Genomic DNA, 144,179 nt, shown 5'->3' with positions numbered 1-144,179 from the left:
TCCCATCAAGACAACCTGCTGAGTGTGTGCTGATTTGCTAGGGCAGAGAAAGCTAAAGAATTGCAGCCTATTTTACCTCAGTCAGCCCTGAGCTGATGGCGGCAAGAGCTTCATCACACATACAACAGAGGCAAACCACCAATAATCAGCAGGTAATAAAGACGAGTAACAACTGCATTCTTTATTTTTGTGACTAGCAGATAATGACAAAATAGAAGCAAAAGGGAAAGGTTGTCAGCTGCTACCAAAATTGAGCCTTCAGCCATGTGCCTGAAGGGAGGAATACAAGAACACGACTTTGTTACTTTTTCTTCTCTCTATTGCCTAAAGATAGTGGAAGCCTAGCAGGCGGGAGACTCAAAGAAAACATGTGATACCTTTCTTTAATATTTATACGTTGATTCCTAGCTCTAACAAATAATTACTTAGCTCTATCTTGGCTACAGGGCAAAAAAAAAAAACCACACATTCAGTTGTTATTCCTCAGTGGAGTGCTTTTCAATTATTTCTGCACTTCTTTCTTTACTTGACCTCTGTTAAGTGAGGTGGAAGCAAAGAAAGAATATTATTGAATGGAGAAAAATGACTACAGAAAAGAGAAGCGGTTAAGTGTTAAAGCTTTTTCATCTTACTCTGTTGTCCTCTGTAAAATATTATGGCAGTAGGAGTCAAATTCAATTCTAATTTTCTTATCCTTATGCCCTTTAATGTTATCTCATTCAAAGCTCCCATTAGGTACTTTTATTCCAAATTTCTACCCTTTCCCCTTTATATCCCATAGGCATCTAACATCCAGGTACCTTCCCCTTCAGACTGCAGGAAGGGTTTACCTCCACAATACCAGAGCACAGCGCAGGTTTTAAAACAGCAGGCACATACTGTACAAAAAAAAACCCTACACAAAACAAACACAACAAACCCCCACATTTTTATATTTAAACTGAGTCTGGTGTGCTTATAGCCACCAGCACAGGACACAAATCTGTGGGCTTCGGGAGCTATATCACCTTTGGAAACAGTTGTGTGGATTTTTTACTGCTGCCAGGAACACTATAGGACCTAAAAAGTCAATCCAGCTAGCTGGGGAAAATCCTAGACTATTGTTGCTGGATTCATGAGTACTTCCTACTCCTGCAGTCAAAGAAATAGACACAAGGCTGTTTAAAATGCAATTTTAAGGGTGGATTTGAAGGGTGGATTTCTTCAACCTCTATTTGTTTTGCATTTTGTCACTCTGCCACTCTTACCCCATTTCTACATTAAATGCTTTCCTTACTTTAGACACCTAGCTGAGACACTTTACATACCTCTTGCACAAACCCTCTTTTTGTGCTACTGTGTCCAGTGCTGAGCATCTTTCTTTCAGGACTTGAGAAAGGTGGTCTAAAGGCAGCCCCATAGTTCCCTTGGCAGAAGATACACAGTAGTGGAGCTTCTCTTCTTCTCTAGGCAAGTCTCTAGAGAGTTCAGTGTTTTCCTGCCTTTTCATTTTAGTTATTTGGATCTGTTGCTGTGGCCCACCTGTCCCTCTGGGGAGCCTGAATGCTCAGGGTGTTTTTTGCTTCAGCATGGAAGCTGGCAGCACGACATAAATGCAGCTCAGCTCAGTAGCAGCAGAAAGTCCTTGTCGCCAGCAGCCACGCTGGAGCTGCTGTGAAGGAACCAGTAGCCAGGCTTGTTGTTTCATATCAGAATAAGCCTTTACAAGTGGTACCCATTAGCAGTTTTGCTAGTGGCCCCAGAAATGCCAAGGATTAAACAAGAACCAGCAGCAGTCTGGTCCCACAGGAGGCTACCCCGCAGGTCGGGACTGTGCTGGAGCAGAGAGGAGACCTCCAGTGTTCAAGCATGGCAAGAGATTTAACGAATGGCTTCAGAGCTGTCAGCAGACCACCTTTCACCAGCACTAAGCCCACAGATATGCTGGCTGTGCAGCTATCGCGAGCATGTAAGGAGAAGGTGAATAAGGACTTTAGGAGGAATCCCCAATCAACAAACAGCATTTCTAGGGTGGACTGAAAATTGATCAAAAAAATACTTGTCATAAGGAAAAGCAGTCTCAGTGTTGCTCTGAATTGCATAAACCATCACACCTGCAAACAGTACAAGTGTGTTCTTGTTTGGATTCACTTTCTCCAGTGACTCCTTTTACTCAGACCAATTTGGGAGACCTGCAGAGGTGAATTAAAAGGCATTCTTGGAAGGAGGCTCTTGATGCAGGCCTCAGCAGCTGCACCATTTCATCAGAGATAAAACTTTGTTTGCCAGCCTGTAGCTTCCAAAACACATCACAAGTGTGCCAGAAAAGAATGTTACTAAAAAGAGACAAAGCAGCACATATTGCTCAGATAGCTCTCCCTCTCACCTTAGTGAAGAGTTAGTTATGGGTTGCACCTTCCTGCCACCCACTACAAAACAGCATTTGCCACTCCACACTCTTTACTATAATATACTACTTGCAGAGATACTACAGACCTAAATATACAGCCTGACTCCCTTCACAAGTCAAAAATAATTTGTAATGAGGAACAACTCCAGCATAAAGTAATTGCAGACAGGAGTAGTCATTTTTCCTTTCAACCTGTATTACTAGGTTTAGAAATAATATACTTACAAGTGTCTTACTTAGTATTAACCACTCATTAACTGATTTCTAGAAATATTAATGAGTTTTTATTAGGATATCTAATGGGTCAGTAAACTAGCTTATCAGTAACATCCTTATAAAAAAAAATCTCTGAATCGCATTATCTTTTCATGACCTTAACACACAGCATTCCTGTACTACTTTACAGATGTAATTACTGCATCACATTACCAAGTTCTTAGAAATACTCCCTCCTTCTCTCTTGAGACAGATTTAATTATTCTGTGATTTCCTTTCACTCAAATGCACAAGCATCCTGGGAAGTATTTTCATTTTCTTATACTACTTGATACGGTTTAGTATTTCCCACTTAATTTAAATGATCTTTCTGTGGACTATTAGTTTCTCATCAGGTCCATTTCCAAAAAAAAAAAAACAAGAGTCTGGTCCTGCCTGCAATGTCAAATGAACAGCGTGTTGACCAATTCTCAGTCTTTCATACATGGCAACCCACTTTCACACAACCTACCTGGGCAGCAGCCTAGCTCTTGCTGGGATGGCAACAAAGAACCAGCTGCAAACACCAAATGCTGAAGTTGACCATGTCCCAGCACCACAGGTGCCAAGCTCCTAACATCCCTTAAATGCACTTAAGAATTCTCGGGCCAGTTTAAACATTTGCAGCCAACAATTAAAGCCTGTTTTCACCCTTTTTACCCTGAAATAAATTAACAACTGCAGGCCTCTGGAAGAGCAGCAACATGATTCAGTGGCACAAAACCAGCTGAAGAAGTTTGTGCTTTTCCCCTTCTCCCTACCCACAAAAACCTACCCTTCCAGCTACTGATTCCTACCCCCACATTTACTGTTTCCAAAACTGACAAATAACCCAGGTCAAAAAGAAGCCCAAGACTCCTCAAATCTCTCTTTTGCAGTATAGCATCAAACTGCCACACTGTAAAAAAGTAAATAATAAAAACCACAAGGAGGTGGTGACATGCCACACAGGGCAAGGAACACCACAGGCCCACTGCAGCTAGTGCTACACCTGTGCCCAAACAACCTGCGACCTCTTTGAATCACTGCAGAATCCAGCAGATGTCAAGACATTCTATTTGGGACATACTAGTTTAGGCTTAACGATACTGTTGGGTCCATCATCCTTTCTCCCTCCTACCCCTAAAGCATCTGAGATCCTGACAAGTTTATGGCATATCTCTATAAACATCTGCCTGAGGGGTCACAACCTACCACTTAACGTTACACCCCAAGATCAAGCCAAACAGCACACTGCAGTGCTCTGTGATGCTCAAAACACCATTGTAACTGCTCGCTGAATGCTTAATGCATTCCCAAAACACCTACATGCAGATCCATTTTTCTCATTGTCACCATTTTCCTCCTATTTAGGTAGCAAACACCCATTTGACAACTTATCTCTGTAGCTGCTCCCAACACACATTCAGTAAGCACACACTCTCTGTTCTTCTAGTGGTGTAAGAATTTGCTGCTAGCCTGGAATTTGGTGAAACTCCATTTGCTTGCAATTCATCTCTCCTGCAGCATTAAAATAGCTGACTGCTGCTATGGAGGAGCAGCTATTTACTTGGGAGCCTAATCTACTCTACAGTGAGGCCAACAGAAGTTTCTGTCAGAATAGGCTTTGGATCCGGCCCCTTGGTCCTTACTGTAAGTTCACAGTCATTTCCACTGCAAATTCTTGTTGCTAATTCAGAGCCACCATTGTCTAGGCTCAGGAGTTAAACTGCATTTAGCCTGCTGAACTGTGCCCCACCAGCCCTCACAGGTTTGGTTTAGGTCTTCAGGCTCCGATTCATGCATAACTGAGCATTAAAAGCCAGGACTTTTTCTGGATACTAGAAAAGTAGAAACACTTTCTCCTCTTTGAAGAATTGGGGGTTAAGGACTATGGAGAATGACAATACACATCCAAACCTATTCATCATGGTTGATCAGTGTTTTAGCAAAGCAATTTAACATCATGAAAGTATCTGTAAATGTTTTAACAAGGGTCCTTTTACACTGAAAAAAATATTGCTTTAAAAAAAAATAAAATAGAGCAATGTTTGAAGTGCTCTGATCTTACCAGGGAAACTGTTGACTTTGGGAGTTAATAGCTAATATAATATTAAGTACACATTTGCAGCTCATCAGGAGGAGCACACCCGCTGATCAGAAACATGATGTAAAAGAAGAGTTGTTGATGAACTGTGGTCATATTCCTCCTCAAATTTCCCTGCTGACGCACAACATCAGAGCCCCTGCAAAGAGAGCCAAGGCTGCTTCCCCTGAATCAAATACCAAAGTGGATTTTACTTGAGAAAGCTAACTAACTTGGGAGCATAAGCCTTGCAGGCTATCCCGCGGGGTGGAATTCATTTTACCTATGCCAGAGCTTCACACCCTGCACTCCCCCTTCACGGTTGAGAGAGGGAATTAAGTGCCATAGCACACAGTTCAACTCACCTGAATATACATGACAACACATCAGATTAATTTCACCTTGCCACACCTGTGAAACTGCTATTCAAATAGTAACATATTATAGTGGGAAGATAAACTGGACTAGAGCTTGTTTGTACAAGCTAAACTTGGCACTAGACAGTCCACTGTGAAGGTCACATCTCTGCAGTGGCCAGAAGTTATACTAAAGATACATCTATAACTAGCTAGTAGATGTATTAAGCAATAATTAATAGATGTTATATGCATGTCTCAAATATGCACAGCCTGTAGAGCTGGACAGAGAGTAAGAGTCCTATTGACCACAGCTTTTGACATTTTGGTATCTGTTATGGTTTCATGTTGGAAACAAAACAAAAGCTTCAGATAAATTATTACATAGAAGAATGTGAAATAGCCATTTATTGACAGATTGGTTGGCTGCAGTTCAGGCCACAGCACATTCTCTGGGCTAAAGAAACTTTCCATTGAAAATTTCATTGAAGTAATAAAGGTTTATAGCTTTCAGAGGGTAAAAATAAGAAAAGCATAACAGAAGCTATCATCTCATCAGTTACCAAAAAACAGAAGCACTAATTTTCAAAAAAAAAACAAAACAAACAAAACCCTATTACAAAATTATAAGTAGTTTAACAGAATATTTTACATAACAATCACATGGTTTTCATATACATACACATTCATACATGAAAAAGCAAAAAGAAGCTTGTTGAAATGATCCCGGTTCTATGGATCTGTTGGCAAAAAGCACATATAAGGTGTTTCCAAACATTACTCTGCTTGATGGTAAGTTTGGACATTAAAATCAGAGTCTGTAATAAGAATGGGTAATTATGGTCATTGCAGTTCTCAGTCTTGCATACACATTGCACAGACGCATGTAAGTTAGGATAACACAGTCAAACAAAAAACATAACTGGATGAAAGCTTGGAGCACACTCACAAATCATAACCTGACATAGCAAATAACAGTTTTGATGCTATTAGCAGAAGAGGGCTCTGATCTATTCCCTCCCATCCATTCATCCTCTAATAAATAATCCTTCAAATCACAAGGATTCATTCATCTGTGAAAGTGTCATATAACATTATGCATTTATGGCATGTACATTGCTAATATATGGCAACTGCACGGGGGGCATCATAGGCTGCTTAATCTATCATTCAATATATATTTCTACAGCTGTTCAAAGAAAAGCAAGTTTTAGCCTGAATTTCCTGGGTTGTTAGCTTTGTTTTCTAAGGAAATTAAGCCTAAGCAGCTCATTAACACATGCCCACATGTGGATGGGTATGCACACACACAGGCTCCCCGCTCACCTTCAACAGCTTTTGAATTTACTGGCTAATTTCAAACAGGTTTTATAGAGCAGCAGAAATTAAGCTCAGTGCGCAAACAGGGTGGGGAGCAAATACAGCACCCAGCTGAGGGAAAGGCTACAATTACTAGTCACCAGAGAATGAGCTCAGGTATGCATGACAAGAAACAAGACTTTGTAAATTCTACTGCTGTCTCCCATATGCAACTTATGACTGAGGGTAAACTCTGGAGACATGATGAATTCTTTATAGACAAGCCCAGAGCTATTTAAAGCATTCATTTAAGACTTTTTTTTTTGCATTTGTGGATCCTTGTACTTTTCCCATTGGAAGTGCAAATCTGTTCAGGGCACTTAAGCCTGTTGATAATTATCTTTTATGGCCTCTCAGAAAGAGCTCATGGATGCTCCCAGGCTGGTGCACTACAAGTTGTAAAATATCTCATGAAGACTCTTTGTATCTGAAGTTTGGGGCTAGAAGTTCCAGGAAAACCCAAGTAGATCTGCAGTATTTCCAAACTCTGACTGAACTAGAAATATGGCTGAGCAACCTCTTCAATAGTGTTTCAGCATTCCCGATCATGGCTGAAACAATAAAACCGACAGCAGCTTTGACTCACATCCAGCATCATTCTTCAAAGAATGATTCAAGCACACTTTTTAACAGGTACTTTTAATGAAAGCTCTTGCCTGTATCTCGACCAGACATCTCTAGTACTCTGTTGTGGGACAGGTTACAGCAAGGGCTTAGATCTTTGCAACCTCTTCTCGTCCTTCCTATCCCAAAATGGTCTGCTAAGCCTGGGCTTATGACTTCCTGGCGTGGCCCGGCTCTATGAAGTAGCACAGCGCTTCATACACAGACAGCTATAATGAGAATTGTTCCTTAAAAAGGTGAAGTGCTACTTTGATTCCGTACATGTTTTGCTAAGCTAAAAAGTGAAGAATTCTTTTGGGAAGCATTTCAAAAGTCTTAATATTATTATTTGTTTCAGATACTTGCACTTAGGTTTTCTTATTAACATTCTTTTTAAGAGAAAAGAAAACATTTCAAACGACACATCTATTCACTTTCAGAGGCATTACTTACTTGATAGAAGAACCAATGCTCCACTAATCAACTGTTAGAAGAGGGAATTGAAGAGAAATCCATGAGAACATGACAAGAATAGGACAAAGGACACATGACTTAAAATACGGTTACACCCTTCTTGGACCTTCTCAGACTTTCCCATATTTGCATATTTTGGAAGAATGAGACACATTCCAAACTTGTTAGCATGGCTGGTTTTAGTGGACTGCAGGACTTATGAAAACTCATCAGAAGGAATGTATTTTCAATCCTCCTACAAAAAGACTCGCTAATTACTTTTATTATCCTTCTTTTTTGTTTCCAATAAGCACATGCTTCATTGGCATCTTATTTTCATTAGGTTTTGACAACTACATGTTTTCAAAAAGCAGGCTTTTAAGAAGAAAATTAGACAACTGAAAAGAAAATTGTAGTTATGCTTTCTCTTGAAAAAGGAAACTTCAAACTGTGCTTTATGACAGCATGTGGACTAGTGACTGCTTTTTTTTTAATAGAAAAAAAAAAAAACAAAAAGGCCATCAACTCTGCATTTTATTAACCCTATTATCTAGGGCTCTGGCTCTTAGAGTCCTGAAAGCACTTTTCACAAGGGATCCCACAAGCTCACTCTCCACCCCACTGCAGCTCAGCCCAAGGCTTCAGTCTTTGGCAGAGACATGGCACACCTGTGCCTAGCCCCATCCTTGCTCAGTGACTGGGCTTCCCCAAAAGCCTCAGACCTCTGCTGTAGGCAGCCTTATTTCCAACTCTGTATGCTGGGTAACTCTTGTACCAACACTCTAGGCTGCTCCATCTCCAGTCTGGTCTCCTGTTACTCCTGACTGAACTCTCCTAGAAATACCCCAGACCTGACTCATCAACTCACCTTGTTTAGATCTGTCAATGAAGCCTGCCATTGCCACCATGGTGCAGTAACCCTGAGCTCTGAGGAAAAAGGGTCTTGCACGGCCTGTGCTGTTGTCACCCTTGATCACAGCTTATAACTCATGTAAGGAAGCCCCTACCAGGCTGCCCCATTACATTAGATTGGGACAGCACCACAAAAATTTGTGTTCCAACATGAATAACAAAGTCATGTAGACATCCAAAAGGAAACATCTTTCCCCCGATCTACTTGGCATGCTGCCTATGGACAGCCCATCCTGCCTAGCCACATCTAGTCAGTGCTGTAGTAGAGCAAACACTGCTCATTCCAAACATGCAAGAGAAGAGATCAAAGACTTGCTTCAAAACACTTAACTGCTGCTTCAAAGGCTTATAGTCAGGAAACAGGAAATACTGCAGGCAGAGAGGCAGGTAGGACACAGGCTATGGAAGGTCAGACCAGAATTTCACTCACTGACTGCTATCACTATTTATAGATAAATGAATTGGACAACCGGAGATACGCAGAAAGCCCACTGGAAAGTACAATCATACCTGGAATTCAGGAAACAGCAAGGTTTTTAGAGTGGAATTGAAAAAGAGGAGCTGGTGTCTCAGCTCCTATCTCAAGATAGGCAATTAATCATAGACATTAATGGACAGGGCAATGAGCAATATTTCCAGTTCATCAACACATACTTAAGGTGCTGTGAAAAACAACCGGAGGTGTGAAACAGCTGTCAGTCATATTGTGAAAGGCCAAGATTAAATACCTCTCAAACAGCAGTCTTAGTCTAAGGATAGCAATCATGAATCAGCCATTCAAAACCTACAGAAGGCTTATTCCTGGCAACCGCCCTTAAAAAGGGTTTGGAAACTCATACAGACAAAACCACATGAACAATCTACCCACAAACAGATATTAATAATCCACAGACTTCACATACACAGACTGTTCCAAGTCAATCTGTGTGCGGGCCTGGGAGCAAATCCTCCTATTCTGTCTTATCAAAACGAGCGACTGAGGATCTTGTTAACTTAGGAAATTGAATGGAAGGAAACCTCCTCATACTTCATCACAAAGGGCAAGAAAAGTAGGAGTTTATTTTCAGCCTTCTAAAGTCCCTCCCTGACAGATGTTCTTTTAGGGCTTCCCTGTGTAACACAGCTTAGAGCAGCATTAAGACTCCCCAGAGCTGGGCTGAACTTACAACAGGAAGGAGTCAGGGAATTGTGCAAGTGCCAACAAGAAGATGAGACTGCTCTGTATCAGGTGCCGATCACCTTACTTTCAGTAAAAGATAACATTAAAGAGAGAGATGTGCTTGTTTTGTCAGGGGGTCCGGTAAGGAAGAAAGAGGTTACTTTAGGGAGGAGAGGGGGATAAACAATAAAACCCAAACAAAATAGTCATAGGAAGTACCCCTAGGAGGTTGTATTAGACAGAGGCCTAACTAACTACCCTTTGTTCTTCTGGAAATACCTTCCTCCACCCATAGCAACTGAACCAGGACCCCATATTGCCATTCTAAGATAAACATGGGCCTTATTGACTCTTGGGAGGCCAGGATTTAAATCTCTTTGTTTTCATAAAAGAAAACATACTTTCATAAAAGAAAACTTTCATGTTTTTCATAAAAGAAAACATGCTTGCAGAAATCACTCTCTTCTGATTCATTTCCTCTGCATTGTATTGTTAAGTTTCTTAAACAACAAATGTTCAAGTTTTCTCCTCTTCCTCTCCCCCCACCCCTTCAGGGCCATTTTTCCTTCCTCAGCTGGGAGAAAGTCTAACTTTCTTAATAAGCCGTTACTGTAGCTAATAGCCTAGAGGGAGAAAAGCCCCCTTGTGAACCCTGAAAATACAGTGTATTAGCTCTTGTAAAGTAGACAAATGAAAGCAGGAACACATGTTACACATTAGAGGCTCAAATTCTGATGGCAGGTTGCTGCAGCCTACTCTTTAATTCATTTCACCTCTGCTTCATTGGCTTCTCAAGTTTTCTGAACTTTAGCAATGAAACCTGGTTTTGCATTATTCAGTTTCTGAAAGTTCCCTTCTAGGTGTCTAGGTGGATGGAAAGAGCTTCTGACCACAGCAGCCCCACTCTTATTCTGGGATCTCCAGGTTTTAAGAGGCGCGACAGTCTTAGGGACAGGCTGTAAGAAAAACCCTAGTCAAACATAACCATATAGCATCTATTACCACCAAATCAATGCACCTCACTTAGGTTCTGTAGACATGTGTCTGCTGAAAGAAACCAATTATCCCATTGCTAGGCCCAGTTTTAAGGGAGTAACATATAATATGCCTATACTCCTTGTTAGACTCAAATACAAACTGCTGTGGGCAAAAGGGTAGAAAGAAGGAAGAAAAAAAAAAACAAACCACAAAACAACCCCAGCAGCAAACTTAGGATTTACTGTACTTCTCAAGTCAACAGAATAAAAATTTTCATTGCAACCTGCTGCTTCCCAAGGACTAGATACATTAAAAGTAATGTAAAACTGTTCAGACCATACTTTTCAGCTAATCGCCTATAAAAGTCAGCAGTAGGCTTTAACCCCAAGTAATGAAAACATGTCTTAAAAATGCTTTTATCATCATGGCCAGCCTCCCCACAGCCCTCCCCTGTTCAGCATCTCTTGCTTTCTGAAGTAAGGAATTGCTTGTCACCACACACATGCCAGGCCACATTAGCCTTAATAGCTTGATGCTTTTAAACATAGTGGAAGATGATCTCACATATCACACCATTATCTTGGTACAGAGCTGCAAGTTGCAGCATAAGCCTGTGATCTTCCCACAATACACTGTGATAACACATGAGGAAAAAAAAATAAATGAGATTTATGGTTGAATTCAAAACAAAAAAAGGGAGTTCTTAGATAACCATTTGTTCATGTAAAAGCATTTTTGTTTATGCAATAATACTAAATACTAGTACTCCAAGAATTATCTTTTAATAACAAACTCCAGCTATTTGTTTTACATTAAAAACCCCCTATGAGATACTTATTGTTGCTGAAGAGCTGAAATTCTACTGCACTGAAAAGCTATTTTATTCATTATTATCATACACAAATACATATGATATGAATTAAATAGAGTAGCTGGGTCAAGTGAATCATTGCTCTTTCTAGCTGCCTCAGAGCTTTAGTTGGTGCTAACCTGCAGGTAATAGTTTACGCTTCAGATGGAATCATTCTTCTGGAGTGACAGTAAGCACTATCAAAGATTCAGATAGACTGAGTGCTCTGTGTACAGTGTCAGAAGCTAATGCCATCTCTGCAAAGAAGGGCAAGAGAGAAATAACAGCATTAGAGAGGAGGCATGCTTCAACTCCCTGGCTAATGAGATTCACAGAGTTCTTTAACATGTGTTGGGCAGTTACATCATACACATCATTCTGATTCCAGCAGTCTGCTTCATGCATCAAGAGCTGCTGTGGGGGAAAGGAGGCAGAAGAGTGAGCAAACTCCTCATCAGTGACCTCAGTTAATACTGCAGCCAAGCCTGTGAGGTTTGGACCCAGAACATCCCCTTACCAGCAAGGGGATCTAGAGTCTGATTTGCTGTCCTAATGAGGGGCCAACAGGGACAATACATACATAAAAATCAAGCTTAAGCTCTGACAATCTTCTCATGCACAAAACCTAATGTGCTTTGATCTGCGTCCATCTCTCCTCAATACAAGAACAGTCCAGTCAGCAACAGAGATCATCCCCTTCGTGCCAGGGGAAACATTTCTTGCCTTTGGCATTTTCCCACCACGCATTAATTCACCTTATTTCATGCTTGAAAATAAAAGGAGGAGGGAAAAAAAACCACACTATTCAATAACAGCAACACGAGTTCACCAAGGGAAACAACAAAGGCAGGGGAATACAGGGAGGAAATGCTTACATGTGCACAGGAACAGCCAAGAAAGCCAACTAACAAAAAGACAGAAAAGAAGCAGATCCCACCCTGCCCTACTCACACCCCCCCACCACCTCCACCTGCAAACCCACCAGGACTTAGTGTAGACCTGGTGCAGGTAACAAAACTTCCTACCAGCAGCCATCCAGGCAGCCAGGGGTTTTTGCTTACACCAGGCAGACAGAAAACAGGCAGCTGCCTTGGGCAGCAGCCTGTCCCTAAATATGTTCCTCTAGAGTGATTTTCTGTCACTGAGAACCTTTCATTTCCCATTGTTCTTTTCTACTCCAAGGACTTTATCATACTCCACAGACTAAGCAACTTGAATTTGGAGTGCCCCACACTAGCCAATACTGTCACAAGGCAACCACATAGCATCTCCCTGCTCAAGAGTGGTGGCAACAACTTTCTGCAACAGCCTTCAAGTAGCAACTAGTCCATAGCCGAGACAGCTTTACAAATAGACCCAAGAACTGATTCTGGCTGAGCTTAGGCAAATCTCCAACTGCTGTCAACTCACTTGGGCTGACCTTCACTATCAAAACTACCTCTTATCCAGGCACAGGCTGTGCCCAGACTCACCACCCTGAATGGTTCCACTGGGAAAGGCTGAAACACCTTATGAAACAGGTCATAAGTGACAGACTTTGTTGAGAACTAAACCTATGCTTCCACACAGAGTGACACAGAGACTCCAGGGACAAAAGCTTTGCTTCTGCTTTTGTGTCGCATTATAGAAATGCCAACAGCAATGGAGAGGGAAGGGAAAGGGGTGCAGAGAGGTTCCCTTGTGGGAACAGGCCTATACTAGTAATTCAGAAAACCTACCTGTGCCATAGCCAGCTCTTATCCAGGTCCACAAGAGAAGGTGCAGGGATAGGGAAAAAAAACCAAATCAAAACACATAAGCAAAAATCACTGCATCCAGAAAACCTCCCACTTTTCTGTGTTCCACTTTCCTCCAGAAGAAGCCAGCCATACACAATGAGCTGAAGAGACTAGTCATATTTTATATACCTGCTCGCAAGGCTAGAGTGTTAAGAACCAGCTCTTTCTTTCAGATGCGTGTTCCTTTTTCACTCTGCACACGGGTGGAAGTCATATTCTTGTTGCTGTTTCTACACCTGCATGCACCTTGAGCCAAATCAGTTACAGAGGAGCACTCAGTTTTACCAGAGAAGATAGGAAAGAAAAGAATGAAAGCATACTGCATTCAGATCAGCAGCTGCTTCCCAGAAGGTATGCAGAGCTATTCGAAGTCACATACAAGACTGTGGAATAGAAGAAACTCAGCTTGTTTCCTCTGTCTAAAGGAAGACTCCTGTAGTCTTCTATTGGCTTCTTCATTCTATGTACCTTTAATATCACTAGTGGTTGTGCAAGATATTAAAACCAGCAAATGTTAATTATTCCTTTTGCTGTTCCCATTCAGATCATTAACTTAAATGGTCAATGGTCCTGCTTTTGGCACTTGGCACATACCCTACGCCTCTGAAGGAAGGTTGAAGACTTCTTACTGTGCATTAGCTCATTTGCTATATTCATATAGAACAGGAATTCCTTTCCGGCCAATGCTAGAAAGCAACAGGTGCCCTAACCAACAAGCTCAGCTCTCATCTTGCCTTGTGCAATTTCAAGTATTCTAGTGCAGAGTGAGCCTACAAACCACACACACAAGATTGAAAACACCCCTAAGTTACTGGCATGAATCCTACACTGCTCCATGGGGAGTCTCTTCTCAAAGTGAATGACTGTAAAAATGAAAATAAATAAAAGTAAATAGTGCACAGACTGTGCCAGAGCAAGCTTAAAAGGCAAGTGATTTTAAAACTAAAAAGCCTCCCCTGTGGGAAGAGGATCCTAAGAAATACTCACATTTTCTCCCCACTTTCTAAAAGGCTGCACAACTCCAGAAGCCTCTTGTTTATCTACACAAGGAACCTAGGTGACAACTACAATCAGAACATTCAAGCACCTTATATTTTTTGCAGCAAACATCTAAGTCAGGGAGTATCTCACTTTTAGACAGAAAAAAGATATATTAAATACAGGACACGGGTATTCACAGCCTACACCAGCCTGTGCTAAACATCTAGACACAAGGAAAGAGCACAGCCATGGTTTAATAGCAGTTATGGAGAAGTCAGTGGGGGTTAAAATAGCTTACAAAAGCCTCATGTAAGGCTTCAGGTCTACATAGCTTTCCACGAGCTTCATTTCTTGCAGAAGCCACCAGTATTCACTTACTGATGAAACCCCATGGCCTCACAATTGCTTTTCCCACGCCAGCTGTGCTCAAAACCTGTTCTTGCTTGTGTAAGGGTAAAGAGATGGACCTGAATACTCAGGTCTCTAGAGTACAAAGCCAGAAACCTAAACATAGAATCACTCTTTTTCCTTTTGTTGGGCTTTCATTGTCAGTGTCAAGAGTGCCATTAGGGACCTGCAAGGTGATTACAAGACACACAAAGGGCTTTTTGTCTTGTGACTTCGATGCCACTCTCTCAAGTGTCTCTCTACTACAAATGCTAATTCATACTTCGCTTGTTCATTTTAAATTCATGCATAGGAAAGATTCCTGTTGCCAAATTGTTATTTCAATGGTTTCATCAGAAAACAGAAGCAGAAAAATGAACCCTGAGGTTCCAAGAGGAAACCTGGAAAACCTGAACCTGGCAATGCTGATCACAGCTAACAGTTTCAAGAAGACTGGTTTTGGCAAAGTATCTGCAGCTTGACTTACGGACATTTCAATGACCTCTATTTCACTTCCTTTTGACCTCAGGCTTTCATTTCTGGGTGTATTTTTATGCGAAAAGGAGATAAAAATATTCCCAGGTGATCGAAATTCTCCTGTCCATGCCCCTCTGTTGTCTCTCCCTCATCAGCTCCTGTGCCTCCTGTAATAAGTTACCTGACCACAACCAAAAATCATCACCTTGGCAAAGAAGTTCTGCTCATTTACAAGACAGATAGAGGCAGTTCCGGAACTAACAAGAGCTTAAACACTCCTCAGTCCTGGTGGGGTGGGAAGCCATCGGTCCAGGTGGAAGTGTGCCCATAATGCTCACTAGGAGCAAGATTTAATATTAAAACACATTTTAATAATCTAAGTGCTGACAGACCCTTTAATGAAACAGCTCTAGCCCTCAGTTTACAGCAACTTAAATAACAATCGAGCCCTGAAAGTTTACAGCACAAGACCATCAGTAATCTCTATAACTCTCAAGTAACTTCTTCACAGAATTCTAAAGCACTTAGCAAACATTAGTGAGTTAAGCATCACATCACCTTCCAAACTAAACAACTGAAATCACCATGATAACATATTGTCTTTGCCTGCCTGCACTTCAGGTTATTCAAACAATTTGCTTTCTCATCATTCTCCTCAGATACAACACCAGCTCTTCCCTTAGCAACCAATGCAGTTGAACCCACTACAGATGCGGAGGCATGCAGACATTTTGAATCAATGAGTTAAAAAGGGATTTTCACCTTTTGCAAGCTCAGTCATTGTAAAGTCCAGCATTATTTTCCCCATCAGCAGATGGGCTCCAGAGAAGTAATACTGCACACTAACCATGGAAGTCAAACTATATTAAATGTTAGAATAGATCTGCTCCCAAAAAGCAGGGTTCCCATGACCCCACTCACTGCCTTAGTTGATAACATGGAGAGGCTGAGAGTACACAAGGACTACTTTCAAGTGAAACTAAGCAGAATCATCAGCTCCATTTGCTAACAGACATTAAATCTGCTAGATGAAGCTAAGAGTAGTCAAAAATACATATACTGTAGATATCAGGTCCTCAGCAACAGTTATTTTGTGCTACAAGTCAGTTTCTATTGAGCTGCTGGGTTTATTAATAGAGATACAGCTGAAGCTCTTTAAATTCACATCTCATCAGGGAAGGAAAGTCAAAGCATCAGGATGGGTATTTCAGTTTCTTCTGTTCACACAGCAATTTGCAAAGTAAAAAAAAAAACAAAAAACAAAAAACAAACCCAAAACAACCAAACAAAAAAATAAAAAACCCAAAAGCAAACAAACAAAAAAACCCCAAAACCCCCCAAAACAAATCCATGCTTAAACTCACATAGAGGCAGAGCTGCTTGTTTATTAAGGCAGTCAGCAGCAATAGCTTTCTTATCAGCTTGATAACTCCAGAAAACCAGTTGGAGAAATGCCTTTGTAGGGAAGGGCCTAGATCTATAGAGCAAAGTCTCCCCCAGCCCTGACAGTTTTCCCTCCTTCCTGCAACAAGAGCTTTTGCACTCCAAGCAAATTTGAATTCTACCTGTATTGCCAAGAAGTCTTGAGACATGTCTACTCAAAGGATATTAATTCTTCTTGTAAAGGACCTATGACAAGTTACCCATGAACAAAATCAAGAAGTTAAAGGGAGCAGCTGTCACACACAACCTGACTGCAGACAATGGCTAGCAGCATATTCATTGGACAACCAGCTCTGCAGGTAGCTACACAAAGTAAGAGCAATACCACATTCAGGCAAAAATCATTCAGTAACTTATATCTCAAGTAGATAACTGAGGCCTAACATACTCACAGAGAAAACCTCAGAAGAAGCCAGTTTCACATCACAAGCCAACTACAAGACCCAGGATCTCAGCTTTCTCACTCTACCTAAAAGCCAACAGTGCCTGGCCAAGTACAAGAAAGGACAAATAATCTCCACCAGGAAGCATCAGCAGCTGTGATTGATACAGTAATGAAGCACAAGAGCTTAATTTGGGCCAGTCAGCACCAAAGATAGTGTACTGAGTCCCTCCTAACACAGAGATGCAGCTGACAAAAATGTGAGAAAGCCTAAAATTAGTGCAAAATCGTGCACTATGGGAAATTTCCTGTACCTTAGCATTTAAGAGTGGCAATTTAAATCAGTTCAGTTGCATTAGAGGCAATTCAGATCAGTTGCATTAATTTGTGCTAATCTGCTTCTGAAGGCAAGTCAGCTCTGTGGCAATAACAGCATAATTAAGAGGCACTGAAGATGTATGTTTTAAGGGCAAGATTATTTTTCTCACCTGTAAACAATTTTGTCTTTGAACTTCCAGCTGGTGATGGAGTTGCAGTACCTGGGCCTGTAATTTCTGTCGCTGGAAAACCTCTTTCTTGTGTCTAATGGTTGGGGGATAAGGAGAAATAAACTGATATTGGCTTTCCTTGGTTTGAGGGGTGCAAGTGGTTGTGTGGGTTTTTTTCTTTACGATGAATACTGTTGTAAAGGCACAAATCACTAGCACTGGGAGGTGGGGCTGAAGAAGGAATTGAAATTTTGTGTGACCAGCGTCATTTGCTTCTCAGATGCCCTAATTTGGGTTTGTTGAGTAGCAGCCACAGTGGCAAGGGGACATGTGTCAGGACAAACACATTCTCTAGCTGTGTTTCTGCATCCCCTGCTTCTCCCAGTGCCTCCTGCAGCACTGATTTTGGTGAAAGCAGAATTTCCCTCAAGAGGCTTTCCAGAACATACTTCTGTGAACCTTTAGGGGGTCAACATAGCCAGTACAGGTTTGATAGCCTGTAGGTTAGTTTTGATGTTTATAGAATAAATGGGTTAGAAAAGCAGCAGGTTTCATTGTTCTTTGAAAACACAGGGATTTGACCATGCAAAGAGAAACCAAGGGAGTGCAAACAGACTTAGATCCTCCCATCTTTGTTTCTTAACAAGTCTCTTGGAAGCACTCGTTTAGCAGAGAGGAAAATAGTTGTTTGCATTAGGACACTTTTAGTCAGCCATAAGCCATTGTTTCCCTCCTCCCTTTGTGCTAGCGCTGGGGGCCAGTTTTTCTAAAGTGGCTCTGGAGGAGGTTTTTGTCTTCCTGACTCAACTTCTGGCAAGCAAACTACTTTCTGCAGGGTGGTAGCCTGAGGTAGAGACTAGTGTAAACTTTGTGTAAGTAAGAAATGTAATTACACTGATTTTAAGTCCTCCTTTACCAGACTCAAGCTCTTCTTTCTGCGAGTAGTAGAGAGAACGTCACAGTCCAAACAAGTCACACATTGTCACTGACAAAGATTAAAACATGCTGCTCGTTTATTTTTAATTTAAATATGTGGAAACTCAAAAAAAAAAAAAAAAGACAGCTACGTAAAACACTAGCCTGAGGATCACAGAATTTGGCACAAGATCCTTCCCAATTTCACTGGCATGGTTGAATACACAATGCAAAAGACAACTGTATCTTCTGTGTCTTATAACGTAGCCAGCTGCTATATAGAATACCTAACCAAGGAATGATTCAAATGCTGAAGGCACTACAGAGGTAAATAAAGTTCAGTAGGTAGGGCTTGCTTAAATACCTATTACGCTTTCTTTTCTGAAGGGGAAAAAGTGTTTCAAATAAGGAAACGCTCTTCTCAGAAGACATTTGGTTTCTTCAAACACATTTGAAAATAAAAATATCTCTGCTTTGTAATAGATCACCACAAGTTTTCAGCCACCGAGTTATGTTGTAGGAGAACCTGTTTCTAGCCTTGCTCTTGAATTACTGTTTGGATTGGCCTTAGACATGACTTGCAACTTTGCTTTTTCCTGGGGTTCACTGGATGGTCTATGGCACCTGTTGCTATCACTGCTCTTGCTCAGCTCACAAAGCTCAGATCCTATAGGTCTGTGGCCTGTGGCATGGAGAGCACATGGTCCAGGGGTCACCCTCAGCTCTCTGCTTGCCCTTCCTGCGTGGAGCAGGCCCCTTGGGCTGCTCCCCAGTTCTGTTCAGCTCACTCACTACCTTGCCCTCTTCTTGGTCAAAAAGTTTTCATGGTACTGCTTGTTTATTGTATGGCCAAGATGTTACATCATTGTGCAGTAAGTTTTTCACTGGTAATATTAAGGTAGAATACTTAGCTAAAAGGCTAGTCATCTGGGGAGGTTACAGCAAAGAATTCAGAATTCTTTACTTCTATTACTCATAACATTGTATTCGTACCAAGTAAATTCTTCATTTTCCTGGTACCTCGCTCTTCTGTGTCTTGGTAGGAGTAGCACTGCTTATCTGTTAGTTGGCCTATCACAAAGCTTAAATATATTTTAAATTCTCTCAAGGTTTCTAGACTGAACAAAACATTATCATTGTGAAAGCAATTATTTATACCTGCCACAGTGCCATCACACAGTCAAATTGCTGTTATTATACACAAAACCCAGGGTATGTTCACATCTGATGTTTGTAGAGCTCAGTATGTGTAGAAATGCCTGGGGTTATGCTGACACCTCAACACTGCTCAGTGTTCTTGAAGTCCCAGAATATTCAGCAAAGCAGTGATACCTGGTACCTGGAGGCAACATTTGGCTTGTTGGCAAGAAGAAGGCTTATAAGCAAGCTTTTGCTCTTTTCCTCTCCTCTCCTCCTCTCCCCTCCCTTTTCCTCCCCTTTCCTTCTTTCCTTTTTCCTCTCACTTTCCACAAAAACACAAGCTGAAAGATTTTTACATTTACCTATAAGTGCACAATAGCTACAAGTCAATTACAAGCCAAGACTGCTGATGCCCCAGCTCAGGTGGTGGCTGCAGTGTTTGATGAGTGAAATTTTGTACCACACCAGTGCTGTTGACTCAACAAGACCTAATCTGAATTCTTCACATGTCACTCAGATTAAATGCCCCTTGACTCCAGAGCAAAACCTGCCTGATTGATATGTGAAGGATGCAGCCGTGAAGTACACATCTCACTGCTACTGCTGATTAATCGAGAATACCATCCCCACCACTGACTGCGGACTGTTATACTGTATCATTATTGACCTTTACAGGTTTTGGCAGTGCCTAGAAGGCTTAATTGAGTTTTGGGGGGACAATGTGCTAGGCAGGGTCTCAGTAAAGAGAGAGCATCTGTCTCCAGGAGTCAAAAGGCAATACCTCTAGGAGCAGGGCAAAGAATAACATGCAAGTACTCTCATGTTCTGCCCTGGGCCCTATTCAAACACATTACCTTCCCTCTCTTTAACATGGAAACTGCTAAGGTCATCCAAGTCTAGTTGGCTATGATCAGAGAAGATAGTTTCTAGTCAAGTTGGTCCTACAACATATGCAACAGGTAAAAATGTTTCTTGGCATTCCAGCACAGAAAAACCAAAGTCACAAAGAAAAGGGGAAATAAGGTGTAGTAAATTGCTACATTGCCAAAACCTAGGTTTTAAGATTCTGCTTCCAACCCTGGAGAACTGCCACGTTCATTTACAACACAGTGTTTTCCTTGGTATTTTGCTTTCCTACTACCAGGTGCTAAACTGGATAGGCTTCACATTTGCCTCTCACACAAAAATCTTGGATCTTTGAAATAATAATGCATGTGTTCAGATGTTGCACAAATAACCGTGTTGTGTTTGCCAATTATTCTCTGCTTGTCTGTTGTTAACAAACCACACAATTTCTAGTTTCCTGTGATAAATTTAAGTGTAATTATCTTTCCATCTTACAGGTATAAATGTAATTAAACCAGGGAAACAAAGTAGTAATTACCAGGTAGATACCCAACACACTAAGTTGATCCCAAGTGCTTCTGTATGACACCAATCATTTCACATGGTATTTTCATTTCTTTTATACTTCCCTTAATATCTCTGAGAACAGCCATGTGAAACTGATTATCTTGTACATTATTTACTGGGGCCTTCAACTTAAATTGACTTTGCAGCTTGCAAGGCCATCACAAATCTTGCATGGTGGCAGAGATGTGACAATTTTATTCCTAGATAACAATGCAGATGTGAGACTAAGCTCTGAATAACAATTATAGTCACTCACACCAAAGTAGATGCATGTTAAATTGCATTGCTTGGTGAATTTTTTGTAGCAGAGATTCCTATGCCCTGCATTGACTTCCTGACAGGAAACATCATCTGCCAAACTTCCTGCTTGCCACAGTGGGGAAGAAGACAATAAGCATTTTCTTTACTAGGGCCATTGCATGGCACAGGACACCTGTGGGGAACTTCTCCCAGATGAGCAGGAAGAACAGTGAACAAACAGCAAAAGGGGGTCAAAAGAGGCAAGTACAGGGAGGAGGACAAGTTCAAAACATGTGGGACCTCTGAAAACAATTCACCTGGACATCCCTTCCTTTCCTAACATAGTATGAAACTGAAACCAACATGATTTTGTGGGTATCCTTGTACTTTCCGAAGACGTAGAACAGTTCAACAAATAATAGTTTTTAAAGCCCACAGAAGTACCCATATTTTACAGGAAAAATAGGGACTTACAAAACATATCCTGAGATACAGTAGTAACATGTCTTCCTAATAGGCAAAGCCAAAATGTCAGAGCTGTTAGGTCACATAGACTTCTCTATAGCGAAAGGACAGAAGATAAAGGCCTAGTGCATCAAACAGCTATTGCTGATGCAAACACACATATGAAAGCAGCAGTTTTGTCTAACTGTTAACAGAAGCTCTGCTGGCTTTTCTTCTCCCTGGAGCTCTTTCCCACTTCATCTGCTAATATAGCAAGTTACACTGAATTGATTCTCTTCAAAGTTTGTTGATGAGGATCCAGACTTTCAAGCTGGCAGCAAGCCTTGAGTATGGATTTGTCACAATCATAAGCAAGGCTGGGATATTTTGAATAAACATAGGCTCCCCTGGTGCAGTACCAATTTGTCATCTGAATATGAGAAGTATAGTTATGGGTAGTAAATGCCAGGATACTAAAAGCTTGGAGACTTCTGAAAACTGTACTGTGAGTCAGCTCCCCTATCCTGTGAGCCTAAGCAAAGCAAAGGAGAGAAAAGTGCTGGATGGTATTTGCATTTCAAAAGCATTTGCATTTAATTTAATAATATTTGTAATGGATTCAGTGAATAAGCTGCAGTGAATTTCAACAAACCCTTTTATACCTAAGCAAACCTGGGCTCCCAAAGGGGCTACCAGCTCAAGTTAAAGGCCCAAGAAAAGCAGACATTTACATGGGGAGCAGACTGCTGCTGGGGCAATGACATGGGCCTGTTGCCCACCATTTGCAATGCCAGGCTGCTGCCTGCTGCTGCCCACAGGATAAGAGAGCTCCACATGAATGGGGCAGCTGTAACTGCTGTCTGGGAAGATTCAAAGGAGGATGACTCCTTTTTCAGAAGTAGCCACCCTCTCACGCTTCCAGGTTGAGAAGGGAAAGCAATCCTGGCTTTCAGAGACTCACCTTTGCATCCTCCCCTGTCTGTGTACCCCATGGCACCTCTCCCAGGCCTTGGTGTCTCACCTCCAGGGCAGCAGAATTCACTGCTACCTGAGCAGCCAAACAGGAGGACATCTGTTTAAAGGTTAAATGCCCTCACACTGGTAATAGGTGCTATTTGTATAGCCATACAAATAAAAGTGAGCCTATAGAGTCAGTGAGGATTGCATTGGGTTCTGGTTGTTTTGTTGGCAGACAACTGGTTTTTGAAGGACAGCAGATGCCATGGCAGCATGGCTGATGCAGCGTCTGAGGTAAGGCCAGAAACAGGGCTCTTCAGCTAGCCAGTGTTTCTCCTTCTGTGTTGGCACTGACGAGCCAGTGCCTGAACCCCAGCCAGCCACTGACACACACACAGCACCTCCTGTAAGTACCAGCTGCAGTAAAATGTCTCTGTGTACCATGGGGTGCGTAGGGTCCACCATCACCCAGAGCCTGGAACAGGATGCACCCCCTACCCCAATGGCAGTGAGCAGTAGTTTATGCCCAAGGTTATCATCAAACCTGGGAGATGCCAGGCACACAGTAGAGGAGGCTGAACACCTCACACTTGACAGTGCCTTGCCCATTAGCAGCTTTCTGCGAACACCCCAGATACGAAAAACCTGTGTGACTTTTTCTGAAAACCCAGCTTCATTTCTTACCTTCTTCAAGGCATCACAATGTGCATATTTCAGTGCTTAACCTCTGACAAGACCCAGCAGCATGGGGGATCCTCTTTGGGCCCTTGACTTCCACAGGATTCCCTCCTGCCCTGAGCACAGTTGCAGGTGCCTCATCCCTTCATGGCTCACCAGAGCTCCAGAACTGAGCTCTTCCACTCTGTATGTGCACAAAACCTAGATTTACCTAGTAACGGCCTGAGAATTTTCTCATGTGTAGGCACACCATTTAGACTCCCACAAAAAAAACCCCACCTTGCTCCCAAGAGCAAGGTTTACCTGCTCTAGTTAGCTAAGAGAAATGACTTCTCCTTAGTGAGAGGAAAGAAGTGACTTTCCTTAGGAGAAGGGGCAGCAGAGAACAAACCTGGCTTGGTACAAGATTTCCTGTGAGGTTTTGCTGTTGCTGCTAATCCCTCTTCTCTTGCTGCCTCCCACAGGTAACTGCTTTTTGTCAGGATTGGCAACAATCTCATCTTCTAAACAGTGAGTGCTGGACGAAGGATTCATTTGCCTGGGGAAAGTGAGGATATGTGACCATTCGTCAATCCTAGGGGATAACTTAGTGAAGCTAAGCTACCGAGCCATCAGCTGCTGCTTTCACAGCACCTCAGGCCTGGATCTACAATGCAAGTCCCTGACTGATGATCTCTAATGAGACTGATTTGACTGATGTCTCTGATCCTAGTTCCCTTTCTTTCCTGACATCTAACCTATCCAAACCGTGAAGTTTCATCGTCCATTGCCTCACCTTGCTACAGCCTTCACAGGCTTGGCCCAAAACAGCCTTGTGCTTCTTGATCCAAGATTACAGGCTGGTCTGTCACCTTGACTCAGGATGAGATTTCTGCAGTATCCTCAAAGTGGTTACTCTTGCTCTTCCTTCCCATGTAGGGAAAGGCTAGCTCTCCCCAGCACTTCAAAAGTTCATTTATTAAGTTTATTGAATAGTGAGCTGCAATAGGAATAAAAACCTGCACTATGAACTTTCAGTAACATAATGGAATTCTTTCTATCAGTAACCAGCCATACCTAAAGCGCACCATGTTCCCCATGGTCATAACGCACAAACTGCTCTCTGCTGCGAGGTAAAGTCTTGGTTCAATTTGAACAAAATCCTTCCTCACTTCTAGTATGAGACTCTCCAGAGGAGAAGAGGCAGAGCTTTTTTCTGATGCAGAACAGCTGCTTCAACTCATTGATTCACGTGGGACACCCAGAAACCTGCACAACTCTGCTTTGTTACAGATGCTGTAACACAGAATGTAAAAAGCAGTTGCAACACTGCATTAGCACCTCAAAGTTTCTACCAGAACCAGGAGAGTGTAGTGAGGAGGCTGGTAAAAATCACATCACAGGATAAACTCTTCACTGGTCAAATGACAAACTAAACATGAAAGGCAGACATTATATTGAGTTATTTTGATGTTTAACTAGAGGACAACTGAGGTGGAGTGAAGAAAATTTTCCACAGCAATGCACACAATGCATTTCATTGCATGTACATGGGTCTTCAGTTAATGTATACCGATGCAGTTCTTGTGAATTAGATGCAAGATGCAAGCCTACTTTTACCTGAAAAAGGAGCATATGGAACAAAACCTGTCTTCAAGCACTGTAACTGAATGTTGCTACCGTGTAATCCCCAACTTCAATGCTATACCAAGCATGGGCAGCTCACACGTAGCTGATGCCACTGCCTCATGTGTATTCAAAGAGAGAAATTAAGCCTTAAGTAGAAAGGTCTGTGTACCACTTAAGCCCTCAAAAGACACTTTAGCTGGTCCATATATCTAATGAATGAATTGCACTCCAAGACAGAGTGTATCAGCACCAAAGCCTCGATCTAACAACTTCATTCCTCCAAAGGAACCCCAAAACCCAAGATGTCAAGAAGCAGCTTTTATTCTTGGCTAGAACATGATGATAAATCTAAATCCTGATGAAAAATTGCCAGAGGCCCATAAAGCTGCCAAAGTACAGTAGGCAGGCTTTCACATAATTGCAAGTCTTATTTTCTCAAATGCCCAACCTGATTGACCAATTAAAGTGTTTAATTCTCTGAGAAAGAGTCTATCATTAACTGCAATTTGTTATAGTCTCACTGGTCCTTTCATGGCTGCCCTCTGGAGAAAGACCCGTTATGTATTATCTCAATCTCCATATTATAATGTGGATTTTTTTGATAGTTTGCTATAAATAGGGATTGATTCATAAGGAGAATAATGAATTCATTGCTAGTCCTCTACCAGCTACTTAATGACTGTCAAGATACATTAAACATCCTTAGCCCTACACTGGGACCTGAGCTTATACTTGGCTAATATATCTGACTGTATTCTGCACTTAGGGCATTAATGTTAAGTGAAAAATAGTCTCAGCGACTATGAATAAATTTTAGAGTGCTTCATTTTGTCATAAATATTGACACTGATCATTATAAATGCCTTCCAAAATAGGTGATCATATTGACTAGATAATCTATCATCCTTAAAAAGAAAGAGAAAAAAAAAATGCAACCAAAAAAACCCTAAGCCCCCAAGCCATTTCAACATATCATATTCTCACCACGCTCTCCTGGTTATTCTTATGTGAAAAAGCTTGTCACCATGCTAGATGCTGTTCAAGTTAAAGGTGCTTTTCAAGCTGTACTACTTGCTGGCTGATTAGCAAGATAGTACAAATCCATTTGTATCTTTACTTTTCTCAGACCTCACTTCCCTGCAACAGTGTAATTACCAAAGTGCATTGAATACCACATTTAACTTCAGTTGCTCAAGGGTCACACCTTGTGAAGTTAAAGACCATATTCCTTGCTCTTGCCCTGTCCCTCCTTGCAAAACAGAATGCAAAGATTGAGCCTGGAGTCTGAGAGGACACACAAACTCCTCGATCTTCTCTGCTGTACAGGTGCTTCCTTATGGTAGGCTCATGGGTCTACAGGGAAAGGTGCTGCAAAGGTGTCCAAAAAAAAGCCTAAGATCTGCCCATTGCAATAGGGAAAGCAAAGGGGACAGAAAAATGTTGTTGAAGGTTGTGTGTCTCTTATTACAGTGTTCATTTCCAGATCTTGCATTTACAAGGCCCAAGGAGTATCTGTTATACTACAACACCATAAATCCATAGTACGCATTTTTAAAGAAAACAGAGTAGAGCTAGGCAATATGGTCTACAGGGAAGGTCTATGATGTACAATTACCCTACAGAACATTAGCCTGCATAACGTATATTGGTACTGGGAAAAACCTGGAGGCTTGTCTGTGATTGTTTATGAATTCAGCATGAGACCTCATTATTTGTTATGCGCACTGGGTACATACAGGAGCTGAGGGACTTAGGCACAAGTTACTGAAAGTAGCTTGGGAAGTGATTGCTGCAGCCAGGCAACTGCTCCAGGAAATTTTGCTTTGACCATTCCTGTCTTTTCTCACAGGGTCAGTGCCAGCTCTACCTGACCTGCCTCCTATCTGCTCACGCTCAAACAGGGTACTCTCTGACCTGTACCTCCTTTTCTGGGAGCTAATCGCTTGCCCAGTTCCTAACAACACACAGTGGAACCTGGCTCCTTACATTTCTTCTAAGGTCTCTCCTCATCAGGTCATAACAGCATCAGATTTGGGCAAAGAAGAACATCTGTCTGTGACTTCCACATACTCTTGCTAATGCCCACAATACACTTTCTGCTACGGTACTTTTTCTCCTACTGATCTGATCAATGTCAAATTAAATGTATTCTTGCAATATTTAATGAAATTCATCCGTGACATTTGAACATGGTACAGACAGCCAAAGCTTTACTTTGCTTAGTTCTTCGATATATCATGAAAAGATGGAAATAATAAACCTTGTAACCTGGAGAAAAGACATATACCATTTACCAATCAAAGAGAAAGGAAAGTCTTTAGTCAATATTCCTGAGGCAAAAGCATTAAAAATATATATTACCTTGTGTATATTGTATTTTACACAACAAGGAGCTGACACAGCTTGCTGGCAAGTAGCACTAGAAACATGCATGTTAAGAGCTACTGTCTCAGTTTATTGAAGCACTCGTCCTTTCCTAGATATAGTCACTAACCATTAATAAGCCAAGAACTGTAATCCTAGTAAAAGCCACAATTTGTTAAATTGGAGAGTATCACATTCAAAATATATTCTTTTGTAGCTGTAACAGGCCCCATATCCTACAAAAGCCGCTTGCATATACCAGCAGTACAAATAGGAAGAAAAGATTGGAAATCAAAGTATTCAAATCTGATTCAAATGAGGCTGAGGAAGGCACAGTAATTAATTATCTCAAAGCACAAAATGCACTTTTATAGAAAATCTGGAGTAGGTAAAGAAGCAGCAGATAGTGTGAAAACAGATCCTTCCTGGTGCCCCTCAAAGTGGAAATTTATACAACAGACAGATAGGGTCTAATGTTTACACAGGCACTGAAACATGATGTATTCCAGCAAAGCTCATTTAAAATGTCCAGAGACTGTTACTGTAACAAAGACTCTGATTGCTAAATGCCATTTATCTGACAGGGGGATACGCAGGCTTCAATAACGTCATTTGCATTTCCCTCTCCTTTCTATGACTTCTTAAAGGCAGTGTTCAGTACACAGTAGCAGAAGAAAGATATATGACCCCAAATAATACTCCTCACAATTGCAATGCCTCAGTTTGCAGCAGTATCTTTCCAGAGGAGGCTTAAATCCAAAAAATATCAGCATTTATCAGCGGATATGCTATTATCAGGTGAAATGTCTATTCTGTTCCAAGAAAAAAGACTATTCCCAATATTGGAGCTGTCTCAGGAGCACTGATGAATGTCTTTTTTCCTGCAGAGGGGTGGGAATGGACAACAAGCTCAAGCATGAGAGTGGATGCCAGGCAGCAGGGCTCTTCTGGGCTCTGCCACCAGCCTACTGGGGCACGCAGGGCTAATCACTTCATTTGTCTGAACCTCAGGTGCCTTAATGATATGACAGAGCTAAGAATTAGAACTGCCTGAAAGCTGATGAAGAAAAAAAAATTAAAAAAAAAGAAAAGAAAAAAGCCTTGGGTAGAACAGATGCTGTTTGCAAGAAAATTCCTATTTTTGTATAAATGTTTTGGCTGTTTATAATAAAAAAACATCACACAAGCCAGTTTGTTGGGCTTTTTTTTTTCTTCCAACTTTTGGCAATGAAAATCTAAAGCTTTTCAATGAAGACCAGGGGAAAAATAAAACCTATTTTCCTTCCCTAAAATTTTTAATTCTGTGAAAAAAAAAAAGACAACAATAAGAAAGTAAATCTTTGACTGGCCTTAATGAATCTTGCTCATCATAGAAAAACACTGGCTGAAAGGCAGCCAAATAAGAGCCAAATACTGTTGCAGGTCAACAGTCTCTTGACTGTACAGTTATGCTCAAGTTGCGGTCCATCTGACAGCATCCTGACTTTCACAGGTCATGTTGGACACACAGGTGGAGAAAAGGTCAAGTTGTGTTGAAAGTACATTAAAGTCCCATGTTCAACCATTTTGCTCCCACTTAGACAAGATTAAACTGAGCTGTGTCAAGGTTAAATCACTATTTTGTTTGAGTCAGTGACTCAGACATCAAATAAAATGGAGAGATGATGATACCTAAAGCCTCTTTTTCATGATGCCAGACCCCTGCTTATTAAGTACTTGTTTAAACACCGTTGTCACTAGCTTCAGTTTCAGGCACAGTGAAGGCTTCTAAAGGAGCAAAGAACCCAAGCCTGTCTCAACAGACCATTAAAACCAAACATAATCATGTCTTAAACTGCTTTCCTCTTCCAACACAGAAAAGTAGCCTTACTGAATGAAATACTACAGCAATGGCTACAGCTACACAACATTGTTTGCATGTTCAGACACCCAGCAGCACTGAAAACCTATTATTAGCACTGGGGAGGAGAGTCAAAGGGGTCCTCAGACATGAACACATATTTCATAGCACTTTCCCCCAAACAGTTTTAATGGACGTGGTGGTTAGATGTTCTTCCGCCCCAGGGATTTCATTTGGATTGCCCAGAGTAAATGAATCTGATAATGAGGGTAAATGATTCTGATAATGTTTCCTCTGCTTTTGGTGGTTTCTAATAGAGCTATTATTTCCAAATAGAATTTCCAAATAACAGTGGAGATGAGAGCCCATCAAACAAACATCTGCTGTAAGCCTCGGGGATGCTAACTGGAAACAGTATCAGAGGCATTGTTCAAATAGGCAGTCAAGAAAATACCTATTTTGATAAATGTACAGGCATTAGTCTCAATCATAACTTCCTTCCAAAACAAAGGTCTTGGAAACTAAGCACTTGAACCCAGCTGTATACACTGCTTTGGACCTGCTCATAATGTCTCTTTCAAAACAGATCTTGCTGGGCTACTTTCTTTGACCTGTCCAGAAGAATGGACAATAATCTGAAGTATCCTAAAGGCAGATAATTGCTCTAAACTGTATCTAGGCACAGAACAGCAACAAAAGGTATTTCTCTTTCCCAGTAGAAATCAGCTACAGGAATTATTCATGTAGGGGAGAAAAAAGTGTTGGTCATTTAACATAAATAAGTTGCCTTTGATATTTGCAAAACAGATGAAGAGCATAACTTATGAGCAGACTGAAATTACAGCTGAATAAATCTATAAACTTGTTTTCATTCATTTTAAAATGGGATTGTAATGTCTAAAAGCAATCAACTGCTGGGTTTGGTCCACTTCTACCTAATCACTGCTTCAATTGATGCATCTCCTAAAAATACTTGAAATTGAAACGGTCAGATGTTAACAGTATCTCTTTTTCTGCCATTAGATAATATCGAATCAGTGATTAGGGGCAGCAAAGAAGCTTCTTAATTCAATGACTGCACACCATCTATCTTTCCCATTTTGCTGACTGAAGACCTGTTTCTGGTTTATATCAGTGCACTCCAAAGATTGGCAAGTATAGCTAAAAAGCTAAAAATAGGAACACTCTGAATCCCACATCAGTCACCCTTTTGTAGTACAAGAATTTCAGAAAGTTCTTGAACGGGACAGAAATACAGAATGAGATTTATTTTTAATACACAGTAGACACACTGATAACTGCTGTTATACATTTTCTCCAAGTGACAAAAAATGACACCCTTATTGGTGGATGGGTTGATCCTTGGGTTACTTTGCCTCCAAAGGAATTATCCTGTACAGGGAGATTCTTTAATCCTTCTGCAATCTTCAAGCCAATACCTGCCTCAAAGTGGTTTAGGATGCTGTCCATGGAAACAAACAGGTCAGCAGGTTTCTTTCCCTCTGTCATAGCTTCTTCTGTAAGGCTATGTTCACTGTGAAAATTTAAATTAATAAAGTAGATGGGAAACTCACATCAGAGAGAACAGGTTCACATTGATTGATACTGAGATCTGTGCCTTTCTTGATGAGAAAAGTGGTGACACACACCACATCAAAGCTTAGGTAATAATTTCTGTAACCAAAGAGTCTTCCTACTCTATGGATCTCACTGGTGGGATGGCATAAAGATGAGTTAGTACATGTTGAGCAACCTGATCTAGTGGAAGGTGTTCTTGCTCATGGCAGGGAGGATGGAATTAGATAATCTATTAAGGTCCCTTCCAATCCAAACCATTCTATAATTCTATGATTCTATGTAGGTTTCAAAATGACTGTACAGCAAAATCAACTCAGAGTTAAGTAGGCCTGATATGAGTAAAACAAACGTTATTAACTTTAAAATATCTTAAAGAAGCGTTTGAGCACTGACTTGCAAGAGCTGAGAACTGTTTTATCCACGGTGTATGCATGACAACTCTGCACACTGTATTAACTCAAGGCAGTTTGTTTCAATCACTGTTATTTTTAGATGTCTGTAAATAGGGCTACTTGAAGCAGTGGCTGTGATTACTTTATGCATTTATTCAGCGTTTATGTGGTATGCTAAGTTCTGATGGCACATGTGCTCCTAAATCACCATGTTCATCCATGAACAGCCACCACAGAGTATTTGTGTTGGTACATAAGTTCATGTACAATGAATACAAACCTGAAGACCTGACCAAATCAATTTTTGTTAGGTCTCTGAGGGCACTGCCAGCCATGACAGCCCCTGCACAGCCTCCCTCGAGTCTCCCATAAGCCTGCCCAGGTCCACATTTCAGCCCAGCTTGAGGCCATCATTCCCTGCCCCAGTGATACCAGAGCAGTGCCACCACCCCTGCTGCCCCTGGTAGTTTTATAATGGGACATTTTGATGCTGTCAAAAGGAGGGCACACAATATCATGGGCAATGCTCCACAGCATGGTCCTCAACATAGGGGCTACAGGAGGCACAGCATTAGAGACTATGAGTGCAGTGTTGATGCCTCTTCCACTTTTCTGAGTACAGGCATTCCTCTAAATCTATCTGTAAGTCAAAGAAGCTGCTCTGATTTATGGCACACTGCTAGCAGCTTTTCTGGGGTACAGGTTTCTGGTCCGTAGTGTGCTCAGGTCATTCCCTCTCTTCCTCAGTGAGAAAGCAGTGTGGAAAGCTGATATGTGCTTTTAGGTGGGGAGATCCTCCTAGGTTCTTCCAACCTAGGTTCTTCCAACCTCCTTTCTGCTATAAACAGAGACCAAAAGGGCTACAGTCTAGCCTAAGGTACTTTATCTGACTTGTCTCTTAATAAATACCACAGTCCCAATAGCAAATTCTTCCAGAGAACTATTTATGGTCAATTCACAGCCTGAAGAATAAATGCCATTACAGAATTAAAATGCTTTTGAATTACAAAGCTGAAGAAATTGTGTTCTGCTTTCAGGGAGGCCACAGAAACAAACAGAACAAAAGAAGCTGCCTTCATCACACAGCCTTTACTTGCAAACTCCTCTGAGGGAGAAGGAAAAGCAACACCAGTTCTGCTCCCAGGGATCTGCTACAGGATCTGCCAGGTCAACGGGGTCCATAGGGCCCCCAGAGCCTGCCTGGGAGCACTTACACTTCCCAGAACTTGCTTCTGCCTAAACTGGCTTCAGTCACTTCTGTGCCTGTTGTTTGTCTCTTGTGGCTGGTTTTCCTTCTTCAATCCCTGCTGGGTGTGGATTTACTACCAGGAGCAATAATACTGAGCAAGGAATGTAGCCCAACATTTTATTGCACTGTGTATGTTTGTGCACACAGATGGATTGTCAGCTCAATCTCCTTTTATTTGTATTGGTTTCCCACCCTGAGAACTCACGATATGATTTGGGTAGGACTATCATACCTGCATTCCCTGGATGTGACCAGATTTTCTAGCCAGAAATTTTATCTCACAGGTTAAAAGCAGAGATCAGTCATATTCCTAGGATCTCTTTCCTTTCCTAGGAATGAGTCAGAACAGCATCTGTTTCTGTCCTGATAGTCTAACTTGACTATGCTGCATAGTTGGTCACTGTGCATGTACAGGTACACTCTATAGCACATTACTAGTGGGCTCTGCACATCTTGATTATATCAGAAATACTGTGCATGCACAAACCCTCCATGTAATGGATGTGCAGTGCCTTCAGCACCTCTACAACATGCTGGAGTCTCCACATGTATGCAGCCCTACACAAATGCTTACTAATGAATACTTATTCAGAAAATACCAGAAAACAATATAATAGCCCCCTCCCCCCCCCCAAAAAAAATCAGAATAAATTTGGAATATATTTAAAACTATCTGAATGCAAGTCCAGAGTGTGGATCTATATTTCCCTTTAAGTCTAGCATTCTTGGGTATTCATCTAGCATATTGGCACTCAGACGGCTAACACGATCTACCTATTAGTCTCTGTCCCAAGGACTGTGTGGCATGCAGAAATATGCGAGAAACCAGCACTGAAACTAGGATGACCGAAATATGGCAGCTCCAATTCCCAGAGATCTGTGGGGCCCTCTTCACTCGTCTCAAAACTATGGTAAAAATAGATCTGAAATAACTGAATTTACCTGGTTTCCATAGCATGGCTAAAGGACTATCTTCATTGTTAAGTTATGTTGTAGGGAAACAGTTCCCCCATATGAAGGAAAGCCATGTTTACTTGTGCTACAAAAAGATGAGTTCTCAGTACTAGGATGACCAAATGTGAAATTGGTATTTTCTGAATTGGATAGAAGGGTTAAAGCTGCTTTAGCTCTGCCTGCTTCCTTGAATACCTGTTACACAGCAAAGTCCCTCTGTCCTAGGCTCAGGTTTTCCCTAGGTCCATGACACTGATCAGTCCAGGTCTAGATGCTAGATGTATACTCTACATCTGCTAGACACAAGTGTTTTTCTCCATTCCAGCCATATTTGAATCCTTCACATGGAACCATATGAAGCTTTGTGCACTCATAAATTAGCCTTTGCTCAGATGAGATTTTCCTCAATTATTAAATGTGCTTTTGTTTTCCCCTCCCTTTTTGATTCTTTTCTGTCTTTATGCTCCAGGGAGATTTTCAGAGGTCTTGTGTGAGGATTACAAAGGCAATAAGCGGATTATGGAAAAGTAGCTTTTTGATGTACCCAGCATAATACAAATTAGAATTGTTTGTAACTTTATTCCTTTATCAGTTATTACTGACTGTATGCTGATGTACTGTGAGGTCTCTAAATAAACCAAAAGGGCCAAAGGTAACTGACTTGTTTTAACTGGCACATAACTGAACACACTTGCTGAAGAAGAGACCATGTGTACACTATTGCTAATAAGCAAAGTTTGTCTTATTATCAAAAGAATCTCCAGAAAAAGGGGCACTCCGTGTAGAAGGACACAGGACTAAATTATCTGTTTGTGAAAACAGGACTGTCCCTGTCTTTGATGGCTTTCTGGGGTTTTTTAGGTTGTAAACTCTTTAGAGCAAGGAGTACCTTCTCACCTAGCCCAGCAGAGTGAGATATGAGCTTTTTGGAGACCTCCAAATATTCACCCTTTGTTAATTAAGAATAATATTGTTTAGCATTTCTCCCTCTATCTGTTGGGAAATCTATTGTTTATATTCACTTCATAGTACATCTAAATAACAATAAAAATTCTCCATCCTATCACCAGGAAGTCCAAAGAATGCAAACATGGGCATTTTATTTTAGACTATTCTCCTTTTGCCTCTGCAGTACCTGCTATGTTCAGCGAGGATGTTGGTGCCCAGACCTACCAAATGATAGACCAGAGGATGCAGAACCTACTCAGTTCCTCTGACTTCAGGCATTCCTGTATCTTTCACATATGTGTAAAGAGAGAGGGGTGGAAATTAAAACTTAATTGCTCTGTTGATGGAATGAATATATACGCTGGTGTTTGATTGCCCAGAGGAAGTGGTCAGGCAATTATTCTGCAGCGGTATTCACATTTCTGAGAATGTCAATAACAAGGTGCAGTGTACTGCAGTGTTGGTTTTACTAACGAATTGACAAGAGAATTATTTTTAGATTGTGGATAAGTGTGAGAAAGTGAACTCTAAAGCTGTTCAGGGGAGAAAAAACAACACCATTTTCAGGTTTACTGGCACTGGATGCCATTCCCCTATCTCCTGATAAAAAATACAAGTGTAAATGTCAAGCCAAGCCAGTGATGACCTCTGACTTCTTTGAAGATGCTGTGATTCTTTCAAAAGAGCACTAGGAGAACAGGCTGAATGACTAAGTGGTAGATCGTGCCCTCTGGAAAATCCTAAAAATGGTGTTGAAATTGCTGAAATTCCCCAAGGGCGGGCTGAGTTGTACTGAGCAGAGATGCTGGGATGTGCGCAACAACAGCTCTGCCTCGCTCTATCACCACAACAGGGTCCTTCTCTCTATCTGACACTCAGGGGAGGAAAGGAATGAAGAAAAATCATCCTCTTTGGCTTTCTGCTCCTTGAAACCTGAGCTGATTTTGAAGCGTATGTCCATGTTTTCCCTTCTTTTCCTCTCTGCTCCTTGTTTCCAAGGGCACAGGTGTTAGCACAGGGGCAGCTGCTGAAATCCACTGTCCTGACCTAGGAAAACATTTTGGGTTGGGAGGGTCAGAATCCATAATCCCTTTGCTGACACCCAGCCTCAGAGACTGCTGCACTTTTTTTAGACCCTCTCTGTGGGAGGCAGCAACTGGTCCACGGATAAGGCTTACAAATGAACGCAATTCTGTGTGCATTCCTGTCCATCATCTTGCAGCTTCATTTCACTGTGGCATGATGGGGCAGAAAGTGTTCCTAGATGAGACTGGAGAGAGCACTTTATGCATATCAAGGATTACTTGACACAAATATCAAGAATGAGACATGGTTTCTCAATGCAAATATACAAATAGCACACCCACCTATACATATACTATAAATAGATAAACATCTCATCTCCTGTCAAGGTATTTAAGGTTTTACGTAAGAAGTCAGCAATAATAACATTAAAATATACTATAATTCAGGCTGTTAGAAAGGCTGACTGTGACATTTCCACTCCTGCAGATTTTTCAACCAGAAGAAATCTTGCTGAGGACTGCAAGGCAGGCTGTCCAGTGTTAACGACTGGCTTCCTCTCTACTCCCTCAGCTGAGACGCACCTCAAATGAGGAACCTCCTGGTCATTAGCTTCCAAATTGGCTTAGTGTCTCTTTCTGCTCTAAGTGACAATGACTGAGGTCTAGCCAAGCTGGAGAAGACTTCTGTCACACCCTGCAGACATTACTAAATATTTACTATCTATCTGGAAGCCCCTACAGGTTAAGTCTTCCTGATGCCAGGAATTCTCTGCTGAACATCCGTGTAGTAATAACCATATAACCTCCATCCCTGCGGCTCGCTTGGGCAGATTTGTTGTTGGTTGCTAAAGGCAACTAGCTCTGATTGATGGTTTCCATGAACTTTCCACCAGCAGGGTGGGGCCTGGGCTATCGTGTTTCCAGGGCTTGGCAGATCGAGAGAGGCAGTAGGAGAAAAATATGGAAACTGGAAAATGATAAAGGTACCTGCCCTAATGGTTCAAGTTCTTGTGAGTGGCTTGTAACCACTGCAGTGAAGGGTGACAAAGATTCAGTGTGGAAGTTTGTAAGTGATACTCATTGCACGCTGAATAAAGTAAAACAAAGCAGTTTGTAAAGCTCTTTCAAACACATGAATATTAAATCCCTGTTCTTTTCACTTTCCCATACTAAAGTCATCCTCGTAAGACAAATCTCCTCTTAAATATTTATCAGAAGAAAAGAGAAACAGTATGAAAGAGATTTGCTCAAACCTTGTTTATCAGTACTGGGTGTGCGAGCTTATCTATCAGCCCTTCCGTGACTCTTGGCGTAGCTCTCCCTGTCTAGCTCATATACTTCAGGTGATATGAAAGGATTTCAGTGTGCTCTTGAAACATTTTTCTTCAGATTTATTCGACTGGCATTTTTCTTTAACATGCTTATTTGTCTTTTTTAAGGTCTGCTTTACATTACGTAGCCTCAGACTCTTTGTACTCTGTGCAGATGAAAAGCACATGCGTTTCCACTCCTCCCTCCTTATAATGCTGCTTTTTGAAGAAAAGCATCTCCTGTTCTAAAAAAAAAGGCTGTTATTACAAAGTTTTTAAAAACCTGTTGATGACTCATTGGGAAATAGTGAACACCACAATTTTCCCAGCTTTGCCTTATGCCCATTCAATCTCAGATCTTTCTGCCAAAAGGGTGCAAACTGCTTCTTGTAGGTGGGGCTGGCAGCTCTATTGTTAAGATTGCTTAAGTACATTAACCAAACATTAGATATTTTAGCTAAAATTTCCACTCTGAATAGTTACTTAAACCTGAATTACATGGGAAACTTCAGCCAGAAGTTTATCTCTAAAACCAGAGCTAGGGTATATTTTACCTTGGCAAAATATTCAGGCAATCTTTCTCAGAAAGGCTTTAATGCCCTTAGCCGTTGAAAAAGGGAACACGAAATTTGCCTCTGTGAAAGCCTGCCCCAATTTAGCCACATTATGAGGCTTTGAAAAACTGCAGGCACCATCTGACCAGATCCAGCAACCACACCTCTCTGACCAAGAGGCTCCAGATTAACAGAATGGGGAGGTCCCTGCTTGCTCCTTCTCCAGGCCAGATTGTCTCAGCCCTCTCCACATGTCACTTCTCACTCTTATCACACCCCTCCGTGGGTTTCCCTAACTCAGCACCCTAATCCCATGGACAGTGACTGGATTAGCTTTCTGCCAGTGATCAGAGGTAGTCCTGAGGGACACAAGAGCCAGTGAAAGATAAATGGTGGCAGCAGACCCTCTCAAAGAGGAGGCAGGGAGACCTCGCACTTGCTGGCAGTGATTTGTTAGATCAACATACCTAGGCTTGTAAAACCCAGCCTCAGTAAAGCTGCACAGCTTGCTTTTCTAAAGTTCTACTAAAGCTCATCTGACCATCAACTGGCATCCTAGGGGCAAGCAGGCCTTTAGTTGCAGTTCTGGCTCCTCTAGTCTGTGGATGGGGCACAGGGGAACTCTTTCCCTCCTGCTTTCTCAGGTTCTCTCTGCTTCCAAACATACTCCATGAAGTAGGAAACTACCGAACTGTACAGTGATGTGAGAAGGAAGATGGGGAACAAGAGGAGGAGATTGGACTGTGAGACAATACTTGGGGCAGAGGACAGAGATTTGAGGCTTACAGAGATTGGACAGGTGGTTAGGATAGCAAGAGGGGACATGGACATGACATGGGGAACAGGACATGGGACGAGAGTCTGGTTGTCAGACTGAGATTTGGGAAGAAAAAAGATGCTATGACTGGATGAGAAGTTGAGGAAGGGTCCACGGCATGGGCAGGTGGGCTACACCACCAATGATTATATAGAGAAGAAAGATGGCTAGCAGAATGATAACTGGTGTGAGGAAAAGACAGGACTACATGTACATATATACTGCACACACTATTTCCATTGCCATTAAGGAAATCAGGAGTCCGCTGATTTTCTGCTGTCAGCAAATACCTGATCCAAAGTGCATCGTGCCTCTCCAGTGGCAAGTTCATAGTCATTCTTGGCATTCCATAAGCCCAAATAGCAGAAATGCTTGAGCAGAGGAGAGGATCCCCCTCCTGCTGCTGATCACTCAGGACAGTCATGTGGCACTCTGTTAGCAAGGCTTGGAGGGACAAGGGAAATGCTAATCCAGTGTAAAAATAGGCATTTGAAATTCAGAAAACTCCATTTCTCAGTATATATACATAAATAATCTTATTTCATGTTCTTTATGCATATTACAAGGTTCATTAGAGTAAAAGCTTTTCATTTCTGTCCTTGTGACCCTTAGTACACAGAGAATGGGTGTGATATAGGGACCAGTTTGTTCAGGTTTATTTAAAGAGGCCATTGCTTTTCTACAGAAAAAGAAGTACAAGGTCATGGAGGTAAAGATGTGGTCAGAGTGGCTGTGAACAAGGGACCAGATAAACGTTTCAGTGACTGTGCATCTATGGCCTTTCCTGGCACTTAAGAAATTGTCTTTTCTGCGTGGAAACGATCTTTAATGGTTTGTTTAATGTTTGTGCTCAGTCACACTGTTATGCCATACTGCCATATGACCAGTCCCCAAAGGCTTAAAAGCAAACCTGACCCCTAAACTGCCATGTTGGCTGCAAGTTCTCAAGATTTCCCTTAATTTCGTGGCCATGAAATGCTGTTTAAACTAAGCCATGGGACTAACCACTGAAACAAATGAACAGATGAAACAAGTGCTTATATGACCTGTTCCAGCAGTTCTGCTTACCTTGCTACATTTCAGCTGTAATACATCAGCAGGGCTGCAGAGTAGATTAATTCAATCATTTTCAAAACTGACCAAATTGGTGCAAATCAAAGGGCAGACCTCACCTGAGGAAGCTAAGCTAACTTTGTGTAGGCTACCAAGCATTTTCCAAGATGTGGCAACTTTGGGTTTTTCCTCATCTGGAGCTGGGTTTAATCTGTGATTCAGAATTGGAAGTCTCTGTTCCATATTATTAACATCCTCAGCTATTTAACATTGGAGAAGTCTGTTTTTCCAAACTGCAACAATTAACAACTTCTTTCCAATGCCAAAATGTATATGTAGGCCTGTCTTTCTGCTCACCTAACCAGACAATGAACCCTCCAGCCACTTCAATTAATATTGTCCTCAGTTAAGGCTTTATTTAGAAGAACCAAACTAAAGGAAACAGAACAACCCAAGCCATTAGAAAAACAGCAAGGTCAGGTATTACCAACGCTTGGTGAATTTGGGGCTGAGGAAGAACAGAAAAACACTGAATTATTTTGAGCACTCCCTAGAGGCTGGATGTAGTTTAAATTAAACACCTAAATAATGCCCCTCACTTGTTTCCTTACCCCTCTGCCACTCTGTTTCAGGAAGGCCCTTGCTGCTTTCCTAAGTCCCTAAAACTTGTTACTGACTGCTACTGCAGTGTGTGACCATGGTGACGTTAGCCCTGTTGTGGCCAACCTGTCCACGGTGGAGTGACAACTCTTGACATGTGATTTTCAGTTCCCATATTCCAGCTGGAATATACTGCAATTTTAAAGAGATTTTTGTGGTGTTCTGTCTCTTTGCTTCAAACAGATCATTATCACTATCATCTGCTGCTCTTGACGATCCTATGAAGACTATTTCTCTTATGATCATGTCAAGCACAGATTTGGCACTCCAAAGCCCCTCAGTCATTGACTTCCATTACCTGCCAGGCATCCTCAAGGCTGATGCCTTCAGCCTTTGCCCTGGACCACCTCCCTTCATTACATAGCTCACCAAATCCTTCCTTCACATTTTTCTCAGCAGCCCATCAACTGCTCAGTGGCCATACAAACCATTTTTTGTGTTATGTTTTATTAGCTAATATATCATGCTGTAGCTATAATATGCAGAGTAGCATTTCATTGACTGCATAATTTCAAAACTGGATGCATCCATCTTTTCCCCAGTCACAGATCAGTAAGCTCCTCTGAATGGCTGGTTAGTGAGTCAAGAAGTTTATATTATAAGACGACATACCAAGGTAAAAGCTATAAACACAAAACAAATCGCTTATGGCCATTGTTCTTTCTGGTACCAAGAATAATACAACTTTTAAAGATGTGTTTGATGGCCTGTTCCTGGCTCACTCCAGTCTCCTCAGATAGTCATTCCTGTAGGCTTCAACAGAAAGCAGAGATGAGTTCAAATTTGCTGTAACAAAGTATGTCCAAGAGGTAAGCATGGATCTGGATCTCAAGTTTGCATATGTCTCTGCATTATTTTATAACGGTACATTTTGATTGTCCCGGACAGACTGCTGCCCCAGGTTTTCTATGGCACTTAGCAGGGAATTAGCAGGATGAATGCACCAGCTCCCCATATTTTAATGCAAAAATACATTTTTAATATTGAGCTTACAATTCAGAGAAGACCAACGTAAGACATGTAGAATCAGGGGAAAAGTCAGGTATGAACCATTACCAACACTGAACATTCAAACCCTGTAAGCTAGAGCTTAAAAAAGCATGTTATAAATAAAAGTAAATACTAAACATTAAAAGTTGTGTTCAGCTTTTTCTGAGCACAAGGAGTAGATGCTGCCTTTTGTGTACCGTTTGACTCCAGGACCAAGGGCTCTAGAGAAAACAATAGATATTTTGATATATGGCAAAGTTACAGTTTTTAACCTGCAACCTGTGTGTTCAAGGGGTGTTTTTAAGGGGTCTGCAGAGGGTGACTAAGAAAAGCATACCCATTTTCTGCAGTATGTCATCACTATACAGGAACTGACACAGCCATTGAAATAAAAAAGAAGTTTTAAGGTGCAGCAAATTGTAAAAGGTTAAGCATGTTTCTGGTGATTCTGACTCAAGCTTTCAAATTTAAGTGATGTGAGGGCCCCAGTTCTACCAAAGTTAACTGGGATTTGTTGTAAATCCCACAGGTACTTCAGAAAAGTTCAAACCTGAGTTTCTGGATGAGTGGTTTCAACTGTGTATAATGTGCAGAGCTCTAAACTTTTTCCTTTTCCCTTTCTATTTTTTTTCTTTTTTTTTTCTCCAGTGGAGGTGTAAATCCCTGCATATAGAATTTAAACCAATGCATAGCAAGCTAGCATTTTTTGATTACTTTCCGCAGACCCCTTCCTGATAGTCCAAAGCCTTGGCATTTCCAATTATACAGACTGCCTCAGCTTTTAGCGACTTGCTCCTGTCCTTCAGCTAATATTTCTGGAATGGATTTCAGTGATCTTTTTTGGCTTGGGAGTAGTTAGTTAAACTGTCAAGGAAATGATGAATGGAATCTGCACCCATGTGTTACCACAAAGATGCCTTGCAGACATTTCCTCAGAGTTTAAGGCATCTGGCTAGGACTTTCTTACGTCACCAAATACAATAGAAGAATAGTAATGATTAGCAGTTGTATAACAGTATACTTCTCCAAGGCCTTTTTGCTTGGATGTTTATAAAGCTCTGCGGGAAGGAAAACAATAATTCAAATGGGAAAACTAGGGAAGAGGTGAAATTGAAGTTGCTCATTTAAGCCACAAATCCATCTCAAGACAGAGCCCAAAACACAATTCTGATTCTGTGCTTGGATCAAAACTTCACAATAGAGGCAATTTTATTTAGAAATTGGGAAAAGATACTTTCGTTCCAAAGCCCCAAAAATTTTTTTGACAATAACACTGAAAAGAACACATTTGGTTCCTCCAAAAGCAATCTTACAAATCAGAAACTATAAGTATTAATTTTCCTGTGTGTCTTTCTCACATTAAAAGTGACTAGACACCAGAAGATAAGGATGTGAAACAGTCAGGCTCATCCCTAAACCAAAGCAAACCAAAACAAACTTGCGCAAAAGGAAAGCAATACAAATGATTTCTTGGTGTTCCTTTTCAGCTCTTACGCCTAAGGCCAAATCACTCCTTTCAAGGAAACATCCACAGGAAGGGCAAGGTTGCTCACCCTCTGAGTCAGGGTCTGGGGCTGAGCTGCTGCTGGCTAGCTGCCCAAATCCTGCCTCTCTGCTCCTCCTGCTCCTAGGCGGGGCAGGAGGCGGCTGGGTGTAACTCATAGTGTAGGATGATGGAGTCTTGAGTATGTCCTGCAGGAAAATATCCTTGCTCCAGCTTCTGGGACATGCCTTTCACGCCCCATAGCATTCCAGCTCTCGGTTCACAGTGATGGCTCCTGCGAGTAATCAAAACCAGAGTGGTTGTGGCTGTCCCTGGCAGTGTTCAAGGACAGGTTGGATGGGGCTTTAAGCAGCCTGGTCTAGTGGAAGGTGTCCCTGCCCATGGCAGGGTGTTGGAACTACATGGCCTTGAAGGCTCCTTCTAATCCAAACCATTCTATGGTTCTATGACACTATAGGAGCTTCCCAGCCCCTCTCAGGGGTTAAAAACAGAGAATATTTGGGGAAAAGGTTTGTGCTGATGATGCTTGTTACAAGCCAAAGATCTGGAAATGATTTGTGGTCTCAAAACAGTGGACATCAGGTAGGGCATTTAATGCTGAACTTTACGAATGTTATTTTTAAATTCTTTGGACTGATTTGGAAATGCAATAATTAACAAAATAATTTCAACATAAAGCATGTTTTTGTCATGTTCCTTATCTCATCCTTCTCCCTCTAGCCTAGTTTGGCGTTCACATAAGGGAAATCATTGTGTGGATTACCCAGCCATAAGAGAAACTCAGCCTTTACAACGATAGTGTCCCCTCCAGCCCCCAGCTCCACCTCCCTCCCCAGCCCTGGAGCGAGCCGTTGGCAGAACTTCCCTGCTTACACAATTTTGCTGATACATACGCCAAGTTCAAAACAAGACAAACTTCCAGGGCTTCTCATGCTGCCGTCACATCATCAGGCTTTGCTCTTTCCTCCTTACTCTTAGCCATAGGTTTTCTATCACAATTGTCTCTATTCAGGTCCTTCCTTTACTGCTGCAGCAATCTCTTCAATTCAGTGTTAATTCCAAAGGGGATCTTTCCCCCTCCTCGTGCTGTTTAACAGCTCTGCTCTCAGAGTTTCTTGGTGAAAGCAATGGACCTGCAGGGATAATCCCAGCACACTCAGCAAGGCTAAGGGACCAGCCTTCCTCCAACTCACATCCCTCACCATGCCTCTGCTGACGCTGCTGCTTTCCTGTGTGTTGTTTCTCCAGGGCCTGTTACACTTGAAGCACCTCACTCCCCAGACAAGTCACTAGCCTCAGTGTCTCATCGTCTCACTGATGGTAGCCTGTGTAGCCTTCAGGTTTGACTTCTGAAACTGCTGCTCACACATTTTCTTTGCTGATGTCACACGGGCTGGGAACACGGCCACTCTCCCCTACCACAGCCACTGTGATCAGGGCACTTCCATGTTTTCACGGGATCATTTCAATGGCAAGCATTCATCAAGAAATAACTTAGGAAAGGCTTACATTGCGAGCCTTCTCCAGGTCTCCTGACAGGCTAGTTACTTGATGGGGCATCCACACTCGCTTTTTGCACATTGTGATTGGGAAAGCTTGTTGATACAAGAACTTTTTATTTGCACATGGCTGGACAGCATTTGGCACATGCTAAGTGAAGTTAGCGGCTGCTTTTGTGATATGTTGCAATGCTACCCAGCAAATAAGGTTTGATGCATTTCCTTTTCTCTGTGTAGGCTCCACTGCTGTGTCTCTCCATGCTACCTTCCCAAACAATTATTGCCGCCACACTGCACCCCTTTTCCTTGGTGAACAGGCAGGTCCATTAATGCAGCTGCCTTACCATATGCTGTTATCAACTTGACTCATCACAGCAAGACCTCTAAAGCCTCCCTGGAATTTCTGGCAGATATTATCTCTTCCTAGATGTAATACATTACCTTTTAATAAATTAGTATGTGCCTAACTTTAATGACCCAGGAAAACGTAATCTCTAAATTGATGGTTTCCTTTTAAAAGAACTTAACCAAAGATATGTCTTATGTAAATTGCACAGGGTATTATAGTTACATCCACCTTGAAATGACTGAATGGTCTGCCTCCAGCTTAGAGGAAATTTACAATTTTTAAAGATACAGCATAGAGAACAACAGTTCCAACTTTCCCCTCTCATTGCTTCATACACTGTAAGGGGGTGCTTGTGTTCATGTCACCTCTCTGGGCTAATGTGCTGCTACATAGTTAAATAATGTAATTTTGGAGTTATGTACTGTAAATTCACTCAGCCATTCTCACTGCTGCACTAACAGCACTGCCCATTTAGGGGCCATAAAACTGCCCTCAGTCACAGTGTGTGACTCACGTGAGTCCCACTTCTGGCACCGTATTGCCCTGATCGTGCTACGAGCTGCAGGAAACTCGTAACAGATCCCATTCCGTGTATTGATATAAATTTGTCAACCAGTAACTGGTATAATGGTGTTTGAGGAACATACCGTTCATTTGTTAGGTCTGTTTAGTTTGCTGGAGTCAATGAAGGAGTTTAATTTTTCATACCCTTCATTAAAAGAGACCACAGGGAGGAGAAATGAGTAAGTAGTACCACAAATACATTACAGATGTGTGGAGTTTTCTTTGGGGACTCTAGTAAGAAATCATTTGGCCAGAGCTGTCTAAACTTGCACTACTTCTCCTGTGTTGTAGCCGTTACACAGAGGGATTTCTCTGTTACATGGAGGTAAGGTCACAAAGGGTGCATGTACAAGGCAGATGTGAAGGGTACCTGATTGTACCAGCAGACTTTGCTAGTACCAGAAGAAAGCAGGTATTTTCTCTCAACAGCTTTGAAAAATAATACTGGTCTTGGGGGTTTCTGTGTGTACACAAATTAGGAAGATGGAAACATACAAATTCACTCAGCAGAAAGCACAGGGTTTTGCTGGCACTCTAGGAATTCTCATGACACTGAGTGAAAAATATTTCCTTGACATCCCAGATGATGCCCTTCATTATCCTGCCATGTAACAAAACGAATCATCACATGCTTGGGCTCTGAAACTACAGCCAAACCCTGAAAAAAGAGTAGAAAAGGTGAAACTGCCCCCTTCATTTCCCAAAGACCAACGTGATAATTGTACGCTGTGTAAGCCCTCAGATAATGAGGCCTATCAATTGTCACACATTGAACATGAGACTCGCAGACTGGCCACTGCTTCACACCCCTCAGCCCCTTGGCTTCTTTCTCATGCATTTTTACCATAGGTCCTTGGCCTTTCTTCTTTTTTGGGACCATGCCAGGCATAGCTGTTTGCCCAGATGTATGATCCCAGCTGAGCTGTACCTGCTCCAAGGGGTCGTGGATCGGGGTGATGAACTACAGGACACCTACGGAGACTTCACAGGGACAACAGCCGTGCCCTGAGGCACGCTTTGTGTCTGCACAGATAGACAGACTACAATCTTCAGTTGTAGTCTGTCTGTGTAGGCATCTCTCATGGGATGATCAATAGCAGCACTCTTTCACCTACTTGGAAAGCAAACAGCAATGGTGAGAAAACAAATTAAAAAGGAATACCTGCCAGATATGCAACCCACCCTCTCTGTCAGTCAGTGGAGGCCTACAGCAACACACACATGAGGCTCTACTGAGAACTCTTTACACTCCATTTTTTTCCATGGAAGAGATGCCAGGCTAGTCCTGAGGGGACACTGGGTCTTGTGAGTATCTACAAGCTGCTTGTGTGGCGAAAAGTGGGTAGGGAAAAGAATAAAACAAAATAAAAACCATCCCAGATGCTTCACTGTAGCAGTTCTAACATAAAGCATTGATTTTTCAAAGCAGTGTCTGGTTTAGTAATTTTTTTCCAAGGTTATTATTCCTTTGAAGTATACAAGCACTTAATACTGGAAGAGAGAAAAACACCCCTCATTTGTCCAAAAATTATTTAGATCCTTGTTTTCATGGTGAGCTTCTTTGGCACAGCTTATGAAAGATGAAATATTCACACAGTGCTAACCATAAATAGGTGCACGACTGCCAAACTTTCCCAAAACATTTGGTGTGAAACAGGGATGGGAACATTGGTTTAGGAAGAGTGCCTTCGGATGAAAAAAAGTAAGCCCTCAAAAAACAAAAGCAATTTTCACAGCAGGGCATTACTGGCAAATACAAACAGAATCATCTTCATAACCCTCTCACTCTTAAGAAACAAAACTCTGTCTAAACCAGATTTCTTTACAGTTAGCCTGTCTCTCTGTGTTCCAAGTAACAAGGCCCTATTATTACTTTCTTTCATTTTATAGCCTACAGAAACTATTCTTGCTTGCCCAAAGTGCCTCTGACTTCAATGCCAGCCTGTTTAAGGGAAGCTGAGATGGAGCAGACCCCCAGCTTCTATAATTGGAGGCAGCCAAGAAGGTATTGATTAATAGGAAAGACTTGGGGGTGTTTGTCAGAAAATTTCTGTTAGTCTCAAAATGCATGTTTCAATATAACTTCTGTCAATGCTCCTCAGGTGTGGCATGCTTAAAATCAGAGAATTCCAAAGCTGGACAGTGGGGATTCAGAGCAAGTTTAAAATGTTCTCTCTTATTTAAAGTGCAGAAGCAAAACAGGGCATTGGCCCCTTGGTGTCCCTCTCACTGATCTGAGCCAGCCTGCTCGCTTGGCAGGGAAATGGGGCCAGGCTGAGATGAGAGGGAACTAACCGCACCCCTGCAGACAGATGATGGGCAGAGTAAGAAAGACCCCAAGCTGCATTCCTGCTCTGAAACAAAAGGAGCAAGGAGTTTTAATCTGCCCTCCTTGTCCTTTGCCAAGGAGTGGGAAAGTGCAGCCCACAATTCATGTTATACGTTTCACTAGGCTGTAGCAGAAAGAATTTGTTGACATTTCTAAAATACTGACCTATTTCTAAAATATTTCCCACCTGAAACTAGGAAGAGCCTCTTTTGAGTCAGGAGATCTACACAGCATCTCAGAGAGATGCCTGGATCAGCTGTGTTATCCAAGTGCAAAGGGCTTATCATTAATTTACAAGCAGCATTTGTACAGCACAAATAAACAGAATGATTATCTTTATAGCAGCTTGACTCTTCCTTTGTTTCTCTCTTTGGCTGAAAGGCTGGCTAATTCACTGAGAAACCCTCTTCTGCTACAATACCTAAAAAATAAAAAGTCAATCTTATTCAAGACCTTCTGTTTTTCAGCTTTGCTTAGTATTATGATCCTTAAAACTCTGCTATCTGTAAGTGCAATTCATAGAAAACAAATTAAAAGTGACCAAGAACAAAAGATCATTCAATCTCTTTATTTAGGCATGACACAAACTGAGTGACATGAAAAAGCAAACAAACAGCAGAAGAAGTCAGGGACAGGTCAGCAAAACAGAGAGCTTTGATGTTACTTGCTATTGCTTGAAAGAATAAGAACTGGCCTAAATCAATTTACTGCGTATTTACTGCTTTCCTGCTTGGCACGCTGTTTACTTCTCTTTACTGACCAGACCCTTGAAAGCAGCTTGGAGCTGATTTTACAGCAATGAAGAAAAGTACATCCAGTATTGATCCAGTTCCTGTCAGAGGGCTGTACTCATATACTTACACCTCCAATGCTTACATTTCAATATAAAGTTTTAGCACACAAAATAAATGATGCCTTTGAAAATTTCTACACTGAATTTCCACCATGTCACATAATAGAGTCCTTTTACAGCTGAGTGCTTTAGAAAAACATCAATAATTTAACAAAACTATTTTTCTGGGGTTTGACCACCTATACTTAATACTACTTTCTTTCCTGCCATTTAGCATTACAGCTCTTTTTCTGCTTTTGCACCCCTTTCATTCTCTCTTGAGGCGCTACGCTGGTGGGCTGTCTGACTAAAGATATAATAATAAAAAAAAGGTACATCAATAATCAGATTTCAATGAAATTCACTTATGTAGCAGACTGCCAAGCAAATGTAGGTACTTAAAAAAACAAACAGAGCCATTCTCTCTAAAGCTATTACTTTCTCTCTTCCTCCGCTTCCTGTAATAAGAAATTAAAATCCATCATGTTCAGGACATTGGAATATTCATCATTCTGTTCACTAGAGGGTTGTGCTGCAGGCTATAAGGAGCAGTGGGGAAAAAAACTGAAACCAGTGCTCACTTTTACTTAGTATAGAAAACCATAGATCACTTTAGGTCTTTTTGGATCAATGTTGGGAATGCAGCCCTGGACCCAAAATTTAAATTAAAATTAAACTTCTCCAGTCACTACACTTATGTGCATGGACATTTTCAGAGTTTTTTAGTTATATTTTCACATATGAGCATCATATTTTCTCTTGGGAAAAAAAAAAAGTTACCGTAGATCTGAACTCTCTTGTGGATTTATATTCAGCAGAAGGGGCCACTTGCCCTTAACCACCAGCAGATGGTCTGAGTTTCCTCTGACCAGGTCTCTGCTCTTCCTTCCTCTAGGAAGGCCCCAGAAGACTTGTGTGCTCTGACATGAAGCCCTACCTCGTTGCAATAGGGGTGCACAGTCCCTACGGCAAAGGAATGCTAGGTGGGTGTTTAGATGACCACCACCGTGACACAATAAAATAGTAACAACCCCCCTTCTGATAGCTTTGTGCAGTTTACAGATCCTTCCCAGCTACAAAATGATGCAGCTTTGTGAAGCTGCAGAGAGTGAACTGGCTGGGCAGAATGGGCTTGCTACTCAGCAATAGAGCTGGAGTTTAAAATAACTGCCCTAAAACAATTAGTATAGAAAAGAGCACATTATGTTCAGCTTATTTCCCAGAAAGGTAAATTAGCTTGCCCTGGTCTCAAGTCAGACCTCACCTTACAACAACACTGTTACAGCTATTCTGTAATGGCTTGGGTATCTCCCTACTGTACTTCAGCCTCTTGCATGAGCAAATCCATACCTTCAATTGGACTGAGTGAGGCTTTCTGCCTTATATTGGGATACTGGAAAATGCACTTTTCTTATGCTCCCATGAGACTAAGTGTTGGCTGCACAGAAAAGAGACTGTGGGCAGAAGGACCTCTGTGAAGTCAAGCCAAGCTTTGGCAGGCATTGGCCTTCAGTTGTGTCTAGAGCTGTAACTCTAGCTGTAGTTATGCTGACTGTAGAGCAGCCCAGTGCTGTGTAGCAGTGAGAGCACACGATTTCAGAGCCTGAAGCTGAGCTGCCAAACTTTGCTATTGACTAGCTGAGTGATTTTTAACCAGTCAAATGGTATTTTCAAACACTTGATCCAAGAGAAACCCAGATCTTAGAACTGGCCTGCTCATGTTATGGGTATAGTTCCACCCATCTGTAAAACTATTACGAAGTCCTAAGCAGTTTGAAGGCTTTACCTCATTTATAGTCTCCAAGATCATCTGATCTGCTGAAGTGAAGGCTGGGGAAACAGATCTACACTTCGTTACCCCTGGCAGCCCATTTGGTAGCTATCAACAGAGCTCTCTACTCCCTCCTGGGCCAGGAAGCATCAGCCCAGATGTGGGTTATGCAAAAGTACTATCTCTCCAGCCTGTGTGTGGCATTAAGAGGGAGGGTTGCACTGGAAAACCTCCACATGGAGCACTCTGGGAATCCTGCATGGCACAGCCTCTCCTAGGTGCGGTTCCATATGCTACTGCAAGACTGATCAGATCCATCAGTGCTCCCAATATAGGGTACCCCAAGGAGGACAAGGAATTAGGGTATTGCGCAACAAATTTGCAAGATTTGTGAGCTGGGGGAAAAACATGAGGCATGAACCAACAGTGAGAATCTCCCACCTTGATTCAGCAATAAACTAGGTACTTGCAGTAAATTTAAGAAGCCAATGCCCTTAAAGTTCACATAACTTTTGAAGATTTTGGACTTAAAAAGACACCATGTAAAAGGAAGAAGAGAAAGGACAAGAAAAGCAGCAGGAACAAAATTGTAAGCACAATAACAACCAGTTTATAATGCACACATCTTAAACCTTCTCACAAACCTGCTTTTGTTATTATCTTTGCTCTTTTTCAATTGTGTCTGAAGCAGGCAAAAATTAAACTTCTCAAAACCAAAGTCCTCGATGAGAGGTAACTACAGGTAAAGCCAGGAAAGACCTTTTCACAGCTCTGATCTCCAATAACTTACTTGTAAGGCATCGAACTATCCAATTATACTGAAATAGTCATCCAATTTGTTTCTCTGTGGGGAAGCTTGGTGCGCTCAGGTCACAAGGATCAGGAAATTAGTTCTTTGTTGAAAGTGCGTATCTTGCCTTCTCATGTTTCCCAACTAACACACCACAAAAGCAAGGAATGATACTGAGAAAAAGCCTTTACAAAACAACAGGGAAACTGATTTCAACAAAGAAATTAATCTGCTGAATTTGTGTTAAATACAGAGCTTGCAAAACAAAGCACCGATTTCTGCTGCAACAGATTTGCTAGGATGGCCTAAAACATCTATTATAAAGCTTTGAAGAGCTGTTGTACAGTGATGTTTTAGTTTTTATTCCCAAGCTTTTCCAAAAATCCATGAGAAGGAAAAAACTCTTCTTTTTTTCCCATGCAAACTTCTTAATATGGAAACCTCAGCAGCAGCAATACTTTGTTCTGGGGTTAGGGTTTTTTCCCTTCTCCATTTTGATGTGTACTTTTGAAAGCCCTCTAGGCATCTATTTGCATCTTCCAAAAGCTTTGGAAATCTGGCCCTAACTTACTTATGGAAATGGGGCCTAAACTCTGGAATTACTGAAGCGTTTTTGAAATTCTGAACTCTTTGTATGTTAAAGTATATTAGATTTGATTTTGCTGCTTCAGGGGACAGGTAATTTCCATCATTTTTGATGGAGATGAAGTACTGTGTAGGAGGGAAAATAGAGGTTTTAGAATTTATTGACAAGGGGGTTAGTATTTCTTTTCATGTGCATGATAGAAATCTTTAGTCTTTTGGCATACTTTTGCTAGCTTTATACAAAAAATAACAAAACTGTGTTTTATAAACAGAAAATGAATATAGTTATAAATGTATTTAAATATATTTAAGTATTTTCCTTATAAAGCTCTATCTTACACTGAAAATGAGAATTGTACTAAATCATAAGCAATAGTACCATGATAGGCCCTTCAAACACTGTTTTGTGAGCTTCATGGAGGGACATCCTAGTACATTACAGCTTTGTATAGTACCTGGGGAGAGAGGGGATTGCTCTATGTTTTACAGAAAAAAAAAAAAACAAATAAAAAAACCAAACATTTGAATCACAAAGATTTTAAAGCTTTTCTGTGTATTATAAAAGTATATTCTTGTCTAAATGTCCTTGCTGGGAGAAGGGCACTGATTTCCTGACATCAAGCAAATTAAATCCTGCACTAAATATACTTGTTTCAGGGGCATTCTTCAGGTTTCCAAATTAAAATATTTTTCTTGTTATTCATTCCTAGTTAAGTCAACTATTTTTGTCCCATGATTGGATTATTATTTCTTTTGTAAGGTGTGAGGTTTGTTCTATACTAAACCAGCTCTTCAACAGATGACACATTTTAGGTAGCTCGATTTTCAGATGGTTTCTCAGTCCTTGGTTAGTGTAGTGGTACTGTCACCATTCATCTTTTCTAGGGAAGACAGATGTGAGTTCCCATTGGTTTGTTTAGTTGTTACAGCTGATATCTGCCCATACTTTATCAGAGCTATAGTGAGTCATTTTCTCTCTTCTGAACTGCTTGAGATTTACAGTGATACTTCTTGCCAGGATTTGGCAAAAAAGATGATGCATAAAACTTAATAGGCAAAGCATTTAATTGTCATTCACATTAAAATCAAATGTCTAAAGACTGATATTGGCATCCTCTCACCCTACATCATATGACATTTATATTTCTTATTATTTGCATGTGGGTTTTGGAACTGTCAAGGTTCATACCTTTCTTGTTTTTCTTTATGATCACAACAACTACAAGCTTATTTTTTTTCCCGATGATCTATGGAAGACAGAAAAATATTTCCAATATCATGGTTTACAACTGATCATGCCAGATAATTATTGATTTAAACATCCAGTGAAAACTTTAAAACCTGGTTCACAGGCAGTCATCTGGATATTATAATCTCATGGCCAATGCACAGGGGTGAGATCCTCTAGTAACGTTTCATTTCTCTGAAACCACATCCCCCCCGCCCCTAGACTTCAGCATATTCCTGTGAACTGAGCTCTCTCTGAAGGAAGGAGACGACTTTCTACTAATCAAGGAAAAACAGAGAAGAGACATTTATTGATTAACAGAACCAGGCTTACCTGATTCCCATTCCTGTTCATTAAGCAGAAGATCGACATTCAGGAGTAATGAATATCTTGCCTGCCAGAACTGTAACTAACCCTGAATATACGCACACTGTGCTTAGGGTGGAACCATAAACTGGAAGAGTTACTGGGTATTACGGCTGCAACTGACAACAAAAATAAATATGAGTATGGGATTGCCCCTTTTACTTATTCGAGGCTAGCTCCCCAATTAATGTGAGTTAACATATGTGGCCAGGTCAGGAAGAAGGGGAGGGATTTGACTGAGATTTTTTGTTTGTTTGAGATAATTTGGATTTCTTCCATGGAACTGTGTCTTGAAACACGCAAGTCTCTGGAAGCATCCAGAGTCTGCTGTGTAAAATGAAAATCAAACATATTTCGCATCTTGGAATACAAGTCTTTTGGATTTCAACCATTTTAAGACACAGATTGCATTTTTCTGTATATCTAACACAGCATGTCACTCAGACCCAATAAACAGCAAATAACAAGGCAAGATCTAGAAAACCCAGAGGAGAACCAACCAGGAATTATTGTCCTTCAGGCTCCACAAAACCAGGAAGAAAGAGCTTGTAGAATACGCTTAAATTCTAATCTGATGTTTGTTTGCTTCCCTGAATTTCAGACACCAGCTCTCTTTCTTTTTTTCTTTCCAGAAAAAAAAAAAAGGCTCTTGAAATGTTCATTTTATAGTTAAGCAAATACACTGCGGGACATACATTAACCCCAATCCAAATCAGCTTGTTTTTCTGCTTGTTAAGTACCAGTTCAGATTTATTTGTTATGGACCAAATTCAACAAAGTACTTAAGCACATGCATAATTTTTATCATGCAAGCAGCCCAATTGAGACTATTCACATGCTTAAATATATGTACACAGCTAGATAATTTGCTAAATCCAGACCCACTTTATTTTTTCTCAAGTAAGCGTTTGCAGAGACAAAGTTGTTTTATTCCAGCCATGAAGAGTTCACTGCAAATACATGATACTGAAAGCTGTGTTGATAACTTGAAACTGGTCACACAGAGCTGCTTCTGTTCTCGGTGAGCCTGATTTTATAGTCTGGATTAAATTTAAAGAGCCCACCGAGACACTGGATTTCTCAAGGTGAAATGACAGTGAAAAGGGCAGCAGTAGCTGAAGACAGATCAAGGAGAGGAGGAAATTAAGGAACCCCAGAAATATTCTCTTCCTGGTTTTGGTCAAAAAGGCATAATTCTTGGAAAATTTACACAACCAAAAGGCATGCGGGCCTATTCTCTCATTTTTGTCCTCATTAAGAACATATGTGTAAGACTCTGTGTGTGTGTGGCTGTGTGGTGTAAGGAATTCCCTGTGCAGTGCTCTGTGCTTGCATCAAAAGGGTGTCTATCCCTAGGATACTTTAACTACCTCTTTGGCAAAAATGGAGCAGGATCTATATGGGAAATTTGCCTCCCAAAACATCCAACAGTGATACAGATCTTAAAACATCTCTGGCTATATCTTCAAGATTCCACGTAAGTGCAAGGCTGTGCTTAAATGCTCTACTGAATGCGTGAAGGAAGAATTGACTGAAGGCTAATGAAACACTTAGGATTACATATAATGTAACTAAATTAGGAAGCGATTGGAGTGGGCACAGAGAGCAAGGAACTGTCACAGCAGAGGCATCCTACAACAGCACAAGATGTATCCTTTGCAGGCACAATTTTGCATCACTCCATAATATCTTCCTAACCAATTTTCTGGGGCAACAAGGCATCTTGTTCTTTCAGTACGGGTCAAAGAGCAAACAGGCTGCTATGCTACAGAAGGCAGGTATCTGCACAACTTTAGTCGCATTTTATGGCTGGATTTGAGCATAATTTCCCTCCTTTTTTTTCTTAAATGACCATTATCATCTTTCCTGTTGGAGATAGCCTTGGTCAAATTCTGCATGTTTCTGCAACCCCAGCAACAGATTTGATCTTCTCTTTTTGCCACCACCTCATGTTCTCAAAGAGTTCAATTTTTTATGTGAAAAACCACTCTTGAAAATTTATTTGATGCCCTCTCTGGACATACTGGCTTATCATCCTGTGCAAAAATTACTTTGAGAATTTCACATTCAGTATTTTGAAGCAGCAGAAATGTGTTGTCTTCAGTGCCTTCATAACTAAAACAGAAAAGTGAAAAAGGAAACAGGCAATGCTAGAATATTAGAAGTGCCAAAGTACAAAAGCTCTGTCACAGCCAACAAGAAAATATCACTCCAATATGTTGCATAAACATTTTAGGCCTTGTTATGCATGTTCTGAACATCCAGAAATCTCTTTAATCATGACCATTAATTTAAAGGGTGATTTTCATTCACTAATGTAAACTTTCAAAGCCGAAATTGTATAGCAATTATATTCCTTGGGTTTGAGAAACTAATTGGCAGGCTAGCTAGCTTTCAATAGAAAATGTGGTGGTTGATCTTCTGGCCCCCAGTTCTGCTGAACACCTGGAGAGGTAAACATTTCAGACTCAATGACTTATCAAGTACCTGTTTTCAGTAAACCATTAACTCCTTGAAAAAAGTTTTTCACCTTCTAACAATAATTTCCCTGGGCATATAGTTTCAATAGTATCCCAGATCACTCATTTCACGTGAATCCCTGAGAAGCCTGGATTTTGAGAAAAGATCTTCAATGAGTTTTATAGCTCCTGATGTGTTTACAAGCTTCATGAAAACAAGAGGAAGCAGTGGTATTTGCAGCACAGTACTGCTCAGGATCTTTACAGGAATATTTGATTAACTATTTGCAACATACAATATACCTGGAAAGCACGCCCTTTTTTCCTGCTTTTGTCTGCTGACACTCTTGAAAGTCATTGTAAAAAAATACTCAGTGCAAACAAATCTCAGCCAGTAAGTCGCTGCAGAACTGGTCATTGGCACCATTCCTTTATCCCAGATATCCCTTCAGTGTTGGGTTTTTTAAAGTCTCTTAAAGTGTGTATGCAGGTAGCTGACTATGTAAACCATGTGCTCCACAACAGATTCACCTAACTGCCATTTCTTCCTAATCATACCTAGTTTCATGCTGTGCTTAAGGTCATTCTCACAGATAGCTCAGCATCGCTTCCTGTCTAAAAAACCCACAAACATAAAAAGGCACAGCAGATACAGGTCAGAACTGGAAGAGGCATCCTTCTATATCCATAAGATTTCTTCAGAGGCAACTTTACACCTCCCCAGGTGTGCTTATGGAAAATATCCTCAATTGTATAAAGGCATGGATCATAAAACAAGATCCAGACCTACTAGAAATACTTGCAGAAACATCCCCAAACCCCAATCTGTGAATATTTATATGCTTGTATTTCAATTGAAGCATCTGTATGCTCTTGAAAATATTCTTCATGTAGCATCGATAGAGAGTCACACAGAGGCAGAGTCCTGCTCTCATCTAAAGGCTCAGGACTTAAAACCCCAAGGAAAGCGTACCAAACTCAAAAGTCCACAGGAGGAACGGTAGAGGAATATTGTTAAAAATGAGGAGGACACAAACAACAAAATAAAGTTCTCTTGATTAGACTCTTCTTTAAATGACCAGCATTTCCTGATCTCTGGCCATGGAACACCGTCAGATTGGGAAAGGCTACCAGCTCAGGGAGGAGCTATGAGTGACGGCTGCTGCTGGCAGCTGAGGGTAGCCCCAGCACAGATGTTTGTAGCAGTGAAAAACGCCCGTGAATCACAGCTCTGAAGTTCATTTTCAAATAGGCTGGTTAGTTATTTTTTTTTTAACGGTTATTTTTCCTATTCCAAGTTTCATGACGACAAAGCTGATTAAAACTTCTTATTCAAAACTTTCTGCCCAAAATAGCCGTCTGCTTCAGAGTCTTTGCTGCTCTGAGGTTTATTTCTCTTCCCTCTCCCCCCACCCCGTCCCCTCGGGGAATTTTCCATCACCAAAATCCAAAGCAGGAACAACAGAAAAAAAAACTTGACTGCCGGCTTTGCACAATTCAGTTTAAATAAGCACCAAAGGCATTCCTACTTTTTCCAGAAACAACAGAAAAATTTCAGGGAAAACAACTAAAAAAACCCTTAACTATGCCTATGTCACAGCCGGGGGTCTCACTGTTGTCTTCCTTTGGGACCGGAGCTCTCCTCCAGCTCCCGCCCGGGATGCGGGCTCCTTGCCCAGCCCCAGCGGGTGCGGGCGGCCCCACGGTCCGCCTTGAGCTCCCACCGGCAGCGACAACAGCACCCGCTGCCCTCACGCTCCTCCTCGGCCCGTCCCGGGGACCCCGCCGAGGGAATATTTTTAGGCAAGGCTGTAGCGCCTCTTCTTTAAGAGGCTGCTGCTGCTGCTGCTGCCGCCACTGCTGCCAGTGCCAGTGCCAGTGCCACTGCCTGCCCGCCCCGCTGGCAGGGGCACACGCACCCTCGCCTGAGCCCGCGGCGGGGATCAGCGGCGGCGCTAGCGGCGGGGGGCATGGGGAGGCTGCGGCTTTAAGAGCTCCCACAATGCCGTGCTGGCGCCCCAGTTCCGTTACATGTCTCTCCCGGTGAAGGGGAGCGACTGAGAGGCAGGAAGGAGGCGGGGGTGGCTGCTTCGGGTGGAGGACACCCACTCGTAGTCGGGCGAGAGGCGGCGGTGGCTCGGTGGGGCCGGGGGAGGAGCAGCAGCCGCAGCAACAGCAGCAGCAGCAGCAACGGGGCGCCGCGGAGGGCAGAGCTGAGCCGCGCTGAGCCGAGCCCCGGGGCGCTGCGTCGCGGGCCGTGTGCGCGCCGCCCCCCGCGGGGCGCGAGGCGGAGCTGGCGGCCGTTGGGGCCGTTGGCGCTGCCCGTGGAGCCGCCGCCGGCGGAGCGGTAAGTGCGCGGCCAAGTCCGCCGCGGGCTCGTCCCGCCGGAGCCCGACCTCTTCCCCCTTTCCCTTTTCCCCTCTTCGGCTGCCGCTGCCCCGCTCCGTCCCTCCCTCTCCCGCAGCCCACCCGGCTGCTGCTGCCCCGCTCCTCCCTGGCGTCTTTCGGCTCGTCCCCGCTGCGGGGTTTGTGACCCTTCGCTGCCGCCTCCCCCTGCTGCCCCCGTCTCCCCTCTCCCAACTTTCCCATCTTTGTTGCCCGTTCCTCACTCCCCTCGGATTTACGATTTTAAGGATTTTGGGGGGCATTCTCACCTCTCCCGTTCCCCTTACGCGTCTCCCCTGCCCGATCGCACTTATTCCTGTCCTTTCGCCTGTTCCTTCGCTACTTCCCTGACTTCCTCCGGCTTTTCCTCTCTCCTGGCATTTTGTCTTTCTCCTTCGCGCATCGTGTGGAAAAGTAAGGGTAATTCCTGTGTGTCCTTGAGGAGGGGAGTTCAGAGGCGGCTTTTCTGACACTGGGAAATCTTTGTAGTAGTTTCGTTTTTTTTTCCTCCTCTCTCTTACTACCCCCGAAAGGAAAATTAAACCCATTTTATTTTTTTTTCCTTTTTTTTTTTTTCCCCCCTTTCGAAGTGGACTGTTTCGGTCTCTCCTCCCCCCCCAGTTAATCTCATGTATTCCTTCCCCAACCCCTCCCTCTCTTTTTCCTCCCCTAGTAAGGAAAAAGATTAAAAGAAAATCTGTTTTGCCAGCAGACAGTAAGAGATTTCGGGGAGGAAGGGGGGGTGGGTACTGGATGGGATAAGAGAGTATTGATGAGAAAAGCTTAAGCAAGTACAGTAAATACAGTATGATGGGACGTTACAGTGGCGTGAACTTTAAAGGGTAAGAAAATGGATTCTTCTCCGTGGAAGGGCTGATCCAGGGTCCAGTTTGGGGTTGTAGCAGTCCGGTGTGTGCCAGCCTGTTTTCTCTTCAGCAAAGCGGTGTTTTAAGATGCCAACAGAATGGTGTGCTAAATCCCAGTTCATTACTGCTCATGGGTTTCATCAGTGTGGATGATCAGGAGGGAGGGAAGGCTATAGATTTCAGTGTCCCCTTTAAAATGACACCTGTCACGCTTTCCAGTCCATAGCTGCAGATGTATCAGAGGTTGACACATTATCTGAATCGCCGGAAACTGTTTACATCCATGTCAAAAAGTGCTGTCGTGTGGTTTATGAAAGTCTGTTTTGGACCTCGCAAGCTTCTGCCTTGGGTTTAGCCAGCATCACGCGTTAAAATTGTGTGCTGGGCTGTGGAGAGCAAGTAAATCAATTGCCTAATGACTTCTGCAAAGACACCTGTTTAAGGATTTTCCAGCTCCCAGTTAATTGTGTTTGGTAGTGGTGTGATTGTGTTAAGTGTTGTAGAGGAGCTGTGTCTTTTTCTATAAAGAATATGCAGTTCATGACTAAAATGTCAGCTCCTAGGGTCAGAAGGAACCAGTGTGGGTCTAGGTTGTGTTACATTACCTCTTTTGAGAGATAGCATTTCAGAAGACCCCAAGTTTATGTGGCTAAGCAGAAAATAAAGTAAGCCCTACTTTTTATTTTTCCCCTTTCTTTCTTTAAAGAGAAAATACCATTTCTGATTGACTTCTGTTTGATGGTATCTAATTAGAAAGTAGGCTTGATACTGAACTAGAAGTACTTCTCAGTATTTTACAGCAAAAACTTATTTGACATGTGATGAGTTGCTGAGGGAACTGAAATGACTGCTGGGTGTTACAATGATCAGCTGTATGCCATTTATGCCATTTAGGACAACTGACAGAGTTAGCAGTGGTTTGCTTCTTACACTTAAGTGATCTCCCTGGCCTTCTCCTTCCCCACTCCCAGAAGCCCAACAGGATTTGGTCAGGTGTATGATTTTATTTTTTTTTTTTTAATCTTTCCTAGAAATTAACAACTTTGGGATAGAGGGAAATAAAAGGAGAAAAATAAGTCAGATTATCAGAAGTCTTTTAAAATTACCCAGAACTGTTTCTGGAAATGCCACCGATAATTCCGAAGAGCCAAATGAAGGTGATTAGCATCACTTTTTCAAATCCTTTTGAGGAAAGCCCTGCAAATGAACATGTTAGAAATAAGGAGGTTTGCTGCTGAAAGTGCGGAGTTGAGCACTGAGGATGGTGGGTTCTGTTCCTGTGTCTGCCATCGCATGGCAGTATGACCTCTGCCTAAACTGCCTTATGCCTGCACCTCACAGGATATGGAGATTTTCATGGATCTCTGTTAAGTGCTTTTACACGCAATTTTAAGAATGATTGTGTGTAATCGTATTGCTCCTTGTTTAGTTGTGGGTTTGAATGCTGGTTGGGTAGTAGTTCTGCTTGTGCAAATATTCATTCTTTGAAAGTTGTGGAGTAGAACTCTTGATCACCACCATTTATTTTGATAGGAGCGTAAGATTTTTGCATTGCTGTAATGGTTTTGACACTAGAGTTATTTTTATCCCCTGACAAAGTCGGTGCATGCTTCTTCCATGGTACCTTAACAGTCTGCCTCAAGCTGAATTTGAAGGGCACTGCGGCCTCCCCAGAAAGAAACTGTTAAATTGAATTGCAGGGTGGAAAACTGTCCTCTGGGCTGAGGACCCCCATATCGTGATGCATGCAGTACCTGCTATTTTGTTCTTTTTTGTGAGGTCTGTAATTATGAGATTGGCTTAGTACATGGGGGTTTTGTTTGCTTTCTAATTTAAGTTTTTTGTCTGTGTTTTTAAGTCTGTAAGATTTCTATCTTGAAATTAAATGTAAATGATGTGTGGTATTTTTTTTTTTTTTTTAGAGCTTTTTTGAAAGTTCAGGTTTTCCTGTAATTTTTTTTTTTCATGCAGGGGTTGGGATTTTACAGTGTAATGGGACTTTTATAATCTCAGTGCCTGCCTTCCTGGAACATGTTGGACATGTAAGCTTTGTAAATGCAAGGCTGTACCCTGTTGGAGGTAGTTCTCTCTCTTCACTGAAAATGAGAGCCTTGATTCTGTGGAAACCTGCTATTAGGCAGCAGTGTCAGTTTTGTGTTATATCTTACTGACCTCTTGCATATGCACATAGCTAGCTCTGTGCTTCTGAATCTGGATGGTTAGTCTAGTTTCAAATTCAGTTTCATAAATAACTAATTCTTTCTGTCCTTCCTAACCCACTTCAAAGTGTGTGGTGATCTTACAGCTTTGACAAGAATAGTTTTCCTGTCTGATGAGAGGATGTTTGTTTTCTCCTGTTACTGTTCTGAGGGCTCTGTCGTCTTTGTACTGATAAACTATGGGGAGGGCAAGACTGGTCAGTGTGTGCCGAGCAGTGCTGTGCTGCTTCTCTCTCCAGTTAGTTACCTGTGAAGTTGAGACCGGGGAACTTGTGCTGCTTGGAAAAGGAAGGTGGGTTTGAGCTGTAGCTCACATGGGCTTGTTGTATCTGCCATGGGAACTGCAGACTGGACCCCTCTCTGTAAGCATCTAATTATCTGTGAGATAACATAAGTGCGGAGAGCGCTGAATGTACCTCAGAGGACTTGAGGAGATAGGCAATGTAAGCTTTCAGACTGGAGGCACTTGAGAAATCCATTTAATTCACCTTTTTACTTTAGAGTTACTACTTAAAGAGGGGAGGAATCTGTTTACTTTCTTGTTGTGCTTGGAAAAAGATCTTACCCACAACAAAAGACATTGTAATGCTTTCTATAGTCCAGGATTATTGAACAAAAGTGTCTTGCTGTGCAGTGTTGTTGCTGCACTCAGTGTTGTATGATAACACATGTTACTCAGCTGTTGTTGATTCCTCAGTGGCACAGACTTCAAAGGAATGTGCTGAAAGAGAGCCGAGGCCAGAGAAAAAATGAGTTTTGTTCCAGTGGCCTGTACCATCCATCTGTTTAAATACTTTGCTGAACTATTCCAGAGTGTTCAGGCATCCAGTTAGGGCTGACAAGCAATTACAGCTGGGAATAGAGCCTACTGCAAAGAGACCACCTAGTGAAGGCTTAAAGGCTACCTCCCCTCCATGGGTCAGAGCCCCCCTGCTGTCCCAGCCACCAAGAAGAGATAAGGCTTGTCATTTAGGCTGTCTTTCAACATGACATTGTCTAATTCCTAATGCTATTGAGGATTTATTTATTTTTACTCTCTACGCTATCTTTAGCACAAGGAGAGAAGAACAGTAAAGAGGACAGTCATCTCTGTATTCTCCTCTTTGTATGCAACAATCTAGGTCTGTAATTTAAATGAGTAAATATTTATAGAAAAATAAGTGATTTTTTTTTATTATTGTTATTTATTTTTATTTTTTCTAAGATGCATGGGATAGTTAACAGCACTAGAGTGTCTGCCAAGGTAGCAATATACATTACCAAATTAGTTTTAGTTCCAAAACATTACTAATAAAGTTAAAATTGGAGCCAATTATACTGTGCTGTTTCAGATTGAGTTTGGGGAAACACTCCACAACTTAATCCACAGTAACAAATGAAAATCCCGTGTGTACTCATGCATTATGTTACACTAGGATTTTGACAATTCCAAGTATTACAATGTATGTTTTTACTTAAATTCTGATATTGGAATCCACTGTGCAAGACACGTCTCAACTTGTGATTGCCAACTGAATCTTCAAATCACAGCCTGTGTGCTCTCTGTAGCCCCACATACTGGAATTTGGTGGGGCAGGGGTGGGGAATATCAACAGGGAGACTACAAGTAAACTGTTGGTAACCTGTGCAGATCCTTGATGGTTTTCTGTATGGGACTGACATTCATTTTGAGGATTGGGGTGAGTACTGTAGATAAGAGTGATATGTGTTTCAGTTAAGAGGGCTTAACCATTCTTTATGAATGGAAAATGATCATGCAAATACACTAAAAGATATTTGAGCTTTGAAGAATTGTGGGGCAGTCCAGGATTTGGTTTTCACTTGCAAGCAAGCAGCACAACTCTAAAAGTAAGCTTGCATGTTGTACTATGTTGTAGTATTACTCCTGCCTTTGTACTGCACTGTGACATTTATGCCTTTGAAAGGATGGCTCTTTCTCCCTGTGTTGTGATGCCTTTTTGGTATTTTGGGACGTCAGGTTTTAATACCTTACTACCTCTTTGAGCGGAAAGGGGAGGGAAACTTCTAGAAACATGTAGTGTAACTGATTTCCATCCGGCTTCTGCCCTTGCGCTGGGGTTGACATTGTAGTTTGAATTTGTTTACTTGCTTTGAAAACTGTACTAGGTGTAACCTTGAGTCTTGCTTCCCTTATTGCAACAGTACCTGATGTGTTTCCAGCGTGCACCTCGCTGTATCTCTAGATCATCCAGTTTTAAAATGGTGAGGCTGTGTTCTTTTTGTTGTATGCTTCCCTTAAATCCTAAGATCTATAACTTCATTTTATTTCAACTGAACGGAAAGGGATTTTGCTAAAAAATTTTTGGACTCCTGAAGTGTTTGTCAGTGTTTTCAAGCCGTTATTCAAAGGAGTTTTGGAGTTTCCGGAACAGCCTTTTGAAACTTTACATTTTATTGTCAGTCAGCAGTTTTGTGAGCACTGCTAAGTAAAGGCTGTAATTCCACTAGGCAGCCAGATGTTTTGCGTCTGTGCCAAAAGTGCAGAGACAGTGTGGCTTTAGGAGTTGGAGGGTCTGTTGTTCCTGTCACTGGGCTGTTCGGGGATCTTCAACAGATCCTATCTGCTTTCTCTCCTCCGCCTTCCCCTCCCTCCTGCCATGCTTGTAATGATTGTGACCACCTCCTTCTAAGTAAAATGAGATTGAGACCAAAGCATTCTTTGTGGCTTTTTGAAAAGTAGACATTTTTGTTGTCAGCTGGTGTTTCTTTAATATTAAGTTTAAAGCCATAGAGAGGCTGCATGTAATTTGGCAATTAGTAAATTTATAGCTGTTATCCAGTAGATTAATAATGAATGTTAACTCTGACTAGTGTGGCATTAAATGAATAATATAAAGAAAGTGCTTCGAAATGCAAAGTGAGGGGAGAGTACTTTTAGACACAAATCCCCCAGTTCTGTAATATATTGCACTTTTCTGTTTGGCCAGTACTTCTTACAGACTTGTAAGATCCTTGGTGATCCTTGTCTTGATTCTCCTGCTTCTATGTGACATACAGTGGAAAGAAAGGAACTCATCAGGTGTCTGCACATGTCAAACTTTTCCTGGAGGAGAAAGTAGGAAGATGCTACAGCTAATAATATTTTAAAGTTGATTCTGGGAATGAAAATGCTAAATGCTCAAATGTGCTTTTGCACATTTATTAATATTGCCAGTATTAATATTGGCAATGTTAGCTAGTGCTTGGGATAAGTGACATCTAGAGAGAAACATGGCAGTATGGAACACCCTTGTCCTTGCCCATCAGAAAGTGATTTTGTTTTTTAGTTTATTTGCTGTGTTTGATTTTTAAACATGTTCTTGCTCATCAGAGCTGCTCCTTCTGTGATACGTGTGTATGTGCGTGTGCTTTGCATTTCATCTATGCTGCCACGTCAAAGTCTTTGCACTGGTTTCCTTGGGAGCAAGGACAGAAACTTCTAATGAATAAGCTGTGTGTTTGATACTATGTATTTCAAGTAGTGGAATCAGCACTGATGAGCAACAGGACTAACAAAGAACAGTCACTGAATACAATGCAGTGTTTTCATGCTCTTAATGGGATTGGAATTGGTAACTTGATACTCCAAAGAGATAACAAAGGCTATTTATCATACAAGAGAGCATTGATTTTCTTATTTTTTTTCTTTCTTTTTTTTTTTTTTTTTAAGGCATTGCTCAATAGCATAGTAAAATCTTCCACCAGAACTCATTCTGGTGAACGAGGTCTGACAGAAAATGACTGAATTAACAAGAATTTACACCATAGTCTGAGTAGGAAAGTAATCTTCTGTCTTATTACCAGTGTTCTTTCACTGCAATTCCTACGTTTGCTTACCAGTTTACCTGCTTTCCTCATGTCCTGTGAATTTAGCATTTGCTTCAAACTGAGACATACATAAAGTGTTTGGGTTTTTCTTCTTTTTCCAAGAATAGAAGACTTAAGGGGATGACGAAAGGGAATGTTCAAAGTTGACATAACCAATACAGTAAGTGACTGTTCCATTGTTTTCCAGGAACAGACCAAAAGGCAACAAAATACAGAATACCGTAAAGGTACATGGAATTAAGTGTGAGACTAGAGAAATCTTTGTATGCCTTTTTAATAGACATAGGACGGACATCTACAAGGGTGATCTGGTGCAAGGAAAGTCAATCTGACCTCATAAGAATTAAGATAATATTCTACCTTAGGCCCTGTGCTTACTAGCAGGAAAAGCTGACTACTTACCTCCACTGTGTTTTACTTAAGCAGAGGAACTTGCAGTCTCTGCAGGAAAGGCCAGAAGGTAAAGGGAGCATACCTATAAGAGGTGATGTATGCTGTAGGAGGAGGCTTGATTGTGAGCTTGCTGTTGGTGAACTAAAGTTCTGTGCGCAATGGGTTGGTCATGTTCTGTAGGAAGGATCACTTTCTGTGTAGGATCACCTTCCTACACAGGGTGGAGGGAGCTGGGGTCTCACCAGCAGCCAAGAGTCACACTTTAAAAAGCACTCAACTGGAGGCTTTTCTTTTACTCTATTTTCTTCTCTCCCCCCCCCCCCCCCCCCCCCCCCCCCCCCCATTTTTTTACATCTTCTTGTGGCTGGAATGGGTGGCTGGAGAGTGTTGGTGGGAGAGCTGTACCATAGTGTGAGTCTGCAGCCTTCCAGACCAGTGTCCTGCTTGGAGGCCACCTGTCTGTCATCTGTGGGTGTCTCTGTGGTCCAGAATATCCTCTCCTGGTCTCAGTTGCCAGATCTGAATTTGCAGTGTGCCTTCAAAATACAGGGCTCTTCTGAACCCTGTGTTGCCAGTTGCCTGCTGTCTTTCTGTTAACACTTTCAACTAGTGAATTGTTCATGTGCTCCATATGTGTGATGGCACTACCATTTCTCTCTGCTCTGCCATAAGGCTTTTTAAATACTTGTTCATGAACTAGTGGCTTTCTTGGAGTTTCTTTGGTTGCAACACAGCATTTTCTTTTTGATGGGAGGGGAAGATACTGGGACTTTCTCTTCCTATCTCACAGCTGCAGATATAGAGGCATTCCTCTAATTCCTTTGCTGCGAGCTGTTTGGAGCCCAGGGGTGGGGGACACTTGCTTGGCTGTTCCCTTGTCCAGGAGTTGGGTTTAACTTAACACAGAGCACCTGTCCTATTGTGATCCTGACATCCTGTCAGGACTCAGCCCCCCTGCTCCCTGGGAGATAGCATGTTTGTTTCTGGCAGCACTCTGCCCTACGCTTATAGGAAGCCCCAGCCAAGAATTTTCTAGAATTCTTCCCCTCCCTCCTGTTGTCCTTCACTGACCTTTAACCAGGTTTTTATCTTTCTTGACAAGATTCTCAGTTTCATTTATCTGCTGCTTCTGCCTTCACTCTAAAGCTTTGATTATTTTTCCAGGAGGTGCTTAGAAACATTAACCATTACAGATGTATAGAACAGTGATATACAGTCAAATTCCTTAGCTGTGTGTCTTTGATTGGTTTGGGGTTTGTTTGTTTGTGGGGTTGGTTTTTTGTTTGGTGTTGGGTTGGGTTTTATGTTATTTTTGTTTGGTGGTTTTTGTGATTTTTTTTTTTTTTTTTTTTTTTTTTTTTTTTCCTCCTTTTAGCTTGACTCTAATACTAAAATACCTATAGTAGGTAAATATTTTCTATGTACTAGTCAAGACAAATATATGCATCCTCAGCAGAGGGTAAGGAACTGTGTCTGTATTTCCATATTACAATATCTGTTGTAAGAGCTTTGTGTTTCCCTCCCTGAGCATAAGCCACTAATATAGCAAGGGCACAGAAGATCAAACTTTGTTTTGTGTGGGAAAACATTAATGACTTACTTAAAAATATATTTATACACTGTAAGATGAAAACGTGACATAAAAAATGGTGAATGTACTTTTCTGTCTTAGACCTGTGACTGCCTAACAGCTTGAGAAATGCTCTGTCACCTCTAGACAATACTATTAAGTTTTAAAAGACTGAAATTGTTTACCTCAACTTTAGTAAAAACATACTTGGTGGGTAGCAGAGGAGAGGTTGGCTGGATTTATTTAGATACATGCCGCAAAGGTAATTTTCCTATTTTGTAGTTCCTTCATGCTTGTCATTCTACATGCATATGTAGAAGCCTAAATAATTAGAAGCCTGTGTGCTTCGTGACCATGATTTACTTCAGTAGTCCATAATGATCTCTGGATAAACTGTATTTTACTTCAGAAGACAACATTTTAAACTAAACTCTGTTATCTTCAGCTTGATTAGTATGAATGAGGATAGTATTCAATGTATACACCATTTTTAAGAATAGCCTTTTTCTTCCATATGGACATAAAACATACGGTAGGCAAGAGACATTTCTGGTCTAATGGAGTACAAAATGAAACAAGAGAAGATTGTGGTGTAGTATCTGAAATGTCCTCCCTACATTCCTGCTGTGAAATGTTCTCTAACATTAAAAGGGAGGGTAATGGCTTCTCAGACTTCCATCAGAGGGGGTGTTTCTTATCATTCCCTAGTTTTGAGAATGGATCCTATTGCTCAATAGAGCAACACGGGTAGGTGGCTTCTGTGAATAGCTTCCTTCATATGTACCATAACCCTTGTGGCGTCCCAGGCCCAACATGACTTCTGTTTCAGCTCTGGGGCTTACAAGACGAGGTTGGCTTTTGAGCCCTGCAATTAGGAAATGAAGACAACGAAAGTCTGGGCACCATCTAGAATTGGGATCTCATGGGGAGGGGAAAAAAGAAAAAAAAAAGTAAAAAAGGCTCGATTTCTAGGTCAGTGGGTGGTGGTATTTGGATCCCTTGTGATGATCATAAAAAGTGTGATGTTGTGATGTATAGCAGTACTGTTGAGCCTCTTCTTCTTTGCTGCGATTCCAAGCATTGGGCAGATGAGTATCTCTCTGGTTGGATTTTAATATTGAGAAGGGAGGTATCCGAGATGCTTCATTCATAGTGAAACCCATAGTAGAAGATTGCAGAGGAAACTTTCTTTGGATATTCAACCACTACTTCTCAGTGGCATGTTTTTCATGAAAAATAGAAGTTATAGCCATCAGATAACTAGTTAGACCTTAAACCAGCAGTTGATGCATGTTCCATCCTGAGTCAGGGAGACTTGGCAGTCCCAGCAAGATGTCACTATAATGAAGTCCTGCTCTGTAAGCAAGTACTTGATTAACTTGTGTGTCAACATGACTACCTCTGTAAGTATTCTGAAACAGTCAACAGCAAGATGCCATTTTGAAGTTGCAAAGGCATAGATGTGAAGTTACAATTGTCAAACAAGTTGCCACCTGTGTGCAACTGGAACTGTTAGTACCTGTGTGCTCTAGCTGTCATGTAAGTCGGGAAATGTCTAAATGTTAAGTTAACCTGACTTACCTAGTGCCTCGAGAGGGGTAACAGCATTCATATAAGCTAAACTACATTATTTCTGCTAGCAAGAAGCTCAAGCAAAGAGAAACCTAAACCTTGATGTTTTTAATGGCATACTTAAAAGGTTGTTCATAAAGTACTGGTTTAAGGAGCAAGCATCAAAGGAAGGTTTTGTCTTGTAAGCGCACACAGCTATGGCGAAAGTGCTAACTAGAAGAGATGGTGTTTGTGTTACAAGCTTAGTTAACTTTCAGAGGTAGTGGTGAATTGTTAGCGTACCTTGTTGAATCTCGTAGTTGTGAAGTGTTTACGTAAAGTGTAATCTAGCAGTTGGTACCTAGATGCTGTGTGGAAAATAAACTACTGGCTACTCTTAAAACATCTTTTCCTGCAACCTCTACTTTAGCTTTTACTACAAAATAGTAACTGTAATGACCAGTGCTGTAATACAGAACTTTTTATGAGGATTTGTGTGTACTTATGCCTGATAGAATTGCAAAACAATCTTGCTGTATATCGACTGTTTTCGTCTCTTTCTGTGTTTTCCCTGTCTTACTGACTTCTGCAGCCAGTTTTAACAGAGTGAGTCCTATGCTTGTTGAAGCATCATTAGAAAAATAGGAATAGCTATATGGCCAAATATGACATGAGTCATGGCCAATATAAGTCCTTTCTACTAAACTTGATGTTTAAGTGAGACATTAAAGCCAAGGCAGATCTGGCGAGTAATATGACTTCTGTGTATTTTTATAGCCCTTTTAAGAAAAAAAAAGAAGTTTGTCTTGGGCACACGATTTCCTGCAGTGTATTTATTCCTGATGTTGTGAATTATTACAGACTTTCAAAAAAGATCACAAAATAAAGAACCAACTAATTTACAAGCTTTTACTGGGTTTTAATTCCAGTTGTAACCAGTTGTGCTTTAATAACAAGCATGACCACCGCTCAGACCCTGGCAATGAGCAATGTAACTGAACCAGAGAACCAGCCTGTGTCAGTATTAGTTGCCCCTATATGCAAGAGGAAATGGAAATGAGAAACAACTCATTTAGGGAAGGAAGATGAAGAAGAGCCAATACCAGAACTAGAGGAAGAGGCAGAACATGAGGTAACTTGTCAATCCCTGTCCTTGACTAAGCTATGGAATATGCAAAAAGATTTTAGCTGTCATCCAGGTGAGCACATCACCTGGATGCTCCGATGCTGAGACAGTGGGGTCAACAGTCTCTAATTAGAAGGTAGGGAAGCCAAGCAGCTGGGATTACTTGCTAGGGAAGGGAGAATTGACAAGGTGATTATGAAAGAAAAGAATCATCAGTCTCTGGATGCAGTTCTTGGCAGCTGTGAAGGAAAGGTATCCCTACAAGAAAGATGTTATATGTTGCTAATGCTAGTGGCCTTCAGTTCCTGAGGGAATTAGCCATTCAAGAGTTGATGTACTGTAAGTCGGACACCAAGAAGCCACCCAAAAATCTAGCTGAAACTGAATATACACAACTTGTGGCAGAAATTTACATGGAGAGTGCCATCGTCATGTGCCAACAGTGGATGAAATGAGTTGTCAGCTCCAGGAGTTTGAAGACAAGCTCTCCCCTTCTATCATTTCAGCTGTGGAAAAACTGTCCCAGTAGCTCCAGCAATTGAGAGATGATATATCCAGCTCCCCACTTGCACAGAGCAGCATCTCGGATATAAACAGTAAGCACCCTGTTCCTCAAGAGGGAAGATATAGAAGGTATTTACGTAGCTTATTCATATAAAATTCAAGTTGACTTATTCCACTTAAAAGACACTGGTCCCTGGCTCTGAGAAACATAGATTTTTTTTTTTTTGAGTCAACACTGGTTATATTCTGAGACTCCAACTATGCTTGTGTAGATATACCTATGACTCACTTGCAAGTGAACATGACTTGCGTAAAAATGTATTAAGCATTAATAATGAGGTACTTTTTGCACTGTAAGAAAAGCTTTTGGAATGCTTTGGAAAATGGGAGTAATTCAGATGTTCTCAACTTCATTAACCGTAAAAGTATTTAACAGAGAAAATGGTCAAGATTTGTCACTGGCTTAGGGCTAGTCTGAGTGAGTGATCTCTGAACTGTTATTATTAGTGACTATATGCAAAGAATTGGAGGCTTTCATTTTCTAGGGATATATCTTCATACTCTGAGTCAGATTTCAAGACCCAGCTGGTGAAAGCTGGTTGAGCGTTTGCCTTGCTTTGAGCTGGACACTGGGCTCCTGCAGGTCCTTGCAGCCTGAGGGATTCTGTAATTTTTGTTTATTTTTCTTTAAGAAATGTTTGTACCACACAAGGGCCATCAGCTGTAATGGCATTGCCTTGCTGATACTGCCAGCAATTAAACCAGACGTGTAAATAAATCCTTGCTCTGAAGTGATTTTTTTTTTTTTTTTTCTATTTTTGATAACTATTTCTGCTTATCTTTACAGCACTTCTGTCTACTGGATGAATGCGTAACAGCTACAACTGTCTTTGTATGTCTCTTTCTGGCCACTGCAGAATCTTTACTTGCAGAGGTGGAGCAGGGAAAGTTGAAGTGACCTTTCTCTAAATTCCAAGTTCGCAGCTTTCCAGAAGCTGAATTTTTAGATGGAATCTAATGGTTCTGTACTTGAATGCATCAGGCAAACAAATTATGCTTTAGGGAAGGCTGTCACAGATGTATAATGCTGAAATTCCCTATGGATTACTTAATGGGGGGGGGAAAAAAGGCTGTAAACATACTGAGCGTTAAAGAAGATAATGCAAAATGTATTAACTAAGAGGGGAAAAAAAAAAGGCTGTTATTCAGGGTACTTGTAACAGAACTTGATTTATACATTCACCTGATGAGACCTGTAATGAGGAGTTACCCTTGTTAGGGTACCTTCTAATGAGCAGTTACCCTCATTTACCCTTTTTATATAAAAAGAGCAATAAGATCTTTCTCTTGATTGGGGTTTGTACGAACCTGAGTAAGGTGCATGTGGAAAAAAAATATGCCCGTTAGTGGATCCAGGATTTCAGGTCTCCTTGTTCACACACTACTTTCTTTGTGAAAGGAATAGTAGAGTAGGTATTCCTTCGTGTATTTAGACTTGTGCAGCCTATGTCACAGACTAGCCTGTAATTCACTCATGGTAAATCTGAGACTTACCAAAACATCCCATTCTGGGACCAACATGATAATAACCTTTAATTGCAAGCTTTGAAGTGGGAGCAGAAGAACAGATTTTTAATGAATTTGAGTGGGAATAATTAACTAATACCCTGTGCTTCACTAGGTGCTACATCACCAGAATTTTTTCTTGCAATTAAATCCTTACTCAAACCATTCTACTGTCACTTTGTTGAGGGAAAGGGTTCCTTTTTGGTTCAGTACTGATGTACAAATTTTGTACAGTTGATAAAATCATAGAATAGTTTGGGTTGGAAGGGACCTTCAAAGCTCATCTAGTCCAACACCCCTGCATTGAGTGGGGATACCTTCAACTAGATCAGGTTGCCCAGAACCACATCCAGCCTAGCTTTGAATGCCTTCAGGTATGGTGCATTCAGCAGCTCTCTGGGCAACCTGTCACAGTATTTTACCACCCTCATTGTAATGAATTTCTTCCTCACATCCAGCCTGAATCTCCCCTTTTAGTTTAAAACCATCACCCCTCGTCCTATTGCAACAGGCCCTGCTAGAAATTCTCTTCCCATCTTTCTTAAAGGCCCCTTTTAAGTGAAGGGCTACAATAAGGTCTCCTCAGAGTCTTCTCCAGGCTTAACAACCCCAGCTCTCTCATCTGTTCCTCATAGGAGAGGTGCTTTATCCCATAAAATGTATGTCAAGTAGGTTGCTTGGTGTACCTTTTTCGTGGAAATCTTACTTTATTTCTTTCAATGACCTGATTTCCCCCCCCCCCCCCCCCTTCCCCTGGTAAAACAGTGCTAAAACATGCTACCAAGAGAAGGGGGGGGAAATTAGTTCTTCGCTATTTTATTTGCAGATAAAGTAGTCTTGCAAGAAGGCAATAGATGGAGTAGGGGTGGATGGAACTGTACAGGAGTAAGAATACAAAGGAAACTCACTAAATGGTCATTTGTGCAAAAATACTCTGCAACTACAGTATCAGCTCTTGGGAAGTTTGGCAGATAACCTGGGCATCACAGTACATGTTCAGTTACTTATGTATAGGCACTTGAATTTCAAAACCTTGAGTTTCTTAATTTAAAAATCAGTAAATTGAAAGTTCATTTAATGGAGCATAAACTGTGAGTCAGGGGAAAGCTTTAAGGGAAATCTTGGGATCTTCTGCTGATTGTGTAGCTATTTGTATCAGTAGTTATCAATCCTAATGATAACTTCTATTTTCAAAATCAAGAGTAGGCAATGATCTGGAATCACTGCAGTGTCTCCGAATGGTTTCTTGATGAGTTTTTGCTATCTCTTTGCTTCCTGCTCTGGTTAAATGGTAAGTCTTCATTTAACTGCTTGATAGCTTGTGTTGGAAGCCCCCTAGTTTAGCACCTTAGTTTATTCACTAAAAAGTAATGTACTTTGAAGAAGTGACTAACTTTTGAAATTTGAGTACAGGACTCTTGAATACGCACACATTATGCTGATTCCAAAGTCAGTGACCCGCTTCTAGTTGAGGTGGGCTGCATTAGAACTGAGCCACTGCTGGGTACCTTTGCAAATACAATTATCCTTGCTGTGGAAAGATGCTGTGCAGTGAGCACAGGTTATTGTGTGCAGGAGGGAGAGAACATGTAAATTGCTCGATTTGATTTTGCGATTCTTCTTGTAGAAGGCAGATGGGAAAAGAAGAGTTAATTGCAGTAGGCCCTGTGCCTATAGGGATATGTAGTTGTGATGCTTTGATTTAGAGTTGAAATACTGTAGTACTTCAGTGCTACCCGCCTTACAATAGTATGCAGGCTCATTGCCAGAGCTGTTGTGAAAGCAGTTGTACCGGCTTTTGTAAGAAGGTCTTGGAGGTCAGTTAAGTGTCCGTCTGGAACGAGTAAGCTCTTATTTATTGACTGTTGTAGAAGTAGGACATACTAGTTCTTGGAGAGCCTACTGTAGTAGTACCAGTTGCAAAACACAGTATTCATGATATTGGAGGCAATGTGCATGGAAATTCATCAGTACAATTGGAACTGTTGTTTTTTTTAAATGGCAAAGGGTGTTTAAAGATTTGGGAACTGAGTTTGTCAAATGTTTTTGTAGCATACTTTGGCCATATTTTAGCCACTTATACTGGTAGTCTGCTGAAACAAATGGCTTCTTGATGGTGTGCTTCTCTAAAAGTGATCAATTGATTAAAGTGTTTGTTAAAAGTTCACTTGTCAAGCAACACCTATAAATTCTGTTTTCTTTTGATGCAGCTTTAAATAACAAAGTAGTTTTGTGCTTGTACATATGTTTTTGAAGGTTGGGGGGGAAGCTTCCATACTTTCACAGCAACTGTACTTTAAAAATACAGAGAGCTTTCTAACTGCATCTTTTCATGTAAGAATTTTGCATTTCCTTCACAATGACAGTTTACAGTGGTAGAGCATGCTTTATTTTTGGCAGTCTTCTTAAAAGGGCCTAGATTAAAATCTCTGACCTACAGCTGTTGTAAATAGAAGTCTTTTTGTTATAAAGCCTTTTAAAGTTGTTTCCTTTCTGTGTTAATTGATTAAAATATGTACTGTGTTGGCATGAGTTCCTCCTGCTAATTAAATAAAATGAAACCACAGACGAGAGAAAAAAAATCAACAATATACCTTCCTTGTTGGAAAGGTTGACTGTTGTTTTGATGGGCTCTGTTTGCCTGTTGTGGGCATGTATATATGTGTGTTTTAGCCCCAGGACCCCTGAGACTGACATTCTACTTTACTAGGTCTGTCTGCCTGAATGTTACAGAGCAGATGGTTAATTCAAAAACAAGAGTATTAAGTCTGAGTAGCTAAATCTGATCCCCTAAAAATGGGGTTGCCAAAACAAGCTGCTGCATTTGGTGTAGTTGCTGAATTGGTCTTTTTACTTGATACAAAGGTGAACCTTAGTTTGATGCCTAAAAGCAAAAAGGTTGGTAGCTTTGGTAGCTTCATTTTTTAATTTTTTTTTTTTTCAGTTTTTAATTTCTCTCAGTGTAAGTCGAAGCAGTAAGTTGCTAATATATTGTAGGGCTGTTGGAAGAGGAAAAGGCTTACTTCAAATCCACATGTGGTTATTTTTTCTTGGGCTTATCACTGTGGTCCTGGGTTTTAAAAGTAACGGAGACAAATGGCAGCAGTGAAATAAAAAAAAAAAACCTGATTTTTTACTTGCCATGATTTGAGGTTTTGTTTTGTTTTGTTTTTTAGGTGGTAAGTGAAATGAGAAGGAAAAAACAGTTTTTTAGGAGAAAGGTTTGCTGTTTTTATAGACAAATTCTTTCTCTTGGTGTCAACAAATAAGATAATTTGAGATGAGTGTTGTGCCAGAAGAGACCTTGGGGTCATCTAATCTGACCTTTACACTACAGATCAGAGTTATCTCTGAAGTGGGCCTAGTAGTAAATGGAATTACACACATGTACAGAGATGCAAAAGGGATTAAGGCATTTATTTTATGCATTCATCCTGTTGGGATTATTTCTTCAGGACACCATTTCACACTAACCTACTTTCCTACTTTCAAATGAAATGGGTGAGCAGGCTGATGCTCTTTATCTCGGTCCTTGAGGGTTTAAATACGTACAATTCCCCTGTGAGCTGGTGGAAGTTGCAATCGCTTTTCAGGAATCTCTGACCTTGCAATTCATTTTTCTATTGTGAATTGAGTATTTGATCTTTAAAAGAGATCTGTACGTGACCTTTGGGGGTCTGTTTTTCACTTACGTGATGCTGTAAGGTGACCTATTACATTTAGAATCACAGAATGGTTTGGGTTGGAAGGGACCTTAATGGCCATCTGGTTCCGACCCCCTGCCATGGCAGGGACACCTTCCCCTAGACCAGGTTGCTCAAAGCCATGTCCAACCTGGCCTTGAGCACTGCCAGGGATGGGACAGCCACAGCTTCTCTGGGCAACCTGTGCCAGTGCCTCACCACCCTCGCAGGGAAGAACTTCCTCCTAATGTCTAACTTAAATCTCCCCTCTGTCAGTTAAAAGCCATTCCTCTTGTCCTGTCCCTGCAGTGCCCTTGTAGAAAAGTCCCTGTCCAGAGTTCTTGTAGGCCCCCTTTAGGTACTGGAGGTCTGCTGTAAGGACTCCCTGGAATCTTCTCTTCACCAGGCTGAAGAAGCCCAGCACTCTCAGCCTGTCTTCATAGGAGAGGTGCTCTATTTCTCTGATCATCTTTGTGGCTTCCTCTGGACTTGCTCCAACAGGTCCACATCCTTTTTATGTTGTGGGTCCCAGAGCTGAATACAGTAGTGGATGTAGGTGGGGTTTTGTGGGACTGGGGGAGAATCGCCTCCCTCAGCCTGCTGGTCACGCTCCTTTTGATGCAGCCCAGCATACAGTTTGCTCTCTAGACTATGAGTGCACAATGCCTGGTCATGTTGAGCTTCTCGTCTACCAACACCCCCAGTTCCTTGTCCTCAGGGCTGCGCTCAATCCAGTCTCTGTCCAGCTTGTATCAGTGCTTGGGATTGCCCTGATCCAGGTGCAGGACCTTGTACTTGGCCTTGTTGAACCTCACAAAGTTCACACAGGCTCACCTCTCCAGCCTGTCAACTCCCTATGGGTGGCATCCCTTCGCTTTCAGCATGTCGACCACACCATACAGCTTGGTGTCATCAGCAGACTTGCTGAGGGTGTGCCAGTCCCACTGTCCATGTCACTGACAAAGATGTTAAACAGTGACAGTCCCAACACTGACCCCTGGAGAACACCACTCGTCACTGGTCTTCACTTGGACCTTGATAAGTTGACTGCAACTCTTTGAATGTGGCCATCCAGCCAACTCCTTAGCTGCCATTCTGTGAAAGGTAGCTTGATCATCGTATAAAAGTTGGAGAAAGCAGGGAAGTTGTCTGCTTCTTCCTTGATAAATGCCTTAAGGGTAAAAAATGACAGGCTTTCAAATCTTTATTTGGTTTTGCTGGTTCTTTTAGTGTTTAATTCTGGATGAAGGGTGTTGGGCAAACAGGTGGAAACAATCTGTTCTATGTGATCTACACTGCAAAGTTTTGCAGGTACGATTGTGCTTTCTGGGTAAGGATCTCAAATTTGTGTGGTGTAGCCCACTGTTTGCTCTAGAGAGGATGTTGGTTTACTTGGGTGCATTTTTAAATGCTGGGTGAAATCTTGATTTTTGTGGGGCATTTGGGCTTTTTAAATTCTGCTTTTCCTAATTGGACTGAAGATCCTTTTTATTTCAGGGATTTTGATCACTGTGTTGAAGCCGTCAGCCATATCCTCAGGCTTCTGGAGGTGATGGTCTTGAGAGGGAAAGTCATTGAAATGCCATCTATTTGTCTGATATTCTGTGATCAGAACGTAGGGTTAGATGTTCATACCTCAAGCTCTTGCTCACAACTTGAAATGGCCACTTCAAACCTGGTGAGAGAACAAAGTTCAGGAACTAAAGAAGCCTTGGCAAAGCTTGGAAAAAGCAATACGTTAGGGAAGAAACTGGCAGAGGCACCAAAGCATCTGAGAGCAGATGGAGTGCTGTCATCAGATGCAAAAAATAAATGTAAATATTTCCAGAAAATGACTCTTCCTCTGCTCTTGCCAAATGCAAGGAATAGCAGCCATAAATACCATTGACAAATTGTTCTAGCTGCTAGTGAGCATCCTACAGTTGTAATCAACAAGTTGGAATTCTCCCTTGCAGCATTGGGTAGTGGCTGTTGTGGAGCCATTGCATTAGTGGTGATAAAATAAACCTTTTTGCTTTTTGCCTAAAGACAATGCATTTTTACAGTTAAAAAATGTCACAGTTCTGTTGCTGTGCTATGCTGTGGGTCATAGCAAAAATTAGGTTTGTGGGGTGGTGTTTTAATTTCCCCGGTTGTTCCTTGTGGCTGTGTTGTATGGTGCGATTTTTCCTGGTTTAGTGTGGTTCAGCATTGTAAAGAGTTACGTGTTTTATCATCACATAATTATGACCTGATCTGTCCTCCCAAATGCACAGTTTTGGGATACTGTTATGTTTATAAAATGTGGATGGTTGGCTGTGTCTAAATCGACCACTGTGGTGCACAGCTACCTCTAAATGAAAATGAGGAGTTACAAGCCAGGATGAGTTACTAGAAGACTAATGTACATGACATCTGTATCTCTCTGAACCCCTTGTTACCCAGGAAATAAATCTCAGAGTAGAGAGGGTAAGATGGAACATGTTTGGTTTTAAGTTCTGAAATCTTTGTTTGTACTGATCCGAATTCCATTTCCATGGAAACTGGCAGTTTAGTACTCTCGCTTGTCAACTTCAGCTGCTGCCTGGCTTTAGGGAGACTAAATTGTTCCCTTACACTAAGCCTTTTAGAATTGTGTTGGTATATTAGCACCACATATTTTGTGGAAACTGAGAAATTATAACTAGAATTATTTCCTGCATTTATTTTCTGAGAGATGTTTTAACTGCTTACAGATCAGATAACCTGGCATGAGCTGTCAACATTTAGGTATCTAATTGTTAAATCATCAAGTACATAATGTATAAGATCATAGTTTCTTTCCTGATGGGAGTAGTTTCTTCATTATGGTGTAGTTTTACAGATGATGAAGAAAACCCAATTCTTTTATTAGCTGACTGTGCAATAATGCAGGTGTTCTCTCAGCTGTGGAATGCTGTGCATGCATCAGCTGCAGCAGCAACTGACACCTAAAGGCATCATGAACCCTTCACTCTTAAGTGACCCTGGAGTTCAACTGCACCACCTCATTAGGAATATTTTCTAAGTTCTGGTTATGCTCTTCACAGCAAGATGAAGCTCCCAGGGCCTGATCTGTGTGGAGTCTATAATGGCAGGATGGCTATCTCAAACCCAGGGGGAAGTAGGTAAAGGCTTAACTTTCTGGAAGAAGTCCTGGAGGAATTGATGACTTTCCCTGTTTCTGAGTGGAATGGGGTCATTGAGAAGATCATGGGAAATACAAAGAATATACTGCTGTGCTGTATTTAAGACAGAAGTTGATATGAGAAACTTGCAGTCCTTTGGTTTGAACAGTAAGTGTTCTCTCAATTGTGAGAAGGTAACTTTCATGTTTTTGAGGCTTTGGCTGGTTAAATCAAACATTTTTTTTCTCCTGATAAGTTAGACATACTTAATCAGTGTTCCACTTTCACTTAGGGCTGCTTTGGGGAGCATTATAATCACTGCAATTACTGTCTGAAAGCAAGTACTCTTTATGGATTGGCACTTCTGTATTTCAGTAACTTGTACAATTCACTTTAATGAACAGGAATATGACAGTAAAAGTATATTGAGTATATGGGAAAGCAGCATGTTAGAGACTTGTAGCTAGAAATGTGTTCACATGCTAGGGATGGAGCATTCACAACCTCCCTGGGCAACCTATTCCAGTGCCTCACCACCGTAACAGGAAAAAATTTCCTTCTTATATCCAACCTAAACTTCCCCTGTTTAAGTTTTAACCCGTTCCCCCTTGTCCTGTCACTACAGCCTCTAATGAAGAGTCCCTCTCCAGCATCACTATAGGCCCCCTTCAGATACTGGAAGGCTGCTATGAGGTCTCCACGCAGCCTTCTCTTCTCCAGGCTGAACAGCCCCAACTTTCTCAGCCTGTCTTCATACGGGAGGTGCTCCAGTCCCCTGATCATCCTCATGGCCCTTCTCTGGACTTGTTCCAACAGTTCCATGGCCTTTTTATGTTGAGAACACCAGAGCTGCACACAATACTCCAGGTGAGGTCTCACAAGAGCAGAGTAGAGGGGCAGGATCACCTCCTTCAACCTGCTGGTCACGCTCCTTTTGATGCAGCCCAGGATATGGTTGGCTTTCTGAGCTGCAAGCGCACACTGAAGCTGGCTCATGTTCATTTTCTCATCAACCAACACCCCCAAGTCCTTCTCTGCAGGGCTGCTCTGAATCTCTTCTCTGCCCAACCTGTAGCTGTGCCTGGGATTGCTCTGACCCAGGTGTAGGACCTTGCACTTGGCATGGTTAAACTTCATGAGGCTGGCATCAGCCCACCTCACAGGCATGTCGAGGTCCCTCTGGATGGCATTCCTTCCCTCCAGCATATCAACAGAACCACACAGCTTGCTGTCATCAGCAAACTTGCTGAGGGTGCACTCAATCACACTGTCCATGTCAGCAATGAAGATGTTAAACAAGACCGGTCCCAACACCAATCCCTGAGGGACACCACTCGTTACTGTTCCCCAGCCAGACGTAGAGCCATTGACCACAACTCTTTGTGTGCGGCCATCCAGCCAGTTCTTTATCCACCAAGTGGTCCACCTATCAAATTGATGTCGCTTCAATTTAGATACAAGGATGTCGTGTGGGACAGTGTCGAACGCTTTGCACAAGTCCAGGCAGATGACATCAACTGCTCTCCCCTTGTCCATCAGTTCTGTAGCCCCATCATAGAAGGCCAGCAAATTGGTCAGGCCGGATTTCCCCTTAGTGAAGCCATGCTGCCTGTCACCAAGCACCTTGTTGATTTTCATGTGCCTTAGCATGCCTTCCAGGAGAATGTGCTCCAAGATTTTGCCAGGCACAGAGGTGAGACTGACTGGTCTGTAATTCCCCGGGTCATCCATTTTCCCCTTCTTGAAAATGGGGGTTTATTTCCCTTTTTCCAGTCATCGGGAACTTCACCTGACTGCCATGATTTCTCAAATACGATGGCCAGTGGCTTCGCAACTTCATTCTCCAGCTCCTTCAGGACCCGTGGATGGATCTCATCAGGACCCATGGACTTGTGCACGTTCAGATTTTTAAGATGGTCTCGAGCATGGGGGACACTTCCCCTGCTGTAAGGGCTGGAATTCGGTTGGAATTTGCCAGTGTGAAAACTAGGAGCTGGTTGCAAAGGGCAAGCGTTTCTGTTAGAACAGAGGTACAGAGGGATGGGGAGAAAGCCAGAAATAAACATGATCGAGTAATTCTGTTGCTACCTGTGAAGATTAGGTGTAGCCGAGGAATCTTGTTTGTAATAAAAAGTTGGCCTTATGTTTGAAAGGTGTTGCCATAATGATTATTTGGCTCTGAATTTTGTTCTCTGTTCCAGCAGTCAGTAAATCTAAAAGCTAAAGGCAGGTTTTAAGAAGGTACATGTACAAGGTAAACCTTTTACCTGGGATGGCAGTAAGGGGGATGGGGAAGTACTCCCAACATAGCTGCAGCTAAATGCAGAAACAGTGAGCGACCCAGTGGAGCTTCTAATCTTCTTTAAAATGTTGCTTGAAGAGATGCTTTAACGTACAATAATCTTTTCCTCCTGCTGGTGCTTCCTATCTTGCATGTGAATTTAAATGAATAAATATAAAAGCCTCAGGTAAACTTGAGCACTTTCCTTTGCATGTAGCAAGTGTTATTTAAAGGGCCAAGCCAGGATATCTGTGTGCAGCGTATCTGTGTGCCCTTTTAGGCAGTTGCCCAGCTGCTGCTTATCTGAGTAAAGAGGTTATTCAGCTTCTCGGTTTTTCCCTGGTGTTCAGTTATCCCATGATTATTTGACTTCTCTCCCCTTAAGTTAGAGATTTAAGGAGAGGGGAGGAACAAACAAATAAAACCACCCCTCACAACCACCTCCCACAACCCACCCAAAAAAAAAGCCAAACAACTAAACAACCAAAGCCCCCCAACCAGCCAACTAAACCAAAAAAAATCGACAACAACAAACCCTTCCAAATGATGAAAAAAGAGACCAGTGGAAAAGACGAGTATTATTGTGTAAAGGCCTTGTGTGGTGCAAAGGTATCATACCTGAGTGATTCAAAATCTTGAGGTCTTGTTCCTCTCAGAGTGGGAATAATCTTACGTTGTTCTCACTGAAAAAGGTTTTCTGTTCGTGTTGTGCAATGGTCATGCAGCTTTAGCATAACAAGTAATGTTTACTGGGGATTTTGTTATTTATATGCTTTGTTCAGTGTAGGTATAAAGCTAAGATGGAGCTAAACAACTTCGGAGATACAGAAATGCTGAAACTTCTTTCCTTTTTCCACCTCCCTGTAATATGTTAGATAACGGATATAATCATATAAAAACGTAATAAACAGGATAATCTAGTTTCTGGTGCTAGTAGTCAGTTGTTGATACGTATAAGTAGCTATCTCCTCCACCCAGAATCTAAGGACTGAGATCTTATTCACATCATTCTTGGACATAATTTGCTTACCAATGGTTATACTACTTGCATTATACTATTTATTTTTAGAAGGCTTAAGCAGTTACGTTGTAATTGAATTACTGTGAAGAGTGATCTGATCCATTACCTAGCACATACTCAGTCCTCATCAAATGGCTTTTAATGTCATTGAATAATAACCTTGCTAGTACTAGGAGTAGACATGTTTTCTGCAGTATCGTAGTCTAAGAATTACAAACGCAGAAAAAAAGAGCAGTATCTTATCATCTTGCAACACAGCTGCATGCAAAGGTAAGCACTTGAACTGCTCAGGTTTGTAAACATTTGGCCATTGTATCCCTAAAGTTGACAGGGGCTTGTACTTGCCTGTGACTGATTTTAGTTTGTGTGAAGACTTCATTTACTGTGCTGTCAGTGAAAGCGAAGGAAATTAAAAGCTCTTTCATGCTTCTTACATTACTCTAGAACATGTACAATTATTAGCAGTGGTACACCTGCATTTCTGTTTGCTTTCAGAAGAAGATGGTGACTTCTGTCCTCTTGCAGAGATGAAGTTCTTTTTGCTGAAGAAAATAGCACTTATTCACTCTTTGGATTAATAAACTGCTTTTGTCTTCATGACTTTGCTCTAAATTTTATGTTTCAAAGATTTATGTAGACCATAAAATCATGCTATGAAAACAGCTTTTGGTTTGCTTTTCAGCTAATATACATAAGAAACCAATTCTGAAGTCCTTAGAATAGTAATTGTGCTTGGTTTATGGGCATACTTCTTAAACTGGCAGATCTCCTCTGCACCCCTTTATGACAATGTGCAGTTCTGTGTGTGTAGTTTCAGATTTATTTTGGCCAATATGTATTTAATGAATGTGGTTGGATAATAGACTCAACCTCTGTGCCCCAGATATTTTCGTCTTAATACCTATTCTGAGGTATTGTGTTCTATTATGTTTTTAATATGAAGCATTCTTAGCAATTAATATTGATGTGAAGTCGCTGATTAGACTGTTCTTCTCCTTCATAGGGCACACAGATATGGGATTTTTCCTTCTCTAACTGCATTGTAACCTGGAACCTAGTTGATCCTATGATTTGTATAGTCTCAGAGACTTGCATTGCTTTCAGTGAAAGGTAACTGCAAGATAAGAATGAATTGGTTTGCAGTTTGCGTAGTCATAGAGGTTGTGTTAAAACACTTAATGGCTGAGGTATATTTGGTGACAAACCCTTCAGTTACCTTCCCCAGCCTGATCCATGTAAAAGAATACACTTTCCTGTATCTTCCAATCTCTGTGAGCTCCAGAACATTGCAAGGTTCTCAGGTAGCTCTCAGGTGAGGCTTTTTGCAGGTATGTATTCTTGCTGTGATTTTAAATAAGAATAGGTATTAGTCTATGTATATGAGTAACTTTCTGAAATCTGCATTCAGTCTAGTTTTTGCATTTCTTTTTGGATAAAATGTGCATAAGAGATTTATGGATTCATTGCTTTATTTTTGGTGAATGATTTTTCAATTCTAAGTAATACAATGAAGGCAGATATTTGCAAGGGGAAATGGCGGTGTCAGTGTGTTTTTACTCTTCAGGTTTCCCTGTGAGGCTGGCATCTATACATCAGATCTCATCTATAGCAAACCTCCTGCTGTAGGGCTTTTCTAGGACATAAGGTGACACATCATTAAATACTGTGGAATTTTTATGAGTACATGCAAATTATAGTTCAGCTATGCAATAATAACCAATTGATGGTGTACTGTTACAAGCAAGTGACAACAGTCTTCCTTTTTTTTTTATTGTGTTAGTCAAGTAATCATAGAATGGCTTGGGTTAGAGACCTTAAAGATAATCCAGTTCCAGCCCCCCTGCTATGGGCAGGGACACCTTTCCCTGGACCAGGTTGCTCAAAGCCTCGTCCAACTTGGCCTTGTGGCTGCCCCATCCCTGGCAGTGTTCAGCTTCTCTGGTCAGCCTGTGCCAGTGTCTTGCCACTCTTATAGTGAAGAATTTCTTCCGTATATCTAATCTAAATCTCCCATCTGTCAGTTTAAAGCTGTTCTCCCTTGTCCTATCCGTGCAATGCCCTTGTAAAATGTCCCTCTCCAGATTTCTTGTGGGCCCCCTCTAGGTACTGGAAGGCTGCTGTACAGTCTTCCCAGACCCATCTCCAGGCTGAAGCCCAGCTATCTCAGCCTCTCATAGGAGAGGTGCGCCAGCCCTTTCATCATCTTTGTGGCCTCCTCTGGACTTGCTCCAGCAGATCCATGTCCCTCTTGCACTGGAGGCTCCAGAGCTGAAGGCAGTACTCTACCAATTTCAGTTAGTGTTAGGTAGGAGGTGAGTTTGAAACTAACTTCTTAGTTGGATTGCTGTGAGCTTGCTACGCTGGCAGTACTACGGGAGAAATGAAATAACCGTTGGTCTGCTAATGACAAGCTGCCAAGAAAATGCTGATGCCGATTTTAATGCAGTTCAAAAACTTATTTATTAACAATTGCATAATGTATTAACAGTTGTTAACTCTGCAGCTTTGGTAGTGTGGGAGGCTTCACGCTAAAAACCTATTTATTTATTCTCTTCATAAAGAACTCCTTTGAAGGTGACTGAACCAGTGGTTTTGTCCTGTCTTCCATCTTAAACATTTTGTGTAACAAAAAAGTAATCAACAGAATCACAGGATCATTAGGGTTAGAAGTGACCTCTGGGGATCATCCAGTCCAAACCCCTGCTGAGGCAGGGCCACGCAGAGCAGGTTACACAGGAACATGTCCAGGAGGGTTTTGAATGTCTCCAGACGGTGAGACTCCGCAAGCCCCTGGGCAGCCTGTTCAGTGCTCTGCCACCCTCAGCGTAAGGAAGTTCTTCCTCATGTTGAGGTGAAACTTGTATTGTTTTAGTTTATGGCCATTGCTCCTTGTTCTGTTTGCTGGGCACCACTGAAAAGAGCCTGGCACCATCCTCCTGGTACCCACCTTGGAAATATTGATCTACATTAATGACAGAGTTGCATGATGATGCCTGGTCACTTTTTATGAAATCTAAAATTGCTCTCATAAGGGTTGTTATGTCCTATGTAAAGTATATGCTTTCCTACATCAATTTAATCTCAAGGACAAGAAGGACAAAAATGACTGGCATAGAGTAGAGAAATAAGCTTTATATTTTCAAATGAAAACCAGGGAATGTCCGTTCTAAAATGTATCTAAATTAAAGTGAATAATAAGGGTACCAACTGGTGGGATATAACTGCTGGGGTTTGATGGTTTTTGCTCTGCTACACATCAACTGTAGATAACTCTTCTTGTTCTTTTTGATTAAAAAGTCTAGCTATCTCTTCTGAAGATCTGGGTTACCTAAATTTTCATTCCTGTTCTGAAAGTGTTTCTGTTGAAACAAACAAGTAATGTTTTTCTCTGCTGTTGGCTGGGTGGCTGGAGACAGGCCCTTTTTTTTTTTTGCCTTCTGGTGGGAAAGGCACAGCAAGTATGAACATGCATCACATATATGGTGGAGGTGGGACTCCTGATATGTTTTGCTGAAGACCCTGGATTTCCAAAAGGCTTTGCTGCCTTGCTGACCTCCTCTGCTGTAGCTGGGAGTATTGCTGGCACAGGTGGTGCCTGATGCCACTGGGCTCTTCCCTGTGTCTGGTGATACATGAAGAAAAGCAAGTTTCTGACTTATGCAAATACCAGTTTTGATGCCTGGTGGTTTTGAGGGAGTTTGTGTTGTTTGTTTGTGTTTCTTTTTTTTCTTTTCTGTTTTTTTTTTGGTGAGGGTTGTTTAACATTTTGACACCGTTCATGCCTTTTTAACATTTGACCTGTTTTGACTACGCGTGTGCAGTGTTGTAAAAGCTGTGACAGTAACCCCTGTGAAAGTTTTTAAAAGCTTATTGAATGCTTTGCTGACTGTGTTTTTCTAGTCCTTCTGCAAGAATTATTAGCTTTCCTAATTTGGGGACCAAAGCGTGTTTCATGTCAAATGATACTCTTTGGTTGATTCTGCCCAGCAGTGTTACCCATGCTTTCTTTTCACAGAGCATTCATTTGGCAAGTGGAGGTTAGTGTTGCTGCCCTTGTGGCTGATTTGTAGAACTTTACTCCAAAATTTATTTAATTAGCATTAGTTTCAGTTAAACTCTGATACTGGAAATTAAGAGAAGTCTCAACACACGCAGTTGGTGCTATGGCAGAAAACCACCCTTCATTCTGCACTATGGAATTATTTAGCTGTACTTGATTAGGTGAAAGATTAATCCTTTTTTTTGTGCCTCTGTCTGCAAAGAGAATGCTTAATCTCTGCAGCTGAATTTAATATTGTGCAACTGGTGTATTAAATTGTAAAAAGAGCTATAGGTTGATGCTTGTGATAGCTTTAAACAGTAACCACGCTATTGCTAGGTCAAATGAGTGGGTGCATTCTTAACATAATGATTAATCCTTAACATTAATAGTTGAGTTGTAGCTCTGAAAAAAAAAAAAAGAAAACCAAACCCCCAATAAACCACAACCAAAACCAAATGCAGACACCCCATCCCCCCACCCCCCCCATGATAATCTGTATTCTTTCTTCCCAGTGGAAGTTTAGATGCCTTTATGGCATTTTCATAAGGACATAGTATATGAAATAATGCCTATTTGAGGGCATTATTGCAGTTCTTTGTGGGCATTACAACTCCTTGCGTGATTTGGGAATGGATGTTCTCTTTGGAGGTAGCTTGTCTTATGTCACCATGGGAATTACTGTAGGGAAGGAGGAGCCGGCCAAATTCACTTTCACTATGTGTCTGTGTTTTTTTGGTTTGTTTTTTTGGTTTTTTTTTTTGTTCAGATCACAACTAAAGAAGATCATGGATACTGGGGGGTGTTTAGAAGTACAGCCAAACTTCATGATAAAGTGATTTGCGTAGATAAGAACAGTGTGGAGGTGGAGTAAAACCACCTTGTCTAGCATGTGGTACACCACTGATGTAGGGCAACTACAGATTGTTTTGGAAATGCCATCGGTAATGCTCCTTGTTGCTCTTGCAGCATTATAAACTGCCTTAACCTTGGAAGAAGTGAATCTGAATTAGACTGAGGGAGGAGGGAAGAGAAAGGTATTATAAGAAGTAGGGGATAGAGGTGGTGAAGTGTCCTTCAACCAAAGAAGTTACCTTCTTGGAATACAGGGGTGAAGTACCTCTTTTATTACGTTATCTCCATAGCATTTCAAAAGAGACTTGAGAGACTTAAGGACTGACACACTGAGTTACAATAGTTTAACAAGCTAATACACGTCTGCTGATCTGTGGTATTGTGCAGGTTCTAACCCAATCTCATTCAAGGTAAAATGCTTTAGTATAAACTTCTTTTCTTGACTTTAAGCTAGTATATTTTACCTCATACTTACAAAGGGCCAAATCTGGCAACTGCTAGCTCATTAATACTCTACTTTCTTGAACTTGGCGTTTGTCTCTATGCATAGCAAGTTAAAGTAATTTTGAAACTTCAAAGACTTCACCTAAAGACACATGAACGTGAGCCTGTAACCCTTTCTAACCTACCTTATTGAAAGAAGTCCAAAGAAATGTTATCCAGTGTTCATGTAATTCATACCATGGTTTGACTGTGAAACTGCTTGTGGTTAAGCTGTTAAATTCTTGACACAGTGTCTACCTGCAATTGGGAGACTACTCTGGCCAGCGCGTGAGATGGGGTACTGGGTTAGCTGAATGTGGTCTGACCTACAGCTAGCTTTTCTGGTGGTGGTGTTGGAAAAAGCAAGCAGTAAGTGTTTAAGGTAGAGCTTTCTCCCTTTTTGTTTTGAAACATTTAGACCGGGCATAATTGAAACACTGGCTTCAGCCCAGTGCTGGTGGAAATGCCAGTGCTATGCTCAATTGCATATTCCCTTTAGCAGGAATTATATTTGTGACCTCACTTAAATTCTTCTCCTGTCAACTTCTCATCACCTTCAGGTGGAGCAAAACCAGCATCTTGTATAGCATAGTGACCATGCACACGCAATGTTAAAGACTCCTTTCTAAAAAATTAAAAACGAGGTGCAGCAAGATAGGAATGAGTGTTTTGGGTAACAGATGGGAGTTGAACAGGGGAACAGAAAATTGGATGTCTGAAAGCAGCTAACAGGCATGATAGCCTTTATTACTGCTTTTTTCTTTATCTTGAATCTTGTGTTTGTTCTGCTAATGGCAGGAAGATATGAATCCTGCTTTTGAACTTTGAAGAAAAGCTTTCCATTTCCTCTGGCTGATGTTGAGCACTTAATTTTAAGTAATGAGCCTGATCCCCTACCAAAAATAAAAAAAAAAAACAAAGTAGTAAATGGCTGTTTGACTGTAAGAAAGGTCTTTGATTAGAAGTGGTGACCTTAATTGAATATAATTGCTTGACCTGACTCTGGAGTTACTGTGAGACTTCATTAGTCAGAAAAATTTAAAAAAGAGAGGATTTCTTGACTGGAAGGCCTTATGAAGAAAAGGCTTTAGGGACATGAAGGTTGTCTGTTTTCCCTGCTTGGAGAGTCTGGTTAGCCTAGGTTTTATTACGCTTATCTTCACTTCACTATACAACATGCTTTTACCCAACTCCACCGTCTTCTTTAATGCAACATACCCCTTTGTGGTTGGTTACATTTTTATTTGATCTAGTAATCTTGAGCAGTCATCCATAAAAATAGCATCTCCCATCCCATAACTTGCATTTACCCTAAAGTGTAATTGTTTTGTTTTTTGGTTTGGTTTTTCTTCCCCTTTTCAGAGAATTAAAGTATTAAATGGTAGGGGTCATGTTTGTGTCAGAAAACTCGGTTTTAGTGTTTTCATTATGACCACAGTAAATTTTTTACATTTAACAGTCAGGGTGCTTTGAGATGTGAAGAGGTTGATTTAAGCGATAGCACCAGCCTGTACCATAAGCTGAACTGTAGAACCTCTTACAGGAGAGCAGAAGCAGTGAGTTAATAATATGCCAGATTCAGGTTTATTTTCTCATAGTGACGTTATAAAAAAAATGTAGCAACTTGTGATCCACCTTAAACTTCTGCTTAAGTGAATGCCATCTTTATACATTTAGGGTTTGTTTAACTTCGTAGAAATATCTTCATGATTGGGTTCTTCCTGTAGGCAGAATGTCTTGAGATTTGTCTTTTTTTGCCTTTCTGAAATGAACAGCCTGACATTTTCTCTAGTAAATTACTGAACACATCTGATTTTTCTGTACTTTTAAGGTAGGATCTTTAAAATTAGCCCTGTGGTTTCTTGGTGGGTTCCCCCCCCCTTAACTGGGAGGGAGAAAAAACAGTAATTCCAGGTGACCTAAAGACAGTCATCCCGTTGTTGTGAGCAAGAAACATGTTTTCATTCATTGTAAACCTAATGTAATCTTGAACTATAAAGTGTTGCTTTCTTCTTGATCACTAGCGCCTTTTAAATGTTGATTTATGTTGCCAATGACATAAATTAAGTTTTGTAGTAGATAAAGCCATACTATTTACCTTTATACTAGCAGAATAAATAAAATTCAAAGACTTTAATGGTATAAATTGCCTCTTGGGCATTTCCTGGTCACTGGTGCTTAGTTGGCCCTGGTTCTACAGGTTATAACTACCAGTAAGCATCTAACTAGAAGTCGTCATTAGTTCTGAAACTGTTGTGGGACTCTTCCTTTCTACAAGGTTTCTCCTAAGTTAGTGTCTTTACTAAGACAAATGCTGTGGTTTTAGTTACTGCTGTGTGAGATGGAGGTAATGGCTTGTGATGGAGAAATACATTTTTCTCTCTCTCATATTTGTCTTGCACCTATGTGCAAGGTCCAGGCATGCTTGAAATTCATCTTACTGGGAGGATTGCTTCCAGAGGATTGATTAAACTCCTTATGAAGGAGTGCAGCAAAACCAGCAAAAATCAGCTTTCTGTTTGTCTTCCATTTGACTCACTGCTAATTGCAAGGAAAGTGAAAGGTAGTTTGGCTTCTATTGACTACAGAATGAAGTAGAAATTAAAGCTCAAAACAAAAAGAAATCTGTAATTATGTGATTGTGTAAAGGCAGTAACTGTTCTAAAATGTTTATTCCTTTGATTAGTAACAAGAAAGAAATGGTGTATTGTAACTCCACTAATAACATCTTCTCACATACTCCGGGAGGGGGAACATGGTGACAAAGGATACACAGATGTTGGTTGAAGGTCTGATGGAGGGTACTCATTTTCAACAAGGACAAATGCTTGTGGAGGAAGCTAGAAATCTGCAAACTTTTAGGCCTAACTTTGCTCTCTGCAGGTGTCGTCTGTGACTGGTTTTACAACCAGGAAATGCACAGCAGCTGTATACTTCAGTATTTTACCTATTACCCACTGTGTGCTTTCAGTTAGAGACATTTGAAGTTCATTTTATAGAAGCTGACTATTTACAGACACAAGTGACTTGAAAGTAACTGCTACTTAGAGAACTTGCTGTATTATTCATATACTGAAATTGACTCTACGTTGAGCATGGTCCAGCATATACAAGAAGATGACCTGTTGTCTTCTACTTTTCATAGGCACAAAAAAACTTAAACTAGCAATTTTTTTTAAAACTTCTTTTGAAATAAAGATCTCTTAACATATTGCTGATAACATAGAGTCTCTGTCCCTTGAGCACTTTACCTGCGAAGGCACAACCAAGAGGTGGGCTTTCTGGCATCTTTCATGATTGGAAATTTTTTGTCTTAGTGTTGTCCTCTCCTTGTAAATGAACATCGGCATGCACTGGGAGGAGTTCACTGGTTCTTTTTATCCTCTTAGCAGTGGTGAGCCATACAGAATAGCTTGCACTGTGGTTTCATTGGCTCGTACATATTGCTAGGCTGTGAAGTTTGAACTTTTGGCTCTTATTAATCTGGATTTGATTCCTGACCCATTCACTGTAAATTGAGGGGTGCATGGAGGACAGGAAGAAATGGAGGAAGTAGGTAAAATGGCATAATTTTTGGTTGCAGAGGTGACTTCTGTGTTAATGTCAATGGAACTACATGCATTTGAAATAGGGTAAAGATGTGCTTGTGCAATCAAATATGACAGCTGTTGTGCACTGTGTGCAAGATGGCAATCACAAAAGAAAGCACTGCAGGCCTTCAGAAAAGGGGAAGGCTCTCTCTCCTGCCAGTTTTTGCCACTGCTGAGCACTGTTTTAAGTAGTTCATTTGCTTTTTTCTGTGCAATTATAAGAAGGCTGGAGTGTGTGTATTGTTAGGAGTGGCTTATAACTCTTTTTGCCAAGGAAAGGTAATTGAAGTTAACATTTAAACCCTCTGGGAAATTCTGTCTTGAATAAGAATTTTCTTGAATTGAAAGGGTTAGTTGGAAATGCAAGGTGATGCCTAATACTACTGTTAATGTTAAAGACAAAACTGAGTTGAAACTGGATTTTGTTGCTGTTGGTTTGGGTTAATGCTAAACTGAACCAATTTGAATTTACAAATAATCTGCAGTGACTGTTTAGTTCTGATGTATTAATTATTTTCTGTTCCTGGTGTGGTTTCTAGAAACTGAACACACTTCCTGGTAACTGTAAAACCCCCAAAAGGACAGTAGAGGTTTGAATACACAGAACTAATCCTGATTTCTGCTAACCACCACTTGACTGTGTTACCTCAGTTTCTTTCTCTTCTTCTTCAAATATGCTTTGTCATACATGCTTTCCTGAGAATCGGTGCAAGCTATTTAGTAATATGTAGGCATGGCAAGAGTTTGATGCTGTGTTTGAAGAATTAATACTCAAGGGTGAATTTGTAGTTTGTTTCAAATGGTAAGGTGGGCATGTAAAGCGGTGCAGTCTAGTTGTACTTTAAATCTACAGAGGAGGTTTTAGCCGATTGTGAGCAGAAAAGACTATCGGCAAAAAGAAATTTTCAACAAAGCAAGTTCTTGCTGTGACTTCCCATCTCTGCTTTTGTTGCATAATTACCTTGTGAAATGAGCCTGAATGCATCTAGCTACAGCTCTATAGCCAAGGCAGTGTTATCTAAGGGGGTCTCTGATCAGAAGTCTGCAGGAACCTTGCACTTCTGGGACTGTTGAAGGAAGCAAATAAAAGCATGCTTGCTGTCAGGAAGCGTAGCATGGTAATGCCTGCTACTCAAGGAAAAACTTGCTGTCGAGGAGAAAACTACCAGTTTCTGTGGCAGAAATTACCCTAGTATTCCTCCAAATGGAGTTGCACAGAATATGTGAGGAGGTGAGTGAGTAGTGAGTGTAGTATGTGCAGCCTGTGGATGAATTCTTGATGGCTTTCTGTTGTATCAGCGTGCCCTTTTGATCTTGGGGTAGTTGTTACAGTAGGCTTTAATGACAGGGTCAGAGGAAGAGAAAACAAGGTGGTCTACCTTGAAGGATGCTACTTTACAGGAGGATGTCCTCATAGCTTATGTGTTGGGGGTCTCTTGGGTATGTTGTTTAAACAGAAAGAAAATAAATCACTTCAAGTGTTTTTCTTTCTCTTTTCTCAAACAACTGGAACTATAAATGTTTAAAACTGTATTAAATGAATTCAAGCCTGTTGTTCATGGAAACTAAAGTATGGAAAGCGAGTGTCCTTCACATACTTGCAAGGCAAAAACTGACAGGCAGAACTTTAAAGATCATGGTCAAGACTTCTTTTTTTTTTTTTTTAATGTATATATCAGGTTGCATTATAATTTTCATTTCACTCTTTTTGATCTATATATCAGCACAATTTTTGTAGCATTGCTTTTCAACACTTCAGTAGACCTCAGAGAACTAGGATACCATGTTTGTGGAGTGAAGAGGGAGTCATTTAGGGTTGGATTTGAAGAGGTTATTATTCAATTTTTTTTTTCTCTTCTTGAGAAGAGCTAAATAATAGTAACAAACAGGCAACCTTTTTTGACTGCTACAGAAAGGGATGTTAGTGGTGTTGCTCCTAATACCACAGGATATGGTTTGAAAAAACACTCAAAACAATGTCAGAATCACAGACATAGGCTGCTCAGTCATATGTGACCATAGGCTAGTGGTAACGTAGACAGGACTTGAGTGCTCCAGACAAAATGATGTGATGAAGTCAAGGTTGGAAGATTCCTCTGACAGTTCTGTTTAAGGTGTTAAGTTGCTCTGGGGAAAAGGAGGAATAAACTTTTGTGATCTTGCTGTCACTGGCTACGTACAGTTAAGTGAATACATGAACAAGTGACTGCTGTTAGTGAAGACACATACAGATAGATGCTCTTTTTATTCTCCTAATAATGTGTCTCGCTTCCAGTTTGGACCAGTCTTGTCCCCACAGGTAAAAGCAGTAGCCAAAATAGACTGATACAAATACTGTTACTTTGGGAGCACATGTTTATCGATAGGGTCAGAAAGGACAGAATAGTGAGATCACAGGAGAGAGTCATTTTCTCCTCTCCACTGGTATACCTGTAAGTTTTCTTGTCAACCTTTCCTACAGTCCATTTTGACACTTGATGTGAAGAAACTATCTCACACCTGCAAACCTTCATACAACAGGTTTTTTAATAAGACTTCAAGCAAGGATGCTGTTTGTACTAATTGATTTGTGACAGGGAAGCTTTTCTTATTAGGAGCCAAAAGCCAATCCCAGATTTATTTTTACATAGGTCATTATGTAGTTGCTGAAGGATAACTTTTGATTAATGGCAATTAAGATAATTGGGACCATCTGACCCAGATGTGGTGAAAGGCCTCCCTAGCTTGCAACACCTGATCTTCCTCACTACTCTGTCCTAAACAAACATACCTTTTGACACTACCTAAAGGCATTTGCAAATCCATCTGAACTTTGGGCATGATGGTGTAACTTTTCAGGTTGTGACCTCAAGGCTAATAATTCATAGTGGTAGGCTCCATCTGGTATCTCTGGTCTTTCAGAATTGTCATTACCTTGATAGAAACATAAGCTAACATCCTGTATCTCCCGTTACCCTGAAGAACTGACCAGAATGTTCTGACCTTGTTAAAACTACAGATGTGTCTCCTTGGAGATAATGACTCAATCTTCTGAGATTACTTTTTCCATATTTTTTTTTTCCTTTGTGGCTAATTGCTACTTTACTTCAATAAATACAGAAAGGGCTTTCATTTGAAAGGTTTCCTGCTTGTAATCAAGAATGCTGCTTTCCTGTAGCTTTTAAAGAAAAGAAGAAAAAAAAAAAAAGCCGAACTTGTGAAAAGCCAGTCCTTGTTTAATGCTGTGTCTCCTTAAGGCCTTTTTCAGTGTCATAAACTGCTTTGCGTTTCTCCCTATTTCAGCAGAGGATTACTTTGGTTCACATTAATTGTGACATGGTTTTAGTCTTCCAGTAAGCTATGGAACAACTGTAAAAAATGAAAACAAAGTATGATTTAAGATAAAAAGTTTTTGTTACCATGCCAGTGCTGTTTTCCTTCCATGTTAGTGAAAGGGTCACAGTTGCCTTAGAAACGTGAAACTGAAAGAGACCACCTGAGTTTGAAAGTATTATCTTGTTCCTCCCAGTCCTTCTTCCACACTGCAGACTATTGAGTAGTGAAACTTTAGTGAAAGAAGTCTTGGAAAAAAGGTCAGTGAGAACAGATCCACAGAACAGATACTTCGCGTTTTCATATTCTCTGAAGTGGTGACTGACACATGAACCTTTGTCCAGTTTGCTTTGATTGGTAATGCCATCATACAAGCAGATGGGAAGTTGTCTTTTGGTTCTCCCTTTTCCATCATCACTAGGAAACCAACCATGGCCTTCTTTGCTGCATAGGCTCCAAGGTGTGATGCAAATAGTTGGTTTTGGATAAGGATAACAGACTCCAGGGGTATCTTAAAGTACACGAGTGGTCTGATGTTGCACTAAAGAAAAAAAAAAGCTTGTTAAACCAAAGAAAATTAGGTCTTTGTTTCTTATCTCTTCAGTGCTCTTGAATTCTCAGCCTTGTATTCTTTGATCCTATTGATCAAGTAGGAAGAAAGGGAATGCCTTGCCATACTTTGACTTTTTTTTGTTTGCCCAACAGCGTATATATATTCTTTATGAACAGAGTTTTACCCTGCAGCAATGTGAAGCTGCAGGGCATATTCCTGTACACACTGGCACTGAGCAGCAGAACTGAAGCTGAGCACTCTCAAGTTTGTTTGATTAGGTGAAGTAGTGGCACTGTTTCAAGTTTGGTTTTAATTCTCCTCTTCCCTCTCCACAGGAGAGTGGTATTGTCCCAGCTGCAGGAAAGGGAGTTTCCCACCTGTAAGAGCTGTTTCCTACCTGTAAGGAATCTTCTTCTTTCTGTGCTTCCTCCCTGCTGTAGAGTTCCTTGCATGTGCAGTGTTTATTTCATCATGATCAGAGAATAGCATGATCACCTTAGGATTACTTAAGAAATCTGGGGAAGTCCTTTATTGTAGTATCTTGCAAGAAATTCTTGCTTTCAGCTACTTGTGGCCTACTTCTGGTATTTGCATGTATGCACCTCCTGAGAGCCGTGTAGGAATAGAAATTACTTCTAACACCTTTCTTGTTCTACTTACTTCTGTTAATCAAATTAAAAAAACGGCAAACAACAACTTCTGTTATTTTGTTTCTTGACGCAGTATTCTAGGGAGCCTCAGTAGCAGTTTATACTGTATTCTTACTAACAGATTCAATGAGGCTGGCTCCTTTCTTGTTGGCTTGATTGACTTCTCTATTCCCGTATCTTTTTGCATTTTAACATATCAGGATCTCCTTCTACTGAAGAAGTATGTACTGGAATCAGGGCTGCAGGGTAGGAACAAAGGAGACTTCAGTATTTTGCTTGTGACTTTCATAAAATAAAATACATAAACCATCTCCATTAGAATGTCTGGATTGATGAAGGGAAGGAAAGAAAAAAGGAAAGACTTTTCCTCCAGCAGTGGCTTGATTAATGGGTTTATTGTTTGTACAGTTTGTCAGGAAGCCATATGGCTTGAGGAAAACAAAGAGGAAGTGGCTGATGTTGGGAATCTGATTTAATAGGGGTCCCTAAGGACAGAATGTGGCTCTTATCCTTATTCCTTCCCACTCAGTTTGCAAAGTGGTCTGAGAAGAGCTTTACTGCTTCAATAGAGCTAAAGAGAATGTGTCTTTGTCTGAGTGGACCCTGCTGCTGGACCAGCATCACAGCTACTCCATCCTAAGGTTAAAAATCCACTATTCTCTGCCTGTTGTGTAAAGCATTCTGGAGTAGTAACAAGGAGCAGTAATGGTGTACTTACTTGTATCTGGCAGTTGATTGGTTTCCAATAGATAAAGACAACTTTAGCATCTTGAAGCTGAGCTCTTGTAGTTTGGGGTGAGATATTCTCTCCTCACTGCCTCTCCCTCCCCCAGCAAAATTCAAGCATACATGTCTCTGGATTAGCTGAGTCACCATCTGTATTCTACAACCAGACTTATTTTCTTAATCTAACGTGTATGTGGGTATTGATAAGTAACTGGAGTTCAAGCACTGTTGATTTAACCTGACGTGGTGGATTAAAGAAATGGCCAGCATTTTCTAAGACCGTTTGACTCTAGTATGCAGTGAATACACCCAAGCAGAAAATCTAAAGCAATATTCTATAATGTAGCTGCAAGCAAATACATTAAGAATGCTTAACAAGCACTTTTTCCTTGTATGAAATCACAGCTTCTCAGCTGAGAGGCATAAATTCACCGAAAACTGGTTATGGTAATTTCAGAGTTAAAATAAAAGGCTCATGTGAACCACTAGTAATTGTTAGTAGGTCCACAGAGTGCAAAGCACAAAACATAACACAAAAACATATTCTGATGCCTCAGGAATTTAATGAGTATTGGTTTGTGAGTGACAGCCACATATTCAGCCTGTGATGGGGAAAATTATTTGATACGTACCTGAGTTCTCTGGAGATCCTGAATATCCCATTTTTGAGAAGTAATTCATATAGGGCTTTGATGCACTGTGTGTGTGGTGTAGTATTTTACAACAGGCAAGTCCTTTCTTTTCCAATCTTTAAGAGGTTTTTGTTGTTTTCCAGACCCTTAAAACATGCTTATGACAGAGTTGGTGCATATTGGATCTTTTCCTATAGTTCTGACAAGTACTAGGAGAAAAACAGTTTGTCTTGTGCAAAATTCAGTGGCTGATAGCAGTGGAAGAGGAGATGCTGAAAGACCAGAGGAAAGATTTTTCCTAATTTAGTTCTATTCTTCTATGCTTCTGTCAAACTGAAAAGTTCCCATTTAGTGTTACACTTTCAGATACGTTCCTTTAAAATATAATTCAGAAAGCATTTGGTGGTGAAGGTTTAAAAATAACCACTTCTCACATGTTGTTCCTGGCTTTGACATAGTACTAGGCACTGTTTGTAAATCTGTCACAATGATGCTGTTAAACATCACTGTAGTAAGCATCCCTTCCAAGCTGATTAATATTAGTCTTAATCAGCAGTTTGGGATTTGTTACCCTTTGCCTAGTTTGTTTGACTTCATGTGCATGTGTTGGCCATGATTCATTGCAGCAAGGGAGTCAGGGTATGCAGTTTGAGAGCTCTTGGAGGTTTCTATGTCTGGAATGCCTCCAGTTTGAGGATTATTTTCCTTAAAAAGAAAATTAGGGAAGAAGATTATTTCACAGTCTCCTGTATTTACAATTTAGCAGTGATACATGCTTGTGATTACCTAATACAGTGCTTAGGTTTTTTCTGATGTTCTGGAAAGCTGTTGAAATGTTGTTTACCACATTTAGTTATTTATAGTAGGAAAGTCACACCAGGTATAAGAGATAGCAAATTAAGTGCAGTATCCTAGATTGCTTTTGAACCCACTTTTAACAAATAAAATACTGTTTCTATATAACAGGCTATTATATATCTAAACCTGTAGGTGCTAGGTGAACACTGTGTTTTCCGAAGCATTAAAGGGAGGAGGAGGATAGGGCTTTCTTTACCCTCAAGAAGGCAGTTTTAGTAATGTGTAGTGATGTTTCAATTTTTTCTTCTAGCAGCTGAGCTTCTCAGCAGCAGTGACACCTATGCCTGGAGTGGGAGATTGCGCTAAGCAGACATCTCTGTCTATCTTCATCTGCAGGTAAGAAGTTATTACCAGAAAACTTCAAATAAGAGTTTTTCTTCTTCCTTCTGAAAGTAGTTGCACATAAAGCATGCCATGAGCTCTAAAGCTTAAAGAACTTCATAAATACATACTCATTACTCCCCTAACCTGTCTCTGGGGAGTGTGCCCTGAATGAGAGGAGACTCTTGACCCTGGCTTCTCTAATTTTCAGGTCTTCTTGGGCAGCAGCTCTCAGTGCCAGCAACAGCTGCCATGTAACTTGTAGGTTAGACAATCAGCACATAGGTTTGGGGATTCCAGGCTGCAGCTGTACCGTAGATGTGCTTGGAGCAGAGGGCCCCAATCCCTTTTGGTTCCATAGAGTTCCTTGCTTCATCTGGGGAGAGGGACATTTTCTTCCCCCTTCAGATAAAGTTCTGCAGAAGTAATGTGACTGTTCAAAACACCCCCACCCCAAGCAACCCTGCAATCCAGCTGTTTTATGTTTTTAATGTGAGCATTCACTTGAAACACAGTGCTGGATATAAGGTAGTCTGATAGCTCAGCGAGTCAGACATTGCCAAAAATCCAGACGAGATGTCAGGGAATGAAAATAGTAGCAGGTAATATTTTTCTTGACAAAGTGATTATTTTCTTATACAGAAGAATTATCAGAACTTAGAATTCAATGCTATAAAAATATATAGTATCACATTATACAGTGGTATTACTTTTCATATTGCTTTGATTTCTTTTCTTTTTATGATTATTTTTTTTTTCCACAAGTTCTCTGTTTTATGATGTACATGAAACTGGTGAAGCTTGTCTGGCTTGTCCCTATTTACAGACCTTGCTTAATGCTATCTTGTCCTGTGTACATATGTCATCTTTTAAGTAGGTAGACTTCTCTACGAATCACACCTCCTTCTGTATTTTTGTCTAGAATACCATCTTAGAACTCCCTTCTATTGCAAACGCAGTATTTTTTAGTAGTGTTCTGTTGATAATTAAAGCAGGTAAGGGACCGATACAACTAAATAGAATAATATACTCTGGTCATCTGCCAGAATGATAGCTTGTCTCATGTTCAAGTTCTGTGTATCAGAAGTAAAGACAAGCATAAATAAATGTACAGTAGTTTGTTCTTATTACAGGAAAGGCTGAAGCACACCATCACTGGGGCGCATCCAGCCCTGTAAGGACAGGCAGTTAAGATTGCATGACTGAAAATATTTACTTTCATTGTCTTTAATAAGGTGTAGAATGTTAATTGATAGAAATATATATGCATATATAGAATGCAGTCTGTATGCTATATAGGAGCTTTGCTGAAGTGTAGCATGTGTGTGAATGCATAGATATATATGTACAGCATTAAAAATGCTGTGTTGCCTTGGAGTCTAGCTTTAGAGGCTAACACTGCCTTAAATTGTCTTGTATTTGGGAGGTCTTTTAGTTATTCATTAAAGTACTTTCAGTCTTGCATTCTAGGTGTGTTATCTATGTGTTTCATATAAATCAGTTTAGCATTTCTAAAGCAGGCACTTACAGAGTATTAATTGCTGCCCACAACCAACAACATATTCCTGCTAAAGAATACGATGAGTCTATATGGTGCAGTAGTACCAGCAATGAAGATAATCCTGTTGACTTAAACAGCATGCAGAATTTGTAAGGACACTGGTCTCTGTATTTTTCACAGGATGGTGCTTGCCTAGGGGGAATGTTACTTACCGTCACTTGTATTGAGTAACCCAAGGTTTTCTTTATGAGCATCGCTAATCTAATTTGCTATTATGTAACTTCTTTTTGCTGTCTATTTTGGGGCATAAAACAAAGGATCAGCCTGTAGTATGTGGTTTATTAAAACACTTTGCCCAGCTGAAATAATTCAAAAGAATCCAGTTATATTCATTGCCAATCAATAAATAAAATCACAAAGAAAAACACTATTATACCCATACATAAATCTGTGGTACCCACGTGTTTTGGATTGGCTTTGCAGTTTGGTTCCTTTATCTCAAAGACAAGGCAGGAGAACTGAAAAATGCTTAGAGGAGAGTAGTGAGAATAATGAGAGATGTGAGCAATTCAGCAACCTAAGACTTTTCAGCGCAAAAGAAAAACATCTCAATGTAGGAGGGAAGCCTACAAAATGATGAACAAGATGAAGGAAAGCAGGACGTACCTTTATTCACTCTGACAACACAAGAACCAGTGGACATCAAATGAAGCTGTAACAGAAAACTAGTTCAGAGCAAACAAAAGGCAGGTAATGCTTCATAATGCAAGATTTAGATCTGTGGAATTCCATGCCAGAAAGCTGGAAAGACTAAGAAGTGGAAGAGAGATCCTGGTGAGGCTAATGAATGTAAGTCATGCCTGTGAATACTGGGGTTGGAACCAGACAAAAGCTCACAGGGCTTTCAGGAGATCCTTGCAGTCTTTTGTCTTTCCCTCAGCATTTGCTGTGACACCTTGTTCTCTAAAATTCTTAACCCATGAAAATAAAATGTCTAACATTTCTCATCTTCTAGCTTACTGAGGCAAGGTCTCAGTCTTTTCCACAACAGCATCAGCCAGGGTTTCATGTGCTGCTCCATGTTCCTCCAAAGAGGCACTACTCTTCTCACTTAAGCTGTTTCTTCATGGAAGTCATGTGGGAGAGCTCCTCCATTTCTTGTGCTGAGACTTCATAGAGGTGGAAACTGTTTCTATAAGAATGCCATAGTCACAGTTGTAATTGCTTTTGAACTTCTCACTAGCAAAGGTGAGCTGCTGCTAGTCAAAATAAATGTGCATGGTATGACCAGATGGTGAAGAATCTGTCACCCCCAAGGGGAATGGGTTTTCCCTCAGCAGCTTGAAAAATCTACCGTATAGTCAGTATTAGTGATGAATAGATGGATTTATAGGGCTGGGTAGACGTTTGGCCTTGGTTCAGGATGCTGCCTGTTAGGATCTTCTGGTGTTGTAGATTCTCTGGAATTGTCTGTACAGCTTTGGAAAGTAGTAGTTCAGGACACATTGAGGGTTTTTTTTTTTGTGAACCATAGGTAGTCCAGAATCCTTATACTTTTCCATAAAACTTTCAGCTGATAAATCAGCATTTCAGTCATGTCTCTATTTGATTTCAAAACAGAGGAGTGACTTCCTTTGAGAAGTTTTTTCTTATTCTACTCCTTAAACTTTACATATGAAAAGTGAACAAAAATAGACCTGCTTGAGAATTTTAAGAAAAATTCTTAGACTTTTTTCTTTGTTCAGTGTGGATCTAATGGCTTTCTAAAGCAATTTAACTTGCATGAAGTCTTAAATACAGTTGACAAAATGTTTGTTCTGAGAGACAATTCTGAAGCTTTCACTAGTAGCAGGTTTTTTTTTTTTTTTTGGAGCAGTGATACTGTGTTGTTTAGGAAGTTTAAAAAGCAAGAAAACTAACTTTGTTGGTATTTCATCATAAAGACTTTATTTGTATCCTGCAGCTGTGAGTAACTGCTGAAGTGTTTTGTGGCCTGTGTTCTTCATGATGGATTTGTCTTTTGACCTTCTGGAGCTGGAGAGATACTTCTGCTCCTGGATGGACTAAAAAAAACACGAGTATGCTCCCTTCCAGAACCATATTTTTGCCATGTAAGCAGGGTGGAATTTGTCAGAATGTCCCAGGTCATGAATTGAAAAAATACCTCATTCATAGATCTCACAATTCTCCCCTGTCATCTTTGCTGGTAGTATCTTGAGGAATAAATGAAGAGATGGGACAAGTTCCTGGGTGCTTTCTGAAATGATCTGTAGTTAGGGGAGAGTTTTTCTCTGATACACCAGGAAGTTCTGATAGAAATAATCTCAAAGGAAACATGCTTTTTTCTCACATTTTCATTACTTCTCTTGCATATTTCAACTTTGTGTGTATACACCTTTCTCATACTGTTTTTTGGCTGTGTCGGTGCAAGAAAAAAAACAGATTGCTTTGACAGGGTTATCACTGGGACTCTTGAATTTTCCTGCATTCTTTGGATCACAAGAAATACTTTTCATCTATTCTGTTTCTGTGTTCCCTGCTCCAGAGCTGAACACTGCACAATGTACCTCTTGTTCCCTTGCTATCTGTGCTACAGCTCTTTAATGACCTTGCACTTGTTCAGACTGGTGGGATAGCATAGCTGAAGTTGAAGTTACCATGATGTGTGCATCTGTTTATTTCCTTTTCCTCACTTGTTCACATTTTTATTACATGTAGCTTCTTGCTTTCTCATGTAAGGCTTCTTTTCCTACCACCTTTTATTGTTCTGTGTAAATCTGTCCTTGCATAAAACTCAGATCTTGTATCAGATCTAAATAGTTTGTTTACATTTGCAGCACCAGTACTTCAAGTTTCTGGAATGCATTTTAAAGTTGGAGACTATGACTCTCTTTCTGAGGAAATACACTGGAAAGAAAATTTATTCTGTCAGTAGTTTTTCTGAATTAGGATTCGTTGTTCTCTTGCCAACCAAACTGAGAATGGAGTGTACATGGAGACAATATGTCTGGCAAGAAGGACAGAAGTATTGATAATAAATGATGGGAAGGGTGGTGTGTGGAAATGCCACTTAGATGAAGAGACAGGAAAGCTCAGCTGTCGTGCTTCAGAAATGTTTGATTCTTTCTTTACCACTTGAGTCATGGGTCCAAGCTATGTCCAAGCCTTGGGTGTTGCAGGCAAACTCTTTCATCCTTTTTTCATTAATTTATTGAGCTTTGGCAAGGTTTGCATCCACTCACTGCTCTGCTTGCTGGGTTGGCTTTTTCTGTACAACAGTGTAAAGAATGAGATCTTGTGTTTTCTGTGGACTTTAAATTTAAAGTTAACCTGGCTGACCTTTTTGAGGTCATAGTTTGGTTTTTTTTTAATTAATTTATTGAGCATGAGGGAATTCTGCAATATCCTAATCTTTGTAATAGCAAGATGTAGATCTGCCCTGATGAGTGTTTGATAATACACAATCATTAACCATTTGAGAAAAAAATATGTGCGTATTGCCCAACATCTAACAACAGCTCACAGTTTTTTCCACTTGATGCTTGCATATGAGTAAATAAAAATGTAATTTTTCTAGCCCGCAACTGCAAAGATAGTACTGAGTTTTGCACTATTTGCAACGCACATTAGTAATTTCTCTCTCTGGCAGGAAGGAAACTCTGCTTTTTTGGAGCCATGTCATTCAGGTAGAATCTCTTTTCCATGAAGGTTTGACAATTCTGTAGACCGCTTCCTACAAAGGATAGCTGCACAATGTTTAAAAAAGAGAATTTCTAGACTTTGTTAAAGAACCATGCTTTAGTAATTGATATTTTGAAATGAGGGAGAGAAAACAGCAGTGACATGGCGGCAAATTTAAAGCATCTCATTTGTCAAATCTGCAGAAATCTCACTTTCAGATACCTTCAAGTTAATATTTAGATCATTCATCACTAAATAGAAAGAGAAATACGGATGCCTGTCTTCACTCTTCAAGTGTGGCTTTTGACTTTTAGAAGTAATCTCAGATTTCTTTTGTGTAACCTTTCCTGGGTCTCAGAAAACTTCTAATTGGAGTCTTAAAACTTCTCCAGGAAGCTGTAGCACCACAGTGGTTGTCACAGAACTGGCCAAGCCTGACACCTGTCACCTGTGACAGAATTATTATGTTTTAGACAAAGCATCCCTTTGAATTCTATATAGCAAGGCTTTGTTTCTTCACAGAAGAAGACTGAAGGCCTGTGTGCTTTCAAACAAAGCCAAAAGGTTAAGATTCCAGATTGCTTCTAAAACAAAAATACTCTGTGGTTCTATGTGCCTCTCTGTGCTAGATGAGGAATTACTCTTTTCAAAGTGTTCTTTTTCAGTTTAACAGCAAAGTCCTTTTCAAAGAAGAGAAACAAAAGGAATTTTACAAGTCCCCTCTACCTCCTTTTTTCCATCTTTTTGATTCATTCCCTGGCTTTCCCATCAATTTGGGTTATTAGGAAGGAAGGTAAGCAAAGTGTTAGGCTGCCAGAACCCATTACATTATGTTTTTGTTTAATAGATTAGCAGTGAGCACGCTTCTAAATAAGGTTCAAGCCTCTCCCTTTCCAGAGGGTGTTTTGAACTGACATTTCTGCCCCAACCAGACTGCAAGATTTCCTAAGCTCATTATTCTTACCTGGATACATTGAGACAGTTTGCCCGTCTCTCTTGAGGGCCGTATCTCTGGGAGATTCCTGGAGTTCATGTACCCGCTGTCAGGAGCACCTTAGTTCTGCATGTATATGGCAGGGTGTCTGAAATGGTTTTCCTCAAATCCTGTAGCGTGATGATTAACACAATTTCTTAGGGCATGGCAGATCCTCATCTTGCTTTTTTGGATAAAGATATCTCTTAAAGCAGGGTGTTGGCAAGGAATTGATGTATGCGCTTGTGTACTTAGTGTTTCGCTGAGTAAAGCTATGTTGTTTTAGCACACGTATTTGACGTGAAGTCAGAACATAGTTTGGGAGGTTTATAATTTTATTTAACTTCTGCTGTGATTTGCAGAAAGGTCATACTTTTAAAGGTGTTTGTAGTCAGATCCTTGCTCTCAAGGGGCATTTTGTCTATGCTTAATTTTCCTGTGAATCTACTAGTATGTATGAAGTGAAGCCCGTGGTTGAACCCCTGTTGGTTTGGGGCTCTTTGTTTATGAATGGAAAATATGATTTTGCAGTCCATGATGGTCTTCATAGATTATGCCAATAAAGATCGGCAGTGTGTGTTCCTCTACCATGCCCAAGAACCTTACTTGCAAAATACAACTCTAGTATCATAAAATTTATCACCAGTAATTTGCTGTTATTAATTGAAACAGAGACATCTTATTCTGGAGAATGCTTGAACAGTAGATGCTTAATTTTGTTGGCAACCTTTTCAAAATAAAAGGCAAAGAGACTAACTAAAACATAGCTTCATGTGTACGCATACTCTTCTTCCCCGTGCTGGATATCGAGACAGGAAGACAGATAATGACTCTGCTCAAACAGGGTTTTCAGTAAATGGGGAGAGGAGTGACTGTACAATGATGTTAATTTGTGGATAGGTTTAGGTTTTATTTTTCCCTCTGAAAATAATGTTCTTCTGTATGTTTTTGCCTTGATTTAGAAAAGTGAGATTTCAGAAATGCACTTAATTTTGAGAAGCTTAGACAGGGTCAGATACCTATAATAGTAGTAGAAGAGAAAATGCTGTTAGTGCCCTTCCTGTAGCACAAACAAATTGTTTCGATGATTGGCTCTGGTCAAATAATTATGTAAACATCAGAAGACTTGCATCTGAAATACATACATAATCAGGAAGTTGAAACTTGTTGTTCTAGTGAGGATCGTGTAAGGATGAAGCTTATTTACCATTTTAAAGTATTTCCAAGTAAAATCTAAAATAGATTGAAGAGGCTTGCTAGGCTTTTAAATATAGAAACAAAGGCTTTATTCACTAATGTAATGTAGCAATTAAGATGGCCTTGGCATTTCAGTGTAACCAGTGGTGATAATGGGTTGGAGTTTTTTTTCCTGATTGGATGTCTTGGGAGAAATGGGAGTTGCTCTGTTTTGGAGGTTGGCAATGATTTGGCAGTGACTTGTTTCCCAGCTAGCTGTAAACACAGTGTGCAGCATGTGTGGCCTGTGCATCTCCTTCGTTCCACGTGACTGCACTCTCCATCATTTTCTTTGGAATAGAAATCATGGCATACAAGTTAAAGCAAGAACCGTGAGAGATATTAAAATCTCTTGTTAACTTTACTTAGCTCTCTACTTAGTGTGTCAGTAAACCTGTATGTTTTTCTTGACATCTGTATATGAGCCCTATTACGGGTGAAGCACTGCTCATACTTCTCTGTTGAAAGCACTCTGGCAGTCCATGTCTAAAGCATGTGTAGGCTGCTTTTGCCATGCCATATTTTAGTCATGCATTCATCACTATCACTATGATGGATACAGGTCAATAGGCTTGTTTGCGCTCTAGCTCAGCTCCTGATTTTGTGTATGTGTAGATAGTACAAGCTGAAGCTACAGATGAATGTGTGTGGTAGTATAGATTGTCAAAGATGTGACAAAAATGCTTTTGCAAACTAGTTACATATCTTTACATGCTTTATGTGCATGTCAACAGGGTTAGTTTCAGAAGGACCTTTGCCAAACATAGTGTTATCAGAGATTTTCAGAATGGTTTGCATAATCTAGTTATTGATTCTGAAAAGCAAAGTGTGTGAGTCCTTGTCGGATAAAGTCATAAATCTTTCCCTACTACTCAGGACATGCAGGCTGCGTAATTCCCTCTCCCCTACATGCACTTCCCACCTTTTTCACATAATTAAGTATTGGCTGGAAGGATCCTTGGGCAGTCATGTAGTCCAGCATCCAGCTTAAACAGAACTGTCACCAACGCAGTGTTAATTCAGCTGTGGGTTTGGTCTGGCCGTATCTTGAAAACCTACAGGGGTGGAAGCTCAGAACCAGCCCGGGTAGCCTCTTCCAGGGCTGCACTACCCTCCCAGAAAAGAAGTTATTTGAATCTCCATGCTATCCCTGGTCTTCAAAGCTCTTTAGATGCCGGTTGGAATGTTCTGTTCTCCCACCCTAGCATGCCGGGGTCTTGGGGGAGTTAGTACTAACTTCCAAACAAAACGTCTTAAGACACCTCTCTCAAGAGAATAATGACTAAACAAATATAGTAATACTGCTTCTGATGAGAACGTATAATTAAAGCTTTTTGGTAAGATTTAAGAATATTTTACATCTTGGTATTGAAATCTACTTCAGAATTCGGTGAGGAAAAGAAATTGCACTTCTTCCTTGTTTATTTAGCATCTGAAAGACTGTAGTAAAAGCATAGTGGTTTTATTAGAAGAAAATGAGGGAAAAAGACCTAAGCAATATATTGTATAGCTGACAATTTCTAGATCAATCTCTTGAATGTAGCCTTAAAAAGTTTCTTTAGAGGGTTTGTTTTGGGGAGAAGGGAAGGGTAAAGGGTGGGGACTAAATCTTTGCTATCTTCATAGGTAAAGAAGCTGGTATTTCCTTTACTGAAGCATAGCTCTGCAAAATACAAAAATTAAATGGTAATGCAGGAAACCCTTAGAAAAACAACTTGTAAGTAACAGTAGTTTCCAGCTACTCATGTGATCTGAGATAGAAGAAAATACAGATTTATTTGGGTAATATATTAAACTTTCCATTTTCAATTCCATAGTGTATGGGTATATAAATCTTATCCTACACGTAGTTGATGCAAAAGTTATGGATGATCTAAAAAGAGAACTTTATCTAGAAAATACAGGTGATAATGCAGTTTTACAGTGGAATCTCAAATGCCCGTACTTTCCTGAGAGACGTGTCAAAATTACCCACAGAATTATTTAAATCACCATCTTCTTTTTGCTATCTCAGTACCAGTAACATGTTATGGAAGTGCTTTACAGGTAAAGAAAAATAGAGGCTTTAAAATAATACGGGAAGGGACCTGTATGTCATAGTCTTACTGCAGTTGGTTTAGATTCTCTTTTTTACTGTGACATGTGAAGTCTGTTCTGTTAGAGATTCTAAATTGCATCTGCCAGTTTTGGTTTGGTTTGGTTTTTGATGTCTGAGTTATGCATAACATTGGTAAAATATGTTCTGGAGCTGCAGTAGGCCTCTTTGGGGGGGGGGTGTGTATAAAATGGGTGTAAAAGCATGTGTATACGTTATAATAGCATAGCCTTTTTTTAGCTATACCAGCAACACTTTACCTGTTGAGTTTGCGCAGAATTTAGGGAATAATGAGATAAAATGCTTGCTAGTCAAATGGATGTGGTATTCACACACTTGAATGGTGGAAGGAATGTATAAGGTGGTGTGCTTTTATTTTATTTATTTTTTTTTAATGTAAAGTATCAATAATTCCTCCTTTAGTGTTTCTAAAACTACCTTCTGTCTTTCTCTATGAAACCGCAGAGCTAAACTGGAAGTTGAGTTGTGTATACATCTTGAGAAGCTTTGGCAAGTGGTTGTGATGATGAATTCTCTAGTTTTAAGCTAAGAGGATTTGAGTGCCGCAGTGTTCCCTTAGCAGTTCTGTTCGGTTTTCATTACATTCAGTGTTTAACAGAATTTTTGTCTCAATACTTTATCCTGCACTCTGCAATCTGACATTTGGCCTACTTGGATAGTTGTGGAAGGTTGTGCCTGTTTGACAGTTTTAGATAAGCTCCACTGGCAGTGGACTGGATTTGAATTAAGGTTTCTTATTTTTAATTAAGCTTTACATTGTGTTTTAGTGTTTTGCATTTTCTTCAGCTTTGTCTTCCTGTAATGATCAAACACCTGTGTGATTTATTCATGAGCACCTGCTAGCTGATTTTTATGTTTTCTCAGGAGCAATGGAAGGGATGAGGTTTAGCATTTTTTTGAGTGCCAGTGCTGGGTTAGACTGACCTGTGCAGTTGAGACTAGATTGATCTGTGCAAGAGATTTCCTGTAGTCTCTTACACAGGTATTGCTTTAGGCCGATTTAGGGATCTTGGAGCCTGAAGCTTAGTCTGTACCTTTGCTGGTGCAATTTTAGTCTGTTCCCACCTATTGTTGGCAGTGAGCTGGCGCTAAGGTTCAAGTTTTGTGCAGATCTCCTAAGCTCTTTGTTAACAAAACTTTCTTTATGCTTGACGATTTCAAAAGTTTTTGGGGAATCTTTTGTCTTTCAGTGAGAGTGGACAAAAAAAAACCCTTCTGTGATAGACTCCTCCATTTGAGAAAATGAGCACTTTCTACCACTGCATTGGAGCCAGGGCAACATCTTTGGCACTTCTGTCTGACAGAGACAACTTCAAGGTTAAAACTAACTGTAGATTAGATAACTAGGGTTGGGCTTCAAGGTGAAATCCTGTTTCATAAAGTACTTGAAGGGCAACTTGACCTCTGCAAGAAAGTTATGGGCTTTTTTCTTCTTTTAAAAGAAAGGACAAAAAAAAGAGACTGGAGTCTGAACATTATCTGCCAGTTATACTGTACTGCACTTTACATTTCCTCTCATCTTAAACATCACAAGAAGTGTCAGCAGAAGCAAGAAATCCTAATAGTTACCTGTTAGTATAACAGGACATAAGGTTTAACTCTTCTGACTGCTGCTTGGATGCTGAATTCAGAATTTAGAAACAGTTTCTGGTGCCGATTCCTTTCAACAGTCAATCTTACTTGATCCATGACTTAAAAGTTGCTTCAGGTAAGCTAAACATGAACTGTTTAATTTCATGGTTAATATGCATTTATTTGTATTAACCTGCCCTTATATGTTGACAGGCAATAAGAATCAGAGCAGCTTAGGATGGCGAGAACTTTTGAGACTGGACTGAATGATCCAGCATTTCTCCAAAGCATGTTTTAAAATGAAGATGATACTCTGTTTTGTTTTAGAGTGTGCTTTCTTCAAAATTTGCTATTCCTGCCATGTATTAAAATAGTGGAAAAATCTAGAAGATTATCAGTGATTATCGTATTTTCAGTTTATTGTTTAGTGTAAAGGTGTGTCTGTCTTCAGGCTTTCTTTCCTCCCTTGGGTTAATGCTTTCAGGATACTAAATGTTTGAGTTTGGGGTTTTTTTTTGTTTTGGTTTTTTTTTGTTTTTTTAATAAAACTTTAGCTTTCAATTTTTTTCCTATTACTGAATAACTGATCTGGTCCTGGTTTTAGTCACTGTTGGTCTTTTAGAGTGTTTGAGAGATTGCACTCGTGCTTTACCTTCTGAAAGTTAATCTAACATGCACTTAGTGGTACTGTATTGGAGACCCTGATGCGTGCTTTTCTCCCTGTGCTTTGGAAAGCCTACAGCATGAGCTTCCAGAGTTCTCATGTTTGCTGCCTGGGCTGTGTACACATTTCTATGAGAGGATTATTTTAGGGGGTTTTAAATCAAAACTCTGTAAGCAGAGTTTAAAACTGAAAATTGTTCCATACCATAAGAATGCCTTTAATTAGCAGATTTGCAGAGCTAAGATCCCTTGTGGCTTTTTCTGCAGTCTCATGTACACTGGAGCGGTTTTTTGGCTCAAGACAAGAAGAGGAATGATACATGCTATTATCCACCATAATATCTATATGAAAGTAAAAGATGGGGGTTGAGGCCCTTCAAACAAAGGAAAGTCTAGAACCCTGTTCTCCCACTTCAGGGGTGAATGTTCTGAGCTACTACATGGAGTCTGCTCCTTGTCTATGGATTTAGCATTTGCATCCAAAGGAAAGAATTGGGTACTAAAATTCCTGAGCAGGAATTTGAGCTCTGTGTGTTCACCAACCTCACCCAGCCTGACTGAAGAGCCTGAATGCGAGAGGTGCATTTGCAAGTGCCATCTGTCTCTGAGGGTTTTGGGCACACTGTCACTCAGTGCCTGTCCTCAAATACTTACCTCTTTTGCTGCACTGAGTAGGAGCTCTGATGCTGCAGGTTTTATGAAGTCCGTTCCTGGAGCTCAGAAAGAATGTAACAATGTCTAGCATGCCTGTAAGGAAGTCTTCCTCTTGGCCTGTTCTCACCGGAGAATCTAACCCTACAGAGTTTCCAGTTGATGTCCTTCACTGCTGCCTTAAATACTGCTTGTAAAGCTTGACTGTCTGTTCTGAAAGTTAAAGTACTATCAGCTAGAGCTTGGCTACAAGCCTGAAACCATGCTGCTCACATATCTGTTCTGACACTGTTATTCTAAATTATATTCTTCAAAGTGTTCATGCAGCAATGTATTTTTTCTGATGCATAGGTAAGAAGAACTCATGCTCCCATTTGCTTTTGTATTTTTGCAAGCGTAATATTTGAGGGGTGCTGGCATGTAGAAGAAAGCATTAGAACTCAGGCAGGGCTTGTATTTGATCTTTTTTCCTGCAGGTTTTCTTAGCGTGTTTATCCTTAAAAGTATGTTTTGACAGAGCACAGCAGTTATTGTGAGGCTGACAGTGGATTACAGTATTGTTTGTTTAGGATTCAGAAGCCTGGTATTAGATTGCTTCTTGTCAGCACAGTGCAGGATATACCACATGGTGTTTGCGCATGGAAACGGTACGACCCCAGCCCTAGCAGTGGAATTCAGATGAAGTGATACTGTTCTCTAGCCTTTTTTTTTTTTTAACGTATTATAGTATCTCTGGTAAGAGGCATGCAGTTGTGAGTACAGCTTTATGCTGCAGTCGAGTGTGCTTTAACTTTGTAAAAGCAAGGATTTCAGAAATAGCTTGGAGTATTCCACTCTTATCTCTGAATACACCTAGTATTAAGGTGCTGCTAAAGCAAGAAAGCGTATTACTAACATTGAAAGCTCTTGAGTTTGGTTAGTTCAGCCTAAATGTTTCAGCTTCCTATATCTAGGATCCCAGTGAGCTTTTGTAAGTTGGAAGGACTGCAAATAGATGAACAAGCAGGACTTAACTCCAAAGGTTTTTTTTAATTAAAGGCTTTCTCTTCTGCGGGCTGCTCCCACGTAGAGGGCTGGAAACTCGTAAGTTTCTATGCCTAGAATTTTTCTTTATTTCCCTGGGAGGACAACGGACTTGACCAACTACAAAGGATGCAGATATTGCAGTAAAAGCAAGCTGCTTCCTTTCCAGGCAGAGATCAGTTGCGAATGAAAATAAAAGCTGAAAGTTTTGATTGCACTTTTCTTGCAACCCGTGTGCAACATGATTTCATTTTACAGAGAAATCCAAACTACTGCTGTCTCCTATTGACTGTGGTGGTTGCATACACACAGATGAATTCTCAGGCAATGCTAATAGATGTTCTAGATCAAATTTTGGGCTGGTCAGGGTGTCAAGGAGGGAATTGCACTGAAATTCAGGTTATGGTGAAAATACATTAAAAGTGACCTTACTGTGATCTTTAGGTCAGGGGACTGGATTTCTTCCATGAAGAGAAGGTTTAATCCTTTCTCTTCAAAATGTTGCTGAACTATATTGCTTTGAAAAGCAAGAAGAGAAGACCAATCAAAACTTTGTGACTGGAACATTGTGAAGAGCTTGTTCTTTTCTTATCAGTTATTATAATTTTCTTATCTGTTGTGCTCCATTGGATCCCTCAAATTTATAGAACAACATACTCTCTAAATTAAGCTTCATTTTATGAGCTCATCGCAAAAGGAAAAAAATTATAAGCAAGGGCTCAGTGCCCTTTGTATAGACTAGTCTAACAGGTGAATTTACTAATTCATCACTTAATGAGTTTTCTGACTCAAGTTCTGTCATTCATAACTCGCACATATTGCAAGTTATGGGTTGCACCTATGAGCAAAATGGTTATCTAGCCAGTGGTCAGAGTTCTCTTCCTTTCTCTTCCATCATGGTGTACGCGTCACATGAATCGCACCACAAAGCACAAAAGCCTCGGGAATCAGCTGCTGTTGGATCCGCTTCAAAAGCTTTTTGGATAAGCTGACATATTTGTACCTTCCAGCCTGGAAGTTTGGTCCGTACTGTTTCTTTCCCCAAGTCAGCATACTCTGACGAAACTACCAGATAACCAGTATGCATGGATTATGGCTGCTTGGAGACAGCAAGCTGCAGATGATAATGACTGCATAATGACCTTTAGCTCTTTCTGGCCACCATGTCCTGCCTACATGTTGTCTTCTCTTTGACCTAATGGTGCTGCTGCCACCATACATCAGGTTTTAGCATATGAGCTATGTGTTAGCCAAAATCCAAGCAGGGATTGACTGAACAGTCACACTACCTTTAGACAGCAGAGCTGAAAGTGTTTTCTAGGGGCTCAGGAACAGTTTGGGATCTCTCCATTCCCAGTGGAACGCCTCTTCCAGTGCCCACCCTTCAAAGACATGCAACTGCATCTCTACAGAACATGGCTGTTTCTGAATAGTGAAACACCTTTCCAAGGACTTCAGTGTGGGGTTCCTTTATGTGCACAACTTACTACTCACGCAAGAACATTCCATTCCAAAATTTTAAAGGTTTGAGCAATTCCAGTTCTCCTGGTTTTGATTGGATATGGGTGCGTGGAGGAGCAGGATCATGAAATGCAAAGAAATACCTATGCAAATTCTGTTAAAATGCCTAATTTGCCATATTTGGTTTCTTAATGGGATAGCCATTAAATTATTGTAACTATCGTAATATGTTCCCTGTATTGTGTACAATAGGCTTTATACTAAAGTTAATCATAACAACTGCATATGTTGTCTGTACAATTGTTAAACTGCACACAGTATGTTTTCAGTTGCCTTATTCTGCTATTGTGGGGGTTACTCAGCTATTCCTATGCCAGTGGCTGCATTGTTTAAACAACAGAAGAAAAGAAGAAAAGGAGAAGGAAGAAGATCATGAAGACTTAAATCAGTGCTGGTTCCAGAACCTTGTTCTTTGTATGTTGGACTCCGTTAAAATGCAGTCATTCTGTGAGGAGGGATGGTGGCTCTAGAAGCTCTTTCTATAGCTGAGATGAGGAGTAGGAGGGTTCTTTAGCTGACTAAATTGCCAAGGATTCCTTGGAAAAACTGAAGTTCCCTCAAAGATTGTCTGCCCTTAAAATGAAGATATGCAATGAGAAGGCAAAAAAGAGATCATAATTTTGAGTCACTGTAGTATATCTGTTTTGGGCCGCTCCATTTGAGGTGTTTGAAGTGATTGAAGTTGCAGAGCCTGAGGCCTCAGCAGTTTCTGGAAATTAAAGCCCCTCGAACATATGAAACACATAGAAACATGTGCTGTGTGAATAATCTGAAATTAGTTGCTGTTGAAACTATAGGCCTTTATTATCACCTCTTCCATAACACAGATGTCCCAGAGACTTGCACAGTTCTATTGGGTCTCTGTTTTTTAAGCTGGCCTGCATTATATGCATATAACGTAAAACTCTATTATACTATCTATTTTGCATGGAAAACCAAGAAAACTTAATATACAACTGTGCTTGTCCAAACCACAGAATCTTGAACTGTTCTTGAGGATTGCTATGCCTAATACCTTCTTTAGAAGAATTGATACCTTCTTTTTGATAAAGGTGCCTTCTTTAGAAGAATTGATACCTTCTTTTTGATAAAGGTGCCTAGAAGCATATGGGCAATTTGGACATCGATGCTTAATGTGCACATCAAAAAAAGGAAAAAAAAATTGCTCAAACAAATTTGCTCTTAAAATGAAATACTCTGTCTCTTTTCTGATATGGTTATGTAATTGTTTCTTATTGAAAATTTCCTTGTTTGAGTGTCTGAACATGTTAATGCTTTCTATTTTTTAACAGCTTTAGGTCTTTATTTACTCAGTAGTTCTTGATTAGCAGAAACCTTCTGTGGGCACTCCCCTTTGAGTTCTTTCCAGGATTTAAATTGCTTGCTAGGTAATTGTGTTTAATAAGCCATTCTGGTGTCCTAATGTTACCTGATATTGTACACTTCCATAGCTGCATGTCAATAAAGATTAGAAATCCCAGCAACCATTTCTCATTTAAAAGCAAACTGGTCAGAAAGAAACCAAAACCAGGCTCTTTTTGGTAAGGTCTGTTGCACAGTTCTAAATCCTTAACCCTGTCTATTAACTCATTCACTGCTGCTGGTGGCTAATAGCTCTCCAGATTACACAGCTTCTCCTCTATGTTTCCCTGGAGAGGAGAGCTCCACAAAACCGGATACTATTCTTTAAAGTTTGGTAAGGAAGAGCAGTGGAAATTAAAAATGTCCTAATTGGATCTCTGATTTTTTTTCCTGTTTCAAAAAAGAAATGCAAGCTGGACTTTGTACTTCATAAGCCATATGATGGTAGTCCGGCGACTACATGAGCACCTCAGCTCCTTCATGCAGCATCACAGAGCAGCTGAGATGCTGGTTTGTTTAACTTGGACTTCAGTACTGGTGCCTACCATCCCAGCTATTGCGTAATTAATTTCAGAGGTATATGGTGAAGGTCCACCATGATACCAAGAATATTAAAATTCCTTCTGGAGGGACAAATATACTCCAAAAAGCCTTAATTAAGTTGCCAGTCTTCTGGATGCTTAGCAGGAGCTCTTTAGGCAGGTCACTGTTTTTCTTGGCCTTTCTAAATGGCAGTAGAACCCCCCAAAAGAAGGCACATCCTGCCCAAGGTATGTAGGGCATGTTTAAAGGAGTAGATCAAGATCAGTTAGCATGAAAAGCAGTAGGGTCACAGCATGCCGCATGTTGATCCATTGTGTTTTGGTAAACACTGTACAGAAGTATGTTTAAGGGAGATTTTGAAGTAAGATGATGAGGAGATTTAACCAGTAACTTGGTGGAGTTTCTCTTTACACACATGTCTGAGGTGACTTTCACAAATGAACCATAAACCAGTACAGCTCACTTGGAAAATGTATAAGAAATAAGAGCAGCAGAGATGAGTGGAAGGACTTCCTGAATGAAAATAAGTAGATTATGTATAATGTACTAGAGAAGGGTGAGGGCTGCTTTGCACTTGCTGTTTTTGACAAGTTTGCTGGCTCCAGAAAAGTGTCCTGACATCATTCTGGGCAAATGGACAAGATGGGATTGCTGAGGGTGCAGTGAGGAGGAAGATGTAGTCATTAAGACTTGAGATGAAAGCTGGTAACTGCATGGGCAGTAATGAAAGGCTGTATATTAGAAGGTACAAAATGTAGACAGTGTCTGAAAATATGGGGGAGGGGGAATCAAACCAGTAAGTGTTAAAGCGGTACTGGCTCAGAAATTGTTGCAACAGAGGAATAAGGCTGTTGCAACAGAGGAATAAGGCTGTATTGAATTTGATCTAATATCCATTTTCCATTGGTGTTGTAGACTGTGACTCTTATTTAATGTCAGGTTTTTTGGCAGAGAATCCTGTTTTTCCTGAAGAGCTGTTTGCTGGGTCATTCTATGAATGCCATATGTGATCTTTGTAAGGCTGCTTCCCAAGGAGATGTGTGTTTATATTGATGTTACTCATCTCTACGCTTCTTGCTCCTCCCAGTGAATTTTAGCCAAACTTACATTCTAAACCACTAATTCTCTTCTATGAAGTTCATAATGCTTTCCCTAAAATTATCAACTGAATAGAGTAGTGATACCTAAGTGTACTCGCCTCCTGAAGTTGTATTGCAATTCCACATCCATTTTGAGGTAGGGTGGCCAGTTGACCAAAGCAGTGTAGATCTGGCTTGGAGCCAGCTATAGCATCACCACAGCACCAAAAGCAGGACTGTGGGAATTAAGTAATGCAGTTACAGTATTTTAGTCCATAAGCTATTGCTGTGTATTATGATTACCTCAGATGTTGCTCTAACAAATAAAATTATCCAATGTCATAATTGCCTAAAGAAGGGCAATACTAAGTGATCCAGCTGAGTCTTATAAATATGGAATAGAAAAAGCAGAGAAGTTCTTTCATGTCTGAAGAAATATGGAAATAAGCATAACAAAATGGAAATTTCAGAAAGGTTTGGGTTCCCCCTGCTTATTTCTTATATTTGCTTAACTGTTTAAAGACTCCCTGTAGAAATACATTGTCTTGCAGACTTTTCTAGGTTGCCAGGAGAGTGCCTTGAAATTCCTTAGATAATATTTAATGAATAATGTAGCTGCTCTCTGAATAAAGCTTTTGAGATTATAATGTCTAAAAACAGTTACATTGATTACGTTGAAAGTGCCTCACCTTATTTCTGTTTCAGGAACTGTGTTTAATTGCAGTGAGATTTCTTTTCAGTAGTCATGTAATACCATAGCTTTAAACCATATTCTTAGCTGACTTTAAAAACCTCATCTAATTCAAATTTAAATAGATATTTCAGTTGTAAGGTGTATTTTATTTCCTACATCCTTCAGGGAAGTATGGACATGAAGAAATGGGCTTATTTGCATATGACTTTCCCAGAAATATAGTGAAAGAGAGTGTTGTGTTTTGGTCCATATCTTGAAATGTGGGAAGTACAATAAGGTTTTTGTATGTTTTTCTGAGCTTTATCAAATTTGCCCTTGGTTCATGCTTGGTGTGCAAGGAACACCTTGCTTTGACAGCAGTGACTCAGTGTGGCTGTAGTCAGATGACAAAGCCCAGCAGATACTGCATGTGGGTTTGACTGAAGTACAAAGAACAGACTCAGCACTACAAAACCAAGAGTTAAGGCAGTTCTTGCCAAAATGGAGCAGATGACCTCACTGCTGCTAGTGTAAATATAGGGAATTGCACACAAATGTCTTCAATCAATCCCTCAACTTGCTGTAAGTGTTTGCAGACAAACTGTAAGGGGAGAGGGAAATGCTGAATGGGTGGGACCATGTCTTCCCTGAAAACATCTGAGAGAATGACCCATTTTCTCCCCTTTAAACTAGGGCATCTTAGAGGTGTAAAGCAACTTTGAAGTAAGCTGTGCGTATTGTAGCTTTTACATAGATATTTCTCCTATAGTGAAATAGCTTGCTTATTCGTTTGCTCTTTGTTTTGCTTTCTTTCACTCCCACACAGTATTTAGACCATATTAGAGATGTATAAATGTGACTTCCACTTAATGTTGCTGTTTATTAATAACACTGTGGTTGCTATTTTCTCAAATGTGCTATATGTTTGATACTAATGAAGAGCAAATGCTTACAGGGCTTTGGAAGACGTTACAGTGTGGTAAATATATGCCTGTTTACTTGAGATGATGACTCATGAGATGTTTGTTTAATGCATTATAACTTTTCTTGAGCTGCTTGTCATAGAATTTGTATGCAGTGCAGTCTCCTAGGCTAGCATATCTGGAAAAGGATATTCATCTGCCACAGAATAAAATGCATCTACACCGCCGTCTTAACCTCTGACATGCTGCTACCAACTATCCAACCCTTCCTGTAACAGTGATGAGCAGTGAAGCTTTCTGGAATGGGTCCATTCAATCCTACAATCTGGTAGAATTGTGATGTTTTCTATTGATAATTTTGTATGTTAGTAGCTGGCATACAGAGTGAAGAAAAGGAGTACTTCATGTAAAACCATCTGTAGATGATACTTCAGTCCTAATGCTGAAACAGATTCAAGGTTGGGATTTAGTGATTAAGCCTGCTTGAACCAGATTCAGACTTTTATCAAAATAAATCCTATCTCAAGAGCTGAAAGTAAGTGCTGCATCAGGTATTGTTTTGTTTTGCTGGTGAATATCCTTAACTTAATACTTTTCAGTTTTAAACTTCTGCCCTCAAATTGTCCGAGTGAAATCTGGTTAGTATAAGCAAGATCCTTAGAATTGTCTGACTTGAGAGCTATCACCATCTCCAAAATGCCCTTGGGTTTTTGTACCTCGAGTCTATGTGGAGTTCAGATGCTTTTTATATCGCATCTTATGGAAATGAGAGTATTAATTTCAGAGTTGTTGTTCCTGCTGTATTAATTCAAGTGTGAGGATGTGAAACTTACTGTTCACTGTTACTGTTTAACTGCATTACTGTTAAAAATGCAAGGTTATATTTTAACAGTGACCAAATAAAAAGAAACTTTAAGAAGCCATCTGTTTCACTAACACAGCTGCTGGTTTGGTTCCTTTTGAGGTGATTTGGAGATGTTAGAGAACACAGTTGAGTCAAGCCTTGTGTTTCAGAGTTGTGAGGCAAGATACACGGTGTTACAGACTGCAATGGGATTTGAAAGCATTAGCACTCCAGCACCAATACACATTGTGACAGTGGCTTGGAATTTAGTTTTCTATGAAGGTGTGTGTATTTTAGATACAATTTGTCATCATGAAGTTTTCTAGCTACCTCATTTCTGGTGGCTTCCAAGCTGGTGAATCGTCTTTTGTGTTGCAGTTAAATTGTTGCTAAATGGCATCTCGGGTTTCTTCAGTTTTACTCATAATCGTGAGCTAGATTAATGAAGAGAGCTGATGATAGAGGAGGAAGAGCACTGATGCCCTATTAATGAATTTGGGGGTGATCTTGGTATACTGGTGTGTCCTTCAGCTTGCTGTTAAAGGTCAGTAAGGGCAGCGAAGACTTGGATTCAGCCCCCATTTCACTGAGTAGGAAAAAAAAAAAAGGAGGGAAGAGGGGGAGAGACTAGTTGTGCTGATGCCTTTGAGATAGCTGTCATTTGTTTCTGTGTGTCTCAAAAGGAAACAAATTGCACGTTGGACAAAGATGTTCTAAGGCGGCTTAGAACAGCAGGCAATGAAAAATCAAGAGCTACAAGGGTTGAGATTAAAACACTGTGAGGGAAGAAAATGCCCTAAAGACAAACATACTGAAGTCAGAGATCAGACCAAGAATAAAATATTGAAGCTAAAAATGTAATTTTCAAGGTGGAAGAATTATTTCAACTAACAACTCGCTTCATAGTTGCCATTAATAAAATCTGTCTTTAAAAGATACTGCGAAAGGTGTGGATCAATTCTTTATTTTCTCTTATGACCAATACAAAGAGAAATGAAACTTCCAACTTGACTTTTTTTTTCCTGTGCTGTAAAGATCGTAGCTCAATGAGGGGGATGTTCTGTATTTAGGGGACCTACCTTTTGGCCTCTTTGCTTCAAAAGAGTGTTCTTTTTCTCATTTCCATGCCTCCCCCCCCCCCCCCCCCCCCATGTTGTTAGCTGCATTGTACAAGAAGAAACTGCAAAAGAAGCAACAGCTCCTGGACTAGGCAGTTAAGGGTTCTTGGATGCAAGTCAACTAGTAATTTGTGTGGGAAACTGACTTTGGGACTTCTGGGGAATTCTGGGTTATCTGGAGGGAACATTTCTAGCAGCCATTGTTGCTAGAGACATCCTCTCATAGTTCAGAGTTTGTATAAGCTCACGTAGTGGTCCTGTCATCTCACAGGTAGTTTGTGTGTTGCTTGGGTATTACTTGTAGCATCTGGATTTTGGCCTATTTCACATGGATGCATTGGACCATCTTCTGGCCTGTTTCACACACACATGTGCTAGACCATCTTTTGGCCAGTGTCATGTGAGGAAAATTCTTTGGTGCTTAAGCTCTCTCAAGCTCATTCTCAACACTATCATCTTCATGGTTTTGGGATCTCTGGTTGGTTTGTTTTAAGCAGCGCTTATTATCTCTGAGTGTTCTTGTGGAACAGCAAAAGAATAACACTCCACAAGAGGAAACCACTTAGTCCAACTAAAAAACTTTAGAACACTCCTGCTGCATAAACACTTTCTTTACAAAGAAAGTGATACACAGATTTCAAGGCCACAACCTGTACCTTTCTAATATCAAGTGAAAATCTTTTGCATGAAAAATTTTGTCTTGAACCTGCCATGAAAGGTTTGTTGCCCATTCATTGGTGGGAAACAGTGCATCTTGCAGGATATTTCTCCTTCATCAGTCCAAGGAGGGAGGCTTTTAGGTAAATGCTAGTTAGCTTGCTTCCAGTAGCCAATTCTTCATTTGCAGTCATCTTCATCTGGAAAATGTTGTTTTGCTTTATACCAGGGTTCTTATGGTAGGGAGGAGCTGTCAAATGCCTCCCTCTTCACAGGGGGTACTGTCATGCTCTTCTGGATGGTTTTGTGAGTTCTTGTTAGCTGAGCTGACTTATTTGTGCTCTTTTTAATTTTTCTTTTTCATTCCAGTCTTGCTTGCACTAACTGTTCTTACTAACAGCTTCAAACCTGGGTGCAATAAGCTGCCTCTTTGTCCAGAGCCCTATTTGGTGTCATAATATGGAAAGGCACGGAGTACAACTTGGCTATAATGCACAAAGAATAAGAAATAAAGGGAATAGTGCCAAACTTCAGATGATGTTCAATTATAGCTAATTATGAATGAAAGTGCTCACTTTAAAGTAGAATAAGCAGCACACTGATGATTTGTTGGGGAGCAGAAAGTTACTGAAGTGGTTGGCCAAAATTCTGTAGTTGGCTTCAGCTGCAGCAGGGTTCTAGCCCTGGTTTGAGGTGCATTCTGCTTTCAGATATTGTGAACCTTCTGAAGATTAGAAGTGAGGTGAAATCAAAATCTTATTTTTAGCTCTCAGGGATGCTCATGACTTAACACTTAAGGTTAGATAAATTTTTCAAATACAAGGAAAGCCGTTTGCACTTTGTCAGTTCTGCCTGTCTTCTGTGAAGCTGCAGCCTTTTTGTAGTTCATAAACTAGCTGTGAAGAGTAGCATATACGTATGTGTGTATGTATATATACGCGTTTTTCTTTATACTTAAAACCTGAACAAATACCTGAAGGAATAAGATATCATCAGCCAATCAAAATATAAGTAGAATTTAGGGTTTAATGCATGGCAAACAATGTAATTGAGGAGGCTTCAGGCAAGGTAATGGAGAACAAAAAGCACATGGGTGAGAGGTGGGGGGAGGAAGAAGCTGGTGGATGTCACTTTTCCAGTGCTTGATTCTATTCAGAAATACCTGTCAATGTGCAGCTGATCACTGCAAAACTGGGGGAGAAGCTGTGATCAGAGGGATGCTTTGGCTTGTGTGCCACTCCACTGTAAATTAGCTTTGCATTCCTATTCCCAATCGTTGCTAAAATAAGTTACGCATAAGGTGAACTAGTTTTGAACTTATGGGATTGTGAAACCTCAAGTGAGCTTTTTTCCCCCAACCCTTTCCATTGGCTTCAGGGATAAATTCATATGATATTGTAAGATATTTTGTCATCTTTATTGCAAAAACACAGTGTTCATTCTGGACGCAAATTTCAGGTTGAAAAATGTACCTGGGGCTGTCATAATGGTCCTCAGTGAAAAGGCAAATAAGCTATTAATGGTATACAAGAGTTATCTGTCAGCAAATAAAGAACTGAATACATATGAAGAAAAACCAAACCAAATGCTAATAACAGGGTGTAATATAGTTACAGTTGGGAAGCAGAGAGAGATCAAAAGGTTTCTGGTTTTCAGACCTCTCTGTGAACTTCTACTACACAATCCTAGAAACCAAACAAATCCTGGCTATTTTTTATTATTATTATTTATTCTAGATTAGCATTGCTTAGAAACTATAATGAGATGCTGATTTCAGCGCATTGATCTTATATTTCTGGAGTCTGCATTAGGTTCTGGTCCTTGAAAGAATTCTGTTAGAGTTTATGGGGCACACAATCCCTTAATTCAGCCCTGTGTGTTGGTCTGACGGAAGCATGTACCACAGGCTGATTTCATTGGTTCGCTCTCACTCTTTAGTCTATTAAAACTATTTGCCCTGTAAGAACTGAATGGGAACATTTCCCCTGAGCTCAGACTGTTTCAAAGACACTCTGTTCGGATCATTTGCCGCTTTGGTGAGCGCTGTTTTCAAAATCGGAAGTGTCAGCAAATATTTCATTATTAAATGATGCCTCTCTTTAGTAATTTTTCATTTCTTTTTTTGAAGGTGGACAGTAGGAAAACAGATGACCAAAACTGATCTGTACTGAAAGCAAGACTCTACACTGCATGCTGACTGGGGGGAAAATACACTTGCTGGCTTGCTAAAATGAGATAATAGTTTGGATGTTGACAGACAAAAACAATTAGAGCTGTTGGATGCTTTGCTGACGTGTGCATTGTCACATGGAGAGGTGGCTTGGTTGGTGCCAGTAAATCTGAACTGTTCAACTCTCAGCAAGATATTAAGTTAATTAATAAAATTCCTTATGGCTGTGCTTGGAATGTGAGGTCTGTTTATTTGTGAAGACAGCTTGTCCAGGAACAAACAACGGAGGTCACTGAGGGGGCCCATTAGGTGTTTCCTCAGACTCTGTGCTATTAACAGGCTAGTAAAAGACTTTCTTTTGCTTTATTTCTTGGTACATTAAAACAGTGTTACGTGACTGAAGTGTTTCTGTATTTGTACGCTTGTGCGGATAATAGTTTTCTTTAAAGTATTTAATTAAACATTGGAAAATGTTTTATTAAAATTCTTTGAACTCTTTGGGTTTTTAGGTGCTTACTCATGTTTCAGAAGACTCAATTTCTCTATACACTATATTCTTAATGCCTATCACTTTTTTTTCTTGATTAATTATGCAAGCACGTTTGAAGTCTGGTTTTACATATGCATTTGAACTTACTTATGTTTCTTTTGTTTTCTGAATGGGTATGTTTGGACAGGAAGTTTGGGCTGTGTGTGCTGAACTGATTTCATAGCAGCCTTGCTTAGTGCTCCTCCACTAAAGCTTGTTCTCCCCATGTGGTGTGACCCCTCTGGCTCTAATGGACTTTGGGGTGTTCTGCTGCTGACTGCCACAGCTTGCCAGGGACAGATCTGTGTTTCTTCTGGATCATGTGTCAATATTTGTCAGCTGTTCAATGAAGCATTTGGTTGTAGAAGGGAAATAATCTTTTCACTCTAGCTTGAGGCCTGCACCAATACATCTTTTCGATGCAGAAAGAGATGTTCACTTCACCAGCAGGAAGCAGCTCTGATTAGACTATAAACATGTACTGTACTAAGGATTTGCTTAGTTTTTCCTGCTCCATTTCTGCCTTCATGTGCAGAATCTGTTAAATCCATCAGAATCATCAGATTCCATGTTTCTTGTGTAACCCTACCCTGCTTGCCTTTACTAATCTCCACTAAATAGCTTTCAGATTTCTTTTACTTTATTCCTGTGTTATCCATTTTGCCTTGTACTTAATTTTTAAAAAGTATTGTCTTTAGTTTATAATTTTATCCACGTTGGGTTACTTGAATACATGAGCTGCTTTTTTAACTTATTGTCATGATTTATTTTTCCTCTATCTGCTTAAATATCTCTGCTATCTCATTAGGGGCCTGTTTTGTTTGGTGGGTTTTCATGTTGGCTTTGTTTGTTTTTAAGGAACAATCATTATTGGTGGTTTATTTTTTGTTTCAACTGGGGGGGGGGGGGGGTGTATATTTTTAAGAAGACAATTCTTGGGAGGTTATACTTTGAAATATTTGAAATTCAGCATCTCAGCAGTTCTGGTTAGAAATGAACTTTTGTGAGCCATGATGCCGGTGGATCTGCTTATGCAGAAGAAAAACAGCTCTTGGGAAAAGCTGAGCCCATAGCAAACCCACTGGAGTTGACATCAGTAATTAATCTAGAAGCTAGCATTAGATGAACCTTGATTAGGTAAACTTGACTGTTGGTAACAAGATAGCAGAGGGCATACGGCTGCTTGTTGCGTCCTAATCTAGCTCTCTAGGTTTGTAACTTTATTTCTGTGCTTGAAAGTTTTTCTGGTATGCCGGTGCAGGAGACTTTTGGACTCACGGGATTTCTTTGTATGAGAAAAACCAACCTTCTGACCTTACCCCCCAGCCCCCATTTACAGACTTGAGGAATTTTTCTATTTTAAAGTTAAATTGGGAGCTGGCAAACTGTATTAGCTGCTATGACAGCTGTTATTTCAGCAAAGGCTATAGAACTATACTCAAAAGCAAGAACCGACTAGACTAGATGGTATGGCTTGTTTTATTTAGTATTGCAGTGCCTGTGGAAGAACCTCAGATAACATTAGTCAGTGTGTCTCCTTACAGAACCAGCACAGTGTTAGCAGGGTTAAACCACCTCTGCAACACTTCCCCTGATGCATCTCCATGTTTTAGCGAAAGAGAGAAGCAATCTGCCTGATTGCTTTACTTTCTGGCCTTTTCAGCATTGAGACTAAATGCATATTGGGACTAGGAGCCTTCAGCTGCTTCTGTATGCAGAGCAAGGTTGGCCTGTAGTTGAAAATGTTTCCCCCGTGGTTTTTTGTGCCACCACCTGCTAGTAATTACTGAACAAACACTGAAAGCATCTATAACCAGTCCCTTGAGACATCCAGGCAATATATAAAGAAAGAGGGATACCTGTTGCTGAAAACTGTTATGAGTTTATTCTGGAATTGTTTATTTAATGTTGCTGGAAACTGTTATGAGTTTACTCTGGAATTGTTTATTTGTGCTTTTTTTGTAATAACGTTTAGTATTTTAGGAAATAAACTGTAATGGAACTTCTGGTATGTCTACAGAATGGCTAAACGTTGCTAAAGCATGGGATGTTTGATTGGTGTTAGTATTTTTAAAGAAAGGCCGCTGTGTTGCTTCTTCTGTCCAGTAAATGTTAAGGTGAATTTGTTAACTTTTAAAACTGGTAATGCCTCACTATAAACACCAGGATCTTTCTCTCTTGTAGCCGCTGAGAGAAGTCTGCTGCATTACCTCTAGTACAGCTGCAACTATGACTTGACTCATTTGCATTCATGGCTCTTGGATGATCTAGTGAACCATGGAGCTCAAAGTATGGGTGGATGGAGTCCAGAGAATCGTGTGTGGGGTCACTGAAGTCACAACATGCCAGGAAGTTGTAATAGCCCTTGCTCAGGCTATTGGTAAGTAACTGTCAGGTGGGTGTCTGGGAACGGGGGTGGGAAGTTTGTTTTACGAAGCCAAACCAAAGGAAGGTGGGGTTGCACTGAATATCAGTAGAACCTGAGATAACCTTGCAGTGTAAACTTGCAGCATTTGATTTTCAACCTGACAGAGATTAAAAAGGAAGAAAAGAAACACTTTGAAATCATTTAGTACAGATTTATTCTCTGGATAATAATACGCTGTCATTCGTCATTGTAAATGCTGCCTGTACTGCAGGAGGAGCTAAGCTGTCAATGTTTTGAGTACCAAAGTAGTATAAAAGCAGTGTAAAATAATAGCTAAAAAAAAAATGGCTTTTCACAAGCTAATGATGTTCATTGAAATTATACACATTGTAGCTATATTGGGAACAGTGTAAATCAATTAAATAGATAGTTCAAGCTCTCCTCTTACTCCTGAACCTCGCATAACTCAGTACTAATGAAAGGGTAACTTGAAGTCTGCTCAGCGTTAGCTATTTGCTAAACACTTTAGTGGGGAAAAAAAACCCAACCAAATTTAAAGATCTTTATGGCTCCTTCAGGTTTGTCAGATCTCAGTGACTGAGAGCATCCTGAATAAGCCTCAACTTCATTCCTTCAGTGCTTGATATGCTGAATCTTATTCTTTGCTAAAATGGTATAATTGACTTCACATACTATTCAAATTTATGTGTTAAAACATATGTCTTTCCTAAAATTAAATTGATAAATGAAGAGCTTGCTTTTGCAGCTTTCACTATTGCAACAGTTTTGCAAGATTGTGTTAGCGGTCTAACTCAATTGCAAAATAATGATTTTTCTAATAAAAACCAACCTGGGGCCATGAATGACAACTAGATATTGTACCTGTAAGCATGAAGTCTGTTTCTCTGAATTTGTGATGCTTATTTAAGTGTGCACTTCTGAACGTTATTTCCATATACATTCATCTGATGGAGTAGAAGGCTGGCACTTTTTTGGTTTGTATCTTCAGGGAATGGAGCATAATGTTAGCATGTGTACTCTATCTATGCCCATCAAATACCTTTTAAAGTTTCATTTAAAGAAAGTCACTATGTCTCAAATCTTGTATTTAATGGTTAACCAATAAGTATGCTTTTACTGTTTGTGTTAGCTGCAGCTCTTCATTTAATGCTAATTAGTTTATGAATTGCTTGCTTCCATATCTCATTTTCTGCCTATAGATCTTTCAAGGCACAGTTATGGTATCATGATAAGTTCCTAGTACTGATTAAGAAGTGTTGCATAGAGAAACTAAACTGGTTGTGGTAGACTTCTGTTTTTTTACTTTGTTTTCAGTCTCTTTCATCTTATTTCCTTTCCTTTCTCTCACGAAACAAAAAAATGCTAAACTCCAACTTCTAGACAGTAATTTAATATTCTTCTATGTAACTTCTCTCTGGTTTTAGTGTATCCTCATTTATTATCCTCAGCTCTGAAAAGACTCCATCAGCCTTGGAAATGCTTACAGTTTTTCTCAACTCATCAGACTTCCTTTTCTGTAACACGTCACCAGTTATCTGAGGCATGTGACTGGTTCCACATGGAGATAAATTTCAGTTGCAACTACAGCCAAATTAAGATAACTTTGGAAACTCCTTCCTAAGGGAAATACCTCTTTAGAAAACACCTCTGGTAATGGTGCTCCAGTTTCTTACTGGGGCAGCTAGGACAGTATTAAACACTATATAAATAACACTTGCATGTCTGGCAGATAGCACTTTCCGAACTCCTCTGTCAGGTTATTCATCAAAAAAGCAACCATATGTCTGCTCCTTTGATTTGGCTATAGGTACCAGCTTACCAAGAATAATTGTCACTAGAATTTGAATGGGAATCTATTAAAATGTATCCCTGTAGCTCTTACCTGACATTTGGTGGTGGAAAGAAGCCAGTCTGAGTTGGCTTCCTCCTCGGTTGGCTCTGATCTTATTTTCCACTTTGCAGTCTGGCTCCTTCAGCAGTCGCATAGCTTAGCGGGACTCAGTATTATTTTGTCTGTCTGTTGGTCTGTCTGTAAAGTTTTTGAGATGCTCCTTTTGTTTTACCGTGTCTCTCAGTTTATTGCTAGATCTTTGACTTAAAAAGTACAGCACACACATACGGTGTGGTCATCTTCACTGAGCCTGAAATATGAACTGCAATAGATATATTACTTGTGTTGAAGTGCAGTGTCTGGAATATCTGCAAATTAATGTGTTTTACAGCTGTATCCACTGAAGAAAGCACAAGCCAAAGATACTTGGAATAAGACACCCATGGTTCAAGAAGCTTCTCATGGATAAACTGAAGCTGCCTTTATTCTAGAGCTGCGAAAAGTAAAGCTTTACAATGTATTTCAGAAATAGGAAAATCAAATGTTTATCGAATGGTCTGTGGTTGGAAGGCACCTCTGAACATCATCTAGTCCAACTCTGCTGCTTAAAGCAGGGTCAGCTAGAGAGTGTTGCTCAGGGCCAAATGCAGTCAGGGTTTGAATATAGCCAGGCATAGAGACTCCACTACCTCTGTGGGCCATCTGTTCCAGTGTTCAGCCATCTTCACAGTAAGAGTGGTTTTTCCTTATGCTTAAACGGAATCTCTTGTATTTCAAGAAATTTGCTGTCACTTGATCAAACGCAGTGCCGTGTCTCCTGATTTCCCACTGTGATAAGAGCAACAAAAAGGTTTCCATCTATGTATTTTCCAGCTTTTTTTTTTTTTCTTTTTAATGCAGAGACGGGAACTTATGTTCTAGGGCCGTTTTAGCCAAGCAAAAATAGCAAGTCATACTGGGCTGCGCCCCTTTTGTAGGAGCTTCTGCTCCATACCCAAAGTATAGTCTGATCCTTCGGCAACGAAGTTCTGTCACTTTAACTTGCCTGGCTAACGCTCCTTGACCTATTCCTTACAGATAGCGTCTGCCACCATTACTCTTCCAGTGGAAAGGCCTGCTTGTCTCTCTTCCTTTGGAGCTGTACACCTGATAGGTAACATTTGTGTTACCTGTTCTTGCACTTGGGTCTCCTTTTCCTGTTGCCCATCTCTTGATCATTTTACAGAAAGGAAATAATTTTACTCCAGGTTTATGTACAAATTAGGGTTTTTTTTTAATTGCCATTTGGCTTGAAGTTAAGGGGTTTCAATTAAATCTTAAATAAACTTCATTCATTAAAACAAAAAAGGAGACTTGTCTCCTTTGGCTATCCCAACAAATCTTATTTTAAAAATACATGCATATAATTAAAAAATGTGAGAGAGAATAATATCAATTGAATATAACTTTGGATACTGTAATTGATTGTGTCTAACTTGGAAAAGCCTTAGCTGGAGGGGGCATCCCTGAAATTCTTCTCAAGACAGACATAAAACTACCCAGTTACAGGTTTCAAAAGAGTGAAGTCACCTCCCACTGGGGTCTTGAAGAACACTTGATATTACCTTTTATGCGTTTTATCCAGGGCTGACTTTTAAAAACAAACAAACAAGCAAAGACCCACCCTCAAGCTGTTCACAGATTACAAAATGTAAGATTTAGCCTTAAAATACAAATAAGAAAAGTGCTCATTTCATCATGGGAAACTGAGTCCTCACCAAAAAGGAAAAATATACCACAGCTTACAATTTAAATGGAGAGCCATGAGTCTTGTTTTAAAACCATTTTTGCCAGGAGAGATAAGCTAGATTTTATCCCATTCATTATTGTCTATTTTAAAAACATTTGGCAGCAAATTCTGCTTGTTCTTCTGTGTCAACTAGCTTGTCTGTGCATTCTGTGAAAATCATGGCAGAATGGCTTCATACAAACATTGCCTTCTCATTTGGATTCCTCTTCTTAATCTGAGCAACTTGAAAAACAAGTGAAACAAAAGGTATTGATAATTTTCAACTGTATACATGGTGAGATGGTTGGTGGATCCATAGTCTGTTTTGCTAAGTAGTATATGGGCTTATAGAATCACAGAATGGTTTGGGTTAGAAGCAGCTTTAAAGCTCATCCAGTTCCAACCCCCCCGCCTTGGGCAGGGGCATCTTCCCCTAGACCAGATTGCTCAAAGCCCCTTCCAACCCGGCTTTGAACACTGCCAGGGATGGGGCAGCCACAGCTTCTCTGGGCAACCTGTGCCTGTGCCTCACCACCCTCATGGTGAAGTATTTCTTCTGTTGTAGTCAAGTGTGTGTGAGCATAGTGGCTCCTCTCAAAAAATCATTGTAATACTGAGGGGGAAAACCAGACAGTATCCTAGAAGAGGGTGAGTTCATTGCATTAGCTGATAGTTGAGGCAAATGTAGTTTATAGTTTGGTTTTTTTTTCAATTGGCTTTTACTGATTGTTTTCCATTCAAATCTAAAAAAAAATAAATAATCTTCCAAAGGGATATGGTGATGAATAGCACGGTTCCAAATACACTTTCCCTGTTTCTTCAGAAGTGTTTTTCTCCCAGTTCCAGCCCCTGTGAAGATTTTTACTGCTCCTGTTGTGATTTCTTTTTCCCTCTGGAGACTAGAGTATGCCTCCTATTCTCAGAATGACATGGTTGTTTCCTAGAAAAAGAATATTTCAGTCTACAGATATGAAGCTTGAATTTCTTACCAAAGTGCACTTTTGCATTCTGCCCTCCTCTTAGTTTTCTGTGACAAATAATTAAAATGGCAGACTTGCTTTAAATAGTGCTGTGGATTTTGGTTTTCTGGCTGTAGCACAGTATCAGGAGAATATGAGCAACACTTCACTGAACAAGGAGTACAGCTGTCTCTTTTTAAAATTAAACAAATGCAGCTGTCAGTTTTTTTATTGCAGTTCAGTATTCTTCCTCAAAGATAAATGGGGTGAAATTTATGAAAATAAAGCACAGATTTGTTCATGCTTTTTCAGACATGCAATACAGCATTGTGAGGCTCAGCCAGAGTTGTATCTGGAAAAATCACACCACTTTATTGATGTCTCCTCTTATGTTCTTCCCTTCCTCCATATAACTTGCTAAAGCAAGTGCCAGAGCTGGCTGTCAGATACTTGGAGAGAAAGAAAAGAGTATGAGGTTGAATTGAATCAGAGTGATGAGTCTGAAGAGGATTAGAAAAAGGGAACAATTCTTGTGTATGAACTAAGGTTTTTAAACATTTAAACTACATTAACCATGTAGTTTACTGCTAAGATTCACTTAAAACTTGTGTTATTTTTGACCCCAGAATTTCATTCGCTGCTGCTTTAAATAGCAACATTAAGAGGGATAATAAGCACAAGAAAGCTGCATGCTGTGGTGATCCCATGGAGTGATCATAAAAACTTTCTGGTTCAGAAACCTCGTGACAATAACCTTGCTGAGAGGCACGGTGGTTGGGTGAGATGATTTGTTGTCACATTTAATGGTGTGGTATGTCTAGCCCAGAGCTGCCATGTGCAGCAGAGACCTAAGCTGCTTGATCTGCTTTGCCACATCTTGCTGTTCAACCTCGGCCAAACTGCTCCTCTGCATTGTTTCACCTGTTCAAGGAGTGGGTCTAAAATAAGTGCAGTACCTCAGGGTGCTTAGATGAAGGCAGTGGAACAGATTGGACTACTGTAAGTGCTTTCTTTTGTTGGGTTGAGAGAAACTCTTGTATGCCTTTTCATTCTGACTGAAAGGATGATAGTAATAAACTAAGGCTTCAGTCCTGGTAAAGACATCATGAGCACAGCTGTACCTGGTGAACTAAGCAGACCTTGGCTATGATTGCACTTAAGTCTGTATATCTCTATGGCCATGTTTTCCTAGGACTGGACTCCTACGCTGATTCTCATCTTTTTCTATGGTACACATGCATGCGAGTGCAAAATACGGCATCAGTTGAGAAATCTGAATAATGCAAACACTAACCTCTGTTCTTTACTGTGAGGGTGGTGAGGCCCTGGAACAGACTGCTCAAGGAAGTTGTGGATTGCCCATCCGTGGCAGCATTCAAGGCCAGGTTGGATGTGGTCTTGAGCAACGTGGTCTAGTGGAAGGTGTCCCTGGCCATGGCAGGAGGTTGGAACTGGATGATCTTTAAGGTCCCTTCCAACCCAAAACATTCTATGATTCTGTGATTCTATTTTGAAGGCTTTATTACTCTTAATCTTTTTTGTGTATTTAATGAGTTCTGAGGTAGCTAGAATTAATTTCTTTTATTTGCTATGGATGTTAAGTATCATATAATGAATGAAATGTAAGCTTCATGTATCAAAGATACTGAGTTCAACTCATACTTGGTTTATTCAAATTGCCAGCAATTACTTTTCTGTTGGTGCTGTTAAAGATTCAGGAGTTAATGCTGTTGCTTCTTTGGTTAAGGCAGAGCACTTTTTCCCACATTGTTCCACATGTTAAGAGTTCTTACAAGATTTTACCCATGTACAATTATTTCTTTGTGTTGCCTTGTTAAGGCAGACAGAATCCTTCAGCCTAGGGCTGGAGAGCTATCTCGAGGAAATCAAGTGGGTGAAAAAGCTGTATCCAAACTGGGGAGTGAATGCATTTGTCAGTGGCCCCAGAGCTCTGCCCAGTCTGGGTTTGGCTTAAGCGTGTATTGCCATGCCTTGCTCTACCTCTGTGGAAACCTGTGCGCAGACAGGCCACTGTATGTATGTTCTTACTGTGCACTGTTGTGAGTTTGGGGTGCTAATTCAGATTCAGCTCCAAGAACAGCACTAGTACATCTTCCCTTTTAGCTTGTTCTTCTTAAAACTTCTGTCTCACATGCAGACTTGATTATTTTTGGGGTTTTTATTTAAGATTGTCCAGAATGCCACCTTGCAGGACAGGTCTTTGGCACAGCTGCTGTGCAGCAGCAGAGGTGGTGGCATCCCAGGGGAAAAATGGGAACTAAGAGTATTCTGCCAGGCAATTCCCCTGACACCAAGTGCATCCTGATGGTCCTGGGGAAGGAGGAGAAACTGGGCACAAGACTGCATGACCTGTAGAGATAAAGGCCTGCTCTTGCCCAGCCTCACCCCTTCCCTAGGGAAGGAGAGGTACCCTCATGTTTCTAGCCATCTTTCCTGTAAATTACCTCAGACCAGGGCAGTGACTCACCTGCTTGCACTGACGCAGTGCTGCAGATCCTGTCTGTGCAGCATGAGAGACACTTAATGAAAAGATGGATCTTGGTGCCTGAAATAAACTTTTGTAGCCTTGACTGGAAAGTTAGGGCACAGAGTTGGTTTTAAATGGTGTATCGTGCTACCTACCAAAAACGTAGTCCCTGTCCCTGAAATGCTTTGAATGTAAAGGATGTTGCACTTTGGGGAGGGAGAAAAGGGATGAATCTTTCCTGTTCTGAAAACCAGTATCGATGAGCTGTCAGGTTACAGTCCTGCCAAAAGTGTTGCATGAGAAACACTGCTACTGCTTCTTTCCTTTGGAAATTAATTTTGACTTTTGGCAGCAGAGGTAGCCGCTCATGTCTACTATGTCAGCTGCAAATACTAGAGCACACAGAGAAGCTTAAAGTGAATAATAGTTATATGGATCCTACTGCCTTCATGAAGTGTAATTTAGAAGTCTACCTCCTGAGAGTCTTAAAAAAAATAAAAAAGTTCAATTACCTTGTTCCTATATTTCATTAGTTTAATCACCATTCACTGTAATGGAATCTGTGTTTAAATTACCAAATTACATCAATCCCAGGCTAAGACTACAGTGGTTGGGCACATGACATGGACACTCGGGCCCAGAGCTTGCTGTTTGGTCATAGAGCAGAGCAGTGGCTGACCCAGGATGCTGGCTGTAGTTAGCTCTTGAATGTCTCGGGGATTAAGTTGTAAGTGGTGGCATTAGAACCAGGTTCAAACCACTTAGGACAGCTAGTTGCAGGCTATGAGAACATCAGTGTTCCTTTTTTGACCTCTTTCTCACTTTTAAAATAAAAGATTGTTTTGAATGTCCCTGCATTAATAGAGCCTGTGATAAGTTTGTATGTTTAGGTAGCTGTAGCTGTGAATTTGACCTGTTAACCTTGGCACTGGCCCTTTGTGCAGTGTGCTTTATATCTATAAATATGTACCTACTTCTGTTCTAGCTTGTCATTTGCTGTCTTGCAAAACAGATATAAATAGATACAAATTCTTGATGCTTGTTTTGCGATGGTAATATTGTATTGTCCGTTGGGGGGGGGGAATCATTATACGGTCAGTGGGTCAGCACAGAGTATTAATGAGAAGTAGCTGGTCTGTGAAGCGGATGTAGAGGCTCTGTGCTTTGTCCAACCCCTGAACTGCTGTTTTCTGAAGATGGAAACAGGGAACACAGCACTGCTGGTGCTTGTTTGGGGCTGGCTGCATTGTTTTCTCTACCATTCTCGTAAGTGCAAGGCTTTGATAGAAGTATTAAAAGAGAAAAAAAATCTGGTATGTCCTAGTCTTGACATACTCTGAAAGAAAAGCTTGATTTCAGATGTTGTAAAGGATCCACTGACAAGGCACATGCCCATTGTGAACATCAGTACAATAACTAAAGCTGTTCTTTGGCAGCTCCTTGAACTGACTGCTTAACTGCTCATCCAGGTTTACCTGGAAGTACTTCATAAATCTGCATGAGATTCAATGTGTTCAGTAAGCAGCTGTGAAAAGCACACTATGGTTTAATGAGTGCCGTGCCTTGCTGATAAGGAGAGCATTACATGAATATAACAGTAACTAATTTTTAAAATGATAGGGTTTGCATGAATGAGGTAGGACTGAGTTCTGCCAGGTGCTGTAGGAGCACAAACAATCTCTTGTTTTAGAAAGCTTATGGGCAACATACAAGACAAGAAGCAACACGCAGGTGTTGAACTATTCTTTGTCAACAACCCAAGCAAGCTGCTTTCTCCTTTCAGTGGTAGCACATCAAACCAGCTGTTTGTTACAAGGATGCCTGTGTTCTGAAATATTCTGTCATTAGTTTTGAATTAAGTCAGTCTACCTTTCATTTGTGAATTAATCCCTTCTAATGCAAACAAACATCACAGTTGTGGTTGTCCAGGTGATGTCAATCTGCATCATACATAGGCTGAACACACAAAACCTAAGTTATGATCACAGACGAGGACAGCTTTGGTTTAGACCAACACTGAGCTCCAGGTGTGGTAATTGAACTGTGGAAGTATTACTTCTACAGAACACTTTCTTTTATGTGGATCTTGAGTTCTGAGGTCATTGTTTAGGACAGCATGTTGATTTGGAACCCTGAGCTAAGATGGAAATAGTTCTTTGCAAGTGTTTTGCTTAATACCTGAATTTACTTTTGATTGAGATTGTTAGCTTTACTCCCTCTCCCCTCCTTTTTCTCTCTTTCTTTCTTTTTCTTTTTTTCCTTTTCCTTTTTCTTTGCCTCTTGTTAAATGTCTTCTAAGTAGTGCATTTAATAGCAAAGTGAGAAGAAGGTGCACGCTGATCACTCCCCTAGTGGTATGAACTCTTGTTTACAATTTCAAGAATTTGAACTTGGCTGTTTCTGACACAAGAAGAACATTAGTATCATTACCATGATTACAAGCTGAAAGCCAAAAGCTTTTAAGATTAACAAAGTAGAGTGGTGAAGTGCTGCAACCTTTGTCCTGGGTTCTGTGGTATGTTTTACTCCATCTGTCTTCTCTGAGATTTTATTGTTAGTGTGCTATGGCAAGCAGGACTAGAGTTATTTTTCCTATAACAACACTGATGCCTACTACAAACTATAAATCTTCATGGATCAATGAACGATATTGTGGGTTGGCAAAAATCTCTGACTTTGTATCTGGGCATAGTCAGTTTGGTTTTGAAGTACTTTATTGTAATAAACCTTAATCTGTTTCTGAGAGTGTTGGCCAAGCATGTTGGTATACTGTTACTTTTTTTTTCTCCTCTTTTTTTTTCTCTCACTGCTTACCTCAAGTAATTTATTTATAGGGCATTGGGGTAGTGGATTGCTGTTCTCATGCTGCTTGCCTTGTTTTGCTGATTGCTGTCAGTCAGATCTTCATCTTCTTTTCCAGCTCTCGCCCCTAACTTGGAAGTGAATATGGACATTTTGGTCTCTTACTTGGCCAGCTACCTCCCTCGACTATGAGCCAAAGCAGCCTGTTCTCTAGGTGTTGCCTGAGCAGCTGATTTTTTGTCATTGTTTTTCTTTCTATTGGGAGCTAATTTCTAATGGTGAGAAAGTGAGATTAGAAGAACCATTTCCAATACAGTAGTAATATCCCAGGGAGCTCTTTATAAGGCTGGTCTGACAATATCAGGTTTTAGGGGGCCACATTGTGCATTAATCACCATGGTGGAGCTTGTCTTCTGCAAGTTTGAGGTGGGGAATCTGTGCAAGTGCTGTGGTTGGGGGCCAGAGGCAGATCTCCAGCCTGAGATTAGGGTATTTTTGGTCTTTTGGAAGAAGTGTGGTGTTTGGGTGAGCGGTGTAAGGAAAGAAAATGCATCAAATGGTTTACCACTGATATTTATTCTAACTCCTCCACACCATAGCTGCATGTGCGACAGGTTTTGTTGGCATTTCTGTGCTGAAATAAATCCTCATTTGAATTATGATCTATCATGGAAATGGATGTATGTAATGCATTAAAATAGCCAATGGTGTTTTTAAGGTTAATGTCAATTGTGGAGCTGTTCAGAAATTCATCAGGATCATATGCTTTAAAAGCAGTTGATCTTTCACATCTTTTTTGTACCGGTGTTGGAGCTTTTAAGTGAAGTTACTTTCACAATAAGGGAAACTCATCTGCTTTTGGAGAATGCTTTAGCTCAGAGTAGTCAGTCTTTAGAAAAAATAAAAATAGTGGAAAAACCTCAGCTGCTGTATTTATGTAGCATTCAAAGCGTCCCATAAAGGGTGTCAGTGGAAAAAGACTGCTGATTGAATTCTTAAATATGTTTGGTAGCAGCACAAATGAAGCTATAAACGTAAGTTGTACTTCCTCCTACCCCAAAAGCAAACCATACTGTGTTCATTGTACGGCTAGATGCCAATGCAGATCACACAGTCACTGAAGGACTCAAGCGTCCCCCTGAAGGCAGGATACGCCGGAGGGGACTCGTGAGCTGCTGTTAGGGTGCAGGAGTCAGTGCAAGAGACCAGATTGCTCAGTCCCAGTTCAGGCAGCTTCTGCCGCTCTCGGCAGCCCCGTGTTCTGCTCCGTGAAACTTTTGTCAGGTCAGCAGCGCTGCCGCGGCCCCGTGAGCTGCTGTAATGCTGCTGGGGCCTGGGACGGCTTCCTCCAGTGTCCAAACTGACCGGGGGCACTAGATGGTGAGCTGAGGCTCAGTCAGTCACAGTTGCCTCTCTGACTGATGGTACTGTTTAAAAGCAGACATTGTCTCCAAATTCTGATATGTGGCTGTATAAAAGATGCAGAACTTTTCCTATTATTTTCCTCCTCCAGGGATGTATATTTCGTGTATTTCTTTGCTGTCAGCACCGCTTTAATTTCAGTGATCAGATGTGAGAGAAGCCCTAACCCTAACCCGCGCAGCTTCACTCGGGTGCGCAGCGCCAGCCGGTATTCGCTTGCTCAGCGGCTGCGCTGTGCGGGGAGGGTTTTCCTGAGGGAAGTTGTAACGAGCCCCTCCAACCGTGAGGGTTTTCCTCGTAGCTGGAACAAGTAGCGGGCAGGCCCCGTGCCCGGCTCGGCGGGCTCCGGCACGGGACAGCGCGCCGGGAGCGGTCCGTACCTCAGCGCCTCTGAGGTACCCGGCCGCGCCGCGCGTTCGCGCTGTACGGCAGCGCCCCCTGGCGTCCTGCCGCGCTGACGGCCGCGTTTGCCCCCGCAGGCCGCACCGGGAGGTACACGCTCATCGAGAAATGGCGGGACACGGAGCGGCACCTGGCGCCGCACGAGAACCCCATCGTGTCGCTGAACAAGTGGGGGCAGTACGCGAGCGACGTGCAGCTCATCCTGCGCCGCACCGGGCCCTCGCTCAGCGAGCGGCCCACCTCGGACTGCGCGGCACGCATCCCCGAGAGGACTCTGTACCGGCAGAGCTTGCCGCCCCTCGCCAAGCTGAGGCCGCCCGGCGACAAAGCCATGAAGAGGAGGGAGCCGAAAAGAAAGTCCCTCACCTTCACCGGCGGGGCCAAAGGGTTAATGGACATCTTTGGGAAGAGCAAGGAATCTGAGTTCAAGCAAAAGGTGCTCAACAACTGTAAAACGACAGCGGACGAGTTGAAGAAATTGATCCACCTCCAGACAGAGAAGCTCCAGTGCATTGAGAAACAGCTGGAGTCCAACGAAGCTGAGATCCGCTACTGGGAACAGAAGTATAATTCCAGCCTGGAAGAAGAAATTCTCAAACTAGAGCAGAAGATCAAAAGGAATGAAGTAGAGATTGAAGAGGAAGAGTTCTGGGAAAATGAGCTGCAGATCGAACAGGAGAATGAAAAACAACTGAAGGAACAACTTCAGGAGATGAGGCAGAGGATCCTGGAGTGCGAGAGCAAGCTGAAGGACTACGTGTCTCAGATCCACAACATGGAAAGTGGCCTTGAAGCAGAGAAGTTGCAGCGGGAAGTTCAAGAGTCTCAGGTGAATGAAGAAGAGGTCAAGGAGAAGATCGAGAAGGTGAAGGGTGAAATTGATATTCAGGGTCAGCAGAGTCTGAGGCTGGAAAACGGCATTAAAGCTGTAGAACGGTCCTTGGGCCAAGCTACCAAACGGTTACAGGTAAGGCTGTCTTCTTTTTTTATCCATAGGAAAAGGAAAGCCAAAGGCATGGCTGTAACAAATTTGTCTTTCACAGGCTTGGAGAAAGCATGAGAAAGTCTCCACAGGGAATTGGGATAAAAGAGAGAAAGTGTTGGCCTCATTTTCAAATTGCATTTCAGACTTTTTTTGTTTTAAGGGCAGACAGTTTCGATTTTATCTGTGGGTATTTTGCTCATTCAAACCACATGGAAAAAAAAGAAGAAGCAGTAGTTAGTTCTTTGTCTCCAGGTAAATCAGCAGATGTTTGGTGGATGTGTTCCTGACCATTCAGGGTGGCCTGCAGGGTTAGTACCAAGTGCCACAACACTTTCCATTTATTTACATGCTGCCTCAGTTTCTTCCCTACCAGTCATGGCTTTAGTTTGCTACCATTCCCTGACTGCCTGGTAACCTCTGAGAAATCACTCAACGCCTGTCTGCACTGTGCAGCAGTCCGTGATTGAGAAACACCAGAGCCAAAGTAGCTCAGGGAAATATGGCTGCACCCACGGCAGTGCATCTAACTGCCTCACCCTGCTCCAGAGAGGTGCTCTGCACCTCAGACAAACAATACCTTCTGCATGAACACTCAAGGTTTGCAGGGGATTGTTGTACTGCTGGGTGTTAAACAGGACCATAGTGCTCTCAGCCTAATGCCTTTACAAGTATTTGTCTTCAAACCCCTGTATTTGGGGATAGACATTTTGAGGATTTAGGTCCTAGGTTTTGGTAGCTCCAGTGCTTCATATTGTTGAATTTCAGGGAAATATACACCATCACAGCCTTCCCTGAGGCTAAACTGCTGATTTCTGCTAGATTTGTCCGCCACCAAAATAGATGCATTAAAAAGAACAGTCCAGAAACAGTACCTGGATAGATAGATGTAGAGCTAAAGTGTTAGCTTACAGGGCTTTGTGTTAAAGAATAGCATCTCTTCTTTCAGGTGTTCAGGATTTCAGGTGTTCAGGATTTTATTTTCTCTACACCTCAGGCATTTGTGGTTCATGTGTGTCAAATGAGAATCCAGTCTGTGCCTCCTTGCTAAAAGTTAATGGTGTCACCTGGAACTTGTGTTAGAGCACAAAAGAATAAATGTAAATGGAAGTCCAGCTGCTAGCTGGACGAGGTGAAAGAAAGATTATGGCTTCTGGGATTTCAATGTGCCACGTAAGATAGGACTGAGGCACCACATACCGGTTTGAGTTGCGATTGTTGCTGTATTCGTGGCACTCACAGTTACGGTGTTCCACAGTGCTGCAGTTGCAATAAGGCGATTCTGCTGGTAAAATGCTAAGGGATTTTATATCCTTACTCCTGAACACCTAAAAACATGTCAGTATAAGCTGGTTTCACTAAATGAGGAGGGGAAAAAATCCAAAGCAAAATGGATGAAAACTGTATGTAGTTTTGGCCTTATTTAGCTGTCTCAAGTTTCCAGGCACACTGTGCTTAAGGATTTGCACTAACAGAAAGCATAAAGTCTTCTTACCCTGTCCTCAGTAACACACAGTGAGGCTATGACAGTGTTCAAAATCTTTATGGCTTTATTTTTTTTCCATTTGCTTTCTTGGGAAAGTTCCTGTTAAATTCAGTAGGTTTTAAGCGCTAAAACCAGGAAGGCAGCATTATTAGTAGCTTGGGAGAAATCTCTAGTAGTTTGTGCTACCTCTTCTCTTCCATTCCTTTTCTCTAGCCACCTCAGTAACATTACTTTCCAGCAATATGAGGCTATGTGCTGTTAAGGATCAGAAGCAGCACTTTGCTCTCCCTGCTTTTCGACAAAGACTTAAAGAAAATAAAAAAAAAAAAAACACAACCAACCAACAACAAAACAGGGCAAACCCAAGCAAACAAAAAAATCCCACCCTGCTTCTTCAGGTAAAAGGTTTCACTAAAGTTTAACAATTAGTTATTAAATTGGAGCTTAAACCTGTAAGATTTGGAGCGATAGTTAACATTTTTTTACCTTATTTCCTGTGGAGGTTAAGTAATGTGAAAAACAAGTTATTTATGATGTTAGTTCTGCCAAACTGGGTACTTCAGCGATTCAGACCTAAAAAACAATAATTCTCTTCATTGGCAACTTTGTAACAATCTCATAAAGCATGGAGCTGTACTAAGTACAGACAGTTAAGAATTTCCTGTCTCCACGTGCCCAGCTGTGAAGTCTCATGGGCCTAAAATAAATTGGAGAATTTTTCTGTAGAATTGTCTTGAAATTTGGGGGGGGGGGGGGGGGGGGCTGGCTTCCATTTCTCAGTCCAGTTTCTGCAAAAGCTCATAGCAAATGAATGGGAACACAAGTGTATCACAGAAAGCCGAGGCCAGCTGCGTGATGTGTGTTCACTGAACGGGTCAAACACATCAGTGGCAAAGCAATTGCCATTTAAAAGGTCCTAATTCAGATCAATTGTGTTGGTTTTCTTACTGTTGGATTCAGCCTCAACTGTAACTTACCATAAGCTTAAAGTGGATGAGGGCTGTGCTATTGGGGACTACTCCTAGATCAGATCTACAAAACTATTCTCCCCCAGTCGTAGTGTGAGTTTGTGTATAATTCTGTTTACACAAGATAGTTAGGGGAAAAAATTATGGGGGTAAAATATCTTTCAACTCTTTCATTTGCACCTAGATTTGAAAGTCAGGGACTTCCTCATCAAAAGGCGAAGCGTTAGTTGCCCAATTGCAAACAGTCTTGAAAAGCTGTTTTAGTGTTCTATCCACTGCTGCTAAACAGATGTTTTCTTTCCTGGCAGGACAGGGAGCAAGAACTGGAGCAACTGACAAAGGAGCTGCGACAGGTTAACCTGCAACAGTTCATCCAGCAAACAGGAACGAAGGTCACGGTGCTGCCAGCAGACCCTGTTGAGGTGGAAGCCCCACACGTGGAGCTTGAGAGAGGTGCAGCACTCATAATGTTTTTGGTCAGCGGGGAAGGGAATGGCAATGCGTTTACCTGCTGCCTTAATGGTAGCAGTCATACATTAAGTGACTGCTTTGTTAACAAAGAAGCTAGTGAAATACTAAGAAAGCACAGTGTCAAATATTTCTTTTCATTCCAAGAGTTTAGCAAGCTATAAATACAGCACAGTATGTAGATAACTTCTGTCCTGCTGTGCATTGGCATACGTTTGACCCATCAGTAACCCATTAGGCCAGTAGCTTTCAAGTGCGGCCTCTATGGCTGCAGGCACATAAGCTGGCACACAGAATGATTGCATGCCTGACATTGCTGTTCATCTGGGATCATCTTCTTCTGGTGGAATGTGTAGAAAAAGGAATGCATCTGGATCTTAAGAAATCCCAGACAGCAGCCATGTGGGAATAGGAGCTAATCCAGCTGGGCTGCCCGCCATCCAGAAGTCCTACGCATATGACTGCAGCATGTGCAGACTAACTTTGCCTCTAGTGAGATCAGTGCATTTTGCGCATGCCCACATCTGAATTCAGAATTTCCCAGGAGCATGGGAGCACTTTGAATGCGTATCAGAACTGTGACATAAGCAGAAACTCCCTTGGTGCATGGCTCAGCCTCTGCTGTCTTGTGCTTATCCAGTGCCTGCTTGCAAGGGGCCTGTTTCTCTCAGCATTCTCCTTGGCTGACTCTGACCTTTCTTTTAGAAAACTTTCTAACTGAAAGGCATTGGGAGGGTAGGGAGGGGGGAGAGGAAGCAGCCAGGCCTTTGAAAGTCAGTGTTTGCATGGACTTTCTCTTTTAAGTGAGCAGGAAGCTGAAGCTGTGAGTGACATGTAGGCTCAAGCACTTTCTGCATGTTACTGTGTAGATGTAATACATGTATCAGTGTGTATCAGTGTGCATGTTCCTTCTGGGAGGGCAGTTACGTTTTGCAGGGGTATCCTGTTTTGAAGTGAGTAGGAAGTGTGCGTCTTGGATTTCATCACATCCCAGTCAGGCGTTTAACTGTCATTGTATACGGTATGTAATTTTTCCGTGCCGAACTAAGTACACACTGCACCAGGCAGAAAGAAGTGTTCTAGAGACACCACCTTGGTGAGGACTTTTCTAACTGCCGTTTTTCTTACACAGAGCCAACATTTCAGTCTGGGTCACTGAAGCGCCCTGGCTCATCGAGGCAACTCCCCAGTAACCTTCGGATTCTACAGAATCCCCTGTCATCTGGTTTTAACCCGGAGGGCATTTACGTATGACAGTACATACCTCTTCTGGAGAGGACCTAGCAAGGTACCCTGGACAAGATACACTTTTGTTTTGTTCTGCCAATGATGAATGGAAGAAGATTTTTTTTTTCCTTTTTGTTTTGTTTCTTTGCTAAGCCACCGTATTATTTTCTCTTCTTCCTCCAACACACCACTTGGAGCCATACCCTGTGCACTGATGCTAAAGAGACAGAGCAACTCTCTCAATTCATACTTGGCAAGGATGACCTTGCTGTCAACACAGCTAGAGTGCAAAAACCTTCATTTGTTTTTGCCACTTCAGAAGTGTTTGGGAAAGTATTGTTCCTTGTATAGGCATAAATAAAAGACTGAGGGTGAAGGAAAACACATATGCAACTTACCTGAGGTTTAATTTATTCACTTTAATCAATGGACGTGTGAATGTTGACCTTTTATATTTTTATTTTTAACTTGTGAATAATCATGTATGGCTATATGTCAGTCTGACAAGGTGACTTTAGTCTGTGGGTACAAACATCCACCGTTTGATCAAATACAGTGATTTGCAGTGCAGAGTTCTGTGGAGTGCCGAACCATTAAAATGGTTTCTCACCGCTAACTCTGTTAATTTCTGTTGTGGGTCATATTATGTCATGTTCCATCCATAGCTACCTTCTAAGGCTTGAAAAGTGAGCTTGTGGGATTTACTTGCCATTGAATCTGCCTTGAATGAACCACCTAGTGTTCAAAAGATTTATGGAATTTAAACCTTGGCTTGGTAAAAGTATTTCCAGTATATGATTGAGGATGCACTAGTTAGATGATATTTTATTATATAGAATGTATATTTGAAATATTTTGCCACATTGTATATGCCTTTTGAGAAAAGAACAGTGTAAGAAGTTGTCTTCATATATCTTACCAAAAGAGAGTAGGAGGCTTTCACTGTGTGTGATTTTGTACTTTATTTTTTCCACTAGCCATTACAGTGTTCTTGTTTTGCGGTAACTCTTGCTGTTGGGGGAGAAAAAAAGACCAACAAACACCCACAAAACAAACGAGTATCCTCTTCCAGCCTTCCAGAATTCATTCATGTTTTGTGGAGGGAAGAAACCTGGCAGAGTCCCCTGCCCTGAGTTGGGGCCAGGATTTCATTCCAGGTCCCCAGTCTTAAATGGCTGATGTTTAGTCCCTTTGGAAGATGTATTGCTGCTCAGTCGCTTACAGTATATAAAGCTTACAAACAGGAAATGCACGGGTTTGGTAGTCATTTTTTACAAAGCACATGAAAAGAGAATATTATCATATCTTGATGTCACTCAAATACGATCAGAGCTGAGCAAGAATTAGACAGAATGGCTTTATGCAGAAAGTAAGACACTACCAAGTAGCATTTTGGCTACAGGCCTTGAAATTAGATTGCTGGAGTGGACCCCAAGTTCGTAGAGAAAGTTACTGGCATCAGTGGAACACACCGTATATGTTAAGAGTCTGGCCTCGTGGATGAGAAGGGATGGGCTTTACGCAGCGGCATTCAGTTTTTCTGCTCTAAGAGCAACTCATATCCTCATCCCCACCTGGAGGTGAGAGGGGTCACCATGCTTTTGCCACTGTGTAGAATAACCTGCACTTCAGTTAGTGCCAGAATGACAGAACTCTTGATGCCCTTGAGAGGGTCAGGATTTTGCCACTGGTAGGAAACGTCAGTCTTTTTGCCATAGAAATTACTTAAGAATTTTTAACTCTTGGCATCCTCTTGTGTTGGTTTACTGATATGCAGATAAATGTTACATGAAGTTTCCTTTTTTTAAAAAAGGAGCTTCCTGACAAGTGGAAGTTTTATAAGGTGTAGTAGAAGATGAAGGACTCTTGAGTGTTTAACGCATTTTTTTTCCTTTTCCACTTATTAATGGCATCATATATTCTAAAAATGCTGCTGTATTTAGACTAACAGCACCAGATAAGGCTGTGAATATATAAAGGACCTTTCCAAATGAACTCTGAATTTTTACTGTTTAACTTATCAGGTCTTTTTTTAATTATTTTTATTTTCCTTTGTGAGCAAACTGGAAAACGAGATGTTCTTACCTGAGGAATCTTGGCAGTGCTCACAGATTTTACTGTTCATTTATCACAACTCTCTGCTCATGTCCACTGTGCCCATAACTTTGTATTAAAAAAAAAAAGAATGTGTGTGTATATATATATATATATATATATATTAAAAAAGAAAGTAAAATATACATAGTTTCGGGACAATATCTGTCCAAGGTACTTGAGCATATATGCCTTACATTGTGAGTTCAATTTACAGAAATGAAATGGCCCTCTCCAGTGGGTATCTTGCATCACCTCTTGATGTTAGAGAACTGAGGCACTCAGCACCTTGCAAAGTCTGGCCCAAATTATGCTGCATGGGGATGGGGGAAAACACAAGGAAAAGTCTGTTGCAACTTCAGTCCAGTGCTGAGGTGAAGTATTTTTAAGGCAGATCAGCATACTTTTACCCAGCTGATGTTTTTGTCATACTCTGTGGCTGGTCCATCTCCCACAGATGTCAGTCTGAGCTGAATTGGACTCTTGCATCATAAAAACTGCTCTTTTTCTCTGTCATGTTATTCTGTAAGAGGGAGGGGGGAGGAAAAGGTTTAAAAGGAAGGGTAAGAGCAGCTTTGGAGGACTTGAGTTATGGCTTTGTAATAGAATCAAGGAAGGAATTTGCTGTTTAAGTTAAAAAATAGCACCTGCTGACTGCAGCAGCTGTTTGATGGAGAGGCCAGCCTGGAGCTGGCTCAGGAGTAGCCACCACATCATCTCTGAGTGGGCCTTCCTTGTCAGGGCTTTAGCATATGTCAAGGTGACCTGGAAAATGTTTACAGCTTCAGCCACTGTTATGTCAAAGGAGAGGCTTTGATACCCAGACCTGTCATTTGTGAGGCACTGACAAACTCCCTTGCCCCTCACCATGCTCCTCTTGTTAAATTTCACCCAGGCTGAAGTTCTGTAGCATTTCCACCTTCTGTGTAAATATACCAAAAAGAAATGGCATGCCCTTGCATTAATGTGAACTGAACAATGTATTACAGTTATAAGAATTCCTCACATGGCATTAAGAGTTTTGCTTCTGATCAACTGCAGAACCTCACTCTTTCTTTACAAATGTAGAAAAACACGTTTCAGAAGTGTTTCAAATCTGCTTATGGGGCATTAGCAGCAAGGAAGCTACACACACTAATTTTAACAAGTGCCATATGGTTTACTGGGCAGCATGATAAAAACAGGGTGTTTTGCTTGCGTT

The 144,179-nt window shown here is 40.9% G+C and overlaps 1 protein-coding gene across 3 annotated transcripts; it reads left to right on the top strand.

Annotated features, from left to right (window-relative positions):
• Positions 1–56,939: 56,939 nt before the first annotated feature.
• On the top strand, positions 56,940–143,086 carry RASSF8 (Ras association domain family member 8). Of its 3 annotated transcripts, none has more exons than XM_061472143.1 (6): positions 56,940–57,067; positions 96,787–96,872; positions 123,877–124,072; positions 135,831–136,720; positions 139,498–139,642; positions 140,790–143,086. In XM_061472143.1, the coding sequence occupies exons 3-6, from the start codon at positions 123,970–123,972 to the stop codon at positions 140,909–140,911; spliced, it is 1,260 nt and encodes a 419-aa protein (XP_061328127.1). In that variant the 5' UTR covers positions 56,940–57,067; positions 96,787–96,872; positions 123,877–123,969; the 3' UTR covers positions 140,912–143,086. The 3 variants fall into 3 exon arrangements, with proteins under 3 accessions (XP_061328127.1, XP_061328129.1, XP_061328130.1); XM_061472145.1 differs by having other exon boundaries at positions 57,005–57,067; positions 96,790–96,872; XM_061472146.1 differs by lacking the exon at positions 56,940–57,067 and adding an exon at positions 57,380–57,519.
• The last annotated feature ends 1,093 nt before the right edge of the window (positions 143,087–144,179 follow it).

The sequence above is a fragment of the Pezoporus flaviventris genome, unplaced genomic scaffold (genome assembly GCF_033815535.1).
Source record: "Pezoporus flaviventris isolate CSIRO_AGI_PZ_B2104156 unplaced genomic scaffold, CSIRO_AGI_Pfla_v1 ptg000070l, whole genome shotgun sequence".
In the NCBI taxonomy this organism is placed as follows: Eukaryota; Metazoa; Chordata; class Aves; order Psittaciformes; family Psittacidae; genus Pezoporus; species Pezoporus flaviventris.
The sequence above is the reverse complement of the archived record's forward strand: the minus strand, read 5'-3'. Positions and strand labels throughout refer to the sequence as shown.

What these genes read in the sequence shown, in the direction of transcription:
- RASSF8 (XM_061472143.1), top strand. Translation starts at nt 123,970, where the DNA reads ATGGAGCTCAAAGTATGGGTGGATGGAGTCCAGAGAATCGTGTGTGGG. An exon ending in AGCCCTTGCTCAGGCTATTG is followed by an intron (nt 124,073 to 135,830) that starts GTAAGTAACTGT and finishes TTGCCCCCGCAG; the next exon opens with GCCGCACCGGGAGGTACACG. An exon ending in ACACGTGGAGCTTGAGAGAG is followed by an intron (nt 139,643 to 140,789) that starts GTGCAGCACTCA and finishes TTTCTTACACAG; the next exon opens with AGCCAACATTTCAGTCTGGG.